Source organism: Antechinus flavipes, chromosome 5 (assembly GCF_016432865.1).
Source record: "Antechinus flavipes isolate AdamAnt ecotype Samford, QLD, Australia chromosome 5, AdamAnt_v2, whole genome shotgun sequence".
NCBI lineage: Eukaryota > Metazoa > Chordata > Mammalia > Dasyuromorphia > Dasyuridae > Antechinus > Antechinus flavipes.
This window is the reverse complement of record NC_067402.1, coordinates 231,392,899-231,499,543: the sequence shown is the minus strand read 5'-3', so window position 1 is coordinate 231,499,543 and position 106,645 is coordinate 231,392,899. Positions and strand designations below refer to the sequence as shown.

Below are 106,645 nucleotides of genomic sequence, written 5' to 3'. Positions count from 1 at the left end.
ATTTTTACCTTCTGAATCCAATTCTTCCTGTGCAACAAGAGAACTGTTCGGTTCTGCACACATATATTGTATCTAGGATATACTGTAACCTATTTAACATGTATAGGACTGCTTGCCATCTGGGGGAGGGGGTGGAGGGAGGGGAAAAATTGGAACAGAAGTGAGTGCAAGAGATAATGTTGTAAAAAAAATTACCCAGACATGGGCTCTGTCAATAAAAAGTTATAATAAAAAGAAAGGAAAAGAAAAGAAAAGAAACAACTGTGACTAAAATGATGTTTTACATGATAGCATATGTATATATTATATCAAATTGCTTACCTATGGTAGGAAGAGGGGGAGTCCCTGGTGAGAAAGGAGAAAAATTTTGAACTCAATAAGGAGAGAATTCTATGTCAATGAACTATGGGACAGGTGATTTATAGCACTGATCAAGCCTTGATTTATAATATTTATCAATTTCCAATAATGTTGGAAATTTAGAAACTGGCTCTTGTGAGCCTATGGAAGTTATCTTCAGCATCCCCTTGTACTGAATACATTGCATAGGAGTCCAGATCCAAAAAGACCTCGACATATTAGAAAACTAGGTCAAACAATATCCAAGTTAGTAGATATACATATAATAAGGAAATATGAGTGGTAAACAATTCCTATGAAAAATATCTAGGGGTTTTAGTCATTACTGGGTCATGGTAGTTAAGCTAAGGCTATTTTATCCTACACCAAGGAAAGCATAGTACCTAGATAGAAGTTGCATAGGAAAGCAGACAGAAATCTGGCTTGAGAAATGAGAAGACGAAGGTTCAATACCTGCCTCTGACACTTACTAGCTGTTTGACCCATGGAAAGTCATTTAACTTTCAATATCCCTGCAGCTTTTGAAGAGAATAGCAGTGAATCTGCGTTGCATTGGTAGAAAGAATTTTCCTGGAAGTTCTCTATACTATTTCATAAAAATCCAGAAGAAAAGAGTAATTAGATTATATTCTGCTTTGATCAGATCATGTGTGGAGGGCTATGTTTTAGGAACCACTTTTAAGAAAACATAAGGTTGAGATGAAGTGATTCCAGAAAAGAACCAGATTGGCTAGATTCCCTGAGTCCATTGAGACTTGAAGCAAGCAAGCATCCTCTGAAAAATCAGGAATCTCAGCTATGCTGCTTGCAACCTGTGGCTCTGAGCGTGTCCTTTAGTCTATCAGGGACCAATGTTGAAAAAGAGCCTGTTAAATGAACTAGATAAATTTTAGACTAGAGAAATTAAGACATCGAGGAAGACTAGAATATAAAAAGTACAGCAGTTTTGTTGCTAAGAAAAACTAGGGCAAAGGTGCACCTTCTGCTTCACCAGCTCCACTGTTCATTTGTCTCCCAAGGTAATTTACACAGACTGCAGCCCGCAGGTAGGAGCATGGGGCTGAGAATGGGGAGGGCAGGGAGAAGAGTGAAAGGAGAAACCTCCTTACCAGAAACCTCTTTGTTGTCTAGATGAAAAGTAGTTACATAGGCTAGTCTAAAGGAGTGTAAGATAAATGACCATAATTCAGAGAAACATTTCAGTCAGAAGGCTTCTGTTCAAATAGAGACTTAAATGCCTATGGATTTCCCCAGCCAGTAGCTAGCTGGAATTTTCCTCTGAAGTGCAGAGGTCTGGAATCACCAGTTGAAATAGCCCTGGAACCCTAAACTAAAAAAGCTAAAATCTCAGCTGATACAAATGCTATTCTGAAGAGATGGAAGAAGAGATCAACGTAACAGAAAGAATAGAGCAATGGTTCTCAAACTTTTGTTCTGAGTATTCCTTTATAGTATTAAAAATTACTGAGGAGCTGTCCAAAGAGGTGTTGTTTATGTGAGTTATATTTATAGATATTTACCATACTAGGAGAAAAATATTAGAAATAAAAACTAATTTTGAATTAGTAGACTCTCAAGATTCTCTGGACCTTATTTTGAGAACCACTAGTAGAGCAGCAGAAGACACTTCCTCCACCCACTAAAGTAAAACTCTTGCATTCCAAAGATAGGACCAGAGGACTCCAGCTGCTCTGCAGGAAAGAAAATAGCAATATCTTTTGAATCACTCTTTGCTAATATTTCTTGGGTGTTTTCAATAACTGTCCCTTATATCCAGAATGCTCACCCTGTTTATTATATCATATTTAGTCTATATATAGCTTTGTATGTAATTTTATGTTGTTTCTCTTATTAGATTGTATGTAGTTTGCATGTTGTTTCTCTTAATAGATTAAGTTCCTCAAAGGGAAAGGGGTTCTTTTTGGTCTTTTTGGGGGGTATTCCTAGCACTTAGCATAGTGTCTGGAACATAGTAGGTACTTAATAAATGCTAATTAACCATGCCTGTTAATTGGGTATCCCCTAAGGGTCTTTCCTAGATAAAAATGATATAATCAACAGGGTGATGCCCTACAATGAAGAGTGCTAGAAAAGGCTTCCTACAGAAAGTGTATTTTAGTTGGGACTTGAAGGAGGTAGAATGAAAAGGGTGAGCACTTAAGCACATAAGTGCTGATAAAATGGCTAAAACAACATGGTTTACTAAAATAGCAGCTTTAAAAGCAACCATGTTTTCTTACTACAAGTGGGAGGAGAGGTATTAAGAGCAGGTGAACTTCCATCTATTTAATTCTCCATTAGGAAAAAGGTAAAGCAAGGTGACACCAAGGAAACATAATGAATTAATCAAAGCCCTGTTCCTGAATCTTTGATGGTTTCTGAACAGTTTGAGATTTTTGTCCATGGCCCTCACCTCTGATGTCTAAAAGTATTGAGTTCAATAATCTATATTCATTGATCAGTCCATCAATAAATGATTTTATTAAGAGCCTACCTTGTAGTAGGGATTGTGCTAAACACTTAAGTTATAAAAAGAAGCAAAATAAAATCTCTGTCCTCAAGGAGGTTATAACCTAATGATAAGATAATTCAATATAGAGTTTCATTATGGGGGAAAGGGATTCTGGGAAGATGGTAGAGTAGGTCAGAAAATTCCAAGCTCTCCAGATTTCCTCCACAAACAAGACAGAACATCACTTCAGGATGAACATAGAGCAGCAAAAAGAAACAAGAATTGGGGTGGAGTGTAGTGTTCTTTGTTTGGTTTTCTTGGGGGTCTCTGGGGCAGCCTTCGTTTCAATTCAGAGATCACCAGGAGAACAGCCAGAGGTTAAAGTCCATATCCTTTATTATCTCTTTGCCTGATGCTGGGCAGTTTTCAGGAGAATCTTTCAGTCTGGCTTTGGTCTTTGTGGGGGAAGTGCAGGAGTCCATGTCATCCACCAGGAAGATCGAATTGAATTTCTCCCTTTGGTTCTGAGAGCTTAAGCTCCTGCCTCCAGTCCTTTGTCTTTGCCTCTGTTTCTAGCTCTGACTCTACCTAGCTTATGTGTTCTACACTGAGTATAAATCAATCATTATATCACTAGAAAACCATTATTTGTTGTAGGATTAAATCAATCATACTGAACCATGATAAACTAGATAACCAGTGTCTCCTCAATTCCACTTAGTACCTTGTAAGCATCCTTGTTTCAAATTCAGAGTTCTGGCCCATAACAGTGGAGCAGTGGTCCTTCTAGGGTAACTGAAGAAGATCTCAGGAAAGACATCAGAAATGGAGATTTGGGCCCAAGTGAAGTGCAAACATCTCTAGACCATCTCAACTTAGGAGGCACCTTCAGCCTTGGTCATAGGAACTTTTATCACACAGACAGCACTGGAGTTAGATAGCTGATTATGGGAGGATCCAACGACCCTCTGCTGTTCAGGGATAACCGGCCCAGACGTGCTGACCAGACACATCCTGGGCTGCCACTGATGGTGGAATGCAGCGGCAGTGGGGCAGGAATATTGCTGTTTGTAGGTATTTAGAGGAAAACTGAGGCACTGGTTTCCATTTCAGGCCAGAGGGAGAAGCTGAAAATTGCAGCTACTGGGGAGGGAGGGGATCCCTAGGAAGTATTTGCTGCACAGTATAACTGGGAGCCCTGGCAGTAGCTTAGGAATGAATAGAAATCCTGAAGTTCTCTTCTCCCAATCCCCACCCAAGTTTGTTTTTTCCCCCCAGGCTTTGACTTTTTAAAATTTTTTTTTCTGGTTATACATTATATTAAATTTATAAATACACATTTCTGTATGAATCATGTTGGAAGAGATAAATCAGAGCAAAAGGGAAAAACCACGGAAAAGAAAAAAAACAAAAAAAGAAGTGAACATAGCATGTGCTGATTGGCATTCAATCTCCACAGTTCTTTTTCTGGATGCAGATGATGTTTTCTATCCAACGTTTATTGAGATTGCTTTGGATCACTGAACCACTGAGAAGAATCAAGTTTTTCATAACTGATCATTGTACAATCTTGCTGTTATTGTGTACAATGTATTCCTGGTTCTGCCTCTTTTACTGAGCATCAGTTCATGTAAATCTTTCCAGACTTTTCTAAAATCAGCTTGTTCATCATTTTTATAGAACAATAACATTCCATTACCTTCCTATCCCACAGCTTATTTAGCCATAGTCCAAATGATAGGCATCTACTCCTTTTCCAAATTTTTGTTACCACAAAGAGTGGTTACAAACTTTTTTGCACATGTGCATCCTTTTCCCTCCTTTATGATTTCCTTGGGATACAGACCTGGTAGTGACACTGCTAGGTTAAAGGGTATACACCATTTTATGGCCCTTTGTTCAATCCCAGAGTTCAGATAATAGTATGAAGAACCTGAGGCCTGGACTACTATTCCCACACACCAGGTCTAGAGCTGATTATAATAAACTGCTAAAGATAAAATAAAACAAAATTAAGATTAAATTAAGTAAAGGACAAAGAACCCAACTATGAACCACTAGAGAAGGCCTGGGCTCATATTCAAAAAAAGATACTGAAGTTAAAAAAGTTATACTTATCCCAAAGAGCAAAGTCAAATGGTCATGTGCCTAAAAAGAGTTCTTGGAAGAACTTAAAAAGGGCTTTAAAAATCAAAGAGGAGAAACTGAGGAAAAATTAGGGGAAAAAGTAAGAACAATTCAAGAAAACCAAAAAAATTATGAAAGGAAGTCAATTAACTTGGAAAAAGAGATTCAAAATCTTAAGGGAAAAAACAATTCCTTGAAAACTAGAATTGGGCAAGGGGAAACCAGTGAAATTATGATGCAAAGAAATAATAAAATAAAATCAAAAGAATAAAAATAGAAAAGAATATACCATTACTCATTAAAAAACAACTAATCTGGAGAACAGAGAACAGACAATATAAGAATCATTGGAATACTTGAAAGGCATATTTTTTAAAAAAAAAAGAATCAATGCAATATTTCAAGAAATAATTAAAAGAAATTTGCTTTGAAGTTCTAAAACAACAGGTAAAGTAGAAATAGGAAAATTCCACCAATCACCATCAGAAAGAGATTTCAGAATGAAAACCTACAGAATTGTCATATCCAAGTTTCAAATCTCCCAGGTTAAGAAGAAAATATTATGAGTAACAAGAAAAAAAAAACAATTCAAATGCCAAGACAGCATATACATATAAAAGAACATAAATGTCTTCTCAATTTATAAAGAAATAAAAGGGCAAGGGAACAGGATAAGGGGATGCTTTTAGAAGAGTATGTAGATTAAAATTTAAAAGGATGAGAGAAGAGGAAAAGGGAGGAAGTCATAGGGCTAGAATAAGGAATAGGAGGATAATGGTAGAGGATAAAGAAGAAATTCTTTTAAAAGCTGTGGATTAGAGAAGTAGTGGTTAGAAGTAAACTAGAAGAAAGATAAAGTAAAAAAAGACTGAGAAGCACAATAGTGAGGAAAATAGAATGGAGGGAAATTATAACTTTGAATGTGAATGAGATTAATTTACCCATAAAATGGAAATGAAAAGCAAAATTAATTAAAAACTAGAATCCAGCAATATGTTGAATACAAGTAACATGTGTAAAAATGAGAGAGACACACAGAATTAAAATAAAGAATTGTAGGGGCAGCTAGTTGGTGCAGTGTATAGAGCACCAGCCCTGAAGTCAGGACCTGAGTTCAAATGTGATCTCAGACACTTAACATTATCTAGCTGCATGACCTTGGGGAAGTCACTTAACCCCAATTGCATCAGCAAAATAAATAAAGGACTATAGTGGAAATTTATGCTTCCAACAAGAAAAAGGATGTAGCAATTGTGATTTCAAAGTTAAAGCTAAAATAAACTTGGTTAAAAGAGATAAACAAGGCAACTACATTATGGTAAAACTAGCAATACTAAATTAATATGCACCAAATATTATAGCATTTAAATTTCTAAAAGAAAAGTTAAATATATTATAGACAGAAATAGATAGAAACACTTCTAGAAACAAAACATCTGGGGCAGCTAGGTGGTGCAGTGGATAAAGCACCAGCCCTGAAGTCAGGAGGGCCTGAGTTCAAATCTGGTCTCAGACACTTAACACTTCCTGGCTGTGTGACCCTGGGCAAGTCACTTAACCCCAATTGCCTCAGCAAAAAAAAAGGAAAAAAAAATCTTCTCCTCTCAGAACCAGATAAATCTAACAAAAAATAAGTAAAGAAAGAAGTCAAGGAAGTGAATAGAATTATAGATAAATAAGACAAGATAAATATCTGGAGAGAACTGAATGAGGACAGAAAGGAATATACTTTTTTCTCATCAAAAGATGGCACTGTAACAAAAATTGACTATACATAAGGGCATAAAAATTTTATAGCTAAAAGCAGAAATATTAAATATGTTTTTTTCAGACTACAATGCAATAAAAATTATGTTTAGTAAAGTATTAAGCAAATTAATTGGAGACCAAACAACCTAATCTTGAAGGTGACTGGTTTAAAGAACAAATTGTAGAAACTAAAATTTCATTTTTAAAACTAGGGGCAGTGAGGTGGCACAGTCGATAGAGTACTAGCCCTGAAGTCAGGAGGACTTGAGTTCAAATTTGACCTCAGACACTTAATTCTTCCTAGCTATGTGACCCTGAGCAAGTCACTTAACCCCAATTGCCTCAGCAAAAAAAAAAAAAGGAATGAGAATAATATGGCAACATATTAAAACCTATGGGATATAGAAATCAGAGGAAAACTTATCTTGCTCAATACTTACATCAATAAAATAGAGAAAGAACAAATGAATTTTGTATGCAATTTAAAAACTAAAAGTCCCCCAAATACTAAATTGGAAATCCTAAAATCCAAAGGTGAAATTAATAAAATTCAATTAAGGAAACTATTTAATTAATAAATAAAAATAAGAGTTGGCAATATTTTAAAAACCAATAAAATAAACCATTGATTAATATGATTTAAAAAACCAAAGCATAATTAAAAATGAAAAAAAGGTGACTATACCACTAATGAAGTTAAAATCAAAGCAATGTAAAGGAGTTATTTTGTCCTATTATATGTCAATAAATTTAACAATTTAAGTGAAATGGAAGGATATTTACAAAAATATAAGTTGCCAAGATTAGCAGAAGAAAAAATAGAATATCTAAATATCCCTATTTTTTTAAAAGACGTTAAACAGGCCACAAATGATTTTCCTAAGAATAAAACATCATGGATTATAAATAAATTAGAAGAACATAGGATAGTTTACTTCTCAGACCTGTGGAAGAGGAAGGAATTTATGACCAAAGAAGAACTAGAGATCCTATACCTAGGAGTATACCTGTCAACAAATCTAGGAACTATATGAAGAAAATCACAAAAACTTTTTATACAAATAAAATCAGATATAAACAAATGGAGAAATAAGAATTGTTTATGGGCAGACAGGGACAATATAATAAAAATGACCAAAAAAATAGAAAATCTTGATTATATTAAGTTAAAAAGTGTTTGTACAAACAAAATTAATGCAGATAAGATTAAAAGGGAAGCAATAAACTGGGAAAATATCTTTACAATTAAAGGTTCTGCTAAAGGCCTCATTTCCAAACTATATAGAGAATTGACTCACATTTATAAGAAATCAAGCCATTCTCCAATTGATAAATGGTCAAAGGATATGAACAGACAATTTTCAGATGACGAAATTGAAACTATTTCTACCCAAATGAAAAGGTGCTCCAAATCATTATTGATCCGAGAAATGCAAATTAAGGCTCTGAGATACCACTACATATCTGTCAGATAAGCTAAGATGACAAGAAAAGATAGTGACAAATATTGAAGGGGATATGGGGAAACTGGGATACTAATTCATTGTTGGTGCAGTTGTGAACAGATCCATCCATTCTGGAGAACAATTTGGAATTATGTTCAAAAAGTTATCAAACTGGGTATATCCTTTGATCCAGCAGTGTTACTACTGGGCTTATACCCCAAAGAGATACTAAAGAAAGGAAAGGAACCTGTATGTGCAAAAATGTTTGTGGCAGCCCTGTTTGTAGTGGCTAGAAAATGGAAAATGAATGGATGCCCATCAATTGGAGAATGACTGAGTAAATTGTGGTATATGAATGTTATGGAATTTTATTGTTCTGTAAGGAATGGCCAGCAGGATGAATACAGAGAGGCTTGGAGAGACTTACATGAACTGATGCTAAGTGAAATGAGCAGAACCAGGAGATCATTATACACTTCAACAACAATACTATATGAGGATCAATTCTGATGAAAGTATATATCTTCAACAATGAGAGGATCCAAATCAGTTCCAATTGATCAGTAATGAACAGAACCAGCTACACGCAGCAAAAGAACACTGGGACCACAATGTAACATTTGCACTCTTTCTGTTATTGTCTACTTGCATTTTTGTTTTTCTTCCCAGGTTATTTTTATCTTCTTTCTAAATCCAATTTTTCTTGTATAGCAAGACAACTGTATAAATATGTATACATATATTGTATTTAACATATATTTTAACATATTTAACATGTATGCCATCTAGGGGAGGGGGTGGAAGGAAGGAGGGGAAAAGTTAGAACAGAAGTTTTTGCAAGGGTTAATGTGGAAAAATTATCCATCCATATGTTTTGTCAATACAAAGCTACAACTAAAAAAAAAGAAAAAACATCATGACTAGATGGATTAATAAGAGCATTCTATGAAATGTTTAAAGATCAACTAATTCCAATATTAAATAAATTATCTAAAATAATAAGCAATGAAGGAATTCTATCAAACCCCTTTTATGAAACAAATATGATGCTGATACCTAAGCCAAGAAAAGTAAAAACAGAAAGAAAATTATGGACCAATTTCATTAATGTATATGCAAAAATCCTAAATAAAAGACTAGTTAAAAGATTACAATAATATATCACAGAAATTATAGGATTTATACTAGGAATTCAGGGATGATTTAACATAAGGAAAATTATTAGCATAATTAATTATATCAATAACAAAAAATATATGGTTATATCAATAGATGGAGGAAAAGCACAACACTCATTTTTAATTAAAAACACTTGAAAATTTAGGTGTAAATGGACTTTTCCTTAAATTGATAAGAAGCATTTACCTAAAACCATCAGCAAGCATTCCCAATAAGATTAGGTATGAAACAAGGATGGCTGATATTACCAATATTATTCAATATTGCATTGGAAATCCTAGCAATAACAATAAGAAGGAAAAGAAATAGAAGCAATCAGAATGGACAATGAGGTAATAATATTGCTTTTTTGCAAATGATAAGATGATATATTTAGAAAATCCTAAAGACCACTAAAAAGTTCATTGAAAATATTAATAATTTTAGCAAGGTAGTGGGATATAAAGCAAATTCAATAAATGATCATTATCCTGAGGAATGTTGGAGGGGATGTGGGAAAACAGGGACACTGATACATTGTTGGTGGAATTGTGAACACATCCAGCCATTCTGGAGAGCAATTTGGAACTATGCTCAAAAAGTTATCAAACTGTGCATACCCTTTGATCCAGCACTGGTTCTACTGGGCTTATACCCCAAAGAGATACTAAAGAAGGGAAAGGGATCTGTATGTGCCAAAATGTTTGTGGGAGCCCTGTTTGTAGTGGCTAGAAAATGGAAAATGAATGGATACCCATCAATTGGAGAATGGTTGTGTAAATTGTGGTATATGAATGCTATGGAATATTATTGTTCTGTAAGAAATAACCAGCAGGATGAATACAGAGAGGCTTGGAGAGACTTACATGAACTGATGTTAAGTGAAATGAGCAGAACCAGGAGATCATTATATACCTCAACAACGATACTGTTTGAGGATGTATTCTGATGGAAGTGGATCTCTTCGATAAAGAGAACTAATTCAGTTTCAATTGATCAAGGATGGACAGAAGCAGCTACACCCAAAGAAAGAACACTGGGAAACGAATGTGAACTATCTCCATTTTTGTTTTTCTTCCCGGGTTATTTATACCTTCTGAATTCAATTCTCCCTGTGCAACAAGAAAACTGTTCAGTTCTGCACACATATATAATATCTAGGATATATTGTAATCTATTCAACATGTAAAGGACTGCTTGCCATCTGGGGGAGGGGGTGAAGGGAGGGAGGGGAAAAATTGGAACAGAAGTGAGTGCAAGGGATAATGCTGTAAAAATTACCCTGGCATGGGTTCTATCAATAAAAAGTTATTTTAAAAATGTATGGATAGAGAAATAATCCATGACTGTTAGGGGCCAATAATATGGAACATTTTCCTCATTGGTGGAATCAATAACACATTTGCTTGAGGGATGGGGCAGAGTTTGTGGGAACAGGAGACAGGAGACCTTTTTTTTCAATCCTAATAGGTTTTTCAATTTCTTTAGCTCCTCTGGCTTCCAGAGTCATGAAAAAGAAGATGTGAGATTCTAATGTCTCTTCAGAGCCATGAAAAAAAAAAAAAAAAAAAAAAAAAAACTTTGAGAAGTCAACAAGTGATCACATCCTTATTTTCAGCTTGCTACAATTATTCATTTGCCTTTCAAGATTCTCTAGAAAGAGTATATTATGGATTCTAGATAAATCAAAGAGATGCATTATTGTATTTTGCGTAATGGAGAGCAAAGGGCAGGGCTATCTGAGCACCATTAGTTACAATACAAATAGTGGAGTACTGAGATTGTGCCCTAGGCACTTTGAGGTAAATATGTAGCATATTACTGAAGAAATTTGGTGCTTTTATATGATATAGCAAACTCTTAATGACCCATGGTCTAATCCCCGCCAAAGTCCATATTTGCAGGAAGGTAGTTTGTTGTGTTGCTTAAAAAAGAAAGTCACTCCCAGAGTTACAAGAAATTTAGTGCAGTGAAAATATTTATTGGATCAAACAAGAAATCTGTGCATTGACAGTATAATGAATGATAGAAGAATTACATCAAAAGAAGAGACAGAAACCAGCTTTTCTTCAAATCTAGAAAGCAATAGGGTCAGATACTCTACATAATCATTGGCTCAAACACTTCACAGTGGTATATGGATTAGGACCAAAATGCTTTCTCAGCTTCCTTTTAGGGATAAACCTAATCTCATCTTTCTTAACAGAGGGCATGGATTTCTACTAGCAAAAGATGAGAACTGTAATGGGCTGAGGCTCGAGTTGATTGATGCACTGAGGTTCCAAGCATGTGAGGCTAAATAGTCATTGGACCATACTCTATTAATATATATATATATATTTGGAGAAAGAATGGTCCCCGCCCACTCTTTGTGCAAGTCCTGGTGTGTTGTATAGGAAATGACGATTTTGGTGGGTGGAGGCAGGAGTGAAAAGGGAAGCTGAAAGAGAGACTGCTGGCTGGGCGTCTTGTTGCAGCTGCACACATTGCTATCGCGACCCCCCTTCACCTCCAATCCCCCTTCACCTCTGATTCCCCTTCACCTTCGATCTTCTTCACCTTCACTAAGAATAAAGATTGATGATTTTTCCCTAACCGAATTCCTGACTCCAGCTGATTTTAAAATACGTGGTTATCACAGAGAACAACATGCAAAATACAGGCCAGGTCCTTTAAACAAAGCATTCACAACTTGCCTAACAAGAAAAATAATCTATAAACATCTATAAAGTAGGAAACAATATATTATCTGAGGACCAAAAAGGATATGCTAAGAGATCCCAGGAATATAAAGAGTAACCTCTTATTCATTTGGTAATTATTAAACATGTCAGAAAAAATACCATGACACTATCTTTATTGATGATAACAAGTCCTTTGATTTAATTGTACATATGTGACTTGTTCATGTGTTGTGTATTTATAAAAACAAACTCAAATATTGTATGAATGATACAAAGTATTTGATGTTTACATGGAAAACTGGCATTCCATTCCAGTGATATAATATTGAGACTAGATTAATCTAAATGATGATAATTTTTAGGAAGATTGTTTAAGTCCATTATAGACTTGTCCAGTCAAGACTGGACTTGACTCCATGGGATCTATCCTACATAGAAGTAAAAATCTTATTCACTTGATGTCAGTGAGTGACATCAAGCTATATGACTCCACCAAAGGAACATGTTAAACAGGTCTTTCAGTATATGTAGTCCTCCAATGACACATCCACATGACAGTTGGATGGCCTCAAAAAGTTTAATATTATTATTTTTGTCATCTAATTTTCATCTTTTCAATGAAGATCAGATAGAAAGTCCTGGGACAAATCGATGTCTTGCAATTTTTTTTTTTTTTTGTATTTACTGCTCTACAGATTATTTCAAGACGCACAAAAAAACTGCAGTTGAATAAAAGTATTAGGAAGTAGGATCATCCCTTGTAAGGTCTCTGAAAGTACCCTTGTTACAGCTCTTATAGTAGACAGGATAACAAAGATCATATTCATCTTATCCTATTCCTGAATAATTTTAATCTCTTCTGCTAGGTTTTCCTATTGTGAAAACTTTTTGTTCCATGGAGATTATGAAAATTGAGTACAGCTAAAGCTATTACAATATTATTCTTATGTGTTGGTGAATCAATGTTATGCTTAGACAATTGTGGGTGATAGTTTTGTCTATGATAATTATCTAGTTTTAATATGGTTTATTAGTTGAGTCCAGTGGTATATTTGAGATCTGTATTGGTGGAATGGTTTAGTATATATGCATATATATTTTTAACTATCATTATTACTGTTCTATAATATGTCAGTGTAAAACAAAAAACCAGTTATCTTGATATTCCACTTATGGATTTTATCCCTTGTCTGCACTGCAGAAGTACTAGAAGACATTAGTCTGAATATTTCTCTGTTGCTGTGGTAGCTTTTTGGTCCCTAAATTCAATTTTTCCTCTTTTTTTCCTTTTGGGCTTTTCCAGGTTTTCTCACATTATCATTTTTACTGATGAATATTTCAGTTTAAATGGGTCAGTGTATAATACCTCCCAACTCCAGCCCAAGTCAGACAGCATCATTGTTCAGGAGGACCTCCAGTATCCTTCATATTTTTCCTTGTTCAAAACTCTAATGTGTAGAAGATACCACATAGGCTGTAGCAATGTATTTCTTGCCATTTCCATAGGTAGTCTTGTCCCAGGTATAGGTCTGGATGGCCAGAGAATACCCACCCAGACTCAAATGGCACCTATAAAAGAAAAAACACACAATCACAGATGCCTTCCATTCTCTCAGTTTCTCTGACTCTAGGCTATAGTGTAGCAAACCCAATAGAAGCAGGAATCTTTTTCTGTTTTTAAATATCTAAGAAGACAACATAATACTTTTCTTTAGTTATAGTTTCTGGGGCCTTAAATCTCGATGGCTAGGAAAACATTCTGTAAACCTTAAAACACTAGAGATATAGATTACTATTATTATTATATACTTTCATTTTCTTCTACAGTTTCAACTTATGAACTTTTATTCTGTCTCTAGGGGAGGAAGCGATTAGAGACAGAGAATTTTCAAATTTTAGAGCTGAAGGTCCAACAATTAAATAATTTGCCCAGGATCACATAGTTTCTTAGAGTTATAAATTTTTAAAGCCAGGATTTATTTTAAAGGCCATCTAAATCAATTTTTCTCATTATATAGAAAAGGAAAGTGAAACCCAGAGAAATAAAATCTTGGTGAAATTTACTCAAGATATTGGGCTGGTAGGTGGTGAGCATCAGGTCTTGTGTGAGGAAGATGAGTTAAAATCTGAAGTTAGTTACTCACTAACTGTGTGACCCTGGGCAAGTCAGAGTTTGTCTCAGTTTCCTCCTCTATAAAATAAGCAGGAAAAGGAAATGGGAAACAACTCTAGTGTCTTTGCCAAGAAAACTCCAAATGAAGTCACAGAGAGTCAGACATAAGTGAAACAACTAAGCAATAACAGTATTCAAGAGGTCTAATATGCCTCCTTGTGTTAATACTTCTAGTTCATCCTACTTATTATACATATCATGGATGTGTTTTACAGCTTCCTTGGGAGAAATTAAAGAAGCTTTTCTTAAATGAAGTGTTTTTGAACTTTTGAGGGGATTAACTTAAGGAATTCTAGAAGTTGGGACTATTTGAGTCTTTCAATTGGAGCTGTCAGAAGGAATTTCTATTGGGTTAAAACCTTTAATACTTAGGATAGATTGTGATAGTAAATATTTACCAATCCCTCTGTGTGGAGGGAATTGTAGGCTTTATTTGAATTATTAATATTTTCTACATTACTTTCTTAAGTCTAGGTAAAGAGCAAAACAATAAATCTAGCTCGGATTTGAAGAGTCTGATGATTTCTGAGATATCAATACTCACACTGAAAATTTAACAATTGGCTGTTTTGAGGTGACTCCAATATACCACTGCTAAAGGGCAGGTGATAAATGATTTTAAGTATGTGAAAGACTATCATTTGGAAGGGAGACTGTTGTGTTAAGACCACTTCTCAGGTATATAGTAAAGGGGATTCTTGTTCAGGTAGAGGTTAGACCAGATGGCATTGGATTCCTCTCACTTCTAAACTTCATTAATCCTGTGAAGTGGCTTAATTCAAGGCAACACAGGTCTGAGCTAGTAGAAGTAGAATTCAATCTCAGGTACTCTGAGATTCAAAGAAAATCATATACACAACTAGTCCTAGAGTCAGTTTGTGGAGTAGATCCCTGGTCTCCTATCTTCCTTCTGGTGGTTGTGAAGATTGCTCTAATATTCCTAGTTAACCCCACTTACATTCTGCCAGGCCTGCCGATGAAGCACAAGGAATAGAGAGCAAACTCGAACTCAGGACTACTGCCAATGAAAGCTGATCCCACTTCTTTGTAGTAGCCATCCCAGTTGAATTGCATTCCTAACACATCAGGATAAGAGTCCCACTACAGAAAGAAGAAGAAGGGCATGAGACTTGGGGAAAGGGAGAGTTAGCCAATCTGAACTTTATGAAGTAAGAGAAGGGCGGTGACAAGGATGTAAATTTTGAAGGAAATACCTCAAGTCAAGTCAGTTAAGATTTAATGAGCACTCATTACAAGGTCCATAGATACTATCTATGGTTCATAAGGAAATATTAGTATTCCTGAAATTTGTTTATTGCCTTGTAAAGTCAGTTCCCATCCTTTTAAAGAATCTTGTTAAGTAAGAGCCAAAATAAAGTTATTACAGCCTGGGCTCATGTGAAGCAATTCCAATATAAGGAGAAGGGGCATCTGGCATCTCACTTTCAAGTCCACACTTGGAAAATGAGGACAATTTACTGGCACAATTTCCAAAAATATTCTGGCACAATTTTTTTAACTGTCCTTTGACAAGGTATGAAGATATCAGTCAATTTGAGCAGGTTGAAGCTGATGGGAAAAGTCAGTAACAGCAGAGTGAACAAAGTAAGTTAACTATGATCCGTTTGTTTTCCTGTCTGAGCTAGAAAATGTTTCCCTAAGTGGCTGAAAAAATATATGAATACAATGAAATATTATTGTGCTGATAAACATGATGGATTCAGAGAAACTTTAGAAGATCTATATAAACTGATATAGAATTAAAAGAACAGAACCAGAGAAACAATTTGCACAGTAAACACAATTATATAAAAGAGAACATTGAAAGATTTTAGAGCCCTGATGTAATCTCTAATCATGACTTCTTTCAGAAGACTGATGATAAAGTATGGTTCCCACAGGGAAGTATTAGAAGAGAGATGTAGAATGAAAACTGTATTTTCATACGAGGCAGCTATGACCCATACTTCTTATAAGAGAAAGCTTTTTTTTAAGGCTAATGAGTGATTTAGATAGTGATAGAGATTTTTTAAAAGGGAAAGAAAAAATCATCAACTTTAAGAAAACAGAAGACAAAAAATTCAGAAAGGTACACAAGCAAATAAGACATTTAAAATACTATCTTATTAAATTTAATATAGATTTAAAAAAACAACTATATGAACTAGAAATTCATAATTTCACATAGTCTTCTTTGTATGTTGAAATGTTTGCATTCATAATAAAAAATAACTTTTTAAAAAGAAATATTTTCCTTAAGCAGACTTATCTTATGGTATTTTCTTCTCTATAGCTTTAATTTTGGTTAAACTGGTCTCTTTTATGTCCCCAGAACATTCTCTAATTTCCCTCTTTGTACCTTTGCTTGTCCTGTTTCCTGTGTCTGGAATATTCTCCCTCTTAATTTCACTTGCTGAATTCCTGTATAGCCTTTAAAAAAAAAAGGTAGTTTACTCAGAAACTACCTTCTCTTAGCATTGTACCCATGGTAGGTACTAAATAAATGTTCATGGATTGATCATTATCAGTGTACTAGTGTGTAAGTTCAGGAATAGTCTCATTTAACTGATGTAGCAGCCTGTAGTTCCTACATAGGATTCAGCAAATATTAGGTGTTTAATAAATAAAAAAAAATTTTTTTTTTAATTCCAGTTATTTTGAAGTGAAAGAAAGAGAACAATGTGACTCCCTTACTTCTTCTCAATACAAAGTATCATCAAACCAAGCCCACTTTCTGGTAGATGAGACTTTGAAGGTAGCCAGGCTTACCATTCCTAATATTGAACTGCTGATAGAAAAGCAATGACAGCTTTGTCATCTATAAATTGAGGATGTTAAAAAGAGGGAGTGGGGACATCCAAAAAGATTTTTTCCAGGTAAAAGAACAATCTTCAATACTTACTGGCCCATTGTAATTATGGCTATAATAGTCAACCAAACCCTCCTTTTCCTGCAGGTAGAAGCGGATCCAGTTATGAAATCCTGTCACCTTTCCCTTTTTCACTTCACCTAAAACAACAAAAAATTTCAAGGTTGATCATTCACCCTCTGAGACTCCTCTGAGATTCCAAGAATGTTTTACTTCATGGGGATCATAATGCCTAGATTTCTGCACTTAAGGTAGATTTTTCTACCATTCTAGATAGAAAGGAATCTCTTCATAACTTTGCTGAACTTTCTTTACCAGAATTTTCCATTCTTCACACTCAGGAAAATTCTTCCTTTGTGTTTATACTAGCTTCAAATTTTTCAGATTAGACTATCTGGTATAGGTGTCCTACAGTTCTCCAAAGACAAGGAGCTCTGGTTGTATCATAAAGGTTCAGACTATGGAAATCAGGTGGTCTATAGATGATCTGGAGGAAATAAGGGGAGGAGATAATCAATAGGCCCTTGTTCCACCTTTAAAAACTGGAAAGCAAAGATGCAAAAATGACTGGAATGCTACCTAACAACAAATCTTCTCTATGGAGTTTCCCATTTGAAACACTGTTTAGAAATCCCATTGTTCAAAGTTTTCACCAACTTGAATTCTTATTGGGGAGAGATTGCCTCCAAAAGCACCTTTGTCTCCTGTAGCATGGACTGGTAGACTGGTGGGGAAGAAAACAAAAAGGAGAAGGAAAAAATTCCTTCCTCCTTATTGGCATGATGTCTAGTCCTCTAGTCTGAGTTGGATTTTCCAGATCTTTGACTTAGAAAAAATAAGTAGTATCCCACTCATCTTCCTCTCAACCATCAAACAGAAAGGCCTTACCTGAGAAAACATGTTCAAAACCACTGGAATCACCCTCATCATTGCCACGGGAATACAACCCAAACCACATGTTCTTTAGTTCATTGACAAATTCTTGTTTTGAGCTGTATCTGTCTGGGAAAATGTATACAGACAACTCAGAATCTAACAACTGATATGGACCAAATCTTAATTATCAGAGGAGAGGATATTAATGAGATTCAATGAAGCAACAAAAATTAATTGAGGTTATACTATATAAGCAATGCAGTTTTAGGTACATAGAAAATAGGAAAGATATCAAAAAAGATTCCTTAACTCAAGGAATTTATAATGGCAGAGAAATATTAATACTCATAAGAGTTAGGAAACAATATATTATTTTAAACAATTATATTTTTTAGGAGATGTGGAAAAATAGGCACATTAATGCACTGTTGGTGGGATTATGAACTAATTAAATCATTCTGGAAAACAATTTGGTATTATGCCCCAAAGGCTACAAAACTGTGCATATCTTTTGATCTAGGTCTGTATCCCAAAGAAATTAAAAAATAAAAGGAAAGGAAAGGGAAAGGACCTGTATGTACAAAAATATTTATAGCAGCTAATTTTTTTGTGGTGGCAAAGAATTAGAAATTGAAGGGATGCCTATCATTTGCAGAATAGCTGAACAAGTTGTGGTATGTGATTGTGATAAAATACTATTGTGTTATAAAAAATAATGAGCATGATAATTTCAGAAAAATCTAGAAAACATTGTACACAGTTATAGAAATACTGTAAGATGATCAACTATAAATGATTTATCAATTCTCAGTAGTACAATGATCTAAGTCAATTTCAAAGGAAAAAAATTGGCTATCCTCCTCCAGAGAAAGAACTGACTGAATATGGATGCAGATTGAAGCACACTTTTTAAAAATACTTTCCTTCTTTTTTGGGGGCAGGGGATTGTCTTTGTTTTCTTTCAAAACATGACTAATAGAGAAATATGTTTTGCATTGCTGCACATGTATAACCTACATAGAATTGCTTGCCTTTTCAAAGTAGGGGGAGAGGAGGAAGGAAGGGAGAGAATTTGGAATTCAAAAAATAAAAATATATAAATAAAAATAAAATTTAAATTTAAAATAAATAAATAATAAATATCTGGGCTGGAGTAATAGGAAAGTTTCAGAAAGGAGGTGAGACTTTGGGATAGGTTTTGAAGAATGTAGTAGGATCTTGCCTGGAGAAGAGTGAGAGATTTAGGAAATATTCCAAGCAAAAGAAAAACCCAAACAATGTCAGGAAAGAGCATGTTAGAGAGTTATGTACAAAACTACCCCCTTCCCTTCATGGAAATCTGGTTTCACTGTGTTTACTGTGTTCCGATTCAAAAGTCAAAGGCCCACAGAAAACATTCCACCTAAGTAGAGACCCAACATATTACCAGAAAGGTTTCTCCCACAGGAAGTGATTGGATTTCTTAACCTCAGAGTAATTGTCCTAGATGCAATTCAAGCCATTCATACAAAAACAAATTGAGAATCCCAGGTTGTGCTTGGGCAGAAATTTGATAAATAAGCAAAATTAAGGGAAGTACAGGATTCTAGAGTAGCAAAGAAATTCAATATTCAGCAAGAAAATGGAATAATAAGCATAAGATCACAGATTTAGAGCTGAAAGGAAAGGATAATGAATAATACCCTCATTTTACAGATAAAGAAACTGAGGCACAAAGAATGGAAGTAATTTGCTTAAAATTTTATAACTAATAAAAGTTAGTTATATATATATGTATATATATACATATATATATATATAACTAATAAAAAATAAAAAAAATTAAAAAAAATTTGTTTTCTTTTTTCCTTTTTTTTGGCTAGGCAATAGGGTTAAGTGACTTCCCCAGGATGATACAACTAGTAAGTGTTAAGTGATTGAGGCTGAATTTGAACTCAATTCCTTCTGACTCAGGGTCAGTGCTCTTTACTGTGCTGTCTAGCACCTGAGGAAAAGTTTTAAGATCCTTTAAGGTCTGACACTATCTACAAATCCATACTGCCTCATCATACTGATTATAACAAGCAGTGTCCTATTGTGGAGAGAAAGAGGACCAGAAGACCTAAGTTCAAGAATTGCCTTGGACAAATAGTAGCTATGTGATACTGGGAACAACTTTAAGACTGTATAGACAAATTGCCAATATGAATCAGTAAAAAGAGAGTTGTTCTTTCAAGAATTTCCTATACAGATGAAATCACAAGTCTGGATACAAAAATAATAATAATAACTCACATTTAAACAGCATTTAAAGATTTATAAAATGTATTCTTTACAACAATCCCATAAGATAAGTAGCACAAAAATTGTTATTTTCAATTTTACAGAAGAGCAAACAGATTCAGAAAAAGAAAATAAATGTCCCAAGGCCCCAAGGGATCCCCATGAGTAGTGAATAGAGTGCTGCACATGGAACCAGGAAAACCTTAATTTGAATCAGGCTTTAGTTGAATCAGACATTTACTAACTATATAACTTTAGTCAAGTCACTTATCCTGTATTTGCCTCTGTTTCCTCAACTGTAAAATTATAGCCTCTACCTCACAGAATGATTGTGAGAATCAAATGTAGTAATGTTTGTAAAGTACTTAATATAGTACCTGGTACAGAGTAGGTGCAATAGAAATGCTTATTTCTATTCTTTCCTTCCCCCACATTATAGTCAATATGTCACTGAACTAAGACTCAAATGTAGGTCTCCTGACTCTAAATCTGATGTTATGTCATTATGCTATGTTGGAAGAAGAAACTATTATGTGACAAACCTAAAAAATGGATTTCTTTCAAGTAGAAGAAATAAAAGGATGCCCCTTGTCCCTGATGGCAATCACTCAGGACCCTGGGCCTGGGTACTACCTTACCATAGTGGTTGAGAAGACAACTCACAGAGGTAGGAGTTTTGGGATAAGTAATGGCCAATGGAGTTTTGGGAGAAGTAATGGCTAATAAGCTTGTTATTTTGAGACAGGAAATAACAGGGAAATGGAAATGGATCTCTGATTTAGTGTAAGAAGATAGTCTACCAAGCCAAGAAATTGTGCCAACCAAAAATACCTTTGACTTGATTAGACTTCATTTGTATCAAGAACCTGTAAAGTGTAGGGGTTTCCTTCCTGTGTCTTTGTTGCTTTTTGAAATTCTTCCCACCTTCTTAGTTTCTCAGTAAAAGCATTTGCAAATTAGAACATATCTTGTGCAAGTATTCCCTGGTTGGTTAGTAAGGGAGAGTGAAGTCAAGGACAGGCTAGCTATGTGAGATGCTAGCAGCCAACTTTCCAAGTCATCTAAAGGATTCCTCCTCCACCCTCCCCTCCCCAAAGGGAAGAGAGTTACCTAGAAGGGAGGAAAACTACATCTGAATCTTCATTGGATTTTGGGGGGGGAGGATTTAGTTAAACACTCCTCTTCCATGCCAACCTCTGCCAGTAATTTTGACCTTTCAGGTTCTCTTCTTATGTGATAAAATTTATAGAAATTCATTTGCAGAATTAAGGGGAAGATTCAGGAGCTAGCTACAGATGCAATTATCTCTTCTGCTTTGGAATTCTGTCACATAATAAGAATAGAAAAGTGGGCATGCTCGATCTTGTGTGTGTGTGTGTGTGTGTGTGTGTGTGTATGTGAGAGAGAGATGGACAGATAGACAGACAGAGAGAGAGACAGAGTCAGAGATAGAAACAGATAGATAGATAGAGAATGTGTTTGGGAAGCAGTGGAAAATAAGATTAGCTAGACCAATAAATAAATAAATAAATATACTCTTTTTAAGCATGTTATACTCCTGGTATTGTTCTAGGTCCTGGAAATACATATACAAGAACACACAAAAAAGGCAATCTCTATCCTCAAGTAACTTAAGCTCTAATAGACATGGAATATACTGATTATTGAAATTTTTGAAAACTAGATATCTCAACTCTATAGGGTTTAGTCATCTTTCCATTCCCCATGTCCTGTTTTGCCCTCTCCTCTAGATCTTGGCTAAAATCCACATGTTCTGAGGATCCCTTTCATAAACCCTTTCATAAACCTTCTCCATTGCCTTTCCATTGCTTCTCCACTGCCACTCTCTCCTTTCAAAGGGTTGGAGCTCACTCACTTTTTTGATGGAGGAAGCCATAGAGTTCCTTCATGACTGCCGTCTTCATTATCTCTTGAAGGAAGATGTCCTGTTCCCTAAGCTGCTGAGAAGTGAAATGTTCCCCTTGACCTGTCATCCGCTGGTAGTTATTGAGTAAGTTGATGAATGCAGCATAAGTTGGTTTGGAGAAGAGTTCTTCATTTACATAGCTGTAGAGCCTGAGGGACATCAATAGAAATTGGGACAGCAGAACAAAAACTATGGTCCCATAACAGAGCAGGAAAAGGTTTAATGTTATGAACTATCTCTTACAAACATGCAATGCAATTCCTATGCCTTAGGTCATACTTTGTCTCTTGCCCTCCACTCTCCTTACTCAGACTGACATCCTTAAATAACCTTAAAAAAAACCTCAGAAAATGCTGACTTCAGAATGATGGTATGAGTTTAAATCTGATTACTGATTTTCTGTGCATATGTACCCAGGCATAGAATATGCATATATTCTATGCAGAGTATGTTTATATATATATATATATATATATATACACGTATATCTAAATATAGCATATTACATATACATATATATTATTTATACATATATACATATAACCATAACCCAATATAGATGAGGAGGATATTACAATCTTAAACCAGAGTCCTATAACTGTGACTTCCCCACTGAACTGAGGTTCAGTGACTCAACAGCCAGGGCACACTAGCTCTGAATTTCCTCTAACTTTTATCATCATCATCATCATCATTCTCTCTTTCTCCCATGTCACTCACGCTCATGTAAGAGTTAATTCACTTATTCATCTCATTGTTTTCTTTCTCCCTGAATCAGCTAATAAACTTGCAAGCACTCAACACAAACACTAGGTTTTGGTCCATGTTCCTTCCCTCATCACATCCAGGCTAGTTTCCATCTACTTAGAAACCAACACTATCCTTGAGGTAACTTCCTGAAACTTTTAAATAGGCCTGGGGAAGAACCCTATGAAATCACTGAACACTGCCTACTCTCACAGACCTAACAAACAGAAGTTCTGCCTTTATCGTTCTTCCCCATAGTATCTTTACAAGTGTAAGACTACCACAACTCCCAGTATAATATGTTACACACCAGAACATAATATGCAGTATTCTGAGATGAAAAGGAATTGGTATAAACTGTTATTCACAGGAAGCCTATTGTACACCAGTGTGGTACACTGACTGAGAAATTCTGCTACCAGATTTCACTACTATGAACGCAATTCCTTCTTCCACCTTGTCTTTTGGATGCAGTAGTATGATGAATTAGAGCTTGACCTGACATAGTCAAAGTTTACAATTTTTTCTCACCCACATCCTTGCCTTCATTGATTCAAAAATAGAGATTAACACGCCAGAACTTCATGGACAGCTAGAACTGAGCAAGTGCAATTACTTTGTCTAGAGTCCTTGCTTTGGTGTAAGACACTGTCTTCAATCCATGAAGGGGGAAGGGAAGCTGCCAAGAAGGTCAAGGACTGGCTCAGAAGTTACCTAGGAAGGGAAGAGGAAATGGGAGGAAAACCTAAGTGTACTAATTCTTACATGCTTTTTGTCACTAGATTTCTTGGTCATAGTTTTGTACATTAAATGTCTTCCCTTTCTAATTTACCCTTATTCTTCTGTTTCTCAGCTAAAAGATTTAGAAATTCTAGAAATGAATTAGACTCAAAAGAAATAGGAATGGGAAATAAACAGGAAAGAAAAGTTTGGAAAAAGAGGAAGACTCACGGCTCTGGGCATCGATCCACTCTGTTATTTGTCTCAGAGGGGAAGATACGATTTTGACTGTTGAGAATGATATCTTCCTTCTGAGCTTTGTTGTTGTCTACCTTGTAGATTTTCTCTGAGATAATCAGGAGTTCTTCATTGGTAATGCCATCATTGCTTTGAGAGAAACCATCTAGGAGGAATGATCATTTGAGGAATGAGGAAACCATCTAGAGTGGAATGTGGAAAAGCTGAAGAAAGGGATTCAGAACAGGCAAACCTCTGGGTTCACTCTCTCTACGAACCAAAAAAAGAAAAAGAAGCATGCAAGAAAGTCATCTGCATATGGAATGATTCCACCATTAGTTTCCCTGGAGGTGGGGTATATGTAAGAAATTGTGTGGGATCAATAGCACTTTCCTCCTCTGGCATTCCTCTTTTTTTTGGATAGAGTATGATTAGAAGTCATTAGAGAAGAGCTCACCATGGGCACACAAATTCTCATAATCTTCACAGCAGTTCCCAAACTCCTGGCATTTTGAGTTGCAGTGGCATGGATGGTGTTTGTCAAAGGTTTCACCGCAACGGCCTTGGCAAGAATTAGGTGCCAGGTACAGATCTAAAATGATGAGGAATCAAGGGTTAATTGCATATAGGTCTTCCCAATAAAAACAAGCTGATCTATGAGATCAACTCTCCCATAAACCTGGATAAAGGTCATTTTGTTGTTTCCTTACAACTTCAGACAGACAGAAAGAAGGTAAGGGAAATTGTTTCTTTTTAAAGATCTCCAGGAAAAACATCAGTCTAATTTTGCTCATACCTCTGTCAGGAAGTCAATGTCTAATGTTACTTTTTCTGATGCTCTTTTCCTTTGTTCCCACCCTTTCAATGCATCACTGACTCTACATGAAACTTCCTGGAATTCTGAATTTAGATTTTTTTTTCCCCCTGAGGCAATTAGGGTTAAGTGACTTGCCCAGGGTCACACAGCTAGGAAGTGTTAAGTATCTGAGATCAAATTTGAACTCAGATCCTCCTGACTTCAGGGATGGTGCTCTATCCACTGTATCACCTAGTTGCCCCAGAACCTAGAATCTTTATGCTAGATCTGTCCCAGTTGAGTAAGGCTTGTTCTTTTTCAAATTTCTGGAGGCCAAGACCTCTTAATACTCTGGTCAGTAGCATATCTTTGGAGACCCAACCTAGTATATTCTGGTTTCATCCAAATTTGATATTGCTATTGCTAATAATACAACTTCTCTCCTTACTTCCATCATCATTTTCTCTCTAGCCCTTTGTCTTCTCTCCCTTCTTTTCTGTAGGTATCAATATTTTTAGGACCAAGGTTCAGAGAGTTGGGATTTCTAAGCTTTCGGGGAAGTAAAGAAACCTACTACTGTATGATGCTGCTTCTTCCCATTCTGCTTCCTTTCCTTGAAGTTCTTCTTTATCTAAAGGACATAAAAAGAAAATGACAAACCATTCCCTTGAATGTTGGCCTCCCCAGCTTTACCAAGAATGTATAGTTTAGTTACACATACAGGGATTATAATATGGTTACTAAATATCAGAAAATAAAAAGGTAGAAGAATGACAAAGAGGCCCGAATGGGAAACATGGGAGAAGAAACTATTGAAAAAAGCCAGAAAGTATCATACCCAACAAAGAAAACAAACTATCTCACTTTATATAAAACTTGAAATATATTTTTTTTATTTTTATATTATATATAAATATTTTTATATTTAAAACTTGAGATAAAATATTGAACACAAATAACATCTTACAGAATGGTTATTCCTTCTACAAATGGATCATTTTAATTACAAAAGGAATCACACCATAAAAGACCTTCATAAATTCATAAATTTTAAATTATAAAAATTCAATTTACATGCAGCTCTTTAGGCTAGTACATAAAACAAGACAGACTGGCAGAAATATTTACTTGTGAATCTGAGGAGAATCAAATACAACTACCTTCATGTGAAATGCTTTTCAACAAAAAATAACCAAAATAAATTAAAAACCAACCAATACCTAATAATCTAATTATCAAATTACATAATCTGACTTTCATATGTCTTATATATTGCAGAGGAAGAAGTGTGCTAATAAACATTTAACAGCTAGCTTTCCAGAGAAAAATGTATGCATGGCATACTTTTAAATTTAATCTGCATTACAATATTTTATTAATTAATTTCCTAAATATAAACAAAAAACAAGCCAATAAATGAAATCCTGGTTTGTAGCATTTGTGAATTTCTAAGTTAGAAATGCTCATATTGAAATTTTAACTATTAGCCCTCACCAATTTAGCACATCACTGACAAATTTATCAGGAGGACTTTTGCTCAATTCAAACCCTAATCAACTTGTTGGCAAGTTAAGACCAGAATTTTTGTCAGAAAAGAGACCCTCCCAGGAAACTAGACATGATCTAGAGCCTTGAGGGAAAGACACAGGGAATTACTGATTAGCTAGTTACATTTTGGGTTAAAAAGACTTTTATTGGCTGACCTAATAACCTACCCCATTACATGTGACCTTATGTCTAAGAGAAAATATGTCCCAACTTCTTAACAACTAACTCACTTGGAATAACAAGCAAAAGTACTGCCTGTACTTTAAAATACCATTCTGATGGAGGATGGGAAGGGCCACAGAGAACACATCTTCATTTCAAGAATCTCATGTACTCAGTACTCTATCAATGTTCTGACTTAGTGCCCCTCCACCCAGAAGACTGTGCAGAGCCACTAGCAACCTAAGTCGATATGAATTTTAGTCAGGGAGAGGCTATGCAACTCCATTGACCTGGTGTTCCTGGGTTCGGCAGAGTGACTCACTTGTACACAGCTTCTCATAATCTTCACAGCAGTCTTTGTGTTGGTCACACTGATGATTACACTGGCAATCAGCTGCCTTGTTAAATCTCTCTCCACAGCGGTGTGCACATGACTCCATTGTCCCTATTGGTAGTAAGAGATGTAAAGTCAGGCTTGTGGTGTTGCCATTCTCACTGGACCAGGACTCCACAACAGCTGGAAACTCCAGGAAAAATTCAGAGACAACAAGGAGAGTGGCCCCAAGAGAAAGGAAAGTTCAGCTATTCCCTGCTCAGAGGAAACTTTGTTTTCTTCTTTACAATATGATCCTCTTAGTTGTTTTAGGACTTTATATCATTCCACCTCAACCACTTCTCTTCTTTTGTCCTATGTTCCCCTTTTTGTCCTTGTTCCTTTCTCTTTTGCCACTTCTATTACCTTCATAATCTCCATCCCATCTCTTCTGGATAGGAAATATAAATCCCATTCCATTTATCCCTACTCTATTGCTTGTTCTGCTCTGTTTTAGGATCTATTTTGAGAGGGTTAAATGCTGAAAATGAATTAGTGCAAAGGTAGAGTTTGGATTATGTTTAGGGTTAGGGTGTGGGATGTTTTATGAGTTAGAGTTAGGGTTAAGGTTAAAGTTCAAATCTTAGACAAGATTTAATGTGGTTAGGATTGCAACTAATGCAGCATGCTGGATTTGGAATTGGAGGCATGAGTTTAGATTTGTTTTCCTCATTTAAAATGAGGATGATAATTTTTATATTACCTGTTTCACAAAGATGATGTCAATGTAGGAGGATCATAACCTCTTTGGAAGTTACATTTCCCTCAGGCCTATGAAAAGCATAGCATTGCATTCAACTACAGTTGGCACTAAGGTAGTATTATCATTGCTATTGATCTTCATTAGACTTTGTGGGATACAGTCACCAAAGAGAACATGTCTCTCCTACTTAAGAGTTTTAAAGCAATATAAATATATATAAAATATAATTAGTTTTAGTAATAGGGTTAGTATAATTCTAATTGGTATTATTCAGTTAATCTTGTGTGGCTCTTCATGACTCCATCTGAGGTTTTCTTGGAGAAGATATTAGAATGATTTGCCATTTCCTTCTTCAGTTTGATTTACAGATGAGGAAACTGAGGCAAATAGGGTGAAGTGATTTGCTCAGTGTCACAAAGCTAGTGTCTGAGATTGAAACTCAGGTCCTCTTGACTATATAATCAGCATTCTATCCACTGTGCCATCTAGCTGTCCCTGTAATACTAATTAATCTAGAATTAAAGTTATAAATTCCACATTCATTTCAAGGTTTGGATCCACAAACCACCTCCCTAAATGTAAGCAGCTATTATGGAGATATATGTGTGATCCCTCCTTCTCTTTCTCCCTTGTTCTCCCTGCCTTTCTCTACTTCCTTCCCTCTTCTTTATGCTTCTGTCTCTGTCTCTGTTTCTCTTTCTCTCTGTCTCTCCTTTCTATAATTGTCTCTGTCTCTGTCTCTCTCTCTGTCTCTGTCTCTCTCTCTCTCTGTCACACACACACACACACACACACACACACACACAAATAGATGTTCTACAAGAAACAGGGTATGCCCTCACAAGGCCACACCTAGAAAAGTAACTCATCACAGTCCTTTAATGAAGGTGGATCACCATTGTCATCTTCAAATAAAAGAACAAGCACTTAGCAAAGGGTCAAGGCTTTGGTTAAGCTTGTGATTCAATTTTGACTCACTCTATGCTTAGAGAAAATATGAATTTCAGAGTGAAGTTCAGATTATCAGTACAGTTAGGATTAAGAGTTAGACTCGGCTTCTTGTTATTGTTAGAGTTACGACTATAGATTAAAGTTGATATCAGAATTGCTCTTGGTATGTGTAATGGGCCAGAACTCTGTACTTGAAACAAGGATTCTTACAAAGTGCTAAGTGGAATTGATAAGACAATGCTTATCCAGTTTAGCGTGGGGATTAATAGGTCGGTATGATTGATTTGATCTTACAACAAATAATGGTTTCCTAGTGATATAATGATTGGCTTATACTCAGTATGATGAATGGATTTAACTATAATAGAGCATATAAGCTGGGACATACTCAGCAGATTCATTCCATCTTCATCAGCCATGTGGTGGCTGACCTGTCCTCCTGCCTACCCCCACTGAGACCAAGGCCCATCTGAAGGGCCTCAAGAAAGCTAGCCTGGCCTCAGGCAAGGAGGCAATAAAGAATTTGGACTTTAACACCTGACTATTCTTGTGGTGATTACTGAAACGAAGGTTGCTCCAAGACCTCCAGAAAACCAACCAGAAAACTACAAGTATGGAGATGAATTATAGCTATAGTGATTAGATGTGAATTTTGATCATGATTTGGTTAGAATTGGATTTGATAAAAAAAGGCAATTATCAAATTGGGATCTGAGTTAATTTTTAAAATATGGTGAAGACTGAGAAAGTTTAGGATCAAATATAAAATCAGTGGTGAGAAGAGAGTAGAATATATTATAACAGGATTAGACCAATACTTCACAATTAGGGAACACAGCGTTAAAATGAGTTTTGAATTATGTTTAGGGTTATGGTATGGGACGAATCAGATATTAGAGCTAGGTGTTGGGTTAAGGTTTACTGGGGGCTGTCACTTCCTAGAGGAACTTCAGGATTATTGCAGGGGATCCATGAATGTGTTCTTAGTTTCTGTTTAGCTTCAACAAAACATGTAGCATTAATCCAACTACTGTTAGGCTTGTGAAATTGTTTAATGTCAATGCTTAAAAAGATTGAGAATCACTAGCCTTAGATTAGGTGCAGGGTTAGAAGTTACTGATATTGCTATAAATTGAAAAAAAAAATCATTTTGTGTTTGGATTAAAAGTCATTTAATATTAAGTTTTAATGGCAAGTTTTGCCTTAGGAGTCAGATCTCATTTCTAGTTTAAATCTGGTTTAGATTGGGGATTACAATTAAAATTCAAGCTAAGTTAAAACGTGTCTAATATTTTAGCACCCAAGCATCACCAAGTCTGAGTTACAAAACAACCAAATTGGCTGGAGGATGTGAATCCATTAATTGAGAACCTCATATAATATCCTAAATCTGGTGTCCTCCCTCTGTATTCTTTAGTCCCATCTCTTGAACATGCTTTACCTACCTGAAAGCAAAAACAAAAGAAAAAAACAACACACAACCTTTAATTTTATATCCAATGGTATCCTGGAGCCCTGTTCATCAGCTCTGAGCTGGTTAAATTTTCAGTATAAGCATTTACAGATTAGACATCAGCAATCACTACAAAATCAGAATGATTTATTATTTTGCTACAATATTATCCTAGAAGAGTCCTGGTAATTACACCCCATTGACTTTTATGTGGATGATGGAAGAGGGAGCCTGAAAATCCTCTCCAGTTAGTCTCAAGAAGACATACAATCTCTGAGGTAACTTAGAAATTATCTTTCTTATTAGAAAATTCTAGGTAGGGGAAAATTCTCTCTATGGAGGAAATGTTATTCATTCAGAGTAAACTTAAAAGAGTCATTAGTACATTTCTCCCTCCTCTCCAAAGAACTGGTTCTTAAACATTAATCAGCATAGTACCATCTATAGAATTGTTGGGCCCAGAATCCTGAGAATCTTTTACATTTTATAAAGAAATGTCAGGATATCAGTGAAGACAGAATTGATGAAAGATTTGTAAGAGCAACCCTTTGTGATTCAAGTGATTCTTTTTCAGAAGATGACTTGGGTTCCACATCCACAGAGCTCTGTGGCCCCAATCCAGAAATATAAAGGGAAAAATGTCTAAGAATTGGTAGTAACTAGCCAGTTTAGAATCAGGCCTAAAAAGGAGGCTAGCCAGAACCCAAAAAAAAGAGAAAGAAGAAAATTTAGGAATCCAGGATAAACCAATTTAGTGGAGAAATTGAACTATTCAATTCCAGTTATTAGAGCCTGTTTGAGAAAAATGTAAAATTGAAGTTAGCTAGGTGGCTCAGGGAATAGAGAAAGTCACAAGGAGTCAGGAAGAGCTGAGTTTGAAATCCTGCCTCAGACACAAGCCACTTAATCTATATCTTTCTCAGTTTTCTCATCTTAAAATGGCTACCTCACAAGATTGTTGAGAGAATGAGATTATGCAAGTAAAATACTTTGTAAACGTTCAAGTACAACATAAATACTAGCTATACTATTGGTATGTTTTAGGGGAACCTAAATGTTTCTTCAGAGAGGAGAAGGAGAAGTAGAAATACACTTGTGTTTGGTGCCCAGGAGGATCCTCTGTGGTAACTGGTTCTTCACATTTTTATCAGTGACCTTGGTTTCTAAAATCAGCCAGACTTTGGCATTGGGAGGAAAGAATGGAGTTAAAGGATCCTCCCCATGCCATTCTGGGATATGCAAAGATGTTACTGGATCACAGGCACTAGTCACTCTGACTAATTCACTCTAATTCTTCTACTCAGCATCCACCTCATTCTGTTTCTATTTATGTCAGACTTACATAAACCACATGAATCATGGCCCCACCTTTCTCCCTTCTCTTTCTATCATCTTTCTTGTGTGTACATATGTATCTGCCATTCTGTCTTTCTCTTAGTCTCAATTTTTCTTTCTCCATTCTCTGATGAAACATTTAATCTCCCTATTTAACTCTGTTATCTTCCTAATTTCCTTAGGTTAGCCCTGTAATAAGTCCATCTTCTTCCAAACCTCCTTCCTAAAGTACTATCAACAATACTCACCAAAGAGAATTTAGCTCTAAAGGCCTAAGCCTGAATGAGTAGTAATAGTAGTCTTTATATCTCTAGCCTTCAACTCCTGGATCAGAATACAGATATTATATATTTGTGTTCCACTGAAGTCCTAGTTAACTATTTTCAGAGGGATAACCTCTTTTAGGATTAATTTCCAAGGCCTCAGCTTTCCATCCAAATTCCCTCAAAAATGGTTCCTCAAAACCATTGTACAAATGAAACCAACAGTGTAGACATTCCTGGGATAATACACTTTCCTTCCATTGTTTTGACATTTTGGTCTAGCAAACAATATACACAAAAATGGAGCCTCTTTTTTTCACTGATAGATGGGAAATACTTGAGGCATATGTATAAATCTCACAATAGGAGCACATAAATTCACTCAACTCCATAGAAGAAACAATTCAGGCTTTACCTCTAGAGCTCTACTTTTTTATTCCTTCTATAAGTAGCTGAACAAGATTCAGAGGCTGAATGAAGGGAAGAAAATTTGCTTTTCTCTTCCTATGCAGGAAAGCCCAAATCATCTTCTAACCTCCTCTCTTTATACTTCATAGTATAAGAAAAATTCTCTTAGCCAAGGATTCTCAACACACTTTCCATTATTCTGCACCTAACAGAATGGAGGCAGGGGCTAGGGATGAAAATTTCTGTATCTTAGAGCTTTTTTTCAGGATGGATAACTACTTGGTTCCCAATAGCAGTAGAAGGAAGGAAAGCCAAGAATCCCATCCTGTGTTAGGATGATCAGGGTCTTGTCTTGCCCTCTTGTAACTCCTCCTCATCCACATCCTGGTTGGACATAGCCTTCCTCCTTAAAGAGAAAATTGTTCCCCTCCATGTAAATTGGGGAAGAATTGAAAGAGGTGGGTAATAGTTGTTCTGTCTACAGAAGAGAAAAGCACCTCAAGTTTGGAAGAGGGAGATTATGCCTGTATGGAATAGAGATAAGGTGAAGAACTTATAGGAACGTATGAATTCTTTTTCTGTATTTTATTTTCATTATTTCTGTGTTTCCCCTATGACCTGTATAATATGTGCAGGCTCATATTTACTTGAGCCTTGGCCAGCTAGAAACATATTTACTTAACCTGAGCTGATGACATTTATTGGAATTTGACATTTATCGATATTTAGTCTATTAGCTAGACCACTATCTGCTTGATTAAGCCTGAAGGCCTGATTTTCTGTTTCCTAGAAATTGGGAGATATCAGGGAAACAGAAATCTTCCATTCCAATCTCTCCAAATTGCAACAACCAATTAGATAGATGCCTCCCCCCTCCCTTTCTCAATGCTCTCTTACTTGTGATGTAATTTCTTGTATAAAAGCTATGTATCTTTACTACTTCTTTAGCCCTACCAAAAGCTTTCTCTTTCTTATCTCGTGATGGGACGGCTCATCCTCTGGAGGTTTTCAATAAACAACTTTTCTGCCTTCTACTGAATGATCTCTGAATTGTCATTTTGGGTAAGGGTCTTCTAAATCCCTCACATGCCTGTGATCTCTTTATTAACATATATTGCTATCCACCAAGACTCATGTAGTCTGGGAATTTTAGAAAGTGAGTTATTAAAATTCTTTCTTAGGTACCCACTCCCCTTGAGGCAGACTCTTCTGTCATTTGCAGATTCTTTTGTGCAGTCCCAGTCACAGAGAGAATTTTCCCCTCCCTCTATTAGAAAGATATTCCCTAAGTTACCTCAGAGATTGCATGTCTTCTTGAGACTAACTGGAGAGGATTTTCAGGCTCCCTCTTCCATCATCCACATAAAAGTTAATATGGTGTAATTACTAAGACTCTTCTAGGATAATGTTATAGACACTGAAACTCAGGTTCCCTTATCAAACATCTCAAAAGATGATCAAGCACCTCAAATATAAAGAGTCTACAATGGCAGTATCACACTGCCCATCAGCTCATAATAACATGACATTTTGGATCCAGTGGGACCAAGGGATTTTTTTTTTTGTTGTTATAGATAATTCTCCTGCATGATAATCCCATCCACACAAGTGCCCAAGTACCTTTAGACCAACATGGGGTCCTAAGAAGACAATCAGAGGGAGAATCTTAGCTTTAGAGAAGAACTATCTCCTCCCCTGCCTTCATTATTTTCTCAAGCTCTCCAGTGCTTTTTTTCCTTCTACCACCTACATCCATTATATTTCTTTTCCCAAGTACTCACCAGCCCAAGCTAGCTTGCAGATCAGGGCTAAGAACAGGAGGTCCCTGGTTCCCATGATGAAAAGGCAGAAGAAGCTGATTGCTAATCTTCCATGTGTTCCCGGAGAGATAGAACAAATTCTAAAGTCCTATCTCCTGGACTGAACCTTTTAAAGACCCAAGTCTTGTGGAGCTGGTGCTTCCAGATTTTTTCAGGAAGGAAAAAAAAAGTGGGGGGAGGGAAACTCTAGTAAGGGAAACTCTGCAAGAGGCAGAGATGAAGGTGGGGCCCTGAAGCTGTTTGAAGCCAGAAAGAAGGAGCCTCAGCAGGCAGGTAATTCCAGCTATTTGTGACTTCCCTCTGGTTAGAAAATAGGTCATCCACAAACAGGACTAGGGTTTACTCCCAGAGAAGAGAGGTAATTGAACTCAAGGTTAGGGAAAGGAATATAGTTCCATGACTAATTAGAACATGAGAGAAATGGACAACCCTGAGTTTCCACTTAATATCATCAAATATCCTTTGCTTTGTGTTTGATTTCAGATTGAGTTGAGAATTTAACCACTATTTTCCAGGTTTGGCCAGACTAAGCTGCAGTTAGGGCTATTGTGGGAAAAAGAGAGCAGCTAGTGTCAACTAGTCAACAAGCATTTATTAATCACCTACTATATGTCAGGCATTGTGCTAAGTACTAAGGATATAAAGAAAAGCAAAAACAGGAGAAAGGGATAAGGACTATACTGGTCAGCATTAAATTAGGGATATATAAATTACATGAGACATTAGAAATACGTCTGTGCTTTGAGTCAACAGCTCAGGTATTTCTCACATGCCAGGAATTGTAATAATCATATTCTTGGCCAAGTCACTGTGTAGGTGTGACTGTGCCCACTCATTTGAACTTTTCACAAATTGCTTTATGATCTTTCTAATGTTGTCATATTGTTATTTATTTTCGTGTATTTAACTTCTCTTTCCAGTTGATTGCCATTTTTATTGCTTGCTTTACAGTACCTGGCATAGAGCAGTACATAAGGTGTCTGAATTCATAGGTGCATTGTGTTCAGCTAAATGTGTTTATGTGTAATTATGTGAGCATAGGAAAAAGGGGAGTTGCCAGCTTGTTAGCATAAAATATTGTCATTTTGGACTTATCTTTTTTTTTTTTTTTTAACCAAATCTTTTTCAGTTAGTGTCTAGGATTTCTTTCTTTATAACATCCTCTTGGCTCTGCCCAGAATGACCTTTTTTGACTTTAGACCCACTGATTGAAAACTTGGATAATATTTCTATATCTAGCTTTCTGAATGTCTTAGTGTGTAGATTTCTGGATGGCTATTTGTAATGTTTTGTTCATGATTCTGCTGATTCCTGGGATCCATTAACTCACCCCTATTTCCAGTTTGTTGACTTTATGGTTTGTTAACCATTCATTAATATGAGTCCCCTTTCATGACTCTTTGACTCCCAGTTTTTTGAACCAGGGAACAAAACACATAGTGTATATGTATGAGTACATTTATATAAAACATAATAGAAAATATTTATTTAATACATTTATATAACATATATGATATGAATCAATCTTCCAGTCCAATCTGCTCCAAATAATTTCTAGGATCACAGATTTAGAACTGGAAGACAATTTATTTAAGATGGGATTTAACCCATAGGCCTTAATTGCAAATCTAGTTGTCTTTTCACTTTATCACTCCACCTTTGAAGAAAGGGAAAGAGTGAATATGATAAATGGTAATTGAGTCTCTTTCCCAGTAGAGAGCCCCTCCCTATTCCTAGCAACATCATCACCCCTCCTCCTCTTGAGCCCTGAGGTTCCATGAGTTTCAGTGTCTATAATATTATCCTAGAAGAGTACTTGAAGCTAAATTCTCCTTTTCCCATCCTCTGTTCTCATAAAACAGGTTACGTAATCATGCTATATTGTATGTTCTTCCATACTGATACTTGTCTCACTGTTCTCACACAATAATATTTAAAGCAAAGCCATCATTTAGTGTCTAGTGTCTAGTGTCCTCAACAAGAGATAAAGAAACAGCAGGTAGGTAGACATACCACAAAAATAGAGACAAGTTGATGAGAGGTAGACAGATAAAGACAGAGAATGTAGAAACAGATCATTATAAGAACCACTCACTTGCATGCAGGTGGCATCTTGGCAGCTTCAGTACTGTCCTGCCTACATAAAGGTTATTGCAATGACAAACATAGTTACTGGCCCACAGTCAGAAGAATGTACTCCCTGAGTTGTTTGTCCAATAGTGAGTATGAGTTTGCAGTGAGCCATTCACACTTTGGCCTACCTATCTTCAAGACCAAGAACACACATTTTTATGATAGCTACTCAAAGGTAAGTTTCCATAGTCTATAGCATTGCTTTCCTTTGTGGGAAAACAATGTTCCAGATAGAAACAAAACTGGAACCCCCCCACTCCTCCTGAGGGCATGGTGCTTTAACTGGAAAAATTATCTCTAGATGAAAATCTGGGCTGTGAATGCAAAAATTGACAACTAGACCATCCCTCACCCCTCTCCATCTGTTACTGGTTTATTGTTTTATTAACTTTTGTGCCAGGTTCTAAAGCAAAGGATATATTTTGATATTTTATCATAAATTACTATGAAAGGATGTCTCATTAATTAATCAATTGGCTCTGAGTTCTCACCCTTGTGCATAAATAAACTAGAAAAATCTCTTTTCCCATAAACTCATCTCTCAGTATCAAATTCCTGTCTCAGGGGGTTAGCTAAAATTGAAATCATTAACTAAATGACCAGAATCACCAAAGCTTCGGTATCCCCAGCAATTCTTGAAATCCCCACTATTACCATGTTTCCCTGATAATAAGACCTATCCCGAAAATAAGCCCTCCCCCGAAAATAAGCCCTATTGAGATTGCTACTGTAGTGAAGGTGATCCCCTGCACTACATGCTACATTACGGTACCCTCTGTATGCATCCTTTCCCCCTCCTCCCTCCTCCTCCCCCTGGGTGAAACCCACGCGGTGTTCCAAGCTGCATCCAATCAAAGCTGCAGCAGTGAGCGCGTCATCCTGTTCTTCCCCAGTGATTTGCTGGCGCCATTGAGAGCAGTGCCGCAGAGGAGAGCTGAGGCAGGACAACATAAAAACCCGGAATGTAAGCGGGAGTGAGGGGGCATGATGGAAGATAAAAGGGGCATGATGGAGGATAAAAGAAGAACTCAGGGGGCATCATAGAGGATAGAAGGAGCACTCAGGGAGCATGATGGGGTTAAAACATTATTGAGGGGCATGATGGAGTGAAAAGAAGGACTGATGGTCATAATTTTATTATTCTGTCTGCACGGGTCACCTGTGTTTTGGCAATTCATTTGGATGGAAAGAAAGCCACACCTCTAATCATCAATAAGAGCAAGAAAGATAAAATTGAACGTGTATCAGGCATTTACGTTCTTGAAACTGAAAAAGCCTGGTGTACACAAGCCTATAAGAAAGTGGGTTGATTTAATGCTGCCACTTGTTATGCGAGGTAACCAAAGAGGTCTAATAATCTGGGACTCAGCCAGCACTCACCGCGCTAAAGAAATGAAGAACTTCCTTGCAGAGAGAAGAATAGATCAAGTAATGATTCCTGCAGGAATGACTGCCTATCTCCACACCCTTGATATTGCAATAAACAAGCCATTCAAGGACTATTTGTCCATGGAAGTCAATGACTACATTGAAAAAGAATGGAAAGGAATCAGCGTGGAAACTTTGTGAAGCCCTGTCTGCAAGAAGTCATGACTTGGGTGAAGAAGTCATGGGATAAAATTACTGACAGCTGTGTCACCAAGGCACTACGAGCAGGTTACCTGGACAAGACATGTTCATTTAAAAAGAGCTATATTGCTGGACATGCCAGATTGGGTCCACTTCTTCTGAAGGAAATAGAGGCGCAAGACATCCAGGATGGAATTCAGGGTATGGACACTTATGACGATGCTGTTGAAGAAGATGACATGATCATTATTGAATAAAGGTACTTTTTTTTGTTTACATTTACCTGTTTATTAAAATTACTGTCAATGATCATTAAAATAAGCTCTCCCGTGAAAATAAGCCCTCTGGTGTTTTTCTGTTCAAAAAAATAATAAGACAATTGGGGAAACACGGTACTTCTCTCAGAATGGCAATCAAAGTCTTTGCAGAATCCTTCTCAGATTTTCTCCACAGAACACCTTCTCTACAGGATAAGTACTGAACTACTCTCAAAATGTTTCTTTAGTCTTTCGGAAAAATAAGCTTACTTCTTTTTTTCCCAGGAAAGAATTCTCTTAGTCCTTTCTTTCTGTGCCTCACCATCTAGCTCTCTCCAGACAACAATGAAATTTTAAGCTTTTATTCCTTCAAAGTCCAATAACAACATCCATTATCTCTATGGAAGGGTACTTTGGAGCTAAGGGTTATAATAATAATAATCATAATTAGAAGATGATACTAATAACAACTAATGGCTCAAATATATTTAGAGTTTTAAGGTTTACAAAGTGTTTTTCCTTGTAAAAACACTGTAAATCAGGTTGTACAAGTATTATGACCTTCATTTTACAAATGAGCAATTAAGTTGTTCAAGATCACAAAGCTAATAAAAATGATAGTTGGAATTTGAAGTTAGGCCTTCTGAAGTCAAGCCTAGTACTCTTCCTAATATACAAATATTACCTCTTAGTATGACCTCCTCTGTCACCAGAGATTCCTGTTTAGGGATCCTGGAGGCTTCAAGCTGTCAGAATAGAATAAATTGGCTCTCTTATTTCCACCGAAGGGCCTTTCATTAAGTACATAATCCAGTCATTACCTCTCAATAGTATTCCATGTATTGAATTTTTCCCTAACTCATTAAAACTTATCTTTCCTATATAAATATAAAAATTATATAAAACATAATAGAAAATATTTAATACATTTATAAAACATATATGATATGAATCAATCTTCCAGTCCAATCTGCTCCAAATAATTCCTAAGATCACAGATTTAGAACTGGAAGAGAATTTATTATCTCTTGAGACTCTGATTTCCAACTTTTTAAAGTATTGGCTAATTAATTTAATAAATTAATTTGTGCCAAGGGGTTGATGTAGTTTAATCTAGATAAGTAGCTAGCATATTTGCATTTTAATATGGTTCATTTATTATTTAATTAGGTCCATGCCTAATCCCACAAGACTAAGAATGGAAATTTCAGATGTTGTGGAAGACTTAAAAGGAATATACTGTATGGGACTTTGAGTTTACCTTAAGCATTTTCATTGACCTGAGAATCAGGAAACATTTTCCAGTGCTGACTCTGGTCCTAAGTTTCTCAATGATCTTGAGCTAATGTCCCTAGACCTCAAGTTCTATATTTATAAAATGTGGTTGGATTTTGTTATGGGCCAGAACTTGAAACAAGGTGCTAAGTCACTGGAATTAATAGAGACAATGCTTATGTACTTCTTTAGAGTTCACATCTTTAAGAGAGTTCACACCTTTGGGAGAGTTTACACATTAGAGTTCACACATTTAAGAGAGGATATATAGGGAGAAGCTCCCACAAGCCCATGAGGGACTTCTGGAGATTCACAAGTCCAGGAGATTCACAAGTCAGGACAAGTCCACTAGAAGAAGAGTCTACTAGAGGAGGAGCCCACTAGAATCTGGCAAGCCAGATTCATTCCATTTTCCACCCCTGTGTTGGCTGGAGGCATTCAGAGAAAGGTAGAGGCTGAAGATAGAAGATGCAAAGGACTAGCAGCAAGAGTTACTGGAACCAATCATTATTGATCAGAGAAATGCAAATTAAGATAACTCTGAGATACCACTACACACCTGTCAGATTGGCTAAGATGACAGGAAAAAATAATGATGAATGTTGGAGGGGATGCGGGAAAACTGGGACACTAATGCATTGTTGGTGGAGTTGTGAACGAATCCAACCATTCTGGAGAGCAATCTGGAATTATGCCCAAAAAGTTATCAAACTGTGCATACCCTTTGATCCAGCAGTGTTTCTATCGGGCTTATATCCCAAAGAAATACTAAAGAAGGGAAAGGGACCTGTATGTGCCAAAATGTTTGTAGCAGCCCTATTTGTAGTGGCTAGAAACTGGAAAATGAATGGATGCCCATCAATTGGAGAATGGCTGGGTAAATTGTGGTATATGAATGTTATGGAATATTATTGTTCTGTAAGAAATAACCAGCAGGATGAATACAGAGAGGACTGGCGAGACTTACATGAACTGATGCTAAGTGAAATGAGCAGAACCAGGAGATCATTATACACTTCGACAACGATATTGTATGAGGATGTATTTTGATGGAAGTGGATTTCTTTGACAGAGACCTGAGTTTCAATTGATAAATGACGGATAAAAGCAGCTATACCCAAAGAAAGAACACTGGGAAACGAATGTGAACTATCTGCATTTTTGTTTTTCTTCCCGGGTTATTTATACCTTCTGAATCCAATTCTCCCTATGCAACAAGAGAACTGTTCGGTTCTGCAAACATATATTGTATCTAGGATATACTGCAACATATCCAACATATAAAGGACTGCTTGCCATCTAGGGGAGGGGGTGGAGGGAGGGAGGGAAAAAAAATTGGAACAGAAACGAGTGTCACTATAAAGTAATTATTAAATAAAAATTAAAAAAAAATTGGAACAGAAACGAGTGCAAAGGATAATGCTGTTAAAAAAAAAAAAAAAATTACCCTGGCATGGATTCTGTCAATATAAAGTAATTATTAAATAAAAATTAAAAAAAAAAAAAAAGAGTTACTGGAACCAAGGAGAGAGAGAGAGAGGCCTCTAAGAAAGCTAACTGGGCTATTTTGGAAGAGACAATAAAGGACTGGACTTTAACAGCTTGGCTGCATTTGAGGTGATTATTACACAGAACTGAAATGAAGGCTGCTTTCAGAAGCCCCCAAGAAACCTGCTCCCAGAGAACATTAAATTTTGGAGAAGAGAACATTACAGGATTTAATGATTTCTTTCTTTTTTGGGGGGAGAAGGGGAACTTAATGATTTCTAAAACCATCTCAGCTGTAATATTCTATTTTTCTGTCACATGCTTCTATTCAAAGAGATGTTCAAAGACAAGTAAAGTATGTTCCCTCACTTTGTCCTCTTTTCTACTGCTCCAGAGCATTGAGAAAAAATTTGGAACTATCTGACAAATAGGAGAGCTGAAGATACAGGCTATTTGATGAAATGGCAGAGAAGCTAGCATTTATAAAATAGATTTTTATGTAGGTTCAGTAAGTTCAGTAAACACATAGGTGATACACCTATCACTCTTGCTACATGAACTCTGAATGCAAGATCATTGGGATCCCCAATTTAGCCATATAATCCACGATGCTATTTGGGTTAATATGCTCCCAAACTCATCCACAAGATCTACAACTTAGCAAGGTAATATACTAAGATAAGAAACCAGGAATCCTATCTCCCATATTGCAAAACTGTTCAGATATTTATATTGGAGCCAAAATACTAACTATATAATTTCTTGCCAGCCCTCATCTCTTCAAAAAACTACAGAATATTCTTAGTCTTTACTTCTTCTAAGAATTGTGATTATACCTTTCTGACACCTGTATTTCTCTCTAACCATTTTGTCTACCCAAATGGCTCTCCTTGTCTTTTTTCTATAAAGATACCTTCTCTAAAAAGCTTCTTAGGCTTGGGAGAGAAGATATTCTTAGAACTGGGCTGAGTCAATCCTGGACTCCCAGGGCCATTTTGCTTTATGCTAATAATAGTTGTCCTGTTTCTTGTGTTCAGTGGGTATCTTCTCTGGATATGTCATTTAGGTCAGGTTAGTCCAGGACAAAGTTTCCCTAAGTTGGGAGTCTTGGTTCTCGAATGTGGAAACTCCAGACTGTCTCACCCCTCATACCATGGATAGCCAGAAAAACCAAGTTTGGGTGTTTAAGGCCTAAGGGTCTGAATAGGGGAGCAACTAAAGGACATCTAGTTTCAGGGAGACTAGAACTTTTCTGAAATTATATGGAAAGTAACCCATTGCTAGATGATAGTGAAATCAGAACGACGATGTGTAAAGAGGTCTATGGTGAACAAAGGGAGAACCATGCATGGTTGAGGCATGACTATAACAGGTGAGTTGCCATTTATTTCATCCATATAACCAACTATTAACTGTCTTTGTATCCTTGGGCAAGTGTGTATCATTGAATCTCAGTTTCCTCAACTGGAAAATCAACTGCGTGATAACAACACCCTCCCCCCTTCCTTAACTTGTAAAGACAATATGAGGTAATGGATTTGAAAGTACTTTTAAAAGTAAAATGTACTGTGTAAATATAAATTTATTACTATATAAAGATTTATACATGTATTATAAAAATAAAATCTCCCTCAGAAAGAACCTAGAATTGGAAGACAGGCAAAAATCAAAGAAGTATGAACATAAGTATTATTCTGTTTCTTCCTTACTCCCGTGCCTTTCATTATAAAGACCCAGAAAAAATATGGAAACAAAAGCTCCATGTTGAGGAGATGGTATAAGAAGGATCAAACTGAAAGGAAGTGTATTGCTATTACCTCAGAAGTTTTAACTCCTCTGCCTTATTAGCCTTTTTCTACCAGATCCTGTTCAGCCTGCTGGGGACTCCATGACTCCTCCTTATTACACCCCACAATTAATCCAGACTGCCTCATACCTAACAGACCATTCATAAGGGTTTCAAGGCTGAGGAACAGAAGCAGATCATCATAGACTTATAGGTAGAAGGTATCTTAGAAGTCATCTGGTCAAACTCCTTACTGTACAGATGAGAAAACTGAGACCTAAGGAGGTTGTGACCAGTCCAGTTCCATGCAGGAAGTGGCAAAAATGAGAATAGAACTGAGGTCTTTTGACTCCAAATCAGCATACTTTCTACTAGACTATTTTGAGGAGTGGAGGTAAGGAAAAGGGATGCAAACTGGCAATTCTTTAACTTTCCTCAAGATACACATATATGGACACACATGGTCCATGTTACATACTATCCCTTTTCAACAAACACATACACATGCATACACAGATACAGCCAGACTATACATCTCCTTCTTTCCACACATGGGCCCATTTTTACTGTATGTACTGTTGGAAAAAATCAAGCATTTAAAGAATGTATCTAGAGGGAGTAGGGATAGAGTCAAAGGTTTCTGGAAATACTTACTATAAAGAATAGTATACAGAGTAAGAGTAGCAAAGCTGCCTCTTTCGAGCACTGATATTCCTTCTCTTCTTCAGGGATTCTTATCTTCAGCACTTGTATTGCTGCTCCCTATTTAGTGTTGGAAAATGCCCTTTAGCCCAGTGCCCAAGCACTCTCCAGGATCCCATCCTGTGTTATGACCTTCTCCAGTACTGCAAAATTCAGCAACAAAGGGCATGATCTCACAATGGCTCTTTGGAAAGCAAATGGTCCCTTGGAGTGGCAAATAGTCATGGGGGAAGACAAAGGAGATACAGAAATCTCTTCAGTGCCAGCTTGGCATTGACATTTGGGCTTATTAGGAAGACTGATCACTAATGATGAATTTTGGTTTATTATTTCTAGCTCCTCTTTTAGGCCTTTACCACCCCATTCTTTGCCATGTTTCAGAATTCATAAACATTTTTCTTCCTTTTTTCCCTCAGCTGCTCTGGCCCATTGTCATTGAAGAAATATATGAGAGTCACTTCCTAATGTTTCTGCTTGACTTGGTCACAGCTATAGCCATAGATCAAACCACTAGAAGCTGCTGAGTAGCACCTTATCTACCTCCTAGGCACTGGACACTTTGAGAAAGTTAAACCTACAGCTGGTGAACTATGTCAGGCACACCTATTAACCAAAGCTGTGGAAGAAAGAGACATTTTTCCGAGAGCAGAAAAAGTTGGCATTGAATTTTGTGTACTGGGGTATTCACTGTCCTAATAATCCTATGCAATAGTTGACAAAGCCAAGGGAGTTCTTTAAAAAAAGTAGAACAAAGGCCAAAAGCCCTCTGGAAATCCATAACTAATCCATCTCTTCTGAGTCAGTCTCAAGGATACCAAGGCTATGGGGTTCATTCAACCAAGTATTACTCATCTATGATGAATACAGAATTATATTCATTCTGTGAGTTGCACATATTCTACATCACACACCCCTGTCTTTTCCCTATTTTGCATAGCAAGACTCCTCAGAAACAGGTATCCTACACATGAAAACTAACTTTACATCTCATTGACATCTTGTCTCTTCATTGGAACCATAAGCTTTTTGAAGTCAGAAATTGTTCGACTTCTGAGCAGCACCTGCAGCTCATAGGGACAGTGACTTAAACATGACAGATATACAACTGTTTGCTGATTCACTGGGCATCACCAGGAGTCCCAGGGATGCCCTCTGTACAGCAATTGTATGAAAAGTAGTGGATAAAGGAAACAGAACCTCTGTTCCTCCAAGAAAATTTCCCAGCTCCAGCAGTCCCCTCTATCATTCTTTTCTTTTTTCCCTCCTCTTCCTCTTCTTCTTGCCCCTATTGGAACAAATTACAGGAACCTTTTTTGTGCCAAGCTTCCCAATCTTGGTCCGTTGGTCAGTTGATAAGATCAATAGCCAAGGTCTTAGAAAAACGTGATGTATAGAGCTTTCCCTTGAACATGGGTTTCCACCATCCTCTATTACAGAGCTTTAAGTGTTGACTCAGTTCTCTCCTTGGTTGCCAGTCATCACTGGATGGTCCACTGGATCCATGCTATCTGTTCCTCAAATGCTATTGCTCCTCAAATACATACTCTCAGTAAAGAATCCATCCAGCTCTTGGATCTATTGGTCCAAGGATCCTTCCAACTTTTATCAGCTATGTCTCTCCAGATTTATGAAAGCCATATTGACTCCATCAAGGCTCTAGTTCTTTGGAGAGACGAGAAAGTTCTTGCTGGTTGTCAATGACCTTCAGCTGCTGGATATATGCCCGGGCACTGGCCAGATTTCGGGCACTCAAGGATTGCTCTGAACCTGTTGGAAAAATTCAGATCAAGAGGCCAATGGGATTGAGTCGTCTTTTTAGATTCCCTCACCACCTTTGAAAATCAGATTCTCCTTATTTATAGCTTTTCTCAGCCTCCACCAAATTCCTCCCCAAAGCCAACACCCCCCAGAAACTATATTTCTCTTTTCTTCTTCCTCAAGTCTCTGGAATCCTACCTACTCTCATATTTCCAAGCCATCTCCCTTCCCTTCATCTGGAAGCATCCCTCACATTCCCACAATCATCTTACAAGTATAAATCTTCACAGCCTGGCTATCCTCATGTATGTGGGAGACACGGCTTCGGAGGGGTGACAGTGGCGCTGGATAAAGATAAGAACAAGAAGTCAAGGAGATTATGTCAATGATCAAATCCCTGATAAAAATGGGTTGGCAGAGAAAGGAAAATGCTGGAATAAGGGACAGAAAACCTAATCCCAAGATAGCATGAGGATTGAAAAGGGTTGGACAATACTAACTTGGGAATCAGAATCTGACGCTTACTACTTATTGACCTTGGGCAAGGAACTTAAATCTCCTTGAACCTCAGTTTCCTCATATGTAAAATAAGAAGTTTGGAGTAGAACAGGGGTTCTTAACCTTTTTTGTGTCTTGGATCCCTGATAGTCTAGTGAAGCCTATAGAGTCCTTCTCAAAATGATGTTTTTAAATACATATAATAAAATACATAGCATTATGAAGGAAACCAATTATATTGAAATATAGCTATAAAATATATAAAAAAACAAATTCAAAGATCATGGACAAATGGTTGGATATGAAAGTTTTAATTGGTTTTTTGAGGTTTTTAGGCTAAAAGCAAGGATCCCTTGTAGTAAGCTGGTGGTAACTATACATATATACTAAGGGTTCCCTTACTTTTGAATGATGTCACCATATAGATATTTAAGTTGAGTGAAAGTAAATCTCTCCTCTGTGACACTTAACATTGGGAGAAAGGGAAAGAAAGATGTTTTTTCTTACCAGAGCTATGGCTTCGACAGTGGTGCAATATTCGTACAGTTCTGGCCATCATACGCTGGGAGCAATAAAAACAGGAGTAAGGAAGGACCTCTTAAACAACTCAACTACCCCAACCCCATCCCTACACAGGAAACTGGAATACTTAAATTGTTGTCAGATTTTTTGGGTGTCCTGGAAAGAATATTGTCCTATGTCGGGTCACTTATGATAAGAAAGACAGAAGAAACTGGAGCACATTCTCTTATGGAAATGGAGAAAGTGAAAAGAGATAACACTGAGGGAGGTATATAAAAATTAGTACATACATACTTTTTAATCAGTGATTTCACTGATGTACATAATTTCTTTTACCAAATGCAGATTGGCATTTGCTCCAGAAAATTATCCTTTGAAAGAATTGCATGGGGCATGGACTGATAAGTGATAGGACATGGAGCCATTATGTGTCTGACACAGGACATGAACTCAGATCTTTATTAACTTCAAGCATTTATATAATTAAAAGTAAGTTTTGGAAAGAATTGGAAATTAGGAGGAAATGGCTGAGAGAATAATGGTATGTAAATATACAATTATATATTATTGTGATTATGGCCCTAGAAATGACAAATATGAAGAATTCAGAGAAACTTGGGAAAATTTGTATGAAATGATTCAGAATAAAATGAGCACAATCAGAATAGTGTGCACAATATTTAAAATAATAAAAAAAATAACATTTAATGACTTCAGAATTCTAATCAGTATACTGACCAATCAAAATTTCAGAAAGAAGGTAGTAAAATGTATCTTTTACCTTCTTGGCAGAGGGTTGGTAGATTAATGGCATAGAATGAATCATATATTTTTGGATATGGTCAGTATGTTGTTTTTGTTGTTGTTGTTTGACTATACTTTTATAAAAGAGGGGTTTATTTGGGGAAGGGAGATTCTTTGGCAACTAGGTTCTCTCCTAAACCTCTTGTGACCACTTTTATTCTTATGTATCTCAGTGTTACTCTTTCAATGTCATATTCCATATCTGCCTGCCCCTCATTCTGTGCACTTGGAATTACAACTCCAAAATTAATAACTCCTTCCTTTTCATTTTATTCCTCTTCTCATGCTTTTTCTATCTTCTAGTATTCAGAGAAACCTGGCTGTTTCTCTACCCCCAATCCTTATGACATTACAACTTTGTAAGTGCTAATTATACATATGTTTATACTACAGAATTACTAATCCCGGAGGAAAAGTCAAAATATTCCCTTTGCTAATTTCAGACTTTTCTCTTTCAAATACTCTGTCATCTCTCCTTCCAAATATCTATCCAAATTTATCACCCAATTCATAGCCTAGGGGTTTCTAATAGCTCCTAGGACATTCACTCTCTTGTCTCAATGCACTTGGTATCTGGATCATTGTCTCTTTCTCTATTCCAATTCTTGCCTTTATAGAAAATATTATACGAGACATTACAAAAGTATACCTAGCCAGTAGTTCCTATTGAATTCTTGTCTTACTTTTTAACTCCACCTAAACTACACACATTGTAGCTGTGTAGTGTGCCATCATCCACAGGTATTCTACTTCCATAATCAAAAAAATCCAAAATTCCTTTATCTATTCATAATCTACTATAATTAAATATCTTCATATATCTTACTCTTTTCTTTTATGCTGAGGCAATTGGGATTAAATGACTTGCCCAGGTCACACAGCTAGGAAGTATTAAATGTTTGAAGTCAAATTTGAACTCAGGTCCTCCTGACTTCAGGGCTGGTACTTTACCCACTGCAGCATCTAGCTGCCCCAATCTTATTCTTATACCTATTCTTCTTCTACACTATCACCTCCAATTCCTCTTCTAATCTATCCACAATGTAACCTCCAATGAGCTCATTAACTATGGACATACTTTTAAAGTTCTCTTTAGGTCATCACTTCTACTCTGGTTTCCTTCTTATACTTTCCCATGGTTCTTAATATCATAAAGCTACCTTTTACTTCTCCAAGCTTTCTCTTCTCAAAATTACAAAGTACTCTCTCCTCTCAGAATCTCAACTGGTCCAAATACTAGGCCGAGAAAATCATGACCATTAGCCATGAGTTCCCTCTTTTCTCTTTTTTATCTTATATCCCTTGACCACTACCCTCCCTTCATCCCCACAATTTATTACACTAAGTTTCCTTTCTACTCACCAAAGCCAATATCCAATAATCTTTGATCTCATCTGCTTCTACAATCTCTAGCAGATTGCTATCATCCACTATTATCTTTCCCTCTCTCCTACTTTAACACTTCTATTCAGGAGAGGCATCTTGATGTAATGAATAAAATGTTGGACCGAGAATTAATAAGGCTTGGATTCAAAACTAAGAGTTACTAGCTTTCTAACTTTGGACAAGTAATTTTCCCTTCCGCGTTAGTCTTGGTTTCCTCATCTGTAAAATGATGGGACCAGACATGATGATTATTAAGGTAATTCTAAATCTATAATACTATCTATTGGATGCTTCCCAGCTATCTAAAATCACGCCCAAATTCCCCCATCCTTAAACAATTCTTAATAGATCTTACTATTCCCATCAGCTATATTTCTGTCCTCAAGAAACTCATACTTCAAGAGGAAGAAAGAACAACACACAAATAACTGAACATATAAATTAGAGTTTAAATGGAAGGTATAGATCCAGTACTGCATCATTAACTAAATAATGGGCATTTTGAATGGGATGTCCTGTAGGCATCCCAAACTCAACATAATAAAAAAAGAACTCTTTATCTTTTTCCCCAAAACCACCCCTCTTCCAAACTTCCTTATTACTGATGAATATAATCGTCCTTCCAATCACCCAGATTTACAATCCTGGAATCATCTCTTTCTCATCACTTTCACTCACCCTACACATTCAAATCAGTCACCAAATCTTGTCATTTCTACCTTCACAAGATTTCTCATAAGTGATATTCCATCTCTTTTCTCTTTACTTTTATACAGCTGATCCCTCAAGTTTTTAATACTTTCTTTCCTCACATCTACAATTTCTGATTTCTTTTTGACTCAATTCAGGTATCTTCTTTATAAGATCTTTTCCTCTTTCCCCCAGTTGCTAGCACCTTTCCCTCCACGGTTATCTTGTATTACAACATATATATTTGCATTTGTCTCACCATTAAAATATAAGTTTTCTAAAGGCAGAGATGGTTCACTTTTGCCTTTGTATCTTCATATCTAGCACACTGCTGACACTCAAGAAATACATGTTGATTGCTTGACAGTAATGGAAAAAAAGAGAAGTGCATAAAGAAACTATTTTAAAGGAGCAGTAGTAAGTGCAGTGAGAAACTATATGAGGAATTCAGAGAATTCAAAACATGTTTTAAAATCTTCACTGAATTAGACCTGAATTTTGCTTAAATGTTTTTATTATGAAGTTAGGTTCAATTGAACCAGGGCTGGGTTTGGGGGAAATGGCTAGTAGGTTAAGACAAAAAATAATTAATTAAAATGTATCTTAATGACAAAAAAAAAAAAATTGGTTCATGCCTTTTCTCATTTTTAATGTCCAGTTTCTGAGTTTCTTTTCTATCTCAACCCAGACTCCAAAACCAGATCCCTACTTTCCCATACTCACCATCTTCTCAAAGTTGATAAGGTTGTCTACCAGTGTATGGTTTCCCTCATGGATGAAGGTCATGTCTGCAGGGAGCTATAGATCAGTACTCAAAAGTCCCACACATTTTGTTCTCCTATGTTTATCCCAGGAACAACAAGGAATTCCCCAAACCTACCTCCCAATTCCATTTCCCACCATCTTCCTTATCCTCTCCCCTCCCACTGAAGGAAAGTTAGATCCCAATGCTTTTTACCTTTGAGGAGGAGGGGCATAAAGGGAATGATGGGTGGGGACAGCTTGGTAAGTGCCAATCGATACACACGATGATTCCAAGATGGGTCCTGATAGGGAGGTTCACAAAAAGCATAACACCATATATCATCACACTTAGATTTTTACCACCATTTTATGTGGTATACCACCACATGGCATAACATTGTATAAATAACTTTGTTGGAAAATATTGAAAACTCAGATACTTTCACCCAAATTATAGAACTAGATAGCCCTTTTAGAGATAGGAGTTATTGCTCAGGGACAGAGAAGGATAGAGGAAAAAATCTGAGAGTTCACAAATTCCTGAGGATGGTTTCTTCTCGACAGTTCTAAGGATTGGAGTCATTATAGTTACTCTACATGGAACCACTACTAAACAGTATTAACCAACTTCAAATTTCTGATTCTATTTCTGTAACTTGCCCTTGCTCCCTACTTGGTTTTATTTTTTAAAATGTTAGTTGATGAATGTCCTCTGCTTCCACATCAAACTCTTTAAATAACTTTTTTTTTATATCATCAAAATTATTATCTATGAGCTTTCAGAATTTTATTTTTGAGAGCTTCATATTTCTTTAGGCTTGACTTTCTTTCTAGAACTTTAATTTACTGGATCTGGCTTATACTTTTCCTGAACCCTTTGATACTGCTCTTCCAACCTAAGGTGCATGTCAGACTATGCCTACTTTTCCTTTTCCTCTCTTTTATAAAATCCAAAATGGAGTCATCATTTTCCTCTCAGATTTCCTTAATTTTTTACTTTACTAACCAGTTCTGGAACTGTAATTATTTTGTTTATTTTATGTTTATTAACATCTCCCCTCACATATTATCATTAGAGTAAAAATTCCTACAGAGACTCTTGTTTTTAGTTTAGTACCTTCAGTGCCTACAAGGAACTTAGTTGGTTGTTGAATTGCTTTGAATTCCCTAACTCTCAGGAATCTCTAGGAAAATGGCTATGGTCACAAAACCCCCTTTTTTCTTGGATCTCATCTGACCCACAGGTTCCCCATACTCACTGTCTGACTTTACTGTTGATGAGCCTTGTATTTTGTGTCCAGACTTGGTTCTTGAATTTTTAGTCAATAATCTAAGATCATTTTTTGCTTAAACCCTCTCTTTGCTCCCTCAGACCACAGAGATGTTTACCTCAAGACATTCTCCCCAATATATATCATATATCACAAAATTACAACGTATGACATATAAGATAAAATGACACGACATTGCACAATGCATACTATAAACCCAATATTCTGTTGCCATCCCAAAACTTATGGCTGTACACATGTCTAGTGCCTCTAATCCTGAATGTACATAATGATGCTGAAAGTAGAAACATTTCTTCCATAATCCATAAAAAAAAAGCAGGGAGTTGGCCAACAGAGGCAACAAACTCACCAGGAGCTGTTCAAGTGCAGAATATAGTTTCCGAACTTTATGGGGCAGCCGCTAAGAGAGTCAGAGACAAAAAGAGACAACTGAGGATTGTCTGATGAGTCTTCTTGACATAGAAACTGTGCCCTTTCCAGGAAATGGGATATGATCTATTTTTAAGACAAGGTCCTGGGCTTTTTATCTTCTACCTTGACCCAAAGGAAGGACCTACCTCCCAGGTAAGAGCAAGACGGCTGATGGCAGAATTGCTGAGACCAAACATGATGGCAAAGAAAGAGTTGAGGTTCTTCTGTTCTTTGAGGCTAAGAAAAAGCAACCAGAGTCATAGTCACAGATTAGCTAGCATAGAACATAGTACAAGGAAAGAAATTAAAACTAGATTAGACTGGTAGAGAGGTATATCTTTCCACTTGGGGTTAAGAACAACAGGAAGATGATGGTGAAAGAAACAGGCATTAGATACAGGAATAAGATCAAGGAAGATGGAGATTGGAAATAACTACCCCAGAGCTCTAGTCCCTAGTCCAAAAATTGGCATCTGTGATGCACAATCTTCCCACTCACTGAGAAGCCAGCTTGATGAACTTTCGGAGCAACTGAGTCCGAAGACCAGGTACAGGACATAAGCACAGCTCTGTGGCCACCCAGTACTGCAGTTCATTGAAACGCCGCATGAAGCGCTCCAGGTTGGCAGTGGTGGCATTTCGGAGTTGCTGTGGTCCCAGCACATAGTGGATCAACTCCACCTCAGGGATTGGGGGAAGGGAGAGTTAAGGTGTGTCAAACTGGACTCTAGTCCTTGCCCATTCTATCAGCTTCACCAAGTCCCCCATTCTATCCCCAGGTGTTCTCCTCTCCCATATCCATCCAATCTAGCTGAGGTCTCCTTCATACCTGGTGGATGCTCTTAAAGAGGTTCCAGTCATGGTCAGTCAGCTGGTTGGCCAGGTCCTTGGCACTCACCAAGTCTAACATCTCAGCTGAACCTACATTGGGCCCAAGCTGATCAGGGTGTGGAGTCTGCAGGTAGGAAAAAAATAGTGGAGGTGACAGCAAAGTTCAGAGAGAGACAGAGAACAAAGGGGAACTGTAAATTGTGTGTGTATGTGTGTGGTGTGTTGGGAGGGGAGAATGGGACAAAAATGGGGTTGCTAAGGATTGAGACAAGAGCATTGTTGGGAGTAGTAAGGGTTGTCTTGATATATTGGAAATAGCTGAAAGGATGAGAAGGAAGGACTGAGATATTTCCCAGAATTTCCCAGGAAGGTTTATATGTAGCTCTCTCTTTCCCTCAGGTATTTAATTCACTGTTCCTCATTAGAGAACACTACTTAAAATTAAGTCTCCAGTCCCTAATCTGGCTTTCTGCCAAGATCCTTACCAGCTTGTGCATTTCCTGTGGGTTAACAATGAAGAGCCGTTCGTTGAGTCTTAGGGATGTTGCCACACCACGGGCATCTGGTTGTAGACTAATGGTGTCTGTGGGAGAAGCTATGGCTAAGATGTTGGGAAATGACAAGGAGATGAAGGGTTCAAGGAAAAGTGAGATACAGAGCTCAATTCAGTTAAGTGGCCAGGAAAGAATAATGCTTCTCCATGAGAAGAGAAGGAATATTTGCTCCCAAATAAAAGCATTGACTATTGCTCAATATTGCTCAGGACTATTATTCTAACTATGCCTTGTTCCCCACAACCCTTACCTCCATCCCAAAGGGCTAGGAGAGGTAAAATGAATCAAAAGGAAACAATCTTTTAAACTATAGACATCACTGCAATCTTTAAGAAGCCACCGGAGAGCTTTTAGCTTAAAATTTGAAGGGGAAACACTGGGATTTCCAATCCTGAATCCTTTCATTCTGTCTCATCTCTTTTTTACCCAAGAGTACCCATGAGAAGCTTCTCCTATCTTGGTCATGTTGGAGCTTTAAGAACTACATCCAACCTTGCTGATTGACCCACTGATGAGCTGTTTTGTCAAGGACTCTTGGTACACTTAGCTACCCTCACTTTATTCTTGATTTTAGAGAGTCTGGGAGTAGATCAATCTGGAAAATTCTTGCTTAGGGAGGATGTCCAATTTACCGCCTGAAGAGGTGACCTTCACCAGCACCTGGCCTTGTATCCAACCATCCTCCTGTGCCAATGTGTTCATCACTTCTCTCACAGAAGCTGTTACTGGTAGATGCAGTGTCAGAACTGAGTGGTCTAGTCGGCATATGTCATAGGGGACTGGAAGAAAAGAGGAAGCATGATTCAGCAAGTTAACACCCCTTTTTCTTAAATGAGAAACAGTAAGAAAAAGCTACCTACTACTCTGCCTGATAACTATGGCTAAGAGGAAAAGTGTATTACTTCTCTAAAGGGAGAATGAAGAGTCCTTTTGGATCTAAAACCTCTCCTATCTAGCAGTTAAGTTAGCTGCAATGTAATTAGGGCTAGAAAGATTATATCCTATTCTCTAAAAAAAAAAAAACAAAAACAAAAAAAAAAAAACAAAACAAAGGAAAAATAACAGAAATAAACTCCTCCATGACATCAGAATTTCAGACAAAAAGACAGTGACTACTAAGGAAGAATTTATATTACAGAATCCAGTGAACCCATAGAAAATGGACCTGAAATCTATGAGCACAGAAAAACCCCAGAAAAAAAAAAAACAATAGAAAACACTAAACATAATGAAAAAGTACTATGGACAAAGGAAAAAATCCAAGAGATAATCCATAATGGATTATATATAACTCTTCAACAATAATAAACAGAGCCATGGAATTTTTTTAAAGGAGGTTTGGCTACAAGAACTACAGGATTGGTTAGTAGAAATAAAGGAAAAAGATTAAGAATAAGATTAAAATTGAAATAAAGGTTATGAAAGAAAAAAATTGTAAGAAGAAATGATTTAAAATATAATGCAGAAAACCTTAGTCAAGTATAGGATTCCCTGAAAAAGAGAATTATATAATCACATTTCAATGACTCCATAAGACAATGAGAAATATCAGAGCAAAGTAAAATATTTTTCATAGCCAAGGGAAGGAGATATATTCTTTTTTCTTTTCTTTTTTTTTTTTTTGGGGGGGGGTATACTTTTTATTTTGTTTATTTGAATGTGCTTGGTATTTGCCAAGTTTGTTTAAAAAAGAAAGAAAACAACAAAACACATGTTGGGCATCTTTTGTGAACTAGAATATTTATAGTATTTTTAAATTTTTAGATTTTTAGCTGAAAGAAACTCTAAAGATTTAATCCAACCCTGTCAGTTTACCTATTAGAATGTAAGCCCTGTGCCTGACACATAGTAAATACATAGTAAATGCTTTTTCAATTACTATTTTTTTAATTATAGCTTTTTATTTATAAGTTATATGCATGGGTAATTTTACAGCATTGACAATTGCCAAACTTTTAATTTTCCTCAGTTACATGTAGAAACAACATTTTAAGGAGATGTATTTTTAACAAACAAAAGACAGAAATAATTGCAGAAGATAAAAGAGATAGGTTTGAATACATGAAACAGAAAAGCTTCTGTGCAAAGTTAATATGACTAGATTAAGAAGAAAAGGGATTGAATTGGGGAAAACTGCCCTGAGAAGAATTTGGTATCCAATATGCAAACACACACACACACACACACACACACACACACACACACACATATGCATGCATACACATATGTACATAATATGTGTTTGTATAATACACACATTATAGGTGTATATAACTAAAAGCCTTTCCTCAGTAGATAAGAATTCAAAGCATATGAACAGTTTTCATAAGAATGGAAAAGTATGAACAAACATAGGCAAGAAAGAATCAAATCAAAGTTGACAGTGTGGAATGCACACACACACACAAAAAATGATTAAAAGGCTTATAGCTTTTGATTCAAAGATTCCATGATTAAAATTAGACAACCCAGGAAGCCAGAAAATTCTCATATACACCAAAATATTTACTGCAGCACTTTTGGTAAAAGGAAAATAATTGGAACTAAAATAGAGGCCTATTGATTTGGGGAATGCCTAAACAAATTGTGGTACACATATCTAATAGTGCTGTAAAAAATGATAAATGAGAAGCTTGTAAAGATCTAAATGAATTGAATGAAGCCAAACTAAGAAGATAATGCACCCAATAACGACAACAAGGTAATTGGAGAAAAAAATTAAAAGTAAATGTTGCAAAATATTAAGTTTAGTTTGAAAGAAAAGATATGAGAAAACACTTTCACAGTGCCCCCACTATTTCTACTTTGCAGAGATAGAAGCTCTACAAGGGTCATATGTTGCACATTTTCAGACTTATGGATGTATTGATCAGTTATGATAATTTTTCACCTTTTTCTCTTTTTTCTTAAAAATGTTATTTTCATATGGATTGGCTCTCTGGGAAAGGAAAAAAAGTAGAAGATTATAGTGATGTAAAAAGACATCAACAAATACTTGTTTAAACATAATATATATATATCAATGGCATTGCATATAAGTATATAAGGAAAAGTTGACTGAAGTACAAATAAAAACTGACAGCAAAACTCTAACAGATTATTCAATGTGTCTTTTTCAGAACAAGATAAATATTTAAAAATTAAAAACATAGTTAAGGACTTAACAAAATTTTAGAAAAGTAAGGCATGACAGATTGCTAGTGATTACAGAATGGAAATAGAATAGAATATACACATTTCACGACTATGCTTATCATCTTTATAAAAACTGGATATATGCTAAGCAAGGGCAATAAACTATGGCCTCTGTTACCTATAAACTAAGAATGGTTTTTACATTTTAAAATAAAAACTTTTCTTAAAATGTAAAAATCATTCCAAGCTCATAAATCATACAAAAGCTAGTGGCCAGATTGGTCCAAGTGACATAGGTTGTTAATCTCTTTGTTAGGGGATAAAAATTTAAAAAAAAATAGTAAATATATAATTTAGTAACTATAATGCAATAAAAATTAAAATCAATAATGGATATTTTTAAAAAAGAATTCAGATGTAAGTAAAGGCTAAATAATTTAATCCTCCATAATTTGTGGGTCAAATAACAAATTATAAAAAACAACAGGTAATTTTAGCAAAGCCAAAGAATCTGAAAAGACATATCTCAAAAGAAGAAATGCAATCTTATCATCAGCCATATAAAATACTATGTAATAAATAAGAGTAAATGTAATATAATAAAAACACAAATATAAAATAAATAAAAAGTAAAAACTGAAGTTCCATCTTAGATTCATTTAGATTGGCAAAGACAACAAAACGGAAGTGATAATTGTTGGAGAAGATATAAAGCAGACACATTAATGAAATATTGATGGAGGTGGAATGTGAACCAACTATTTTAGAAAAGCATTTGGAACTATAAAGTCACTAAAGTGTTCGGACTTTTTATTTTGTAACAGCACTTTTCATTGTAGTGAAGAACTGGAAGAAAATAAGCAAATTATGATATATAAATGTAATGCATGTTATTAAGCTATCAAAAATGAAGAAAGAGATAGATTCAGGGAACTGGAAAAATAATATTAACTAAAGGAAAGTCAGGAAAATGATTGACAACAATAACTATAATGTAAAGGAAAACAACTTTGAAAGACTTAAAAATAATGATCAGTGCAATGACTAATTACATTTCCTACCTCATAGGGAGAGGCTATGTTAGAAAGCTGATAGACTAGAAATGCAGAATGAGACCTCTATTTTCTCACAAGTGAAATTTCTATTCATTGACTATGCTTAATTGTCAGGAGAAAAAGAATTTATTTTTTAATTTGATTAGGAATAAAAGAAAGGAAAAACATTAATGAAATACTTATAAAGCACACAGAAGACAGCAGAAATAATGTCAGAAAGAGATATTATGCAGATCATCAGAATAGTGTTGGAACTATTGTGTTAGATTTATTATAATTTTTTAAAAATTTCAAAAATACATATAGTTGAGACTCATGGTTTTATACATAATTCCCTTTTCCTATTTATTATAAATAATAAGAATTATGTACATAAAATTATTAATAAAAATTATTTAAATTTTAAAAAAAAGAATTGCAAGCTCTGTAGGAAAAAGAGACTCTTCGATTTGGAAGACAGAATTGTTTTTCTGATCTTACTAAAATTTCCAAGTAAGTATAAGTCATTTTAATTATCTGTATACTTTGAAATCTTATTAGTGAGTCCCAAAGGCTTTTATACAAAGATTTATTTTTTGGAGATAAATAAATAAATGAAATGTTCCCCCCCAAAAAAATTTTTTTTGGAAGACAGAGGAAGAGATAATGAGGTACCCAGGGAATAGCATAAGAAGGCTAGGTATAAAAACTGAGAGTAAAAGGGAGCTCAGAAATGCAGGTAACACCACCAACCTTTGTCCAGAGCTTGGATAGCATATCTGTTGCTAAGGAAGTAATCATCATAGCTAGGGAACCAGATGGGAATTGTTTGATCCTAAATGAAAGATAAACAGTCTGGTTGAAGGTAAGACTGAAAAATCCTTGGAGGAGGAACATAAAGATTAAAAGAGCTTAAAGGAGCACTGACAGGAGATCTCACCTTCTAGGCATGTCAGAGAACAGAGTATGATATTTGCGCAGCTCAAAAAATAGCTCCTGCCCATATCTCCGTCACTCTTTCCCATTCCACACACATCCTCTGGGAAGCAACGGTCCCAGTGAGAAAAAGGGGCCAAACAATGAGGCAAACAAGGAATGTATGCCAGTGAATCTACACGATTCTCCCCCCTTCTGTCCTCAAATGAACATATTTCTTCCATACATTAAAATCATATTTGCTTGAGCTCTCCTCTTTCTTTCATTAGCAATAGAACTATCTTTTAGCCCACTCCTCCTTAACTCATGCAATTTACCTTGTTTCTATCAGTCTATGAAGTGTTCTTTCAGAGATCATCAATGACTCAAGACAATAGGCATCAATGCTTTTTCTCAATCCTTAATCTTCTTAACCTTGTAGCATTTGATATAATTGACCACTTCCTCCTCAATGATTTTTCTTCTCTTCAACAATGCATTGATCTGGGTTTTTCTTGTCTTTTTTTTTTTTTTTTTTTTTTCTGATTCTTTTCTTTCTGCTCCCTAAAGGTGAGCATTCTTCAAACAAAAATATCTGTTCTGTTCTTTCAGAGATCTCATATGTTTGGATGGCTCCAAATACCATCTCTATGCATCTAAATTCTTAAAGAAGCACCTTCCTTTTTTGACCTTTATAATCAGCCAACAGGTCCTGCTGACTCTTTATTCAAAATATCTCTTATATTTGTCTCTTCTATTCCAGTTTCCAGTCTTCTCCTGACTGGTCTCTTTAAATTCATATTCTCTTCCTTCACAAAAGAATCTTCCCAAAATACAATGATCATATGTCACACTTGTGTGTGAGAGATAGAGAGAGAGGGACAGGGACAGGGACAGGGACAGGGAGAGAGGAAAGGAGGGGAGAGAGGATAAGAGGGAAGGAAGAAGTTAAGGGAGAAGCAGAGAGTGCAAGTGAGCAATGCCATGGAAAAAACCTGCCTCTAGGAGAATACCTCAAACTCTTTTATAATCAGGCTTCCAAATCACTTTTCCCAGGCTAATTTCCTCTGCTTTCCCCTCTTCTATAAGAACCATGTGCTGCAGTCAGGCTGGGATACTTTTCCAGCTTCTAAAACATTTCTTACTCATCCCTACAGTCATATTCAAGACCCAGTTCAACTCTCACCTTCTCCATTAAGTCAGAAATGATTTCTCCCTTCTGTAAACATGCATAACACCTACTATTTGCACCACTGATTTGACAGGAATGATATAAGTCAACCAATATATCAACAAACATCTACTGGAGGCCAGGCATTGCATTAGTTTCTGGGGATACAAAAATAAAGGACTAAGCAATCCTTGTATTAGTTATTAATTTTTTACTATATATACCTTGTCTTAGGATTATAAACTCTTGAGAACAGTAACAGCTTATACTTCTTAATCTCCCCTATAATGCCTAGCATCCTTACAGCAGGCACTTAGTAAATGTTTACTGTCTGAATGACAAATCTGTATCTATAAGAATATTTGATATGTATATAAGAGTATGAGGATCTTAATGCTTGAAGTTTATGAGCTAATAAGTGATAAGAAGGGAATATCAAGACTTCTATGTGCAGAACCTAAGATATCAGAGCCTTTTATGGGTAGGGATAAGGAAGAGTAGCACAACGCTATAAAGCAGGAAGAATTCTGTGGAGCCAGGGAGAAAATACAGAGAGTATTCAGTACCTTTAATTGTGGTGACATATTTCCACTGCCATTTTCTAACCTGTAGAGCAAATGAGAAGAATGGTAAAGTTGAGGGATTAGGAAGGGGATGAACAGGAAGCACCTGCCAGAGAGAGTCACCTTCCAAGGTAACACTTAACTACCTTAATATCATCACAAAAAGACTAGGGGAAGAGGTCAGAGGATCTAGTCCTGATTTCTTAAATTCCATTTTCAACAAGCACCCAGTTAAGTTAGCTTGCCTGCTTTTCAGATTTAGAATGGAAGTAATGGTATTATAGGCAATAAGGCCTTGGAGCAATTAGGGAAGGAAAGCAAAAAATCTAGACATAGAGCTCCCGTTCAAGTTCAGAGATGATTGTAAGTTCTTTTCCCTCCCCAAACTTCAGCTTCTCCTCCTAGAGAGTTAATGAGTAAACTACAAGCAAACTAGTCAGTTCCCGAAAAGATTACTCACCCATAGTGCCACCGTCTCTCTGGTCCCTGCTCCCTTAGTAGGCTGATGAGCTGAATATCCCTGTTTACCAGTTCTGAGAGTTTCTAGGAGGACAATAAGATAGCTGAATATGGAGTCCTTGCTCATGCTTCTATCCAACCTGAGGTTGCTGCAGATGGTTTTCCTTGTTACCTGTAGGAAGCTTGGGGCTACTGGGTCTATGTGGAGCAGGGGGCCATACAGGGTCACCCATTGGCTGACCAGCCTTAGGATCTTCTGCCGCTTGTTACAGATATAAATGCCATGTTCCTGCTCAGTGCCACCAGCTGGCTCCGCATGGAAGGTGGTAACTGGTCAAAGAAAATCATGGCACAAAGAAGATACTGCCCAGCAGGTTCTGGGCAAAGGAGGAACATGATAGCCATACCTCCAGGAAAAAACAAATCTGTGCCTAGGCCCTTGATTCATCCTACAGAAAGTGCTTACCATGCACTCATTGAATGATGAATATTTTCTTTACTCCCCCATACCATATCCCACCCTCTACCACCTTACCAACATAAATGTTGCCTATAAATAATCATTTAGAAACCTAGACAGCCACTGCTAGAAAGCACCTTAGAATTCATTTAGTTCATAAATCTCACTTTGCTCACCAAGGTAGCTTAATAAACATTCTTTCTGCTATACCATGCTTCCCATCAAGCTTGAAGGATATTGATGCAGGAGAGCAGCACAGAGATGGGCACTAGGCATGAAGACACTGTGGGTCAAGAGAAAGTCACCTAGGAATGTCTCTGCAAGGTTTGTAAAGAGAAGGAGGAAAAAAAGCACCAGGTTACAGAAGCAGCAGTCCTAGAGGAACAGACCTTAATTTTTGTTGTATAATGGACCCCTTTGGCAATCTAGCAAAGTCTGTGCACCTCTTCTCACAAAAATGTTTTTAAATGAATAAAACTCATAGGATTACAAAGTTACAATTTTTTTCACCACCCCAAGTTAAGAACCCCGGCCCTAGAGCCTCCTCTTACTTTAAATTATTCATAAATGCCAGGGCATCTACAATATTTGTCCCAACCAAGAGAATATGAGATTAAAAAGTTCTGGCCATATAGCCTGAAGGGGGCAGTGTTCACTACATGACAAGTGAAGTCATGCAGTACTCAGTGCAGGGGGGAAAGGTAGCCTTGCCTTGCTGGGCTCCCCAACCTCAGTTGTGTACCTGTGGGATCATGGGCACTCGAGTCTGGCCGCACAGCCTCCAGCAGCAGTTCCAAGATTTTTTCTGGAGTGCCTGACATCACTGTGTACCTAAGAGAACCAGCTCAATGTACATCTCTATGCCTACAAGGCCTCCAAATATACCTGATACCCCTTGCTAGGCACCCTTTTCCAGGGCAAAGGGCTCAGGAGTAAGTTAAGATGATATAAATAGGCAGCTCTAGCCTCATATGACCAAAATCTTGCCAACATTTACTCCTACAATTCTGTTACATAGGGCAGTTTTTAGAAGTAAAAACCAACACTTAGGAGTACCACTATAATAATAGTATAAGAGAGAAATACCCAGGTCTCAATATCACAGGTACCCTGTCCCTCTCAACAGTTTCCTTATATTCTCAACTCGCTCCTATCAAAAGCTCCAGTCAGCACCACATCTAGATTGTTTTGATCTGAGAAATACTAGCCCCTTTCTATTATTCACTCTCTTAAGTATTCTAGTGGAGGTGCCAGTCCACATGCTTCAAGGAACACGACTATATATACATAGAGGTTTTCTGAAGAGCTCTATCTTCTCTTCTGGATTGCCACAGGTAGGAAGAGGCTCAACAAGGAAAGGGAAATAACTGAGAAATTGAAAATGGGGGGGGGGCAGATATGGGTACAGTGAAATCAGTAGAGAGGAATCTGGGGTACAGAATAAGAGTAGCCATGTTACCGGTTCCTGCCTGGATTCAGGGAACAGTCTGGGCCATTGCTCTGAGGGGTCCTCTCCAGCACCAGTACTACTTTTCCATGTTCTTCCAAACGCATTGTATTTGCCTCCACATCCTGGGTGCCAAGTCAATCACATGACTCTTTAGCAGTGACCTTGACCTCCCCTGAACCACTCCTAAACTTCTTACTCACTATTTCTAAATTTAGTCCATCTTCAGCTCCTCTCTCCCTTTTGCTCAATATCCCAGGCTCACGTAGAATCACTGGACTTGTTCTTTCAGCTTCCTTACTCCCATCTATCTATAATTTCTCTTTTCCTATCATCTTTTCTGTCCAACTTCCATTTCAATGCTTTCCTTCCAATTTTTATATTTATCCCATATATAAAACTAATATTTACCTTATTCATAATCCCCTATCCCTCTTTTATTTATTTATTTTTTAATTTTTTTGTTTTTTTTTTTTATCTCACTATCCCTCTTTTCCTTCTGCCCTAGTCTCCTTCAAACTTCCCATCTCTACTCCGAAATTTCAAGTTTCTGACTTTCAGTTTCCCAACCCTAGTTTGCCTTCAATTCTCCTATCTTATCTTGATACCAATCAGTTCAGCTCTGATCCTCCTATTTCCTTCTACCCTCCCTATGCATCTAGGTTTTCCCAAGCTTGACTAACCTTGATGATACGGTTGAAGTCTTGTTTGTCCACCCGCAAAAACTGACAGTTATCTTCACGAAGAATGATGGTGGCTGCTCGGGGTGAGTCATTCACCAAAGCTAGCTGTCCAAAGTCATCTCCTTCATGCAGGGTTGTCACCAGGCCCTAGCAATCAGTTGATCAGATAATAATTTTTCTCTTCCCATTCATATCCAGTCCCTATCTACATATATCAGAAAATGAGCTAAAAGCCTAACCCAAGCATTGCCCACAGAGAAAAGGGGTACCAAAAAGACAATAAGAGTCCTCACAGGTAGAAAGGAGAGTGAGAGAGCTATAGAGGAAGGACAAAAGAAAAACATACCTTGCCATGGGTCACCACATTAACAGATCCCTTCCAGATAATGTACCAAGAGGTCCCCTTATCTCCTTGGCTGAACACTGAGAAAAGGAAAGATTAGATAGAGCCCAGCCCCAACTCCATCACCACTGACCAGCTGCTTTGTTATCTCTGGATCAAAAGTCCCATGTTCCGAAGCTCAGTTCCACAAGCACCAGTTCCTCAGGTTCCCACTTTGCTATGTCTCCTCCCCTGCCCCCCACAAACCTTAGCCCCAACTCACACACAGTGCCTGCTTTGCTGCTTGGCTCAAACAACAACACAGCAGCCAACTCCTTCTTTACCTGTAAGAAAGAAAATAAGGGGATAGTCAGCAAGAAGCCAAGAATAGGAAGGCTAATTTATGGTTCAGGGACTAGTTTAGTCAAAAGTCATTCACATCTCTGGTGGCAAGTAGCAGGGAAATCTGGGGAGAAGGGGACAACAGAGGGATGAAGGATCTAGCATAGTAGATATAGATCTGAAGAGTTCTCTCTGGAAAAAAAATTACTAGAATTATACTTTAAAAGATACTTTAAATATCTTTAAAATTTTTTTTAATTAATTATTATACCTTTTTATTTATAAGTTATATGCATGGGTAATTTTACTTTAAATATCTTTTAACACAATGGCACCACTACTAAGCTTATACCCCCAAAAGATCAAACAAAATGAAAAAGATCCTAAAAGTACAAAAATATTTATAGCAGCTATAGTGTGGAAACTAAGAAGATGCACAACAATTAGGGAATGGCTGAATGAATTATGATATATGCACATCATGGAATATTATTCTGTTGTAAGAAATGGTAAAAGGGACAGTTTCAGAAAAGCTTAGCAAGATTTTTATAAGCAGATGCAGAGTGAAGTAAGCAAAACCAGGAGAATAATTTATACTAAAATAATAACATTATAAAAGCAATATTTAAAGACTTAAGAACTCTGATCAATAAATGATCAACCATTATTCCAAAGGGCTCATGATGATAGATTATTCCACCTTCTGACAGAAAAGTTATAGATTAAATATGAAGAATAAGAAGCACACTTTGGATATGGCCAATTTGGGAACTGGTTTTTCTTGTCTATGAATATTTGTTATAAAAATTTTACTTCTTAATTTTCTGAAGGGAGAGAATGAAATAGGAGAAAGGGAAATAAATGACAATTTTTTAAAAGAGTCAATAACAACAAAGAAGATCAATGATAAAAGTTATATCATAGAAAAGAATGAGGTAAAAATGATGTTTTTGGAGAGTTACTGACCGAGTTGGACAGATGAGCCACGGCCTTGATATGGAGCAGCTCCTCAAAGATTAGGTCTAGCTCTTCCTCTGTGCGCTGCCCAGGGCTATAGGCAGAGAGAAGTAATATGAGGGAGAGTTTTACTTCCAATGTTAGACCTAGACAGGACTCTTGGGACCCTAATTTTACATATCGGGAAACTAAGACCCAGAAAGAAGAAGTATCCAACTGTTAAGTGTTACAATTTAGACTAGAATCCAGGTCTCTTGCCTCTTGGCTTGGTTCTTTTATCTACTATACCTTCCTTCCATAGGAAGAAAGGAGGAATTCTACTATAGGTGGGGAACATGAAGTATGGGTATTAGAGTGTATCAGTGCTACAGGGGATGTTGGTTTTATATTCTGAATAAATGGCTTGTGACTCACGGCTTACGCAGTGCCACAGTGAGCAGAGCATCAGGTCCTCGCTGAGAGAGCAGTGTCACAGCCTCAATCAGCTCCTCCATTTCTTGAATGTTATCTGGGTCTGTCTCTAGCCCAGGGAATCGATAGAAATGAGTATCTCGGTCATGGAAGGCCCACTCATGTTTCACTGTGGGGCAAAGAACAAACATAGAAGAAAGGAGCAAAGAAAGTGAGGATTTAGTGAGAGTTTGGGAAATGAATGTGCCAACCTCCAATTCTGTACCACTGGCCAAAAACCATTGCTCTCTGCTCCAAATATCTATTTGTATAAGCCTAATGCTCATCTAATATTCCTAATAGCTTTTGGAAAAACCCAACATGCCTAATACCTCTGCTTACCATGGCAAAGGGCTCCCTCATTCAGGAGAACTTGACAGATGCCCAAAGCCTGATTTCGGGACTGAACTCCAAGCCCTAAGGCCAAGACTCCATCAACCAGCTCTTTCCCAGAGCAGCATTGCCTGGGAAACAGGAAACACAACTGTTTAGTGGTATGCGGGCACTGAGCAGAATTTGGGAACAATAGATTTGTTTTTATAAGACAGACCACACTTCTCCCTCTCCTTATCCAATTCTAGGTCTCAGATTTTGCCTCTCCTATCTATCCCCAAAGAGCAAAGAAGAGGAAAGAAGAGGAGAGATAAGGAGAGAGGAAGGTATCTACCCACCGATACAATCTGAGATGATATTTCCGATCTCGTATGAGGGTAGGAAAGGTAGCCAGAAGATGCCTATGCAGCAGCTTCCCAGCCCTAAGCACATGCTCTGAAGTAGCCTGGGATGTGATTGGAGAGAGAGAAAAGATTCACAATTAAGGAAAACTTTAATTCCTTCCTTTCCCCCCATGAATCCTTGCCTTGGCTTTATACCTAAGCCCAGTAAATACCTGTTCCAGGCTCACATGAAAGTCCAGTGTCTCGTTACTATTAGTAAGTGGTGTCTGTACGAAGGAACAAGGAGATCAGTCTGTCAATGCAGGGGCTCCCAAAATAAACCCCTTGGACCCAACTCTTTCCCCTCACTCCTACTCCCAATCTCCCAGACCCAAATTTAATGCAGTTCAATAAGACAAGCATGTACTAGATACCGATTATGTTCAAATTACTGTGCTAGACATTGGGAGTTAAACTGAAAAAAGTCTTACTCTCAAGGAATTTATATTTTATTAAGAGACTACAATTACTTTATTTATATACTCAGTCACCCCCTCTATTACCCCAGTTTCTTTTTCTCTTCTAGAGCTTCAGAATTTGGGAAAGTCATAATTTCTATCCAAAGTTTTCCAAACTGTTGTTTCTATCTTCACAAAATTTCTTACGCCACATAATTTAACATTCTCTCCTCTGATACTGCTATCATGAAGGCACAAAGCCTCATTACTTATTGCAATAATCTTTCAGTTAGCCTCTCTGCCTCATTTCTGTCCCCACATCTTCCACTCAGGTTTTTTAAAATGTAGGTTTGATCTTACCTGCCCAATGCAATAAACATAAGTAACTCCCTCTTACCTCTAGGATCATATATAAAATCCTGTTTTCCTTTTAAAGTTCTTCATCATCTGTCTGATCTTTCTGATCTTTTCCATTTTCTTAGAGTTTATTCTTTTCCACATACTCTTTGATCTATTAACACTGGCCCTCTTTTTGTTGAGACTACAATTATTATTGACAAATGATTCTCTATCTCTTGACTGAGCATTTTTCTCTGTTCTGAATTAATAAAATCTCTCCCCTCCACATCCTTGCCTCCTGGCTTCTGAGTCTTAGCTAAAGTTTTCTTTTCTATTTTCTATAAGAAGTATTTTCCAGAACTCATCAATCTCAGATCCTTTCTTTTAAATGGATTATTTACAATTTATCCTGTTTATATCTCATTTGTATATAGTTTGCTTGTCATTGAGAGCAGGGACTATTTTTGGCTTTTTGTAGTACTTTTCTTAGCACAGTGCTTGGCACATTTGTTGTTCAATCACTTCAGTTAGGTTTGACTCTTTTATTTAGGATTTTCTTGCCAACAATATTGGAGTGTTTTGCCATTTCCTTCTCCAGTTCATATTTTGTGGATAAGGAAATTAAGGGAAATATATTTAAGTGGCTTGCCCAGCATCACACAGCTAATAAGTATCTGAGGCCAGATTTTGAATTAAGGAAGAGGAGGCTTCCTGGCTCCAGCCACAGTATCTGGAAGGGACTTAAAGGTCATTGAATCAAAGGAAGTGAATCTCATTTTATGGATGAGAAAATTAAGTCCAAGGGAAGTTAAGTGATTGGACAACAAATGGCAGAATCAGGAATGGAACTCAGACTCTCAGAGTCCACATCTTTCCACAATCTTTCTATTGACATGTGGACTTCCCAGTATGTTAAAAGAAAAAAAAAAAAAAAAAGCTGGATTTGTAGTCAGAGACTTGGGTTTGACTCTTGGATCTGGTAGTTATTTTACCTTTTCTGACTTTGAACAAACCATTTAAATACTCTAGGCTCAATTGCCTAGTCTTTAAAATAAAGAAGTTGGAAGCTCCCATCCAGTTCTAAATCTGTGGAATCCTAAAGTCAGAAAACCTTTGTCTTCTTAGAGGGATCCATGTTAGCCCAGGAACTGGCCAAAGTTGAATTAAAAATGAGAAGTGCTAATAGGTATGTATTTCATTTCAAAGCACTCTGATAGGCTTCTTTCGCTCTCTCCCTTGCCCCTTCTTTCTTCTCTCCTCATTCATTATTATTCTATTTTGGGGGGAAACCTGAAACATTCATTACAGGTTAAAAACAGTATCTGAAGGGAGGTAGAAGTAACATTATAGAAAAGGTTGAGGAAAGATGGGGAAATGGGAAAAACGGATGAGCAAGAACAGCAAAGACCCCAGGGAAGTGGGAGGGTAAATATGATGTGAAAAATATGGGAACCAGTGAGTCAGGAGATCTGGATTCTAGTTCTAACTGTGTGCTCTTGGGAGCCACTTCACTCTCTGAACCTCAGTTCCCTCATCTGTCAAATGAAGCGGTTGTATGAGATGACTTCTTAAGAATTCTTGACTCAAATGTTCTATAGCCTTGGTTAGAGAATGGATCTCTGTATTACACTGGGATATAATAAGAGTGGTGAGAATCAGCATTTAGCTATAGAACATCAAGGTCATAGTGGTGTTCTCAGCTCCTAGGGTGACAAAGGTAAGAGAGAGCACAAAACAGGGCTTGTGAATAACATCCTGTAATGCAGCAATGAGTCCCTCAAAACCTTCATTTTGCAGGTATGATTTAATAAAGGTCATCTTGCCTGGCTGATGGCTCCAAATGCTGTGCTAGACTTCATCCTGAGGACTTACTTACAGGAAATGAAGAGGAGGGGCTGAAAAAAGAGAGGAAGAAAAGGAACCCTCTTCCTCTTCCATCCCTTGGGACAAACAGTGCCTAAGCTGGTGACTCAAAGCTCCTAATGAGCATGTTTTCATTTTAAAATGGCTAGAGGGCCAGAAGACTACAATTTCAGCCCCACTCTGAACTCCAACCCTTTTCTCTTTTCTCCCATCCATGTATTTTTTTTTTTTCTCCAGTGTTGTCTTGACCCAGTAAAATATATCACAGCCATAGGACCAGTTCATAGGACCTGTCTGATCATAATATCCCAGTGGTAGAGGGTTTTGTTGAAATTCTTATCTCAACAAAACCCTCTACCACTGGGAGACTGGAATAAATTAGGCCACCCTACTACAATGTGGGATTTAAATCACCAGAGGACTATTTTATACTGGGGATTGGGGGGGGGGGTGTCATCCTTTTCTAGTATTAAAAACACATTTTAACTTCTCAGAATTTTGCAGACCCTCATGTGATAGAAATTCTTCTAGTACTTTAGGTTAATTGAGACGATACATACCTAGCTATAGCAACACTACAAAACACCTCCCAATCCACCCCATTATCCCAGCTACCCTCCAAGATGTCTCAAATCTCATAGATCAGAAATCAATGCACTATTCTTTTAGTCTTGCCCTTACCCTAGATGATCCTTAGGCATGGGTTAATGAGTGTCAGACTCAAGTGTTAGAAGTTCTCATGGAAAAAATCACAGTTTTCAGTTCCAGGGACAAAGATGACAGACAGTTGTCTCCTCAGTGACAATTGTTTATTATTTTAATAAATTCTGTCAATTTATTGTCAAAAATAAATGCTGTCAATTCTGAGTTGGTAATGAGGAAGAATTGACATTTGTTGGCATCTGCGCTACTGCCAATTCCCCATGTGAAGCTGTCAGAATCCAGAATATAGGGATAAGCACTGAGCCAGGTAATCTTGTGCCAACCTGTCATACCTGTTCCCTCTAGCTCCCAGGAAAAGTTCTCTGCCAGGACTGCTCATACTAATGGGGGTAGGGAAGCCATGTGTGCAAAGGAATTGATGTCTTCTGACCAAAGGGGAGGTGATTTTTGTGGGTAGGTCTGTTGTGAAGTTTGAGAGTGAGGCCAACCTTCCAAGGGTGGCTTTGGTAGTGAAAAGGTCAGTGTATTAGACTTGAATCAGGAGAAAGACCAGAATTCTGCCTTTGATATTTATTTTCTGCACTGTCTATATTGGGCAAGTCACTTATACCCTTACAATTTCAGGTTCTACATCTGGACAACAGGGATAATAGATGCTACGCTTATCTCACAGGGTTGATGTGAGAGTCAAATGAGATAATATCGGCAAAGCAAATTTTGCTAACTTTAAAGCCCTAGATAAATGCCAGATATCATTGGATAGTTGCAACATTGACTTTGGCAGTCCAAACTCCCTAGGGTTTAGTGGGGCCCAGAAGATGTCTCCATTCAGTGTTTCAGCCAAAAAAATTTCCAGGAAATACCCTTTAATTCCCTGTCTAGGAGAGTCAGAATATTCCTTCTTGTATCTAACTTCCAATCACTTCTACTATGATCTAATTCTATACTGCTCTAGAAAGAAGTAGAAACAGCTTTGCTTCTTTGGCTTCTAAAAGAGAGATTTCATTTTATTAAATAACATAATAAAGACTATTTTAATTCTCAATACTCACTTTCTAAGGTCTCCAAATCCCTATATTCCTTCTCATTTCTACAACTACATTGCACAGATATACCCTGTCCCTCCTGGATAATCTCTTCCTAAATCATATGGATCTTTTATCCACTTAACACTACAGAGAAAAGCAATAAGAGAAATTACATATATACACAATGGATATCAGACCAAACTCCCAGGACAATTCCCTGGAGATAGTAGAGAGGAGGGGGTGTTGCCATTTGCCCCTTCTCCACTCAGCCTTAGGAGGATAAAACTTCTAGAGATTAAAACCTCTGGCTATCACTTTTAAGGAGAGACCTTAGCTCCAGGTTTTTAACTCTATTTACATTCAATGCACATACCCACAAATACATATACCCACATACAGCTTTTCAACATCCCGGTACCTTAGATTTTGAAAACTCTACCAAATGTGGAAAAGCCTAGTAGCCTCCTTACAGGTCTGGGGTCCCATGAGAAATACCTTGTGACCTCATTGTCCTAGCTCAAGGCCCACACCCACCTTCCCTCCCTGGCTTGGGGAGGGGACAGGAAGCACACATGTAATTATAGCTCTGGGAGGGCCAAAGGGAAGGAGGGAGGGTTCCAACCCACTGGCTCTAGGCAACAGCTACAGGGACTGACCAGGAAAATGGGGGTGGGGAGAAATGCCATTAGAAACCTAGAAGAAATGAGGTTTCTTAACCTCCTCCAGTATCCCATATTGGACCAACCCTCCCCCCCCAAAAAAAAACAAAAACCTAGGGGTCACTAGTATTAGAATACAGAAGAAGTATTAGAGAAGAGGGGAAGCTAGGTGGAACACTGGGCCCAGAATAGAGAAGACTTATCTTTGAGAGGTCAAATCTGTCCTTAGACACACTGTGTGACTCTGAACAAGTCAATCTGTTTCAGTTCCTCCTCTGTAAAATGGAGAGGAAATGGCAAGCCATCCAGTATCTTTGCCAAGAAAATCCCAAAATAGAATAACAGAGAGTGGGATATAACTAACCATAAAAGCTGGTAAGAGAACTAACTACCATCTGGTTAAGGGATGGGGTACAGAAGCTAAATTCTTCCCAATGATGATTCCTAGTTCCTTGAGAGCCAAGTGGAACAGTGGAAAAAGTAACAGGTCTAGTATCAGAAGATCCGAGTTCAAATATTACCTCTAGTGACCCAGGTAACCCTCTCTCTGGGTTTCAATTTTTTCATCTGTCAAATAAGGATATTGACCTAGAAAATGTCTAAATCCATGATCCTGTGATCTCTTCTTCACCCAGATGTTTTCCTAGCTTAGTCTCGTTTTTAAATAAGGGATGTAGATCAATTTTATTCTCAGAGGAAAATCAAGATGGTTGAGAAGTAAAACCTCTTGTGCTGCTCAGAGTTGATCAAATTAATGCCATCTCTGACCAACAAGACACTAGGAAATTTTCTATTTTTCTAAGAAACAGGGAGAGGGGTACACTGGCATTCTCTATCTTTTTCTTGTTCTACCGCTCTATTTACTTTCCTTACATTTGTTTTCTTCTGTGTAGCTCCCCCAATTCAATATCCCTTCTCACTGTCTCTTTCTATTTCCTCAAGACTCTTGTTTCTTTATTTCTGGCTTTAAGGAAACAATTCAGTAGACTGAGATCATTGGCGGTTGACAGGCTAGAAAGGAAGGGGGTTCCATCTACCCTTACTAGGTTCCTTTTTCCTCACCCAGAAGTATTCCTTCCAACTCTACTCCACTAATCCCAAATGTCAACATGGCCTTATTCAGTTTAGCAATGTTTCTTGAACCTCCTCTGCCTGGGCAACACCATACAGTCAATGAAGAATGAACCAAGTCATATCATTAAGTAGAGAAATGAGAATTACCTAGGGATAGTCAAAAGGCTTATCCAATCCAGTGACCTGATCCTCGTATTTCACCTTTACCCTTCTATTTAGAGTCACAAAATAATGCTGTCCTGGCCTCACTAACCCTCCCCAACCTTCCCCATACCCAGGTACTCTAGCCTGCTATGAAACTCATCCCCTCTTTCTCATCCTTTATCCATCTACATCCCCCTTCATGTTTCCACTCTTGGAACATGATCTCTAAGTGGAATGTTAGTACTCACCCAGCGCAAACCTTGAATCCGGCTGGGGGGTGTCCTGTGCTCTAGCTGCAGCTGGTAAGAACAACTCCAGGGCCGATGAATCTTTCTCAACACCATATTGAACAATGTCCCTTCAGGCACAACATCTAGGAGTCCTTCTGTGGTTGATCCTGCCAAAGCTGGGCACTCCTCACCTGCTAGCCCCACCTGCCATTGGCCCTCACCTGGCCAACCCACCTGTGACCCAGGGAGCAAGGAGAACGGGATAGGGTGGGATGATGTGGGAAATCAGGCAAACAGGTCAGACTCTGGTGGTTGGGTTTAAGGTCAGAATCCCCTTCTTTGGAGACCTCTTATAGCTCACTCAGTGTGGGAGAGATGCCTGCAATTCTGTAAGAAGGTAGGAGGAGAGACAAAAAGACCTCCAGTAGAACCTGCTAGGCTGAGGCATCTTAGATATATCTTCTACTTAGGGCACACTCAGAAAATGCTTCTTTTCCTTTTAATCCTCTCTATACTCCAGTGGGGAAGAATTCCCTAGCTAGTCTCAAGGCACTATTCTGACAAGCCCTTGGAAGAGCTTTGAATTTCCTTATCATCTTCATACTATGTCCCTCCAGATGCCCCAGAAAAAAAGCTTCAGTTTATTCCCATCCCAATCTTTTTCCTTTGGTTTCAGAGCAGAACACCTTTGGCCCAATCCGCTCACTTCTCACTCACCTTCATATCCCTACGTTGAAACAGCCCCTTGGGGCCACAACCTCCTTGCAGAAGGTTGGGGTACCCTTCACTCCCTTACAAGTAGGAATAAAAGCCGTCCCAAATAGGAAGGGGTTAGGTGGGCAGATCTCAGGTCCGGGGTACAGGGCTACTTTCCAATTGAAAGAGTTCCCGAGGTGAAGGCTGGATTGCAAGAGGGTCCCAGAGAAGGAGAGTCGAGTGGAGGAAGATTCAGGAGCGTTGGAGGGGCCCTTCAGGGACACGCACCCTAACACCTAGCACCTCCACCTCTGTACGAAATGAAGTGCCAGCTGGCACAGGGCGATGAAGCGCGTCCGCAGTTGGCAAAGTGCACTGCTGAGCTGCCACACTCCCAGTCTGGCTGCCTGATCCCATCCCCCCATTCCCATTGGCTAGCCGGATTGGATGGAAGTGGGGCGGGGGAAGGAGGCGTCAGTTTAGTCTCTAAAACCTAGACTTTGTTGGAGGAGGCGAGTAAGGAAAAGGTGGAGCTCCGGGACAAATAGGGAGGGCGGGAGAGAACTGAAAGGTAGTATAGGGTGCTTGGTAGGGGGCCATAATCTCTTAAGGAGGAGGGGCCGGAGCCAGTGAGAGGAGATACCAGCTGCCACGTGTTCAGGAGGAGAAGTGCAAACAAGGAAATTGGGAGCGGGAGGTGGGGGACAAGAGGGGGGTTTGCAAATGAGTCACTGCGGTCCCACCCGGGAGGGAAATCCGGACTGGGGCCGCTTCCCGGCTGTTGATGGGGGGGAGGGAGGTTGGGGGCACGTCCCGTCTCTACAGTTCTTCACCTCTGATCGACGTCTGCGTAGGGCTTAGCCTAGTAGCTCTCACTCCAGATGCCAGCACTCCTTTCTTCAAGGGATGCAGTTGAGGAAACTGAAACACCAGACCTTGACTCCTGGAATATTGGGTAGATAGAACATGCCTGGGCTTTTTTAAACTAGATTTTTACTTCCTGGCTAGTGTAGAGCTGAAGCTTACCTCTATAAGGAAGGCACTAAAAACCCTGACTCATTTTTCTTAAAGGTTCAGTTGAAGGCATGGACTAGACACCTTAGTCTTCCAAATAAAACCTTTCCCAACCAGTCTTCATCCTCCCCTCCTCTTTAATTAAATTCAACAAACATTTCTTAAGTACCTTAGGCAAAAACGACTGCTTTTTTTTTTTTTTTTTTTTTTAGTTTCTATCTTTGGAAGGATGACTGGGATAACTCCCATTCTTCCTCAGATGTCCCAGTGTGAATTCTACTCAAAGTGAAATGGGGTATTGAGCAGAGGATGAGAATGGATAGAAGATTCCTTAATCACCTTCACCTTGAAGTCTTTTCAGGGACACTAATAGGAAGTTAAGTAGAATTACTTCTGGAGTCTCTAGTTATTTACTTATTTAAGAAGAATTACTTCTGGAGTCCCTAGTTATACTAAGAATTTTCAATCAACAAAAACTACTTAGAGACAGCTACTCTTTATCCATCGCCATCTTTGTACCCTTATCCTTAATGATGGCAAGGAGAACTTAGAAAGAGGGAACAAGTTCTTTTTTCAGCTCTCTGACACCAGTCCCTTTAGTGTTCTCAACATAACTCATCAGGACCCTTTTAAGGTTGAGAGAAGACATTCCACCGCTTGCAGCCTTGTAAGAAGGCCCATTTAGATACTCCACCAGTATCTTGCTTTTAGAATGATGCAGGGAAGTTGGGTGAGAAAAGGAAGAGCAGGAAAATCATGCTGAGCTCTGTTTAGCCACTGAGTTCTGGAAATATGGAGAAAGAAAAATAACCAAGGGTATCAAAAGAAAGGCTAACTATGTGACTGAAAATTTGGAGGAGGGGAAAGGGGACAGTTGAGGAATGGGGTTTGGTTTGAGCTGAAGGAATTGAGAAACCAGGTGATGATTAGCTTAGATTTAATAATGGTGTAAGGGAAGATTCTAGAAAGAAATGATATGTAGTGGGAAGAAATATTTTTCATCTGTGTACAGAAAACAATTATAGTTTGAAAAACTGGAAATGCAGCTGAAAGAAGGTTAAATACATCTGTTAGAGATGAGAGATTCAAACAGGGCACATTACTATAGGAATGACACTTTAAGAAAGGAAAGGATTGTCCACATTACAGCTTTGGAAATAGATGGAACTCGTATGGTACTCTTCTAATCCTGCAAATCAGAGAACTAGAATATCTGTGTTAATTTGGGGAAAGTAAAACTGAGCAGTGAAAGTAACAGACTTTCCAACCCACTTTCCACCCTGCCCACTTTGACTGGGACACACCCCAAATTTGATTGGGGGAATGCTGATAGTTATCACATTAAGCTTAATAGTCTCCAGGGAGTCAAGCAATAGAGAAGGTTTTCCCCCTCCCCCCAAATGTTTTAGTACTTTTTTTCTTGCTATATCTTATCAGCAAATATCACCTTTGTTAAAGTCAGTTGCTGTCAATTGGTTAAATTAATATTGAAGAGCAATCAGTACTGGTTAAAATTATGTTGGAGCATAAAACACTGATAATGAAGGGTACACAGAATGGAGGCTTGAAAAAATTAAGAATAGTATTAGAGAGATACCCCTAACCCCTCAAAGTTATCCTTAGGAGCCTGAGGGGAGATATAGTCAGTCACAGAGCACTCTGGAGATCTTCTAGAGTAGGGAGAATGAGCCTAGGATATGTGCCATGTAAACATCAATAAACATAAAGTAAACATAAACATTGGGTAGCAAAATGATACAATGGATAGAATGCCAGGCCTGGAGTAAGAAAGACTTATCTTCTTTTGTTCAAATCAAGTTCAGACATTTATTAACTGTGTGATCCTGGGCCAATCATGTAACCATGTTTGTTTTAGTTTCCTCATCTATAAAATGAGCCAGAAAAGGAAATGGAAAACTGCTCCAATATCTTTGCCAAGAAAATCCTAAATGGGGCCACAAAGAGTTGGGCACTTTTGAAAAACTACTGAAAAACAACAAAAATCAATAAACACAAATACTTCAATATATAAATAACAGAATATGTATGTATATGTATGTATGTGAAACTGCACTTCTATTACATAGTTTGTTTTTAAATGTGTGATTAACTTAACACAATAGTCCTTTGCTACTCTGATTGTCTGTATCCATTTCTGAATAATTCTTATGCTCTCTGCTGAGTGTTTTAAAAGATGTTTTTATTAAAGTTCCATTTTTCTTTCTTTCTTTTTGTTTTGTACCATCCCTTTGCAACTATTTCATCAGAAATGAGTCTTTCCTTGTAACAAATACACATAGTCAAGAAAAACAAATTAAAATCTGAAAATGTATGTTTCATTTTGTCTTTAGTCATATCTTCTCCACTGATGTGGGAACCATGCTCTGTCCCTTTAAAAGAATTCTTATGGTACAATAATATCTATCAGCAATTTTCTGTCTTACTTTAAGCAAGTTATTAATATCTCTAGAATTGAAGTTGGACTAGAGGACTAGTCTTGAAGGACTAGATGTTAAGGCCCCTTTCAGATCCAATAATTCTATGTTTCAGAGCAGGGAATGTTTATAAGTTTTTATATTGTATGAATAGCATCCAAATTGTATGAAAGAGATAAGCATATGCACAACTCTGATTTTCTCTTAATTGATGCTTCTCAGGTCTAACCTATGTTTTTGTGCATGTTGAGGAGTGGAGATGGAGTGGGATAGAGGCATATATGTACAAGCATTCTCAATACCAATACGAAGGATAGGGAAATACAGGTAGTCCCATTTTTGTGGACTTAATTGGGGTCTCAGGCAGCATCCTCACCCACTGGTCACTATTCTTCAGGCTATAGAATATTAGCTTTTCAATTTTTCTGCACTTTTTGTTGTCATTTTGCACTTACCAGACTAAGTCAAATCCCCTCTGACTCTTCCCCCTTTTCCCTCAATCCCTAAACTTCAGGGTTTATTGTTAGGATGGCTAACCTGATTCATGCTGTCATCCCTAAGTTTTTTAATCTTCTTGGTGCTCAGAATCCCTCTTTGGAAGTTAGATCCTGACTGGCTTTTTCCCACAGAGGACAGGTATATGGAAATTCACATTTATACCCTTCATGTAAAACATGACATATAGTCAGTGAAGTTATTCAATCTGCCCCTGGGGACCTGGACAGTCAGACTGGCACCAAAACTCATTTGGAGGAGACAAGAATAAGTTCATGTCTAAAAGAATGTAGGACGCCATATTGACCCTACCAAAAAAAAAAGTTTTAGCTTGATCTGTGGGTATGATAATTGGAAAAGTCTGTCACCTAGAGGTGAAACTCAGAAATGACATACAGAACTGGAAACATAGAAGAATTTGAAATTAACTTCTCATTTTTTTTTACTGAGTGCAAAGATGAGGAACATCTGATAATCTACCAAAACCACTTCTAGGACAACACAGACTGAAACTCATCCACTCCTCCTCTTCTCTATGTCCTCAACATAACTAATTTCCCCAAAAGGATTTACCCAAAGTACTGGTAACCTTTCTCTTCCTCTTTTAACACTCTTTGGGATCATCACTTGGGTTGTCCGTTAATTAGCCTTCATTTTTTTTTCTTTCAGATCATATGTTTTCAACTTGATGTATTTTATAATCCACATCTTAAAGAAAATCATCATTGAAGATTAAATATTTCCTATTGATGCCAGGTTTTGAACCAATTTCATTTATACTAGTTTTTATTTTTAATTATTTAATTTAATTTCTATGTTCTTTCCACAAGATAATAGAAAGCTTAACATCTAGTAATTATTATTTCTAGACATTAACCTAGGATTTATGCACTTGTCTTTTCTAATTCTTAAAAAAATTTTCTAATTACATGTAAAAATAATTTTAACATTTTTAAAAACTTTGAGTTACCAATTGTACTATAAGACAGTAATTTAAAGAAAAGAAATAGTAATGAATAAATAGAATGGATTAGATATAAATTATATTATAGCAAATGATCATAGTAGTCTACATACTATAAACCCAAAGATCCAAGCTTTTGAAATAAAAACTCATTATTTGACAACAACTGCTAGAACAACTAGAAAACAGTATGGCAGAAATGAGATATGGACCAATATCTCACATCATCTACTAAGATAAGGTCAAAATGGGTATATAATTTACACATAAAGGATACTACCATAAATAAATTAGAAAAACACAGAATATTTTGTCAGATCTATGGATGAGAGAGTAGTATATAATTGTAATAAAATATTATTGTGCTATAAAAAATGACAAGCAGGATGACTTCAGAAAAACTTGAAAAGACTTACATGAACTGATTTGAAATGAAATAAACAGAATCAGAAAAATGTTATATATGATAACAATATTGATTAATGAAGGATTTAACTATTCTCAGCATTACAATGATCCAAGACAATCCCAAAGAAATAATGATGAAGCATATTATTTTCCTCCAAAGAAAGAACTGATATTGTTTGGATATAGACGAAAGCATGCTATTTTTCATTTTCTTTCATTCTTCTGAGTTTTCTTGTACATAATAACTAATATGGCAATGTTTTACATGACTGTATATATATAAACTTTATCTGATTGCTTATCATCCCAGGGCAGGGTGTGAAGAGAGAGAAGAGATACAATTTGGAACTCAAACCTTTAAAAATATTAAAAATTGTTTTAATACATAATTAGGGGAAAACAAAAAGAAATTTTAAATTTCAGTTCCGAACTCTCTCCCTTCATCCCTTCTCTCTTTATTGAGAAAGTAAGCAATTTGATATAGGATATATATACACAGTATATCCACTGTCTCCTGATTCTACTCATTTTGCATCAGTTCATATAAATCTAGTTTTTTTTTAAAGCATCATGCTCATCATTTCTTATAGCACAATTGTATTCCATCCCAATAATATACCACATCTTGTTTAACCATTCCCCAATTAATGATATCCCTTCAATTTCCAAATCTTTGACACCACAAAAAAGTTGCTCTAAATATTTTGGTAAATATTGGTCCTTTCTCTTTTACTTTGATTTCTTTTGGATACAAACCTTGTAGTGTTATTGCTGAATCAAAGGTTTTATAAAAAAGTTTTATACTTTCCATATTGCTCTCCAAAATGGATAGATCAGTTCATAACTCTACCAACAGTGCCTTAGTGTTCCACTTTTCCCATATCTCCTCCAACATTTGTCAGTTTCCTTTTCTGTCATATTAGCAAATCTGATAAGGGGTGTGGGAATCTTTACAAAGTGATAAGTCAGTTGCCTAATTTAGCATGGTACTTAGCAAATCCTCTAACTCACTAATGTATTTAAGTACTCATTGGTGTTCACACTTTTGAGACATTCACAAGTTAGTATTCAGTATGAGATTCACAAGTCAGAAACCCATAATCCCACTTTCAGATCCCATAATCCCACTCTCTCAGAGGAGGAGTCAACCTTTGGGAGATCATATATAAGAAGCTGACAGAGACTCAGTTGGAAGAAGTCACTTCGGAAGTTTGAAAGCCACGAGTCGGAGTTGAGGCAGAGGCAGAGGTAAAAGATTAACAGCAAGAGCTCTTGGAATCAAGCAGAGATGGTCTCTAAGAAAACTAACCAGGTTATTTTGGAGGAAGCAATAAAAGATCTGAACTTTTAACACCTGTGTGCATTTGAAGTGATTATTACTTTCAACTGAAACTAAGGCTGCCTCCAGAAAACCTCCCCAAAAAACCTGCTCAGAAAGAACCATTATATTTTAAAGAAGAGAACACCACATTTTGGCGCCCTGAACATGGAGCTGACAGGCCCCTCAATGGATTTCAGTGGAAAAGCCTCTGATCCTGAATCCAGTGGGAAAGACTTCTTGACCCAGAAATTAGGGTGAGTACAACAAAGAAATTTTGCTAAAAGAGTTAAAGTAGAATTACATCTAAGATGGGACATTTAGAAAACAGCCTTCTATTTCTGTTCAAGGAAAATGTTTAGAGGGCATTGTCAAGGTTATGAAAAACCAAGGTTTGATTATAATTTTGCAGCAGATCACTGAACTTTTAGAAATTGTAAAGAACATATGTCCTTGTTTCTCTATGGAAAAAGAATTGGATTTAGACGAGTAGAAATTAGTAGGAGAGGATATTTGTCAATTCTATAATAAAAATGGACCTGAATCAATTTCCAAAGACATACTTATCACTTTGACCAACTAGCTGGTGAAGGTCAGTATGGAGAGAATTCAGAACAGATTTATTATCCCATACCAGTGTATGAGCAAATTTCTAAGGCTGCAATAAAAACTTGGAGTTCCCTCCCAGGACAAAAAGATTGAGGGGAAGGCTTCACAAAAATAGAACAAGGTTTCAATGAACCTTTTGCAGATTTTGTGGGACATTTGCAAACAGCTGTTATAAGAACCATTGGAGATAATGCAGCTATAGAAATAATGACCAGACATCTGGCTAAGGAAAATACCAAAAAATTTTATGCAAAAAATTTACATAAAAATTATATGGGGTCTAGACAAAGATGCTCCTTTAGAGGAGATCATAAGGTGCTGTGCCACAGTGGGCACAAATGCTTATTTTCCCCAAACTATGATGAACATGGAAAAATAGGGTCCCTCTTGGCAAGGGACTTCTAGAGAAAGTCATCGATGTTTTCACTGTGGAAAAATTGGACATCTTAGAACTCAGTATAGTATAGAGATAGAGTGAGAGGACAGGATGAGAGAAAACCCAAAACCCCATGTCCAAAATGCCACAGGGGCTTATACTGGGCCTCAGGCTATAGATTGACCCAGAGAAATAAGAGGTAGAGCCCAGCTCCAAGATATCAATCAAAAGCCAGAAGGGGCATGATGGCAGCTGAGGTTACACCCAGAGATGCTTTTAGAAGTTCAAGACTTTGATAGTATAAAATACTTAGGAATCTGTCTGTCAAGGGAAAATCAGAAATTTTATGAGCAAAACAACAAAACACTTTTTATACAAATTAAGTCTGATCTAACCAATTGGAAAAATATTAAATGCTCTTGGATAGAGTGAGCAAATATAATTAAGATGACAATACTACCTAAACTAATCTATTTGTTTAGCGCTATACCAATCAGACTCCCAAAAAACTATTTTAATGACCTAGAAAAAATAGCAACAAAGTTCATATGGAAAAACAAAAGGTCAAGAATTTCAAGGGAATTAATGAAAAAAAAATCAAATGAAAGTGGCCTAGCTGTACTAGATCTAAAATTATATTATAAAGCAGCAGTTACCAAAATCATTTGTTATTGGCTAAGAAATAGATTAGTTGATCAGGAAATAGGTTAGGTTCAAAGGACAAAACTGTCAACAACTATAACAATTTAGTGTTTGACAAATGCAGAGATCCCAGCTTTTGGGATAACAACGTACTGTTTGACAAAAATCGCTGGGAAAATTGGAAACCAGTATGGCAGAAACTAGGCATTGACCCACACTTAACACCGAACACCAAGATGAGGTCAAAATGGGTTCATGACCTTGGCATAAAGAATGAGATTATAAATAAATTAGAGGAACACAGGATAGTTTACCTCTCAGACTTGTGGAAGAAGAAGGAATTTATAACCAAAGAAGAACTAGAGATCATTATTGATCACAAAATAGAAAATTTTGATTACATCAAATTGAAAAGTTTTTGTACAAACAAAACTAATGCAGACAAGATTAGAAGGGAAGCAACAAACTGGGAAAATATTTTTACAGTCAAAGGTTCTGATAAAGGCCTCATTTCCAAAATATATAGAGAATTGACTCTAATTTATAAGAAATCAAGCCATTTTCCAATTGATAAATGGTCAAAGGATATGAACAGACAATTCTCAGACGAAGAAATAGAAACTATTTCTAGCCATATGAAAAGATGCTCCAAGTCATCATTAATCAGAGAAATGCAAATTAAGACAATTCTGAGATACCACTACATGTCAGAATGGCTAGAATGATAGGGAAAGATAATGCAGAATGTTGGAGGGGATGTGGGAAAACAGGTTGTTTTGTTGGTGGAATTGTGAATACATCCAACCATTCTGGAGAGCAATTTGGAACTATGCTCAAAAAGTTATCAAACTGTGCATACCCTTTGATCCAGCAGTGTTACTACTGGGCTTATATCCCAAAGAGATCATAAAGAAGGGAAAGGGACCTGTATGTGCACGAATGTTTGTGGCAGCTCCCTTTGTAGTGGCTAGAAAGTGGAAAGTGAGTAGATGCTCATCAATTGGAGAATGGCTGAATAAATTGTGGTATATGAATATTATGGAATATTGTTGTTCGGTAAGAAATTACCAATAGGATGATTTCAGAAAGGCCTGGAGAAACTTACATGAACTGATGCTGAGTGAAACGAGCAGGGCCAGGAGATCATTATATACTTAAACAACAATATTATATGGTGATGAATTCTGATGGACCTGGCATCTTCAGCAAGGAGATGAACCAAATCAGTTCCAACGGAGCAGTAATGAACTGAACCAGCTACGCCCCGCGAAAGAACTCTGAGAGATGACTAAGAACCATTACATTAAATTCCCTATCCCTATATTTTTGCCTGCCAGCATTTTGAATTTCCTACACAGGCTAATTGTACAATATTTCAGAGTCCAATTCTTTTTATACAGCAAAATAACGATTTGGTCATGTATACTTATTTTGTATTTAATTTATACTCTAATATATTTAACATCTACTGGTCATCCTACCATCTAGGGGAGGGGGTGGGGGGAAGGAGGGGAAAAATTGGAACAAAAGGTTTGGCAATTGTCAATGCTGTAAATTTACCCATGCATATAACTTGTAAATAAAAAGCTATTAAAAAAAAACAAAAAAAAGAAGAAGAAGAAATTCAGGACTCTGGTGTGATCAACCAACAGAAAAGCAATCAGGATTACAATTGGGGAAAATGCAGGTTTTTTAACCCTATAGGGCAGTGCCCAGTGCAAACAGCTCCAATGTAATTGCCAGATGATTAGGAGAAATCCCCAAAGTGGTAAATAGAAGGGAATTAGATAGGTTAACTGCCTGGGGAAGATGGTTTGCTTGTATCTTCATAGGTGGAGAAGGAATCAGATGGATACCAATGAGCCATATTCGCCTTGTCCATCAGAGAGAAACAGAAAAAGAGAAAAACCTCAAAACAAAGGAAATTTAAGAAACATCTGACACTGAAAGAGCATGGCTGACAATGAGACTGTTAAAATAACTTTAAAATCTTCAGGAATCATTGGATTGCCTAACACAAGATGAACATGAGACTATTGCAGCACTTCAAAGCTTACAGGAATTATTGGATTCCTGGCACATGAACTAATGGACAATGGATTCTTTTTGGACTATTTCTAGGACTTATGGACATGTATAAATTCTCATGTTGATTCATGTTATTTGTTACATTACTACTAGCCTGTGTTATATTGCTATGTGCTTATGTAATCTATGTAATTGTGTATAATGCCTCTCATATTGATGGATTTATGAATACCTGTTTCAAGTGAGCCCCTTTAGAAACCCGCTAATCTGATTTGATTTCCCATTTCCTTTGGTGTTTTGATCTCCCTTCCTGAGATGTCAGGGAGGTTGTGACCACCTTCTTTTTATGGTGTTTTCACTTCTTTTTTGAGCAGTCAGGGAAGGAGCAATCACCTTCTTTTTGGGGTTCCCACCTCCTTGAGAAGTCAGGGAGGTTATGACCACCTATGTTCTAAAACAAGAGAAAGTGGGAGATGTTGGAATCTTTAAAAAGTGATAAGTCAGTTGCCTAAGTTAGCATGGTATTTGGAAAATCCTCTAACTCACTAATGTATTTAAGTACTCATTGGAGTTCTTTTGGGACATTCACAAATTAGTATTCAGTATGAGATTCACAAGTCAGAAACCCATAATCCCACTTTCAGATCCCATAATCCCACTCTCTCAGAGGAGGAGTCAACCTTTGGGAGATCATATATAAGAAGCTGACAGAGGCTCAGTCGGAAGAAGTCACTTCGGAAGTTTGAAAGCCATGAGTCAGAGTTGAGGCAGAGGCAGAGGCAAAAGATTAGCAGCAAGAGCTCTTGGAATCAAGCAGAGATGGTCTCTAAGAAAACTAACTGGGCTATTTTGGAGGAAGCAATAAAAGATCTGAATTTTTAACACCTGGCTACATTTGAAGTGATTATTGATCTGAACTGATACTAAGGCTGCCTCCAGAAAACATCCCCAAGAAACCTGCTCAGGGAGAACTATTATATTAAAGAAGAAGAACACCACAAAGGGATACCTGGAAGTTGTTTCAATTTGCATTTCTCTAATTAATAGTGATTTAGAGTGTTTTTTTTAAATATGACTATAGATAGCTTTGATTTCTTTGTCTGAAAATTGTCAGTTCATATCCTTTATTGTTGTTCATCCTTTGTCTTCAAAGAGGAACAGTGACATTAATTGGATTATAACTGAGGTAGAGTTGCCTAATCATCAGTCACACTCTTGCAGAGTCATCAAAGTCTAGTGGCAAGGCAAAAATCAGGATGACTGGAAGTGGCCTCAGGATGCAATTGATAACCTTGGCACCTTTAATCTGAGCAGTCTCTAAGCCCTCATAGAACCCTTTTCAGCTGCCTTAATGGCTATTGGAACAAATTATTCTCATCCACCCATTCTGCCAGGGGAAGTCTTTACATGCTTGGAGTAGACATTCTTCTCAATCGGCAATAAATTTGAGGCCTGTCAAATACCCTCAACCTGGTTTAGTTTATCTGCCAAGACAGTTTTGCTTGAGTGTGACTACTGTACATGGGACAGCTTCTTGGAGCCATAGGGAACCTTTCACCATTTATCAATTGGGGAATGGCTTATTATTATTATTTTTATTATAAATTTGATTCCATTATTTATATATTTGAGAAATGAGGACTTTATCAGAAAAAATTGCTGTAAAATATTTTCATAGTTATAACAAATTTTGTATTTTCCTTCATCCTATTTTCCCCGTTTATTCTATTCTTTCTCTTCTTTCATCCTTTCCATCCTCAAAAGTGTTTTGTGTCTGACTGCCAACTCCCTTAATTTACTGTCTTCTATCAGCCCTGCCCCCTTTCTTATGCTTTCCCCTTCTATTTTCCTGTAGATTAAGACAGATTTCTATGCCAACTAAATATATGTTATTCCCTCTTTAAGTCAATTCAGATAAGAGTGAGGTTCAAATGCCCTTCTTCCTACCTCTGGCATCTTCCCCTCTACAATAAAAGCTCTTTCATATCTCTTTTATGTGAAATAATTTATGTGGTGTTTTTCTTCTTTAATATATAATGATTTTCTCTGGGAGAGAGCAGGTTTCTCAGGGAGAATTTCTGGAGGCAGCCTTAGTATCAGTTCAGATCAATAATTACCCCAAATGCAGCCAGGTGATAAAAGTTCAGATTTTTATTGTCTCCAATATAGCCCGGTTAGCTTAGGCCTATCTCTCTACTTGGTTTCAAGAGCTTTTGCAGCTTTGTCCTTTGCTTCTGCCTCTGCTTTCTTCAGTCTCCAGAGCCAGCACCAAGTTGAATCTATCTTGCCTCCGAAAAGCTCTTGCAGCTTTGTCCTTTGCTTCTGCCTCTGCCTCCAGCCAGCACCAAAGTAAAAGTTGTAATGAATCTTTCTTGCCTCCTAGAGAGAGCTTCTGGCTCTCCCAGAGTGCTCTGTGTCTGGCCCAGAGTGCTCCTCTCCAATGTAATTCAGCTGAATGTTCTAACTAGGCCTCTGCTTTCTTCTTATATATCAGAGAGCGGGATTATGGGTTTTCTCCCATAGTGCTGTCTGGCCCTAAGAGCTTCAAGGGAGGTGTGAATTCGGATATCTCATACTAAACCCTGAAGTCTCCCAAATGTGTGAACTCCAATGAGTAAAAGTATGAACACAAGCATTATATCAATTAATTCTACTTAGTACCTTGTTTCAGATTCTGGCCCAAAGCATCTTGTAAGATTAGATCAAGGATACTGAACCATGCTAAATTAGATAATTATTGTCTCTATCAACTCTAATGACTTAACAATATGTAAAGATTCCAACAAATTTACTTCATTTTACTTTTACTTTTCCCTCTCTCTCAGTGTATTCCTCTTCCTCACCCCTTAATTTAATTTTATTTTTTTGGATATCAACTGATCCCATCTTCTCATATTCAATTCATACCCATGCCTTCTATCTATGTATGCTCCTTTTAACTGCCCTAAAATTCATAAAGTTCTTAGGGACTTCCGGCCAAGATGGCGGAGAGGAGGCACACTGCTGTGTAACCTCCGCGTTTTTCTCTCACTATCCATTTCATTTCATGCCTCTGAATTAATGCTCGATTGAAAAAAAACATACATTTACTTACCATAAGAAACCATCCTTGAGACTCGTCAAGAAAGGTCTGTTTTTGCGCAAGGGCAGGGACGGTTATTAGATCGGAAGCAGACTGCGGGCAGCAGCTGCAGCGAGAGCACGGAAAGCAGCTCAGAGCTGAGCAGAGCAGAGAGGGGGTGGGGCGTGATCGCAGCCGTCTCTGCGGGGAGAGCTTTGCTACAGGATTAGATACTTTGCTCTGGCAGAGGGTCAGCAGCCCAGCAGAGAAGCTAAAAACACCGAGGGTGAATAATATAACCCCAAACAGCTGGAGTCTCTTGGGACCTGGCCACCCCTCCCCCACAGTGTCTCAGCACGCTTTTGGATCTCAGAGCGCAGACGCAGCACAGCCATCGCTGTCCTGTTAGGGCCTCACTACTGGCACCCCCCCCCCTCCCCCGCAGTCTGTAGAAAAAGCTCGGTAACACCACCCAGCCCCTCCCCCAAAGAAAGCAGCCTCCATTCAAGGGTTTTTTTCTTCTGTTTCTTTGATAGTTTGTCTTTGATTATTAGACAGAATGAGCAAGAAACTGAAAAAGACTTTAACCCTTGACAGCTTCTATACAGATAAAGAGCAGACTCCAAATCCTGAGGAGACTAAAAACAAACACTCTCCAGGTGAATCCCCAAAGGAGGAGATCATCTGTTCCTCAGCACAGATGAACCTCATGGAGGAAATTAAAAAGGCTCTCACAAGGGAGCTAGAAGAAAAATGGGAAAAGGAGAAGGAGGCTTGGCAAAAGCAGAGTGAGGCTTTGCAAAAGGAGAGGGAGACTTGGCAAAAGGAGAGGGAGGCTTGGCAAAAGAGCCTGGAGAAGTCATCCAACTCAGTTAAAGAGAGAGTGGATAAAGAAATCAAATCCTTGAAAAATAGGATTGGTGAACTGGAAACAGAAAATAGCTCTCTAAAAAACAAAATTGGCGAAATGGAAAAAAATTCCACAGAACAAAAGAATTCAATTGGACAATTAGAAAAAGATCTTAAAAAAAGTGAGTGAAGAACATACTTCACTGAAAATCAGGGTCGAACAAATGGAATTGAATGACTCAAGGAGACAAGAAGAATCAGTCAAGCAAATCCAAAAAAATCAAACAATGGAAAAGAATGTGAAATACCTTCTGGGGAAGACAACAGGCCTGGAAAACAGATCCAGGAGAGACAACCTGAGAATCATGGGACTCCCAGAAAAGTATGATGAAAAAAAGAGCCTGGACACTATTTTCCAGGAAATTATCAAAGAGAACTGCCCAGAAGTCATAGAAACAGAGGGTAAAATAGACATTGAAAGAATTCATCGGTCTCCTACTGAAAGGGATCCTAAAATCAAAACACCAAGGAATATAGTGGCCAAATGCCAGAACCCTCAGACAAAGGAAAAAATACTGCAAGCAGCTAGAAAAACCCAATTCAAGTATCAAGGAGCCACAATAAGGATCACCCAGGATCTGGCAGCATCCACATTAAAGGATCGAAGGGCCTGGAATATGATATTCCGAAAGGCTAAGGAACTTGGTATGCAACCAAAAATAACTTACCCAGCGAGAATGAGCATCTTTTTCCAGGGAAGAAGATGGACATTCAACAAAGTAAGTGAATTTCACCTATTTTTGATGAAAAAGTCAGAACTTAACAAAAAATTTGATCGACAAGTACAGAACTCAAGAGAAATCTAAAAAGGTAAAGATTAATCTTGGGAACTATATTTCAGCTATAAAGATGTATAAAGAATACATGTATACCTTGTTCTAGAAACTAGATGTGGAAAGGACATTGTACCAGAAAAAGGGGAAAGTGGGGGTACTACATCTCATGAAGAGGCAAAGAAAACCTATTATATCTGAGAGAAAGAATGGAGAGGGATGAATATAGTGAGTATTTACTGCTTTCAGAATTGGCATTAAGAGAAAAATTTTAGACATATTCAATCTATGGTGAAACTTCTCCCACCTCATTGAAAAGTGAGAAGGGAAAAGTGAAAAGGGAAGGAATAAGCTAAGTGGAAGGAAATACGGTATCTGGGAGGGAAAGGGGTAAGATAGGGGGAGGAACTCTAAGGCGGGGGTAGGGATACTAAAAAAGGGAGGGCTGTGAGAAGCAAGTGGTGCTCACAAGCTTAATACTGGGAAGGGGGGTAAGGGAGTAAGAAGGGAGAAAAGCATAAACCGGGGTTAACAAGATGGCAAGTAATACAGAATTGGTCATTTTAACCATAAATGTGAACGGGGTAAACTCCTCTATAAAGAGGAAGCAGTTAGCAGAATGGATTAAAAGCCAGAATCCTACAATATGTTGTTTACAGGAAACACACCTGAAGCGGGGTGATACATGCAGGTTAAAGGTAAAAGGTTGGAGCAAAATCTATTATGCTTCAGGTGAAGTCAAAAAAGCAGGGGTAGCCATCCTGATCTCAGATCAAGCTAAAGCAAAAATTGATCTAATTAAAAGAGATAAGGAAGGACACTATATCTTGCTAAAGGGTAGAATGAATAATGAAGCCGTATTTATATTAAACATATATGCACCAAGTAGTGTAGCATCTAAATTCTTAAAAGAGAAATTAAGAGAGCTGCAAGAAGAAATAGACAGTAAAACTATAATAGTGGGAGATCTCAACCTTGCACTCTCAGAATTAGATAAATCAAACCACAAAATAAATAAGAAAGAAGTCAAAGAGATAAATAGAATACTAGAAAAATTAGATATGATAGATCTCTGGAGAAAATGTAATGGGGACAGAAGGGAGTACACCTTCTTTTCAGCAGTTCATGGAACTTATACAAAAATTGACCATATATTAGGACATAAAAACCCCAAACTCAAATGCAGTAAGGCAGAAATAGTGAATGCATCCTTTTCAGACCACGATGCATTGAAAATTATATTCAATAAAAAGCCACGGGAAAGTAGACCAAAAAATAATTGGAAACTAAATAATCTCATACTAAAGAATGATTGGGTGAAACAGCAAATTATAGACATAATTAATAACTTCATCCAAGAAAACGATAATAATGAGACATCATACCAAAATGTATGGGATGCAGCCAAAGCGGTAATAAGGGGAAATTTCATATCTCTAGAGGCCTATTTGTATAAAATAGAGAAAGAGAAGGTCAATGAATTGGGCTTGCAACTAAAAATGCTAGAAAAGGAACAAATTAAAAACCCCCAGTCAAACACTAAACTTGAAATTCTGAAAATAAAAGGAGAGATCAATAAAATTGAAAGTAAAAAAACTATTGAATTAATTAATAAAACTAAGAGTTAGTTCTATGAAAAAACCAACAAAATAGACAAACCCTTAGTAAATCTGATTAAAAAAAGGAAAGAGGAAAATCAAATTGTTAGTCTTAAAAATGAAAAGGGAGAACTCACCACTAACGAAGAGGAAATTAGAGCAATAATTAGGAGTTACTTTGCCCAACTTTATGCCAATAAATTCGACAACTTAAATGAAATAGAAGAATACCTCCAAAAATATAGCTTGCCCAAACTAACAGAGGAAGAAGTAAATATCCTAAACACTCCTATCTCAGAAAAAGAAATAGAACAAACTATCAATCAACTCCCTAAGAAAAAATCCCCAGGACCATATGGATTTACATCTGAATTCTATCAAACATTTAAAGATCAATTAACTCCAATGCTAAATAAACTATTTGAAAAAGTAGGGATTGAAGGAGTCCTACCAAACTCCTTTTATGACATAGATATGGTACTGATACCTAAACCAGGTAGGCTGAAAACAGAGAAAGAAAATTATAGACCAATCTCCCTAATGAATATTGATGCTAAAATCTTAAATAAAATATTAGCAAAAAGATTACAGAAAATCATCCCCAGGATAATACACTATGACCAAGTAGGATTTATACCAGGAATGCAGGGCTGGTTCAATATTAGGAAAACTATTAACATAATTGACTAATCAACAACCAACCAAACAAAAACCATATGATCATCTCAATAGATGCAGAAAAAGCATTTGATAAAATCCAACATCCATTCCTAATAAAAACACTTGAGAGCATAGGAATAAAAGGACTTTTCCTTAAAATAGTTAGGAGCATATATTTAAAACCTTCAGTAAGCATCATATGCAATGGGGAAAAACTGGAACCTTTCCCAGTAAGATCTGGAGTGAAGCAAGGTTGCCCACTATCACCATTATTATTCAATATTGTATTAGAAACACTAGCCTCTGCAATAAGAGTCGAGAAAGAGATTAAAGGAATTAGAGTAGGCAATGAGGAAACCAAACTATCACTCTTTGCAGATGATATGATGGTATACCTAGAAAACCCCAGAGATTCTACTAAAAAGCTATTAGAAATAATTCATAATTTTAGCAAAGTAGCAGGATACAAAATAAATCCCCATAAATCCTCAGCATTCTTATACACCACCAACAAAATCCAAGAGCAAGAGATACAAAGAGAAATTCCATTCAAAATAACTGTTGATAGCATAAAATATTTGGGAATCTACCTACCAAAGGAAAGTCAGGAATTATTTGAGCAAAATAACAAAAAAGTTTTCACACAAATAAAGTCAGACTTAAATAATTGGAAAAATATTAAGGCCGAGCGAATATAATAAAGATGACAATACTCCCTAAACTAATCTATTTATTTAGTGCTATACCAATCAGACTTCCAAGAAAATATTTTAATGATTTAGAAAAAATAACAACAAAATTCATATGGAACAATAAAAAGTCGAGAATCTCAAGGGAATTAATAAAGTTCTTAGGAATTACAAGTATTACCTTTCCATGTTAGACTATAAGCAGTTGAATTTTGTTGAATCCCTTATGATTTCTCTTTTCTATTTACCTTTTTATGCTTCTCTTAAGTCATGTATTTAAAGTCAATTTTTCTATTCAGCTCTTGTCAGGAAAATTTGCAAGAACTTTATTTTTATTCACTAAACATTTTTTTCTCTTGAAGGATCATACTTAGTTTGGATGAGTAGGTAATTCTTGGTTGTAATTTTAGCTCCTTTTCTCTTCAGAGCATCATATTCCTAGCCCTTCAATCCTTTTATATAGAAGCTGCTAAATCTTATGCTATCCTGACTTTGGCTCCATGATATTTGAATTTTTCATTTCTGTTCTATTTCTTTTTCTGAGATGGGACTTTTTAGGATATTTACTTCTTCCTCTGTTAGTTTGGGCAAGCTATATTTTTGGAGGTATTTTTCTATTTCATTTAAGTTGTCGAATTTATTGGCATAAAGTTGGGCAAAGTAACTCCTAATTATTGCTCTAATTTCCTCTTTGTTAGTGGTGAGTTCTCCCTTTTCATTTTTAAGACTAACAATTTGATTTTCCTCTTTCCTTTTTTTAATCAGATTTACTAAGGGTTTGTCTATTTTGTTGGTTTTTTCATAGAACCAACTCTTAGTTTTATTAATTAATTCAATAGTTTTTTTACTTTCAATTTTATTGATCTCTCCTTTTATTTTCAGAATTTCAAGTTTAGTGTTTGACTGGGGGTTTTTAATTTGTTCCTTTTCTAGCATTTTTAGTTGCAAGCCCAATTCATTGACCTTCTCTTTCTCTATTTTATACAAATAGGCCTCTAGAGATATGAAATTTCCCCTTATTACCACTTTGGCTGCATCCCATACATTTTGGTATGATGTCTCATTATTATCGTTTTCTTGGGTGAAGTTATTAATTATGCCTATGATTTGCTGTTTCACCCAATCATTCTTTAGTATGAGATTAGTTAGCTTCCAATTATTTTTTGGTCTACTTTCCCGTGGCTTTTTGTTGAATGTAATTTTCATTGCATCGTGGTCTGAAAAGGATGCATTTACTATTTCTGCCTTACTGCATTTGAGTTTGGGGTTTTTATGTCCTAATATATGGTCAATTTTTGTATAAGTTCCATGAACTGCTGAAAAGAAAGTGTATTCCTTTCTGTCTCCATTACATTTTCTCCAGAGATCTATCATATCTAACTTTTCTAGTACTCTATTTACCTCTTTGACTTCTTTCTTATTTATTTTGTGGTTTGATTTATCTAATTCTGAGAGTGCAAGGTTAAGATCTCCCACTGTTATAGTTTTACTGTCTATTTCTTCTTGCAGCTCTCTTAATTTCTCTTTTAAGAATTTAAATGCTACTCCTATTGGTGCATATATGTTTAATATAGATAGTGCTTCATTATCCATGCTACCCTTTAACAAGATATAGTGCTCTTCCTTATCTCTTTTAATTAGATTAATTTTTGCTTTAGCTTGATCTGAGATTAGGATGGCTACCCCTGCTTTTTTGACTTCACCTGAAGCATAGATTTTGCTCCAACCTTTTACCTTTAACCTGCATGTATCTCCCCGCTTCAGGTGTGTTTCCTGTAAACAATATGTCTGGCTTTTAATCCATTCTGCTAATCGCTTCCTCTTTATGGGGGAGTTTACGCCGTTCACATTTATGGTTAGAATGACCAATTCTGTATTACTTGCCATCTTGTTAACCCCAGTTTATGCTTTTCTCCCTTCTTTCCCCTTTACCCCCCTTCCCAGTATTAAGCTTGTGAGCACCACTTGCTTCTCACAGCCCGCCCTTTTTAGTATCCTTCCCCCCCGCCTTAGAATTCTTCCCCCTATCTTACCCCTTTCCCTCCCAGTTTCCGTATTCCCTTCCACTTAGCTTATTCCTTCCCTTTTCACTTTTCCCTTCTCACTTTTCAATGAGGTGGGAGAAGTTTCACCATAGATTGAATATGTCTAAAATTTTTCTCTTAAAGCCAATTCTGAAAGCAGTAAATACTCACTATATTCTTCCCCCTCCATTCTTTCTCTCAGATATAATAGGTTTCCTATGCCTCTTCATGAGATGTAGTACCCCCACTTTACCCTTTTTCTGGTACAATGTCCTATCCACACCAGTTTCTAGAACAAGGTATACATGTATTCTTTATACATCTTTATAGCTGAAATATAGTTCCCAAGATTAATCTTTACCTTTTTAGATTTCTCTTGAGTTCTATATTTGTAGATCAAACTTTTTGTTAAGTTCTGGCTTTTTCATCAAAAATAGGTGAAATTCGCTTACTTTGTTGAATGTCCATCTTCTTCCCTAGAAAAAGATGCTCATTCTAGCTGGGTAAGTTATTTTTGGTTGCATACCAAGTTCCTTAGCCTTTCGGAATATCATATTCCAGGCCCTTCGATCTTTTAGTGTGGATGCTGCCAGATCCTGGGTGTTCCTTATTGTGGCTCCTTGATACTTGAATTGGGTTTTTCTAGCTGCTTGCAGTATTTTTTCCTTTGTCTGAGGGTTCTGGCATTTGGCCACTATATTCCTTGGTGTTTTGATTTTAGGATCCCTTTCAGTAGGTGATCGATGAATTCTTTCAATGTCTATTTTATCCTCTGTTCCTATGACTTCTGGGCAGTTCTCTTTGATAATTTCCTGGAAAATAGTGTCCAGGCTCTTTTTTTCATCATGGTTTTCTGGGAGTCCAATGATTCTCAGATTGTCTCTCCTGGATCTGTTTTCCAGGTCTGTTGTCTTCCCCAGAAGGTATTTCACATTCTTTTCCATTGTTTGATTTTTTTTTGGATTTGCTTGACTGATTCTTCTTGTCTCCTCGAGTCATTCAATTGCAATTGTTCAATTCGGATTTTCAATGAAGTATTTTCTTCACTCACTCTTTTAAAATCTTTTTCTAATTGTCCCATTGAGTTCTTTTGTTCTGTGGAATTTTTTTCCATTTCACCAATTTTGTTTTTTAGAGAGCTATTTTCTGTTTCCAGTTCACCAATCCTATTTTTCAAGGATTTTATTTCTTTATCCACTCTCTCTTTAACTGACTTCTCCAGGCTCTTTTGCCAAGCCTCCCTCTCCTTTTCCCATTTTTCTTCTAGCTCCCTTGTGAGAGCCTTTTTAATTTCCTCCATGAGATTCATCTGTGCTGAGGAATAGATGATCTCCTCCTTTGGGGATTCACCTGGAGAGTGTCTGTTTTTAGTCTCCTCAGGATTTAGAGTCTGCTCTCTATCTGTATAGAAGCTGTCAAGGGTTAAAGTCCTCTTCAGTTTCTTGCTTATTCTGTCTAATAATGAAAGACAAACTAGCAAAGAAAAACAGAAAAAACTGGAGTCTTTCTTTGGGGGAGGGGCTGGGTGGTGTTACCAAGCTTCCTCTACAGACTGCTGGCGGGGGGGGGGGGGGTGGACAGCAGTGAGGCCCTAGCCCGACTGTGCTGCACCTGCGCTCTGAGATCCCAGAGGGTGCTGAGTCACTGGGGGGTGGCCAGGTCTCGAGAGACTCCAGCTGTTTGGGGTTGTATTCTTCACCCCCAGTGTTTTTAGCTTCTCTGCTGGGCTGCTGACTTGCTGCTGGAGCAAAGTATCCAGTCCTGTAGAGAAGCTCTCCCCGCAGAGACGGTTGCGATCACTCCCCACCCCCTCTCTGCTCTGCTCCCGTGCTCTCACTGCCGCTGCCCACCACCTGCGCCCGATCTAAAACCGTCCCCACCCTTGAGCAAAACAGACCTTTCCTGGCGAATCTCAAGGATGGCTTCTTTTGGTAACTATTTGTGGGTTTTTTTTCAGTCAAGCATTAATTCAGAGGCTTGTAATGAAATGGATAGTGAGAGAAAACGCGGAGCTACACAGCTATGTGCCTCCTCTCCGCCATCTTCGGATTTTTCATTTCTGGCTGCTTGTGATATTTTCTCCTTAACTTGGGAGCTCTGGAATTTGGTTATAATATTTCTCTCTTCCAGGATCTCTTCCAGGAAGTAGATTTTGCAATTTATATTGTATCTTCTAATTCATTTAAACCAGGCCTTTTTAAAAAACCTCTTCTCCCCCCCAAAAATAAGAAATTGCAAAGGTCAAGATCACCCACTGCTTCTTGGGCCATCATCAATTATCTTGACTTTTGTCTTGCTACTGGAAGGCTCTGGATAAAAGAGTAAGGCTGAATACTTTGTGCAACTCTGATTCACTTAAATCCAATTCATGAGCACATCAACACATCACTTTCATGATGTCATTGGTCCTCTTCAAGAATAATGAAATACAGAACCACCAACAATATTCTCCATTTCTAAGATATCAGGGAAATATTCTTTTATGATTTCTTGAAATATGTCTAGGCTCTTTTTTAAAAAAAAATTATGGCTTTCTGGAAATCCAATACTTTGTAAACTATCTCCTTGATCTATTTTCCAGGTCAGTTTTTTTTTTTTTTCAGTGATATAGTTTATATTTTCTTCTATTTTTTTCATTCTTTTGATTTTGTCTTATTGTTTCTTGTCTCATGGAATCATTAATTTCCACTTGTCTAATTCTAATTTTTAAGGAATTATTTTCTTCAGTAATTTTTTTTGAGTAGACCTTTTTTTTTATTTAACCAATTCTTATTTTTTAGAGAGTTATCTTCAATGAATTTTTGTGCCTCTTTTATCATTCATATAGTGAATATATCACTATATTTTGGCTTAACAAAAAATAGTGAGCCTATTTTATTTTTTGCTGAGGCAATTGTGTGTTATTCGCTCTTTGAATTAATTCAGATAAAAGTGAGGTTCAAATGGTTCTTTCCACTTCTGGAATCTTCCCCTCCACCATAAAAACTCTTTCATACGTGGTCACACAGCTAGGACATGTTAAATGTCTGAGACCAGATCTGAGCTCAGGTCCTCCTGACTTCAGGCCTGGTGCTCTATCTACTTCGCCACCTAGTTGCCCTGACCTATTTTGTCTTAAGTTTTATTTTCTTCAGTATTTTTTGTCTCCTTAACAAACTATTGACACTTTTTTTCATGACTTTCTTATATCATTTCTTTCTCCAATTTTCCTCTACCTCTTTTATTTGACTTTTAAAATTCTTTTTGAACTCTTCCAGGAATTCTTTTTGGATCTGAGCAAGACCGATTCACATTTTTCTTTGAAGCTTTGGATATAGCATTTTTGACCTGATTGTCTTTTTCTAAATTTGTGTCTTGATTTTCTCTGTCACCATAGTAACTTTTTATGATCAGATTCTTTTTTGTTGTTGTTTGCTCATTTTCTAGCCTATTTCTTTCTTTTTAATTCAATGTTAAAGTTGGAATCTACTCAGGGAGGAGAGAATGACACTTGAGTTTCAGGGTTATTGTGCAGCTATTTTCAGAGCTGGTTTTCAGTTCTTACAAGGTGGTATAATTTAAGCAGAGTTGTGCTGACTACTCTCCTAGTCTGTGCAATAGTCTATGAGTGACCACAAGTTTTCCATGTTGCAGCTATGGCCATAGTTCCCCACTTCCCTATAGTCTCACACTCCAGTGATTTTCCCCAACCTGGGACTGGGATTGTATATTATCAATGCAACAGTCCTCTACCCCACTGTCAGCAAAGTGACCCCTATAATCTCCTAATCAGTTGTCTGACCCTCTAAATATCTGTGGGCTAAGAGCTCCAAAAACTAGAGCTGCTGGAAATAATTCAGTCACCTCAAAGCCTACTGGTTTGCTGGAGTATAGCCTCTGCCTCTGCTGAAATATGCTCTCCTCTCACTATGCAATAGACCTTTCCTACTGATCTTTTAAGTTGTCTTGGACTAGAAAATTGTTTTACCCCATTCTTTTGTGGGCATTCAATTCATTTATTTTAAGTTGTTTAAAGGGGAACTCGGGTAAGTCTCTGCTTTTTTGTTTCTATTTTAGCTCCACCCCATCCACTTATATTCTTTTTTTTTTTTTTAATTTAAATTTTATTTTATTTAATAATAACTTTGTATTGACAGAATCCATGCCAGGGTAATTTTTTACAACATTATCCCTTGCACTCGCTTATGTTTTGTTTTTTCCCCTCCCTCCCTCCACCCCTCCCCACCCCAAGATGGCAAGCAGTCCTATATATGTTAAGTATGTTGCAGTATATCCTAGATATAATACATATTTGCAGAACCGAACAGTTCTCCTGTTGCACAGGGAGAATTGGATTCAGAAGGTCATCCATTTAAGTGTTTCTTAAAAAACACTTAAATACCTGAGGCATTGGGACTATTGTCCTTGGATCAGAATAAAAGGTGATTGTGGCACTATATCTGGTGTGCACTGTCGTGCACTGTCTTTGTGGGAGGGGAATGGGATATGGGAGGTGGGGATTTAGAGTGTCTGATCTGTTCCTGAGGAAGGGAGGTGGCATAGTAAATAGAGAAATTGGTAGGTGTCTTATTAATATGGTAGGTACTTAATGGTAGAGTCATTTCCACTGTTGTGTACCTTGACTAGAGTTCATCCTCTTTATTTTCATATCCAATCATCTTCAATATAATCCTGTAGTCATGTGGACTATTCATGAGTTCCTTTGATAGTTCAGCAAGGTGAAGGTATCTTAGCATGGGCCCAGAAATCATGTCCTGCTTCAGGAATGACTCTTTGTTAATTTGTTATTTATTGTTTTGTATTTTGTTAGATCCAGATCACTATCCATCACCTGTTTCTGTCTAAGTTCTATGTACTGATGGACTAGCTCTGTAGGCTCTGAATCCAGGTACATTTCACAGACTAATCAAACCAATAGGCATTTTTAAAATATATTTGAATTTCCCCCCACTATTTTAAGTAAATGGTATCTTAATCAAGTAAAAACACTTCTCAATCAATCAATTATAGGCTTTAGACTAAGTAAGGAAAAGTGAGAATACACAAAAAATGTATTTAGGTTAGCTGAAGAAACTCTGGGGACCCAACTCAGTGAAAGAAGGAGTTGGGATACTTGACTGTGCTTCAGGGTAGACTACTTCATTGCTACTCATGTAGTATCAACAATTGTAGAGGAAGGCAAAGAATAAACTTTTATTTAATTCAATGGGTTGGGGCTTTTTGGTTTGTTTGCTTTTGCTTTTGTTAATCTCTATTTTCTGGTTTTCTATTTTGGGTTAAATTAAAGTTTAAATTTTTTTTTAGTTTTCTGATGATTTTAAAAAATTCTCCTAGCTTTTCCACAGATAAGAAAGTCCACTTCTTGGCTCTGGCTAGGAACTCTCTCTGGCTGTCCCCCATATCTGGAATGTCCTCTCTTCTCTATTTCAATTACTGGTCTCTTTTACTTCTTTTAAATCAAACTAAAATACCACCTACTATAGAAAGTCTTTCCCATCTTCTCTTAATTCCACTGCCCTTCCCTCTATCAATAATTCTTTGTATATATTTGTTTGCATTTTGTTTCTCTCATTATATAATAAGCTTCTTGAAGACAAGGGATTCTCTTTTGCCTCTTTTTGTGTTGCTAGAACTTAGCACAGTGCCTAGCACATAGTACAGACAACTACATAGTAGTTGCTTAGTAAATGTTTATTGAATGAAAATGGCTCTTATTCTTATAAATTTGAATTATTTCATTATATACCTCTATTTTTAAAACAAATACTAAATCATTTTGATAGCTATTACTATAGAATAATTTTGAGATATAAAACTGCTATACCCACTTCCTTCATACTTTTATTTTAATATTTCCCTAAATTTCCTTTGACTTTTTGTCCTTCCAGTTGTATTTTTTTTCTGGCTCTAGGAAGTAATCTTTTGGTAGTTTGATGGGTATGATGTTGAATTAGCAAATATATTTAAGTTGTATTATCATTTTCATTATATTATCTTAGCCTACTCATGAGCAATTAATATATTTCTACTTATTTAGATCTGATTTTACTTCTGAAAGTGTGTGTATCTGTGTATAGGTTGATTACTAAGTATTTCATAATTCTATAGCTATTTTGAATGGAATCTCATCTCTTCCTGCTGTTTGTGTTTTTGGGGAAAGAAATATACAGAGATTTATGTGAATTTATTGTATATGCTGAAACATTGTTTAAGTTATTGTTTCAATTAACTTTAGTTGATTCTAAGTAATTCATCATATTGATGCTGTTTGAGTGGTCTAGCTTCCTGGTGGTCTAGAGGTTAGTGGCTTCTAAGAGAGGTATTAAGAATCCCCTTTAAATTGCCCACAGGTTTTAGGAGTGAAAGAATCCACTCATTCCCGAATATTAGTTGCAAAATGAAAGTTTATTGTTAGATAGAAATTACCCAGAGACTGATTTCTACAGTGGCAGATCTATGGAAAATGGAGTTTTGCACTGAGAATACAGTTCTCAGTGGACAGAAAGTCCTGACAGCAAAGGGAACTGCCAAGGTCCATCTGCAAAGACTTTAGTTGATGGAAGCTCATTATATTGGGTATCTTAGTGGGTGTCGGGAAGCCCGAGCAGATCAAAACTAATGGGGCTGGGTGGCCAAGCAAGTCAGAATGGGGGCTGGGATAAGCCCGGATCTCCTATTGGAATTCAAAAGGATGCTTTTTGACCAGGATTTGTAATTGAATCAAAGGCTCTGGCATCCTGGAAAGACAACTTGTCTGGGGAGGATATGCCTCAGCCAGGAGGGGATGGGAATCTGAAAGGAATCACAGATCAATAGGATATATAGTTTCTTCCTTCCCACCCCCTACCCCCATTTCTTTTATTTATTTATTTGTTTGTTTTTTAAATAACTTTTTATTGACAGAACCCATGCCAGGGTAAGTTTTTACAACATTATCCCTTATACTTACTTGTGTTCTGATTTTTCCCCTCCCTCCCTCCACCCCCTCCTCCAGATGGCAAGCAGTCCTATACATGTTAAATATATCACAGCATATCCTAGATACAATATATGTGTGCAGAACCGAACAGTTCTCTTGTTGAACAGGAAGAATTTGATTCAGAAGGTAGAAATAACCCGGGAAGAAAAACAAAAATGCAAACAGTTTACATTCATTTCCCAGTGTTCCTTCTTTGGGTGTAGCTGCTTCTGTCCATCCTTGATCAATTGAAACTGAGTTAGATCTCTTTGTCAAAGAAATCCACTTCCATCAGAATACATCCTCATATAGTATCGTTGTTGAAATATATAATGATCTCCTGGTTCTGCTCATTTCACTTAGCATAAGTTCATGTAAGTCTCTCCAAGCCTCTCTGTAGGATGAGCAGGATGAATCCTGCTGGTCATTTCTTACAGAACAATAATATTCCATAACATTCATATGCCACAATTTACCCAACCATTCTCCAATTGATGGGCATCCATTCGTTTTCCAGTTTCTAGCCATTATAAACAGGGCTGCCACAAACATTTTGGCACATACAGGTCCCTTTCTCTTCTTCAGTATCTCTTTGGGGTATAAGCCCAGTAGTAGCACTGCTGGATCAAAGGGTATGCACAGTGTGATAACTTTTTGGGCATAATTCCAGATTGCTCTCCAGAATGATTGGATTCGTTCACAACTCCACCAACAATGCATTAGTGTCCCAGTTTTCCCGCATCCCCCCCAACATTCATCATTATTTTTTCCTGTCATCTTAGCCAATCTGACAGGTGTGTAGTGGTATCTCAGAGTTGTCTTAATTTGCATTTCTCTGATCAATAGTGATTTGGAACACTCTTTCATATGAGTGGAAATAGTTTCAATTTCATCATCTGAAAATTGTCTGTTCATATCCTTTGACCATTTATCAATTGGAGAATGGCTTGAGGAAATAGTTTCTTAAAGGGACCCCAACCTGCTTCAGTATCGTCTGCCAAACATGATAATTTTGTTTCCATTTTGCCTAGCTTATTCCTTTGATTTCTTTTTCTTGTCTTATTGCTATGGCTAATGCTTCTAGCACTGTATTAACTTGTTCTCATCCGCTCATTCTGTCAGGGGAGGTCTTCACATGCTTGGCATAGATATTTCCCTAACTCACATGTAGTTGGCTGAAGCAGGTGTTGTAGAGTGCTTAGAGTGATCAAATATTAAAGATGCCACAGTTATCCACTGCATCACAAGCCAGTAGTATTGATTTTTGTCTTTCCACTAGACTTTGATGACTGTGGAAGAGAGGGAGAGAGGCTGACAACTTTGTGTAATTCTGCTTCATTTAACTCCAACTCACACACAATTCAAGGCATTATCTGTGTTGTCATTGGTCCACTTTGGAAATGAAGGAGGAACAACAACTGTTTAACATATTAAAGAATGGTCCACACATGTACATTTTGTACTGTTTGTAGCAGCCCTTTTTTGTAGTGGCAAGGAACTGGAAACTGCAGGAATGCAGTTGAGGAATGGCTGAATAAGTTATGGCATATTAATAGAATAGAATATTATTGTTCTATGAGAAATGATGAGCAGACTAACTTACATGAACTGAGTGAAGTGAGCAGAACCAAGGGAACACTGTATACAATAACAATAAGATTATGTGATGATCAACTATGATAGACTTAGTTCTTCTCAGCAATTCTGTGATCCAAAGCAATTCCAATAAACTTTGGATGGAAAATGCTATCCACAACCAAAGAATTTTTAAGTTTAAAGTATATTTCTTGTAGATCACATATTTTGGATTCTGCTTTCTCATCTATTTGGCTCTTTTTTTATTTTAAAGAATTTTCTATTTCTATTTTTCTTTTAAGCTCAAGGGAATACATAGATCAGAGGAGGAATCATATGATTATAGGCTTAGGATCACTTTCATTTAAGGAATGATTCATACAATCATAAGATCATAAATTTTGGATGGAAAGGACTTTTTTTTTTTTTTTTACAGATGTGGAAACTGAGGCTCAGAAGGGTTAAATAATTTGTCCTCACACAGGTGGCAGAATCAGGATTCTAAATCCTATCTATTTTTCTCTGCATAGAGCTACTTATCAAATAAGAATTAACATTTAAATCACATGTTAAAGTTTTCAAAGCACTTTATAAATTTGAACTTCATAACAACTTTGTAAGGTATGAGATTTGTATTACCTCTATTTTGCAGATTAGGTATATGAAGTAAATCTAGGTTAAGTGACTTGCTCATAGTCATCCAACTCGTAAGTATCTAAGAGAAGATTTGAATTCAGGTCTTCCTAACTTCGTCGGTACTATTTCTATATGAATATACTGACAAAAATTGCATAAAATGAGAAGGTATAGACTGCAGGGGTCCTCAAACTTTTTAAATAGGGGGGCAATTCACTGTCCCTCAGATTGTTGGTGGGCTGGACTATAGTAAAAACAGAAACTTTGTTTTGTGGACCTTTAAATAAAGAAATTTCATAGCCCTGGGTGAGGGGGATAAATGTCCTCAGATGCTGCAGCTGGCCCGCGGCCATAGTTTGAGGACCCCTGGTATAGAGGGTTGGATTCTGAGCTATTAGATGGAATACTTGAAGAAGAAGTTCAGAAAACATTAAAGGAAGGATTTCAGGGAGTTTGTATTTCCTATCTCAATTACCTTTAGACAAATCACTTATTTCCTTAACACAAAACAAGGAATTGAATTAGATTTCCTCTAAAGGGTTTTGATTTTGAATTAGAATTTATTCAGGGATAATTTGAATTAATTATCCCTGAATAAACATTTGTCAAGAACTTTTATCTGGCCCTTTCAGTAGAACCACTTGTAGTAGATCAATTATATTGCCAAATAGAAACATTTGCAAAGCAATAGTCTCTTTTCTAGTTAGTTTAGGTGAGTGGTGTCAAACACAGGGTTGCTGAAGATTTACAACAATCTATAGAACATTAGGACCAAATTACAATGTAATTGGGAAATAGTTAACAAAATAAATACAAATACAATTAAATATTGGTAATGTTAATATGTGATTTTCTAAATCAACAGGAGGGCCATAGGGATTCTTATGTGGTAGACTTGTTTCTATTTGAATTTGGCAGCAATAATCTACGTTATAATTATCTTCTTCCTTCTTCTATCAGCTCCATTGCTTTCATTGGGTTCTATTTGGTAATATATTCTTCATCATTAATTCATTTACTACTGTTCCCAAGAGATCCTTAAGATTTATGAAGTAATCTTTGGTATGATGTTGAATTAATAAATATATTTAAGTTTTATTATCATTTTTATTATATTACCTTGGCCTTGGATTTCTCCAATTTTAGTTCAAATTTCCCTTGCATTGTTTAGTTGTTTTTTCAGTTGTGTCCAATTCTTTGTGATCCTTTTTGGAGTTTTCTTGGCAAGGATACTAGAATAGTTTGCCATTTCTTTTTCCAGCTCATTTTACAGTTGAAGAAACAAAACAAAGACTTGCCTAGGGTCATATAGCTAGTGTCTGAGATCGGATTTGAACTCAAGAAAATGAATCTTTCTGTTTCTAGGCCTACTACTCTATCCACTATGCCAACTAGCTGCCCTGGGGTTAATTATATCCAGTATTTATTCAGAATAGGCCAGATGTGCCCAGCTATGTTGGCATACTCTGGGGCTTTTGTCACTTTTAGCCCTTCTCCTGAGAGGAAAATTTTGGAGAGGAGAAATAGAAGATGACTCTCAGGTTATCAACCTGGGTGACTAAAAGGATGGTTACTCAACTGAAAACATGTGATTCTTTTCCTTAGGAGCAGTATCAGTAGTAATGCTTACCCTGAGGTATGCCACTACACTTGATCTAAATTCTATGCACATCTGTTGTTAAGTATCTACAATCAATATCGGTCTTTTCTTTTTAAGCACTTGTTGTTTATACTCTTTATTTGCTTTCTGTTCTTTTTAGTATTAACATTTTTTTTTTTTACATTTCAAACTGCTAGAAAAAAAATCAGTCTGTACTTATTGGCTCTATTTCTTTTCCTCTTACTCTCTTCTAGCAATCTGACTTCTCACATTATTATTCAACTGAAACTTCTCTGTCTAAAGTTATCAATTTTTTTGTAATGGCAATTGATCAAGACCAACTAATTCCTTCCTTCCCCAACCCAACTGATGAAATTGCAAAATGTAAGGGGGCAGTGTGATAAGGCCCATATATACCAGGGCTCTTTTCTCACTGTGTGGGTCAGAAACCATTAATAAAACAACTGGATAGATCTCTAGAAGCAAAGCAAAGTTTATTATACATTCTCGAGAATGGGTATCCCACTCATCGAGCAGTCCATGGAAAGGAGGAAGCACCATAGGGGACAGGGTCGAAGCTTTTAATCCCTAACGCAAATTCCTCTCCCACCACTGACCCTCATCCTCATTGGCTGAGGATCTTACACTCTAACCGCAGGAACTATTCAAGAAATTGAACTTGACTAATAAGTACATAGGTGCCCATATTTGGCTGAAATAGGGAGGATAACAAGAAGGGGACTTAAGTATGCCCTTACGGGGATAACAGGGAGGGGATAGCAGGGAGGAGACTTTAAGTATGTCCTTAAGATAGCAGGGAGGAGACACTTTTAAGTATGCCCTTGACTTATACTTAAAGTCCTTCAGGCCTACTCAAACTTTGAAACAGATGAAGCCTTACTCGATTTTCACAACTGTCTTGAAAGATCTCACTTTATCTCGTTCATCACCACTTCCAACTTTTGGGTTAGTTTTTCCCTAAAAGATGACAAAGTTCTTCCTGCCCTGGGATTACACCTGTATTGAAGCAATTTCTTAATAGCCTCTGGCCTATTGATAGCATAATGCTTTCAGATTTGACAACTGTCAAAGCACACTGAAGCTGAGCAAATCACATATATCCTATTGACCAGAGAGTTTTCCTTAGAATTTGGGGGAGAAGGAGGGAGGTGCAGAACTAATTGCTACTGTGTCATTGTTGAATATACTTCCTATGATATGACTAAATAAATCTTCTTATGTTAACTATTGAATTACCTGATATTATTTTATTTTACCCCAATAACAAGCCTGAACTAACTACATGACAGCTTTAGTCAGTCACTTTTCTCCCTACAGGCTGGTAATAGAGACAGTGAGGTATTGAGGTCTTAAATGAAGTTCAAAGAATTGCCTACTCTTCATTATTTCTTTACAAGGAACAAAAACGCTTGTCAGTCACACTTGATGTGATTGGAGTACTACTGCCAATTGATTGGCCAAAAACTCAGTCATATCCTTGGTGGCTCTTTACAATGTAAGATACACACTCTAGAAAGTTAGTTAAGAAGAGGAAACAACTCTGAAAAGGATGAGCTTTTTGAGTAAGCTATAGAATGCTTGGGAATCTACCTGCCAAGACATACACAGTAATAACATGAACACAATTACAAAAGATTCTTCGTACAAATAAAGACAGATTGAAATAACTGGAGAAATGTTAATTGCACATGGGTAGGCTATATCATTACAATAGTAATGACAATACTACCTAAATAATTTGTTTATTCAGTACTATTGTAATGCCGGAGAAACTGAGGCAGGAGAGAGATTAGAGAGTTTTTAATATTTTATTAATGGGAGAGTAAGATTGACTGGACAGGACTCTCGTCTCAGATTATCCAGTCAGACAGAGATAAGTATACTGGGACCAAGGAATCCATATTGGTCCCAGGGCTGGAGGACCCAAAGAATCCAGCGTCCAGCATATAGCTGCCAGATGCCATTCTCCAGCCATGAATGGAAGAACCCCAACTTCTTAAATACCTTTTTGGAGACAAAGAAGAGAAAGGGAGGGAAGGTTTTTTTATCAGGGAGGGGAAGCCATAAAACCTAAAAATTCCAGAGACAAAGAAGTAAAGATACCATGGGTTGGTCTTGGAATATTCTAAAGGAATATTGTAAAACCATAAAAGAATCAGGAGATCTACTCTTTTATCTTGCTAATTTATAACCCAAGAGCGAATAATCCTTAGTTTTACTGGGTCAGAGACAGAACAGTTAAGGTAACTGAGACAGGGAAACTGAGTCAAGACAGTTAAAGAAAACATTATTACAAGTAAATTACCAAAGAACTGGTTTATAGTGCCAAAAAATGATAAAATTCATCTAGAGGAATAAAAGTTCAAGAATATGAATTTTTTAAAATGGGAAGGAAAGATCTCAAACAATATTAAAAAGCTGTAATTGTCAAAACAATTTGGTAATAGTTAAGATACAGTGAGGTTGATCAATGCAACAGTTTAGGTTCATAATATGCAGAAACAAATGGGCATAGTAATCTAGTGTTTGATAAGCTAAAAAAAGGCAGTTACTGGGGCAAAAATTCATTCTTTGACAAAAACTGTTGGAAAAATTAAAAAATAGTCTGGCAGACAGTAGGCCAGAATGACATCTCATATATTGGATACCAAGCTCAAATGGGTATATGATTTAGATATAAAGGATTATATCATAAACAAATTAGAATATGGAAGAAATTACTTGTTGGATCTATGGGTAGGGAAGAGTTTATGACCAAACCAGAACTATAAAAGTACACAGAAAATAAAATAGATAATATTTAATACATAAAATTAAAAAATTTGTAAATAAATAAAACCAATAAAGCTAAAATGAGAAGAAAAGCACAAAACTGGGAGATAATCTTTTCAGCAAGTTTCTTTGAGAAAGATTTAATTTCTAAAATATATAGAAAACAGAGTCAAATTTATAAGAACTATTTCCCAGTTAGTAAAGGTCACAAGATATGAATAAACAGTTTTCAGAAGAAATACAGGCTAATCAATAAACATATGAAACCCCCCCTCTAAATTGCTAATAATTAAACATAAATTAAGACAACTTGGAGGTAACCACCTTATATCCATAAGACTGGAAAAGGAAAATAACAAATGCTGAGAGGACATGGGAAAATACTAAATGCACTGTGGAACTGTAAACTTTCCCAATCATTTTGGAAAGCAATTTGGAATGATGGAATGATCAAATTGTAATTTGATCCAGTGACACAGCTACTTAGTTTATATCCCAAAGAAGTAAAAAAAACATGAAAAAAGTATTTAAAAAGTACTTATAGCAGCTTTTTAATTTTGTGGTAGCAAAGAATTGAAAACTGAGGTTTCCATCAATTGGGTAATGATTGAACAAATTATTTGAAAAAGAATGTGATGTAATACAATTGTGCTGTAAGAAATGACGAATGTATAGTTTCAGAAAAAGCAGGAAAATCTTAACGGATTCATGCAAAAGTGAAATGAGCAGAATGAGAACAATTTACATAGTAATAGCAATATTATATAGTCAACTTTGACTATCTTAATTCTAACACATGACTAACTTAATTCTAAAAGACTCATAATGAAACATGCTTTCCACCTCCAGAAAGGAAACTGTTGGACTCAAGAGTGCAAATTAAAGAAAATTTTCTGTTTCTTTCTTTTTTTGGCACACGGATAATGTACACATTTGTTTTGTATGTTTACACATATTTGTAGTGGGTTTTATTTTTCTAACTTTCTTAATGGAGAATTTGCAACAGAAAATAAAATTAAGAAAAAAAAACTTTT

The 106,645-nt window shown here is 37.0% G+C and overlaps 2 protein-coding genes across 6 annotated transcripts; both read right to left on the bottom strand.

Moving 5' to 3' along the window:
• Positions 1-11,251: 11,251 nt before the first annotated feature.
• ENDOU (endonuclease, poly(U) specific) lies at positions 11,252-33,671 on the bottom strand. 2 transcript variants are annotated; one of them, XM_051961150.1, is made up of 10 exons: positions 33,560-33,671; positions 26,615-26,737; positions 25,157-25,213; positions 24,244-24,378; positions 23,781-23,952; positions 22,032-22,231; positions 17,906-18,019; positions 17,051-17,157; positions 15,107-15,249; positions 11,252-13,544 (listed from the first exon to the last, which is right to left on the bottom strand). In XM_051961150.1, the coding sequence occupies exons 1-10, from the start codon at positions 33,612-33,614 to the stop codon at positions 13,424-13,426; spliced, it is 1,227 nt and encodes a 408-aa protein (XP_051817110.1). In that variant the 5' UTR covers positions 33,615-33,671; the 3' UTR covers positions 11,252-13,423. The 2 variants fall into 2 exon arrangements, with proteins under 2 accessions (XP_051817110.1, XP_051817109.1); XM_051961149.1 differs by lacking the exon at positions 33,560-33,671 and having other exon boundaries at positions 26,615-27,424.
• Positions 33,672-41,672: 8,001 nt separating this feature from the next.
• RAPGEF3 (Rap guanine nucleotide exchange factor 3) lies at positions 41,673-72,462 on the bottom strand. 4 transcript variants are annotated; one of them, XM_051961117.1, is made up of 27 exons: positions 71,369-72,460; positions 65,126-65,179; positions 64,908-65,014; positions 64,579-64,700; positions 64,201-64,366; positions 63,796-63,880; positions 62,771-62,831; positions 62,512-62,588; positions 62,166-62,312; positions 61,495-61,607; positions 60,778-60,866; positions 60,274-60,352; positions 59,748-59,898; positions 59,577-59,659; positions 59,120-59,159; positions 57,221-57,302; positions 52,931-53,077; positions 52,230-52,345; positions 51,743-51,868; positions 51,413-51,594; positions 51,060-51,150; positions 50,852-50,902; positions 49,425-49,512; positions 49,190-49,254; positions 45,572-45,626; positions 44,839-44,910; positions 41,673-44,575 (listed from the first exon to the last, which is right to left on the bottom strand). In XM_051961117.1, exons 1-27 carry the CDS (start codon positions 71,462-71,464, stop codon positions 44,457-44,459), a joined length of 2,664 nt encoding a protein of 887 aa, XP_051817077.1. In that variant the 5' UTR covers positions 71,465-72,460; the 3' UTR covers positions 41,673-44,456. The 4 variants fall into 4 exon arrangements, with proteins under 4 accessions (XP_051817077.1, XP_051817079.1, XP_051817078.1 ...); XM_051961119.1 differs by having other exon boundaries at positions 51,413-51,561; XM_051961118.1 differs by having other exon boundaries at positions 52,230-52,327; positions 71,369-72,459.
• Between the last annotated feature and the right edge of the window lie 34,183 nt (positions 72,463-106,645).

Bases quoted from the DNA above. Each gene is read 5' to 3' on its own strand.
- ENDOU (XM_051961150.1), bottom strand. From the start codon at position 33,614: ATGGGAACCAGGGACCTCCTGTTCTTAGCCCTGATCTGCAAGCTAGCT. The intron at 25,214-26,614 runs GTGAGTCACTCT...TATGTCCTTTAG, and splicing joins TTATGAGAAGCTGTGTACAA to ATAAAGAAGAACTTCAAGGA. The intron at 24,379-25,156 runs GTAGGTTTCTTT...TCATCATTTTAG, and splicing joins AGAAGCAGCATCATACAGTA to ATCTGTACCTGGCACCTAAT.
- RAPGEF3 (XM_051961117.1), bottom strand. From the start codon at position 71,464: ATGGTGTTGAGAAAGATTCATCGGCCCTGGAGTTGTTCTTACCAGCTG. The intron at 64,367-64,578 runs GTAAGCAGAGGT...TTTGCCCCACAG, and splicing joins TGAGGGAGCCCTTTGCCATG to TGAAACATGAGTGGGCCTTC. The intron at 44,576-44,838 runs GTAAGATGATTG...TTTTTCCAACAG, and splicing joins GGCTGTGAAGATTTATACTT to GTTCAGAGCAATCCTTGAGT.